The sequence below is a fragment of the Seriola aureovittata genome, chromosome 1, assembly GCF_021018895.1.
Source record: "Seriola aureovittata isolate HTS-2021-v1 ecotype China chromosome 1, ASM2101889v1, whole genome shotgun sequence".
Lineage (NCBI taxonomy): Eukaryota > Metazoa > Chordata > Actinopteri > Carangiformes > Carangidae > Seriola > Seriola aureovittata.
Window position 1 is genome coordinate 2098081 of NC_079364.1, and position 141495 is coordinate 2239575.

At 41.0% G+C, this 141495-nt stretch overlaps 9 protein-coding genes, 5 long non-coding RNA genes and 3 other non-coding genes across 23 annotated transcripts in view; 15 read left to right on the forward strand and 2 right to left on the reverse strand.

The window, feature by feature from the left end:
- Positions 1 to 6201, forward strand: part of LOC130169547 (up-regulator of cell proliferation-like) — a 13172-nt gene extending 6971 nt beyond the window's left edge. The window contains exons 2-4 of the mRNA XM_056376401.1: positions 1861 to 2058; positions 2101 to 5457; positions 6119 to 6201. Coding sequence (XP_056232376.1) covers positions 1861 to 2058; positions 2101 to 5457; positions 6119 to 6201 — 3638 coding nt within the window. The remainder of the gene's footprint in view (positions 1 to 1860; positions 2059 to 2100; positions 5458 to 6118) is intronic.
- A 6526-nt stretch (positions 6202 to 12727) lies between these two features.
- Positions 12728 to 17674, forward strand: LOC130173505 (uncharacterized). Its single transcript, XR_008828433.1, has 3 exons — positions 12728 to 12961; positions 17379 to 17482; positions 17609 to 17674. It is a non-coding gene; the product is annotated as an uncharacterized LOC130173505 (long non-coding RNA).
- Positions 17675 to 18201: 527 nt separating this feature from the next.
- LOC130169556 (up-regulator of cell proliferation-like) lies at positions 18202 to 24742 on the forward strand. The gene is made up of 2 exons (XM_056376413.1): positions 18202 to 18211; positions 18994 to 24742. The coding sequence occupies exons 1-2, from the start codon at positions 18202 to 18204 to the stop codon at positions 23772 to 23774; spliced, it is 4791 nt and encodes a 1596-aa protein (XP_056232388.1). The 3' UTR covers positions 23775 to 24742.
- A 4072-nt stretch (positions 24743 to 28814) lies between these two features.
- On the forward strand, positions 28815 to 38281 carry LOC130169928 (ras association domain-containing protein 8-like). Of its 3 annotated transcripts, none has more exons than XM_056377020.1 (6): positions 28815 to 28963; positions 33944 to 34076; positions 34621 to 35274; positions 35367 to 35632; positions 36876 to 37048; positions 37337 to 38000. In XM_056377020.1, exons 2-5 carry the CDS (start codon positions 33974 to 33976, stop codon positions 37026 to 37028), a joined length of 1176 nt encoding a protein of 391 aa, XP_056232995.1. In that variant the 5' UTR covers positions 28815 to 28963; positions 33944 to 33973; the 3' UTR covers positions 37029 to 37048; positions 37337 to 38000. The 3 variants fall into 3 exon arrangements, with proteins under 3 accessions (XP_056232995.1, XP_056233070.1, XP_056233150.1); XM_056377095.1 differs by lacking the exon at positions 37337 to 38000 and adding an exon at positions 38180 to 38281 and having other exon boundaries at positions 28825 to 28963; XM_056377175.1 differs by having other exon boundaries at positions 28825 to 28963; positions 36881 to 38000.
- A 363-nt stretch (positions 38282 to 38644) lies between these two features.
- On the forward strand, positions 38645 to 44011 carry LOC130170109 (retinal cone rhodopsin-sensitive cGMP 3',5'-cyclic phosphodiesterase subunit gamma-like). Its single transcript, XM_056377293.1, has 4 exons — positions 38645 to 38731; positions 43022 to 43133; positions 43235 to 43269; positions 43371 to 44011. Exons 2-4 carry the CDS (start codon positions 43024 to 43026, stop codon positions 43445 to 43447), a joined length of 222 nt encoding a protein of 73 aa, XP_056233268.1. The 5' UTR covers positions 38645 to 38731; positions 43022 to 43023; the 3' UTR covers positions 43448 to 44011.
- Positions 44012 to 48609: 4598 nt separating this feature from the next.
- Positions 48610 to 49033, forward strand: LOC130170192 (retinal cone rhodopsin-sensitive cGMP 3',5'-cyclic phosphodiesterase subunit gamma-like). The gene is made up of 3 exons (XM_056377412.1): positions 48610 to 48719; positions 48816 to 48853; positions 48957 to 49033. Exons 1-3 carry the CDS (start codon positions 48613 to 48615, stop codon positions 49031 to 49033), a joined length of 222 nt encoding a protein of 73 aa, XP_056233387.1. The 5' UTR covers positions 48610 to 48612.
- A 4441-nt stretch (positions 49034 to 53474) lies between these two features.
- On the forward strand, positions 53475 to 56654 carry LOC130173655 (uncharacterized). Its single transcript, XR_008828464.1, has 4 exons — positions 53475 to 53548; positions 53645 to 53761; positions 54416 to 54505; positions 55907 to 56654. It is a non-coding gene; the product is annotated as an uncharacterized LOC130173655 (long non-coding RNA).
- Positions 54960 to 55065, forward strand: LOC130174773 (U6 spliceosomal RNA). The gene has a single exon (XR_008828630.1). It is a non-coding gene; the product is annotated as a U6 spliceosomal RNA (small nuclear RNA).
- Positions 56655 to 59601: 2947 nt separating the features above from the next.
- LOC130173645 (uncharacterized) lies at positions 59602 to 62998 on the reverse strand. Of its 2 annotated transcripts, none has more exons than XR_008828460.1 (4): positions 62695 to 62998; positions 62482 to 62598; positions 60982 to 61827; positions 59602 to 60336 (listed from the first exon to the last, which is right to left on the reverse strand). It is a non-coding gene; the product is annotated as an uncharacterized LOC130173645 (long non-coding RNA). The 2 variants fall into 2 exon arrangements; XR_008828463.1 differs by having other exon boundaries at positions 61738 to 61827; positions 62695 to 62916.
- Positions 61178 to 61283, reverse strand: LOC130174779 (U6 spliceosomal RNA). The gene has a single exon (XR_008828631.1). It is a non-coding gene; the product is annotated as a U6 spliceosomal RNA (small nuclear RNA).
- Positions 62999 to 63890: 892 nt separating the features above from the next.
- LOC130173662 (uncharacterized) lies at positions 63891 to 67632 on the forward strand. 2 transcript variants are annotated; one of them, XR_008828466.1, is made up of 4 exons: positions 63891 to 63967; positions 64064 to 64180; positions 64834 to 64923; positions 66963 to 67632. It is a non-coding gene; the product is annotated as an uncharacterized LOC130173662 (long non-coding RNA). The 2 variants fall into 2 exon arrangements; XR_008828465.1 differs by lacking the exon at positions 66963 to 67632 and having other exon boundaries at positions 64834 to 64946.
- LOC130174783 (U6 spliceosomal RNA) lies at positions 66018 to 66123 on the forward strand. Its single transcript, XR_008828633.1, has one exon. It is a non-coding gene; the product is annotated as a U6 spliceosomal RNA (small nuclear RNA).
- A 1238-nt stretch (positions 67633 to 68870) lies between the features above and the next one.
- LOC130169565 (uncharacterized) lies at positions 68871 to 75009 on the forward strand. Its single transcript, XM_056376424.1, has 15 exons — positions 68871 to 68894; positions 69421 to 69451; positions 69560 to 69898; positions 69974 to 70164; positions 70252 to 70482; positions 70572 to 70681; positions 70795 to 70881; positions 71321 to 71571; positions 71677 to 72125; positions 72242 to 72557; positions 72648 to 72893; positions 73010 to 73571; positions 73671 to 73895; positions 73995 to 74305; positions 74404 to 75009. The coding sequence occupies exons 3-15, from the start codon at positions 69560 to 69562 to the stop codon at positions 74920 to 74922; spliced, it is 3837 nt and encodes a 1278-aa protein (XP_056232399.1). The 5' UTR covers positions 68871 to 68894; positions 69421 to 69451; the 3' UTR covers positions 74923 to 75009.
- A 1714-nt stretch (positions 75010 to 76723) lies between these two features.
- Positions 76724 to 80512, forward strand: guca1g (guanylate cyclase activator 1g). Its single transcript, XM_056380994.1, has 4 exons — positions 76724 to 76918; positions 77003 to 77152; positions 77764 to 77860; positions 78899 to 80512. The coding sequence occupies exons 1-4, from the start codon at positions 76727 to 76729 to the stop codon at positions 79018 to 79020; spliced, it is 561 nt and encodes a 186-aa protein (XP_056236969.1). The 5' UTR covers positions 76724 to 76726; the 3' UTR covers positions 79021 to 80512.
- Positions 80513 to 81400: 888 nt separating this feature from the next.
- On the forward strand, positions 81401 to 85273 carry LOC130172346 (guanylyl cyclase-activating protein 2-like). The gene is made up of 4 exons (XM_056381007.1): positions 81401 to 81824; positions 81980 to 82129; positions 83419 to 83518; positions 83642 to 85273. Exons 1-4 carry the CDS (start codon positions 81624 to 81626, stop codon positions 83764 to 83766), a joined length of 576 nt encoding a protein of 191 aa, XP_056236982.1. The 5' UTR covers positions 81401 to 81623; the 3' UTR covers positions 83767 to 85273.
- Positions 85274 to 86492: 1219 nt separating this feature from the next.
- LOC130172349 (golgin subfamily B member 1-like) lies at positions 86493 to 120643 on the forward strand. The gene is made up of 30 exons (XM_056381023.1): positions 86493 to 86620; positions 88225 to 88284; positions 89373 to 89534; positions 91379 to 91516; positions 91805 to 91921; positions 92673 to 92828; positions 92968 to 93147; positions 93248 to 93370; positions 93464 to 93577; positions 93654 to 93954; positions 94436 to 94551; positions 94822 to 94939; positions 95105 to 95196; positions 95308 to 95458; positions 99559 to 99665; positions 100876 to 100999; positions 102590 to 102723; positions 102895 to 102942; positions 103347 to 103456; positions 103959 to 104127; positions 104235 to 104339; positions 104519 to 115984; positions 116261 to 116364; positions 116689 to 116725; positions 116837 to 116974; positions 117153 to 117275; positions 118085 to 118182; positions 118317 to 118409; positions 118522 to 118636; positions 118953 to 120643. The coding sequence occupies exons 2-30, from the start codon at positions 88240 to 88242 to the stop codon at positions 119109 to 119111; spliced, it is 14943 nt and encodes a 4980-aa protein (XP_056236998.1). The 5' UTR covers positions 86493 to 86620; positions 88225 to 88239; the 3' UTR covers positions 119112 to 120643.
- A 9947-nt stretch (positions 120644 to 130590) lies between these two features.
- On the forward strand, positions 130591 to 134894 carry LOC130171751 (uncharacterized). 3 transcript variants are annotated; one of them, XR_008828204.1, is made up of 7 exons: positions 130591 to 130843; positions 131176 to 131278; positions 131671 to 131774; positions 132559 to 132593; positions 133883 to 134244; positions 134346 to 134492; positions 134577 to 134894. It is a non-coding gene; the product is annotated as an uncharacterized LOC130171751 (long non-coding RNA). The 3 variants fall into 3 exon arrangements; XR_008828205.1 differs by having other exon boundaries at positions 134409 to 134894; XR_008828203.1 differs by having other exon boundaries at positions 131206 to 131278; positions 134346 to 134894.
- Positions 134895 to 141495: the final 6601 nt, after the last annotated feature.

A 141495-nucleotide genomic window follows, 5' to 3' on the forward strand; every position in this document is an offset into this window, starting at 1 on the left:
GCTGCGTCAGCTGTGTTTTGTATGCTGCAGCCTGGAGCCAACACATTACAACAACATTACATTATACGAACATGGGTTAGCTGATCGTTATGGGTGTGTTCTTAAATTAATTAATATTATATTCATATGCATATTCTGAACTGTCATTCTGAAATTCAGGTTCAGTTTCAGATCACTCACACACTCTGTTCTTACTTGTTGTTTTTTTCTTACACAATAACAAAAAAAGTACAGATAAGAGTACAGTTAAAGTACTGGCTCAATGAGTGGTATTGATAAAAGTAGTAGTACAATTAAAATCTTAATGATACCCATTCCTACTCATGAATACTACAATACCTGGAGTAGATTCTGTTCAGCACACACCCAGTCAGGAAGGCTGGGGAACCAGCAGAGTGGCAGAGTGATTTGTTGCTGTTGCACAGGGGCCACCAGAAAAAAAGCGTTTTCTAAACTTTTAAAAACGCCCACCGAAACAATCTAATATCTGTTTAAATGAAGCTTCAAATAGAATATTTTCAGCTTTTTATCTTCCTGTGATAGCAGCACTTTGCTTTGGCACTACATTTTTTCAACTGCTATACTACCATATTCCTACTCGCGGCAGCCACAGGTCAGTCGAGTGAATCAGAAAACCTCTTAATACGGTGTACTTGTGCGTAGGAATACAGTGTTTCAGCAGTTGAAAGCAATAATGGCCAAGGTAACTGAGTGGCTCAACCTATCCTGCCTTACATTAAACACAGAGAAAACAACACCATGTACTTTTTGAATAAGAGAAACCAAAGTGAAGTCCCTAATATCTATGTTAGAGGACAGCAAATATCTAGTTGTCATCCTTGACTCCTCTTTAACTTTTAAAAGACATATTAAACAGGTGTGTCACGCCCTGAAGTTTAACATTGCAAACGTCCATCGCATCCGAAACTCGCTATCTAACGAAACTGCAAAATCTTATCTGAATGCCATGATCCTGTCTTGTATTCTGTATTGTATATTGTATATTTTCCTGGCGTCAGGCAAACAAGACTGCTCTAAATCCAATAAGATCACTCTATATCCAAGCCCTAAAAGTCTTGGATAAGAAACCACAACAGTTCCCATCATTATATAAGATGTTAAGCCTTGATAACCTTGTTATGTTCTCAGAAATTGGCTTAATCCATAATGCCTTTTCTCAATCAGCGTTCTCTTATAAAGCTATCAAAGAGTGGAATAGGCTCCTTCACAATCTATAAAATATGACAAAGTACTTCAGTTTTTCCAGTGACATTAAAAACTGGATTTTGAGCAATCAGTTGTGTCAGCACTGATCTTAGGTAGGTGTTAGAAGTTAACCTTGTGGGCACAAGTGATACTAACTTTGTCACTTTAGATGTAGCTAGTGAATCTGTCATATTGAAACCTTGAAATATAATCTCATATTTTAAGTAAATATTTTATGTTTTTTACTGTTTTTATTGTGGTTTTCATTTTTTTTTTTAAATGGTTATTGTGCCCTTATACTGTATTCTGTGCTGTCCAGTGTGTACTCATTGTCTTTCAATATATTTGGACCTTGTATTTTCTGTATTCTGTAATTTTTCTTGATGTGTACGTTGTGGGACTACAGACGGAAATTAGGGTTTCGTTAAATCTGGTGCAACCATCTGTTTTCACAGGAAAATAAAGGGCTGAAAATATTTTAAATTAAGCTATATTTAAAAAGATATTGGATTGTTTCAGTGTGTGATGAAAATTGTCTAAAAGACAGAGAGATAGTTACAACATGTAACTCTGCAAATCACGTATACATGCACATACAATCCAATAGGAGCAGTTGTTAATTTCTAAAAGTGGTCTTCTTTTTCTTTTTGACAGTGCTATTCAACTTTCTATCCAAACTTGGCCTGAAAGAATTTTATCCCAACAAACTTACTCTTCATTCTCTCTTGGAGATCAACAAAAGCAACATATATGAAGAAGCTGTTGAATCAGTTGAGAAAATACCATGGTGTTTTCTCAGAAAACTGTTTAAAATCAATGCTGAATGCAGGAGCTGTACACAATCATTAATCAGTTATGAGGAAAAAGGTAATTTGCTTGACCTTTACACTGCAGATGACGCTGCAGGAGATAATAGGGTTAACCCTCTCGACCTCATAGTTGCACTCTTCCTTTGTGCTGACAGCTTCTTGCAACAAGAAATGGCCCTCAAGATGTCAATGTGCCAGTTTCCTGTCCCTCTGCTGTTGCCCCATGGTAATAGGAGTCAGTGTACCTTGATGCTGTGGGCTCTCAGAGACATCGTCAAAGAGTGGCGTCCACATGATTTGTCTGAATCAAGAGGGTTTGTCGAAGAAAACATTGTCCAAGCAAATATACCGTGCTATTCCTTTGTCAGACTGAAGAACTGCAGCTTATCAAAGTCCCAGATTCTGAATCATGTTCTCAACAGTGGACAACAGAATAACAATATCTTCATAAACAGAGAAATGGAAGGAGGAGCAGATGAAAGACAAATTGCAAATGGATTGGTGGAGGTTTGCTGGTACCTTCCCTCTGGCAAAGGAAAAATGGACATATTTCCAGAGCCAGTTGCCATTGTGAATTTGCGAGGAGAGATTTCTGAGTCACTCACACAATTCAACTTTCTTTTTCAAGTGTCAACAGCTACATTTGTATTCCTGGACAAAGTTGAAGAAAATGAGCACAGGATTCTGACTTCTCTTCAAGATGTGAAATCCAAACTCTTCTTAGTTATCAATCAAATGAAAGGACAGAAATTGACGTGTGTCAAGACAATGGTTGACGAATTAGATTTACCAAGTAGCAGAGTTAAGGTCAAAAACCCAAAGACCAATGTTGCAGAGTTTTCAAAAACACTTAATGAGGCGATCAAGACACCCCTGTTAGGTGTCAAAACCACAAGCATTGTAAATATGTTCGACAAAGCTGTTGAACTTGGTCTGTGTGTGGACGAAAGCAAAACTGACAAACATCAGAAAGCAGCTGAGGAGATCATGGACAGCATTGGGATGCAACGTATACAGGACTACAAGAAACAACAACTTCCTTTACAAGGAGAGAACTGGAAAAGGTTATCAAAGTTAGAAAAGGAGGAGTGTAGATTGAGGGAATCTGGTGACACAAGCCTTGAAAAGTATAAATGTCAGCTACAGGAAGAAAAACAGCGAATTAGGGAAGAGCAAAGAAAATACAAAATGTCCAAAGGAATGAAGAGTTTTATTGAATATCTATCTACAGCTGACAAAGAAAAGAGAGATTTTTTTTTCAAGTGGATGAAACTCAAGTTTAATACACGTTCACAGAAAGAACTGTCTGTGTTGCGTAACAAATTCAAAGAGCAATGCAATAACAAAAATACAAAACTCATGGCAGAGGTAGATCAAGCGTTGTTGGATAGCTCTTTAGGAATAGAGCATTACATGAGAGAGATGGGACTGATCTATGAGTTCTCCATTATCAGCTCAACAAAAACTGCAGATGAAATATCTTGTCTCCCTGGTTTGGCTGCTGAAATGTTGTTGGATGGATATCCTTTAGAGCTCTTGGATGGAGATGCTTCCAACATCCCAGAGAGGTGGGTGACAGATGTGCTGATGGAGCTTCACAAGAAGGTTGGACAGAAGAGCAGACTGTTGGTACTGACTGTGTTGGGTGTTCAAAGTAGCGGGAAGTCAACACTCCTCAACACCATGTTTGGTGTGCAGTTTCCTGTCAGCAGCGGCAGATGCACAAGAGGAGCTTTCATGCTCTTCCTCAAAGTTGGAGAGGATATGCAAAGCGATATGAACTGTGACTTTATAGTTCTCATTGACACAGAGGGTCTAAAGTCTCCACATTTGGCACAATTAGAGGACAGTTATGAGCATGACAACCAGCTGGCAACCTTTGTCATTGGCTTGAGTGATATCACTGTTATCAACATTGCAATGGAAAACTCAAATGAAATGAAGGATGTCCTGCAAATTGCAACTCATGCATTCTTGAGAATGAAAGAAATTGGTAAAAAGCCAGTTTGTCATTTTGTTCACCAGAATGTTGCTGCAGTTTCAGCTCATGCAAAAACCATGACTGACAGAAAACATCTCTTGGACCAACTCAATGAAATGACTCAACTTGCAGCTGAAATGGAAAAGCAACCTGGTATTAAAGCATTCACAGATTTGCTGGAATATGACATCGAAAAGAACAACTGGAACATCCCAGGACTCTGGCATGGAACCCCACCAATGGCACCAGTGAACACAGGTTACAGTGAAGCTGTGGCAGATTTCAAGAAAAAACTTTTGAAGACGGTAAAAAGTGACACAAGAGATGAAGTCTCACAGATCCCAGAGTTTCTAGAATGGATGAGAAGTCTCTGGAAAGCAGTGAAATATGAGAACTTCATCTTTAGCTTCAGAAACACTCTTGCAGCTCATGCCTATGACAACCTTTGCAAAGAGTTTAATCAGTGGGAATGGGAATTCAGAAAAGAAATTCTCTCCTGGCAGACAGAAGCAGAGTTAGAAATCTTAAATGCTGACAATGAATCTCAGCTAGAAACCTGGAACAGACTGGTTACATCAAAAAAATCTGAGGTGTCAGAGAAAATAACAGACCAACAAAAAATAATGAAGGAGAAACTCTCTGACTACTACAAAAGGAAAGACAAACATGTAAATCTGATAGAGAAACAAAAAGGTGACTTTTTCAACAGTATCACTAAACTTGGAAACGAAATTAAACACTCTGTTTGTATTAAACTGGACTGCATCCTTGAACAAAAAATAAGTTCCAAAAAGGCTCAGGACATTCAGAGAGATTACAGAGGTGTGATTGAAGAGCGAGTCATGAAGCTCCTAAGTGACTGCAAGGAGTCCAAACTGTCCGATGAACAGCTGACATATGAGTTTGAAAAGATGTGGGCTGAAGCCACCATAAATGTGTCTGGTCTGAAGGAGCGTGATATAATAGCATGTGTCCTGAAGCAGATGAGAAAAAATTTCTCAAACCTGAATGTCAATGAGAAATTGCAGAATATTGAAGATCTGAAGGAGATCGGGAGGGATCCATTTAAAACTACAATTCATCACACAGACTCCTTTATGAAGAAGTTTAAAAAACTGTGGAGAGCAGATGTGCAGAGCTTTGCCGACAGTGTCATTGAGTCTTGTACACGGTTCATACTTGATAAAGTGAAGACGACTGGAGATTACCAAGACTCCTTCACAAAGGATCTTCTGGAAAAAATTGATGAGTTCCTTACACAAAGCCACAAGCCCCGCAAAACAACTACACAGTTTGAGATTGATCTGAAGCTTCACATCTGTGGCATTGCCTCAAGAGAGTTCCTTCACATGCACAGGAAATTCTTATCAGACAATGATCCTCGGACTCCGCTGGAGAAGTACAAGACTCAGTACCTGTCAGATTTTCTTGATTTGTACAAAGAGAGAGATCACTGCCAACGTAAAGCAACTGATTTTGTCCAGTTTTGTATCAAACCTGCTGTGGAAGAGAATATCAACAGATCTTTGGGAATAGACATTGCAGAGGAAATTTTAACAAGTAGTCATTCAGCAGAGTACAGTTCACGTTCATTTTTCCAGTACAGCATTTTGAAAGAGTTGCTGCAAAAGGAAAACTTCAATAGCTTTGTCAAGTACATTGATAACTATGAAAAATATGTAAAGGATTGGATATTTGAACAAATTCTGCAAAAGATGTCAGAGGACAACACTTTGTGCAAACTGAAGAATAAGAATTTACAGGTCATAGTTAAAAAAATCACAGATGTGATACAACGGGCCTCAAAAGGAGAAGGTGGTGTTCTGCTGCCTGATAACAAGGAAAGCATCACAGAACTCATCACCAACATGCGCAAATATTTGGTTAAAGACATCTCAATTTCAGTGGAGGCTGAAAAAACCACTTTGTTTCAAATCCAAAGCACATGCCATTCATTTATCAACAGCCTCAAGATCTCTATAGACGACTTAAAGGAAGAACTTCAGGAGGAATTCTCAAACTCTGACAACATCACTGAGACTCTGAACAAGCTTCCTGTCAAACCACAGGATGAGCTTTTCAAGCGGGTGTTTGGTTGTGGACACCAGTGTCCATTTTGTAGAGTTCCCTGTGAGGCTGGAGGCAAAGAACACAAGAAACATCATGCAGCTGTGCATCGGCCACAAGGTCTTGGAGAGTATATGAATACAAAAACTCAGAAGCTTGTTGAAATACTATGTACAACTGATGTGCACAGTCAAAGTACATTCAGTTGCAAAAAAACTAACTGGGAGCATCATCCTTACAAGGACTACACCACATACTACCCAGACTGGCACATTCCTCCAGACCCCACCATAGAGGCATCTGACTACTGGAAGTATGTCCTGGTGCAATACAATGACAGATTTGCTCAAGAATATGAAGCCTTGCCAGCTGATGTTCCAGAGGCCTGGACGAAAATCACAAAGCAACAAGCACTGAAAGGGTTGAAAGATGCCTTCAACATAAAGTAAACAAAGTACAATCCTGACAAATATCTTTCAACAGATCAACATTTAAACATCTAAGATTTTTTCATATAGAAATTTAAACTTCGGAGAAGACCAAAATAATAAAGGAACTGAACGTGATAGCGCATTCTGCTGAACAATCAAGCAAATGAAACAAAGATCAACACTGTTAGAAAAATATCTTCAGCCTAATTCACCATGATGAAAAACAACTCAAATCTTTAGAAATCTGTGTATGAAATGATGACAACAAATATTTTTTTGTTTTCTTTTTTTGATTGATTGTTTGTTGTAATAATTTAATTTTTTTGGTGTTTTGTTTATGGAATTAACTTTGTGGTTCAATTTCAAAAATCAATTAAACCAGTTTGTGAGAGTGAAAAATGCAGCCTCCTTTGGTCTGCTAAACATGATGAATTACAAATGATGAGTTGAAAAAATGGAAATAGTTCTGTTTGACTTTCAGACATTTTCTGGGTTTTTTTTTTTTTTTAAAGTTCATAGATGTTTGCCTTTTTTCAATTGTCTGTAGGCCCACCAGCATAATGACGAGTGAGCATGATAATCACATTGACAATGATAATCATAAAGTAAATTATAATATACTAAAAAAAAATTGTGTAAAAAAGAGATCATGTTTTTGTGTTTTTTTGTTTGTTTTTTTTCATTCATTTTTTGGCTTGTGTTTTTCGCCTTTGTTCAAGTTTCTATAGTGCAACAATTATGATGTCGACAATGAAAATGCTAATGTTGTGTTTCGCGTACCACATGAAAATCAGAGATTATGTTTTGTACTATTGCTCTTTTTTTTATGATTACAACTTTTTCTATCTTCCTTTTATTTTTATGGCTCTGTGCATATGAACAGGTGTGCATGATAATGCTGATGATGATAATGACGATTTACTATAGAGACCATGTGGAAAAAGAGATGTTTTGTAGTGGATATGCCAGATTGTTTTATCTTTCTTGTTTGTTATATTCTTTATTTAATATGTTTATCAAACTTTTGACTATTGTGCATAAATGAAAACAATGTAGGCCCAAGAAATGCAATGATTACAATGAATACTATGAATTCAATACAATGAAAATGTACTACTATTTACTACTACTATCACTTCACTACTACTCTTTTTATTTCTTTTTTATTTTATATTTGCCTGTAATTAATGTGTGCTTGCAGAGTAAAGTTGAAATGTATACATACTGATGCACACACTGGCATCCTTTCACATGTTGTTAATGATTAACATGTGATTTTCATTCTTTTAGACAGACCACGTGTTGACCTATTGTTTTTTTTTTGTTGTTTTTTGGTTATTACAAAGGTTTTTCTGTCATTCATCTTGCTACACAGCTCTGTACATAATGACAAGTACTAAAGACACTGATGTTGATGCTGTTGAAATACACAGGCCAAGTCAAACATTTTTACTGTTTTATATCTGAATTGGTAATTGCCAAACATTTCTACCTTATAATGTGTATTTGATAAAAGTTAATGAATAGGAAATGTATATGTTGCTATAACTGACTTTGTTGCTCATGTTTAAATTTGGACTAATTAATCCAAAAGCAGGGAATACTGTGACATCTGACTGACAACTAATTTTTTCAGACTGATGAATTAAACAAGTTACAAAGACGTTGAAAAGCTGTTGTTAACAATATCTGTGTTTGACTCTTGCAGATTTCTTCCCTATTTTCTAGATGATATACATTACAGCGATGTGCATAATGATGAGTGGTGATTATGATGTTGACAAAAATCATGTGAAAAAATATTTTGTGATAATTTCAAATGACAATGTGAAATTTGACCTATACGCAAAATAATAACAACAATAAAAACTTCTGTTATGAAGACAAACTTACAAAGACTAATATTATCACTCATTTATACCCATGATGCAACCATAGGGCTGCAAGTTCATTTATATTGGAATGTGCAAAAATAATTTTATTGTGTTGGAAGATTTCTTTGATTGTTTTAAGTTAAATAAAACTTTTAGGGTCCAGTAATGACATGATAAGATTCAGTGTGTAAGATGTATCAAATACTTTATGTTACAAAAACTGCAGTAACACGTCCATTTGTGGAAACAACCACAAGGTGGCACTCAAAGCACATGAAGTCTCCAATGAATAGAAGCCCAAAGGGACAAAATGCTTTCCAAAGGGAACTCAAATGCAGGCATAAAAGAACAGAGTAATTTAACAAGAAAATTAAACTTATCTGACTAGTTTATAAGTTTAAAATAAGGCTGCATGCTAAGACATGATAAAAGGACGCTCAGCAGGACCACAGATAAAATGCAGATAAATGAATGATGACGCATGTTCTTCAGAAGAACGTCGTATAGTTTAATACTTTATGTTCGATAGAGAAGGGCTGAAGAAGAGGAACGAGTTCGTTCAGCTTTCTGGTTTTCTAGGAAACTATCATTAACAGCTAAGGAAAGAATTTAGCTGGAACAGTATATGCTGTGTTTTGGACTGCTAATGGTCTGAATGTATACAGAACGTTTATCCAAAGCAGCTCTACATTTGCATCTCATTCACCCATTCCCAGACACTCACACTCTAATGGCAGAAATGTATCATGCAAGATGCCGGGTCTGATGATCAGGGTTTGGGGTTCAGAGTCTTGCCCAGTGATACTTGGACATGTGGGAGACACCTGCCTCCTGTTTTACAGCTAAAGGGCAATTGCCAATAATTACGCGCCTTAGAGAGGTGGTCTGCTTCAGCAAAAATAGATGTAGCGCGTAAAGATGGCGGAGTCGGGAAAATAGCCGCTAGTGAGACGCCCCAGACACAAACCAGCTCGAACTGTAGCAGATTATCTCCAGTACCAATGACGGGACGAATTCAACATTAGGGTTTCTTGTCTTGTTGCACTTTTGATTATCAGAGAAGTAAACTAGGTTTAGCACAAATGTAAATGATATCATACAACATTTTGCACCCACAATAATTAGCTATCGCCTAATAATCTACTGCTGTATCAATAATCTGTCAAACATATCAGCATATATTAAAATTATGATGGGAATGTGTCGTACAACAATTCACATTTATAAAACTGCTGTTATGAGAACAGGCAACTTTTATGTTCAGTTGATTTCATGGCCGTCATCTGTCCTCAGTACTTTGTGTGTGTGTTTGTGTGTCTGCCTTTGTTTGTTTGTTGCTGCAGTAAAACAGTGCTGTGGAAAACTAGCTGAGCCGATCGGTTAATCATCAGCACAAACACACACAGATACAAACATGCACACGTAACTTGTAGAGTGGAATGCTGGAGATTTGGAATAAGGACGGTGGCGGCAAGAGCCACTCCTCTTAGGTTTTATCTGTTACGCATAGTGGGAGGAGCCCGTGTTAAGTGTCACGGTGACATCACTGTCTAGAGAGAGAGAGGCAGTGGTGGAACAAGTACTCCAACCTTTTACTAATGTATCATGGTGGAGGAATAAGTTAAGTGTAAGTAAAATGCTGATGTTCAAAACTTTTCTTCGGTGTAATTAATGTGGCGGTAAATGTGCAGAATGTATGAAAAGCAAATCTGCTGAGAGTGAAGAGGAGCAAAGTTTAGTGTGATGTTGGTTTTGGGAGAATTTCATGAGGGAAAGTAAAAAATAAAAATGTTAGCAGTAGAAGAAAAAGATGGTTTCTGCAATCTATATGGCTCTTACCTTTCACTGACAGTAAAGTCTAAATGTGCAAAGCAGATTCAGCACTAAAGATAAATGTGGAGGAGCAAAAAGTAAAATATTTCCTCTGAGGTGACAGAGGAACAAAGCCTAACTGTTAAAGTAGTCTTAGAAGATTGCATACATGCGCACGTGTGGCAAATGTCATATATGTATAAGGAGTAACTTGTAATCTTATTGTGGCTGAAGGTAGCGTGTGTAAACTAATCTTAAACTGCAAAACCAGTGTAAAACATATTCCAACATTGTGTTTTAAATTGGTTCTGTAGAACATGAACAGACCTCAGAACAGCTTCTCCCTCAGACTTCTCCCTCAGACTGTGAATCTGCTACACAAAGACTGATGATGAGTTGAGCTCCTGGACTTTTTTGTGTGCAAGGTGTGTGTGTGTGTGTGTGTGTGTGTGTGTGTGTGTGTGTGTGTGTGTGTGTGTGTGTTTGACATTGTTGCTGTGATTAAAGTAAAAGCAAAACTAGCTGAACAGAGTGGTTTATCATCAGCACCAGATGCACAAACACACACCCAAACACACACTCCATTAATCAAGTGTGGTCCGCTATTTGTATTCATTCGAAGAAATAACTTTTTAATTTAAAAAATGTTTAATTTAAGGACTATTTTCCAACCATAAGTCTTCTTTTTTTTCCAAAATTGATGATAGGTGACTTGTCTGTCCGTCAAAGAGGAGACCTCCATAAACCTGCAGTGGGACTGTCTGTGGTGAACTGAAACGTGACATGAATAAAGGATTTCCTTAATGGCTTTCAAAAAAAAAAAAAGATCAAATAAATTAATATAAGATGATTCAAGTAAATATTGAAATGCTGGTCATAAACAAAAAAGAAAATCAAACTTTATACTGCAAAAACACAAAGTATTTTACAAATCAACCAAAAGGAAAGGTAACAGTTACCATGTAGGATTTGGCCTCTCTGCCACATCCACATGATTAATTCTCACATGATACGGTGAGATTTCAGTCAACACTGTGTTGATTTGAAACAAGCTGACATTTTGTCTCATCTGCATATAAAACACAAAGAGAAGAACTTGTACTATGCATGGGCTGTAATAAAGAAAGTGGAACTTGAAATAGAAAGTATCAAAGAAGCTAAATAAACTGAGCTGAATGAGTTTATGGTTGAAATACAGTATAAAACATACAACTTTAGGAAGGTACTAATTTTTCCATTTTTATTTTTAGGGGAGAATCTGGATTTTGATCTAATGTAGAATATTTTTTAATCTATATTCTAAACTTATATTATTTTTATTTTTAACAAAGGGTATTCACATTTTGTTGTGTTATTCAATGTCCTTATTGTGGCCTGTTTGGAGTGAAGGGGTGCTGAGTTTGAATTTTATTCATCCTGCAGTTCATACATGCATACATGACATTATAGGAGACAAACCTTTTCCTTTGAATCCTAATTGTTCTTTGTTTGTGTATGGTTGTTTGAGCATCTTAAGCTTCTTGAGCAATTTAAACTCATTCAGGAGGGATCACCAGAATCTTCAAAAAAACACAGAAACTAATATGCGTTCTATTGAAAGTTATTATGTGCCATTCCAACAAATTACCTACAACACCTCCTCCACCATCATTCCTAACACTTGAGTGCCCCATGGCTTTGTCCTTAGTCCACTCCTCTACACCCCTTTCACTCACCACTGCATTTCCACCCATGGATCCAAGGCCAAAATCAAACTTGCAGATGACACAACCATAGTGGATCTGATATCCGACAATAATGAAACAACTTAAGGAGAGGAGCTACAGACACCATATATGTTGTGCAAGGAAAACGACCTGAACCTCAACACAAGAAAAAAAAGAAGAAAGGATCGTCGACTTCAGGAAAACCAATAAAAAACACGTTTCCCTTTTTTCAAGTTTAAAGTTTCTGGGAGTCCTTGACCTGGAAGCTCACACCTGATTAAGGCCCAGCAGTATCGCTTGTCCTGAGGTGCAGGACTCCACCAAAAACTTCTGATAAACTTCTACCACTGCACAATAGAGAGTATCTTGACATACTACTGTACACCACACCACAGCAGACAGAAAAGGCCCGCAGCCCTCAGTCAAAATGGCGCTGTGGATTGTCGGTTCGCCACTTCCTAACCCGAGTGATATCCACTCGAGCAGCCTTCACAAACGTGCCACTAACACCATGAGAGACAATGAAAGGATGCTGGCATGAGTTTTTGTTACAATTAAGTTGCCCTTTATCTTAGTGAGACGTGATCATTTCATAATGGAATATGAAGACACGTGTCAACTTAACAAGTGTCACTTAAAAATCTTTATTTCCCTATTTTGTCATGAGGGGTCAGCACATAAATCAGGCCAAGTTCCTGAAATCCACCACTGTGATTTCTCCACTTCTAATTACCTCTCCATAAAAGGAAGTACTTGTCCTATTATTGGGCTGTGATAAAGAAAGTGTAAGTAAAGTAGACGGAAAGTATCAAAGAAGCTGAGTAAACTTATCTTTCATGGGAAAGACTGAAGTACCTTGCTAGTTTACAAGAAATGATTGATCATTGAAGGAAATGGGTGTGTCACGTAGACAGGCTGACCAGTCTGGTCCTTTCATTCCACGTGACATTCTGCACATCATTTAACAGAAAACAGTTGTTGAGATGCAGTATAAAACGCCCAGCTTTAGGAAGGTACTCACTCTGTTATTGAAATATTTTACAATGAAGATGAGAACAAGTCACAACAAGACCAGGTGAGTAACTTTCAGAGACTGAAGTTCTAGAATTTGATTTTTAAACAATTTGTGATTTTTGTCAACCATAAATACTACAAAACAAAACAAGACATATTTTTGTACTTTTTGGGAGTTACTGGATAAGTACAACACCAATAGGATAAAGACAGAAAGAAACAAATATAGGTCTGATTTCTTACTTGCTGTATTACTGAATTTAATCAAATGTTTTGACATGTTTTACTGTTGGCCTTTGCATTAATTAAAACATTGAATATGTAGTTAAAGATGTGGCTGGCCATGAAAAATGCACATAAATGACATATACTGTGTAACTATATACTGTATATAATATATAACTGACAAGTATTATGAGATGTAGTAAAAAAGTAAAATTTTAAAGGCATGCAAAAGAAAAGATAATACAAGTCTGATTAGAGTTGGCTATGCTAAGCTCATCTTTGTTTAAACTAAAATGATGATGATTTAGGAGGACCCTCATTTACAATTATTTCATAAACAAAGAAAATTAAAATAACAATGAGGTGAATAGGGGAAAGGAAATTAATTAATAAAATCTTTTAAAGTCCTGAAATTGGGAAAGCTAATTAAAATATAGTAACAAAGGAATTTTGACAGGTTATACAGTCATTTTTCCGGTGAGAGTTTTACAGATAAAAAGTGGGTTTCACATCTTACATGAGGAAACTATCACTGAACCTTATCATATAAAAATAAAATGGTGTACCATCGGCAATAAATCTCAAGGCAGAGTAATAAAGCCAACGTTAAATGGATATTTTTCAAAGAAAACAAATATGTTTTCAATTAATATTTCACGGAAAAATATTGATGCCTAGTATCAATTATATTAATTGACTGACTATTGATTGACTACTTATCTATTATTGATTTACTTCAGTAACTGTATTCAAGTTTTAATTTTAACGTCATGGGACATTGCTTTACTTAGCATGGTTGGATCAACCTCAACACACCACAGACGCCACAGCTTGCCATGTATTATGTATTATGTATTATGTATTATGTATGATGACCTAATCAAATTACACTTTGCAATCATATTTATCAATAAGGAAATGCTCATGAAATGCTATTATCATAAGCATCTGGACTTTAAAGAGCGATGGGCCTATTCAGAAGAAAACATACTGATTTGGATGAAGTGAGGTGGTTCCTTCTTTGGCTCTCGTATTTTTGACTGTAATCTCAGAAATTATTATAGTTTTCACTAAATATTACCCTCCTCCATTTTTCAATTTTAACCTATAATAGCCCTAATAAGCTCTTGTGCCATCATAGGAATCCTAAAATAATAAAGAGAAATTAGAAAAATTCCTGGAGAAATCTTAAATTTGCCTACTGCTTGGTGCGTGTACTTTACTCCTCTTTTTTCAATTTGTAAGACGTTACTTTCAGTTCAAGTCACGTCGTAGAGACTTAAACTGACACTGACCTCAGTCATTGCAGGTGTCCCTCAAAAAGTCTTTTGAAGCTGTCACGACTGGCCACAATAAGCTCACACTGATGGTTTCAAATACAAATTTGTCCCCACAACCACAGCAAGACATGTATACGCACATGTACATGCCCTAACAGAAGTTGATTCGCAATAAAGCTATACCACTACATCACGTGTGTATGTGTGTGTGTGTGTAGCGGTAGAGCAGTTCTTTTTACCTGGTTGTGACTCTTATTTTGAAGGTGATATCAAAAAAAGTAAGATGGCATTTGTGTGTGTCTTGTGTGTATTGTGTGTATTGTGTGAAGCAGTAGAGCTGTCTATGATAGAGCCTCCAAAAAGCTTGTGTTACCAGGTTGAGACACTTATACAGTCAATATCCATATGATGGTGATGGAGTTTGTGTGTCTTTTAACCTTCAGACAGCCCTTTGAAGTTGTTCGGACCGGCCAAAATTACCCCACAATAATGGTTTTTAACCAAAATTGTCTTCACATGTATAGAAAGACATGTACACACTTACAAAGAACCACACATCAACATGCACCCCCAAGTACACACAAATACACCGTGTTGATTTACCTTAGAGTTGCTCTCAAACCTGAGATATAAGGCTAAGAATTAATGCATTTAATTAGCCAATCAGCTTTGAGAAAACCCAGACCATATATATATCAATGCATGCGGCTCAATCAGGAATGGTGTGCTATGACTTTTCTAAGCAATTTGATTAACCACGACGACGTAAATGGCAATGAAAGGCAAAAAAATTCCCCTAGAGAATGAACGGGAAGACGTCTTCAAAACAACCAACTTTGGAGCTCTATTGTTTACAAATAAAGGCTCATATAGAGAGATTACAGTTCATGCTGGACAGTAATAACAGAAACACCTCTGTATAATGTAATTTACACTACATCCCCCACAGTGATCAATTGAATCAACAACTGTCTATTTTAATAATAAATTGCCAACTGAGTATATTAGTAATTATCAGATGTATGTTCAGGCTTCAAAGTGCCTAACTAGCTGTTCTCACCTGGGAACTGATATATCAGGGAACCTAAAGATGTTCTTTAATTTTATAGTTTTATCATATATAATCACATAACATGTTTTACCCCTCTCTCCCCATTTTCAAATGTTACATGTTACAAAACATGTACTCAAACATGTGAACTGATTTACTTTTTTTACACAGTGATTTACTTCTATCTGATGTCTTTTCACTAATACTAGTGACACTGTTCACGTGCTGACGTGTTGACGTGCTGACGTCAGTGTGCTGTCCAATCTCCAGTCAGTTTCTGTTACTGGTAGAGTTTATTGATGTTCTGTCTGAACACAGTTAATGTTGCTGTTTTCTTCATCAGTGTCTAACTACCTGCTGTACATTTAAACTTACACTAGTTCTGCTCCAGCACCCAGAGCTCTCTGCTCCTTTTAGCGACTTTCACTAACTCAGAAGTTGTTTACATGCTATTCAGATCTGCTAGTTACTTTAGCTTAGCAGTTAGCTCTAGTTTCTCTCTCTCTCTGCCTCTCTCTCGCTCGCCCGGTGCAGTGTTGTTGTAACTTCAGTGTAGCGGATTGTGATGTTTATTACATCTTCAGCAATGTCTGATTTCTTACTTTAGGCACAGCTCCACTCGCTAACCGGAGCTAAATGCGAACCCTAACTGCCATCTCTTAAAAATAGTCAGACAAACTCTTTTTAAATCCCACAATTTCCAACCTTCATTGACTATTTTTATATCAAGAATTTAGAGATTTTTTTTGTCCTGTGTCACCCAGTTTTGGTTTCATTCTGATATCTTTTAGTTTTTGAGGAAGTGATGGGAGTACCCTCCACCTCTCCCATTGACTGCAATACAAATTCAGGAGCAGGTGTTACTGGGCAGAAATGATCAAAGCTGATTCTGATTGGCTAATTAAACTCATTGATTACCTTTTATCTCAGGTATGAGAGAAACTCTAAGGTAAATCAACACAGTGTATTTGCGTGTACTTGTGTGTGCGTGTTGATGTGTGGTGCTTTGCATGTGTGTACATGACTTTCTATAAGTGTGAGCACAATTTTGGCTAAAAACCATCATTGTAAGGTCATTTTGGCCAGGTCAGTGTCAGGATGAGTCTCTATGACATGAATGAAACTGGAAGTAACGTCCTTTGTACAGATTGAAACATGAGGAGTGAAGTACATGCACCAAGCAGAAAGCACATTCAAACTTCTCCAGGAATTTTCTAGTTTCTCATATTATTTGCCAGAAACACAAGTCTATCAACATGATCTGAATGAAGTTCGGCTCTCTATTTATTAAGGCTATTACAGGCAGATGGTTTGATGTGCTTATAGAGACTGCAGCCTACATTTCGAACAAGTCATTACAGCTTTTCACCCAACGTTCCAACGAATGTTGAAATTTCTAATAAAAAGTGAGGGCTTTAACCTATACCCTCAAATTCTACCAGAAATCTCCCCCTAAGCATATTTAAACAACACAACAAAGGACTGAGGGAGCAACGACTGTAGAGAGCGAAGCCTTGTGGCTACGTAGTGTGTTTCAAAACACTGTTATATAGTGAATTAATGTTAAGTTACTTAATGAGGGTCTAGCACCAAAACGTTGCAAATAAATTGTTTATTGCAAGTCAGACAGTGTGCAGGATTTTTTAATGGCTACGTAGTGTGTGTGACAATGATATTGTCTAAAAGTGACATCTGAATCACATTAACAGACGGGCTATTATGTAATAAAAAGTGATATCCCAAAAGGTGACATTATAAGTGGCAAAGTGGCATAAAAGTGTTATTGAGAACAATACCATTATGATATAACAGCAGATTTTTGTGTTGAAATATTGTGTAATAAAGCGTTTCAATAATTTCTTAATTACTTTGCAAATTATTGTTTCATTTATATATTTTGCACATAACCACTGTACCAGAAGACCTCAGCTGTGACCCTGGAACGCCACCTTCTTGTCTAGAGTGGTTCAGCTGAAAGAGATGGGGCAATGCTGGTCGTGGTGCTGCCGAAAGGTTGTCACAAAAGGTAAACATCTTCAAACCTCCTTGTGATTCATTGTTTTGTTTTTTTGTTGTTTTTTTTTTTTTTTTTACTTAATTGGTGTTATTAAATAAAATAGATGATATTAATCTTTGTCTCTGGGTTTTAAAGCAGAGAGGAATGGAGAGAAAAGTCAGAGTTTGTCTACAATCAACACAAAGGAAGAAGAGCTTGAAGGTAATCCCCAGTTAGACTAAATTAATTTAAGGATTAATTTAATGTACTTTTATGAAACACATGACAATGTTTGTGTGCACTTGCTCTGCCGAGCTCTTAATGGCCCTTCTACATCTAACGACTAAAAAACCTGGTCTCGACCCTTCAGCTCTCTCTAATTTCCAAGCTCCCGTTCCTTTCTAAAATCTTGGAGAAAATTGTTTCACCCAATTAAGGGCCTTATTAGACAAGCATGATATTCTTGAAGTGTTGCAGTCCGGGTTTAAAACCTTTCACAGTACTGAATCAGTGCTCTTAGGGATTTTCAATGACATCCTCTTAGCTACTGATTCTCATGACTGTGTCATCCTTGTGCTTTTAGACTTAACTTTGACACAGTGGACCACAATATTCGCATCTCTCATCTAGAGCACTGGGTGGGCATTAATGGTGGAGCACAGGATTGGTTTAGTTCCTACCTGGCTGGAGGAGGTTTTTGTGTCAGTTTTAGTTCTCTTGTGTCCTCTTCTGTGCCTCTCCCCTACGGGATGCCGCAGGGTTCAATTCTTGGGCCCCTTTCGCTGCTTTATTAGCTCCCCCTTGGTCCTATTTTCAGGAAACAGCATCTCGTTCCACTGTTATGTGGATGACAGTCAAATTTACGTACCCCTGAAGCAGAAAGATGCATACTCTGTCAAACCATTACTGGAGTGTCTAAATGACATCAAAGCATGGATGGCATCAAGTTTTTTTTAATTTTAACAACAAGAGGACTTAAGTAATGTTGTTCAGATCCAGTGGTACCCATGATATCCCCCCTATGAACCTGGATTTGTTTGCACCTTATTTATCATAGTTATGAACCTGGGTGTGAAAATGGACTGTGATTTTAAACTGCATTAATAGAGCAGCTCGGTTATAAAATCCCACTTTTTTCATTTGAGTCAGTTAGTCTGTTCTGTTGAGACAGGACTTTGAAAAGGTGATACATGCCTTTATTACAACTCATATGGACTACAGCAATGCTCTCTATGTTGGGGTTAGCCAGGCTTCCCTCTCACATTCGCAGTTGGTTCAAAATGCTGCTGCTTGCATTTTAATTGGAGCACACAAGCAAGAGCTTTTGTAGTTGCGGCTCCCAAACACTGGAGTGAGTTGCCTTTACACGTCTTCATTGCTTCTCTTTAAATCTCCTCTTAAAATGGATTGGAACTACTTATCTTACAATAACCACTACTTGACTCAACCTATCCTTACCTTAACCTGAGCGTAACCTTGCCCTAAAATTTAACCAAGTCTTCACTATTTAAGGATTTATGCTATGGGACTTGTGTAAACAGATTTGTGTCCCCACAACATTAGTAAGGCAGATACATACACAAAGAAAAAGTCTTGGTGTTGTTGGTTTCTAAAAGTGATCTTTTTGTTCTTTTTGACAGTCCTGTTGAACTTTCTTTCCAAACTTGGACTGGAAACATTTTATCCCAACAAGCTCACTCTTCGGTCTCTCTTGGAGATCAACAAAAACAGCATATCTGATGAACCTGCTCAAACAGTACAGGACATCCCATGGTGTTTTCTCAGAAAACTGTTTAGAATCAATGCTGAATGCAGGCATTGTAACCAGTTATCAACCAATTATGGGGAAAGCAATGAAAATGACTTTGACATGTCCAGTAGAGAAAGTTATACAAACAAAAAGATTAACCCTCTGGATCTCATAGTAGCAGTCTTCCTTTGTGCTGACAGCTTCTTGCAACAGCAAATAGCCCTCAAGATGTCAATGTGCCAGTTTCCTGTTCCACTGCTGTTGCCCCATGGTAATAGGAGTCAGTGTACTCTGATGCTGTGGGCTCTGAGAGACATCGTCAAAGAGTGGCGTCCAATTCATTTGGCTGAAGAAAGAGGGTTTGTTGAAGAAAACATTGTCCAAGCAAATACACCTTTATTTTCCTTTGTGAGGCTGAAGAACTGCAGTTTATCCAAGTCCCAGGTCTTAAATCAGGTTCTCAGCCGTGGCCAACAGAATCACAGTATCTTCATACAAAGAGAAATGGAAGGAGGAACAATTAAAAGAAAAATAGCCAATGGATTGGTGGAGGTTTGCTGGTACCTTCCTTGTGGCAGAGGAAATCTTGACATTTTTCCAGAGCCAATTGCCTTTGCCAATCTGAGAGGAGACATAAATGAGTCAATCACACAATTCAACTTTCTTTTTCAAGAGTCAACAGCTACATTTGTGTTCCTGGACAAAGTTGAAAAAGATGAGTGCAGGATTCTGACATCTTTTCAAGATGATGTGAAATCCAAACTCTTCTTAGTAGTTAATTGCAAGGAAGGGACTGCTAGAGAGGAAGGGACTGCTAGAGAGGACATGATGTCCGTCGAGACAATGCTGGGTGAATTAGATTTACCAAAGGCCAGTGTTAAAACCAAGGTTTCAAGTGAAAATGGAGCAGAGTTCTCACAAAAAATTTGTGCAACTATCAAGAAATCCCTGACTGACAAAACAGACAGGAAGAATATTGAAAATATGCTTAGCCGAGCTGTTGAACTTGGTCTGTCTGTGGATGAATGCAGAAGTGAAAACCAAAATAAGGTAGCTGATGAGATCTTCACAGGAATAGAGCGGAAAAGTATTCGAGACTACAAGAAACAAGAACTTCCTTTGCAGGGAGAGAACTGGAAAAGGCTATCAAAGTTAGAAAAGGAAGAGTGTACACTGACAAAATCTGGTGGGAAAAATCCTGAAGAGTATAAATCTCAGCTACAGGAAGAACAAAAACAAATCAGGATGGAGCAAAGAAAATACAAACTGACCAAAGGAATGGAGACTTTTATTCAGTATCTATCTGCAAATGACAAAGAAAAAAGAGATTTTTTTCTCAAGTGGATGAAACTCAAGCTTGATACATGTTCACGGAAAAAACTGTCTATTCTGCGTGATAAATTCAAAGAGCAATGCAAGAAGAAAGATAAAAAACTCATTAAAGAGTCAGACCAAGCTTTGCTGGATGGCTCATTAGGAATAGAGCATTACATGAGAGAGATGGGACTGATCTATGAGTTTTCCTTGCAGTTGCAAAACACTGCAGATCAAATATCTCGTCTCCCTGGTGTGGCTGCTGAAATGTTGTTGGATGGATATCCTTTAGAGCTTTTGGATGGAGATGCTTCCAACATCCCAGAGAGGTGGGTGACAGATGTGCTGACTGAGCTTCACAACAAGGTTGGAGAGAAGAGCAGACTGTTGGTACTGACTGTGTTGGGTGTTCAAAGTAGCGGAAAGTCAACACTCCTCAACACAATGTTTGGTGTGCAGTTTCCTGTCAGCAGCGGCAGATGCACAAGAGGAGCTTTCATGCTCTTCCTCAAAGTTGGAGAGGATTTGAAAAGTGAGTTAAATTGTGACTTTATTGTCCTCATTGACACAGAGGGTCTTAAGTCCCTTGATTTAGCACAATTAGAGGACAGTTATGAGCATGACAACCAGCTGGCAACATTTGTCATTGGCTTGAGTGATATCACAATTATCAACATTGCAATGGAAAACTCGACCGAGATGAAGGATGTCCTGCAAATTGCAACTCATGCATTCTTGAGAATGAAGCAAATTGGTAAAAAGCCAGTTTGTCATTTTGTTCACCAGAATGTTGGTGCAGTTGCAGCTCATGCCAAGAACATGAATGAGAGAAAACATCTTTTGGACCAACTCAATGAAATGACTCAACTTGCAGCTGAAATGGAAAAGCAGCCTGGTATTAAAGCATTCACAGATGTGCTGGAATATGACATAGAAAAGAACAACTGGAACATCCCAGGACTCTGGCATGGAACCCCACCAATGGCACCAGTGGACACAGGGTATAGTGAAGCTGTGGCAGATTTCAAGAAAAATCTTTTGGAGACAGTGAAACGTGACACAAGAGCTGAATTCTCAAAGATCCCAGAGTTTCTAGAATGGATCAGGAGTCTCTGGAAAGCAGTGAAATATGAGAACTTCATTTTTAGCTTCAGAAACACTCTTTCAGCTCATGCCTATAATAACTTGAACAAAGAGTTCAATCAGTGGGAATGGGAGTTCAGAAAAGAAATTCTCTCCTGGCAGACAGAAGCAGAGTTAGAAATCAAAAATGCTGACAATGAATCTCAGGTAGAAACCTGGAAAATACTGGTTCAAACAAAAAAATCAGAGGTGTATGAGAAAATATCAGACCGACAAGCAACAATGAAGAAGAAACTCTCTGACTACTACAAAATGAAAGACAGACACGTAAATCTGATAGAGAAATACAAGGGTGACTTTATCAATAATATTCACAGCCTTGCAAATGAAATTAAACACTCTGTGTGTACTAAACTGGACTGCACCCTTGAACTAAAAATAAGTACAAAAAAGGCTCAAGACATTCAGAGAGGATACAGAGGTGTGATTGAAGAACGAGTCATGAAGCTTCTGCGTGACTGCAAAGAGTCCAAACTGTCTGATGAACAGCTGACATGTGAGTTTGAAAAGATGTGGGTTGAAGCCACCGTAAATGTGTCTGCTCAGAAGGAGCAAGATATTGCAGCATGTGTCCGGGAGCAGTTGAGAAAAAATTTCTCAAACCTGAATGTCAATGAGCAATTGCAGAATATTGGAGACCTAAAGAAAATCGGGAAGGATCAATTTAAAACCAAAATAGACCATAATACCACCTTAATGGAGAAGCTTCAAAATATGTGGAAAGGAGATTTGCAGAGCTTTGCCGACAGTGTCATTGAGTCTTGCACACAGTTTATAGATGATAAAGTAAAGACAAATGGAGATTATCATGACTCTTTCACAAAGGAGCTTCTAGAAAAAATTGATACATCTCTAAGTCAAAGTAACAACCGTAACAAAACAACTACACAGTTTGAGATCGACCTGAAACTTCACATCTGTGGCATTGCCTCAAGGAAGTTTCTTCAAATGCACAGGAAATTCTTGTCAGACAATGACCCTCGAACTCAGCTGGAGAAGTACAAGAGTCAGTACCTGTCAGATTTTCTCGATTTATATAAAGAGAGAGATCACTGCCAGCGAAAAGCTACTGATTTTGTCCAGTTTTGTATCAAGCCTGCTGTGGAAGAGTACATCAGTAGGTCTCTAGGAGTAGATATTGTGGATGAAATTTTAACAAGTAGTCATTCAGCAGAGTACAGCTCACGTTCATTTTTCCAGTACAGCATTCTGAAAGAGTTGCTGCAAAAGGAAGACTTTGAGAGTTTTGTCAAGTACATTGGTAACTATGAAACATATGTTAAGGATTTGATATTTCAACACATTCTGCAAAAAATGTCAAAGGACAACACTTTGTGCAAACTGAAGAACAGGAATCTGCAGGTTATACTCCAGAAAATAACAAAAGCAATAAAACGGGCCTCAAAAGGAGTAGATGGTGTTCTGCTGCCAGATAACAAGGAAAGCATCACTGAACTCATCAACAACATGCGCAAATATTTGATTAAAGACATCTCAATTTCAGTAGAGGATACTGAAACCACCCTGTTTCAAATCCAAAGCACATGTCATAAATTTATCAACAGCCTCAAGATCTCAATAAAGGACTTAAAATACCAGCTTTGTGAGGAATTCTCAAATTCTGAAAACATCACTGAGACTCTGAACAAGCTTCCTGTCAAACCACAGGATGAGCTTTTCAAGCAGGTGTTTGGTTGTGGACGCCAGTGTCCATTTTGTAGAGTTCCCTGTGAGGCTGGAGGCAAAGAACACAAGCAACATCATGCAGCTGTGCATCGGCCTCAAGGTCTTGGTAGGTATAGGAATATAGACACTCAGAAGCTTGTTGCGACACTGTGTACAACTGATGTGCACAGTGAAGGTAGATTCAGTAACACACACACCCATGGGGAGTTTCATCCTTACAAGGACTACACCAAATACTACCCAAACTGGCACATTCCTCCAGACAACACCATAGAGGCATCTGACTACTGGAAGTATGTCCTGGTGCAATACAATGACAGATTTGCTCAAAAATATAAAGCCAAGCCAGCTGATGTTCCAGAGGCCTGGAGGAAAATCACAAAGGAACAAGCACTGAACGGTTTGAAAGATGCCTTCAACATAAAGTGAACAATGTACAATCCTGACAAATATCTTTCAACAGAACAACATTTCAACATCCAAGAATTTTTCATATACAAATGTAAACTTCGCAGAATACCAAAAGAATACAGGAACTGAACATGATAGTGCATTCTGCTGAACAATCAAGAAAATTAAATAAAGACCAACACCATTAAAATTAATAAAAAACTAATTCCCCATAGTTAAAAACAAGTCAAATCTTTAGAAATCAGTGCATGAAATGATGATAGCATAAATATTTTTTTGTTTTCTTTTTTGATTGATTGTTTGTTTTATTATTATTATTATTATTATTATTTTTCTTTTTTTTGCTGTTTTGTTTAAGGAACTAACTTTGTGGTTCAATTTCAAAAAAAGATTAAACCAGTTTGTGACTGAACATGACTAACGACAAATGATGAATTGAAAAGCTGCAAATAGTTGTGTTTGACTTTCAGACATTTTTGGTGTTTTGTTTTTTTTTATAGTTCATAGATGTTTTGTTTTCTTTTTCAATTGTCTGTAAGCCCTCCAGCATAATGACTGGTGTGCATGATAATCACATTGACAACGATAATCATAAAGTAAATGATAATATACTAAAAACATCATGTAAAAAAGAAATCATGTTTTGTTTGTTTTTTTCTTTTTACATTAATATTTTAACTTGTTTTATTTTTTGTTTCTAAAGTCCAACAATTATGATGTCGACAATGAAAATGATAATGTTGTGTTTCAAGTACTACAGGAAACACAGATCATGTTTTGAACTATTTCGTTTTTTTTTTTAATATAATTACAACTTTAATTTTTTTTCAAGTTGCTATATGCCTGTGTATATAATGACTGGTCTGCAACAATTATGACACTGACTATGAAAATGATAATATTGTGTTTCAAGTACCACATGAAAATCAGAGATTGTGTTTTGTAATTTTTCTTTTATTTTTTTATGATTACAACTTTTTTTCTTATTTTTCTTTGTTCATATTTTTTATGGCACAATAATGCTGATGATGATAATGAAGATTTACTACAGAGACCATGTGAAAAAAGAGATGTTTTGTAGAGGATATGCCAGATTGGTTCATCTTTCTTGTTTGTTTTAATCTTTTAAGATAATATTGCTAAAACTATTGACTATTGTGCTTAAATGAAAATGATGCAGGCCCATGAAGTAAAATGGCCGTCTGATAAGATATTTTGTAATATGTATTTCAACTTACTACTACTATTACTTTACCTCTACTTTTTTATTAGTTTTATTTTATATTTGCCTGTTATTAAATGAGAGTAATTAATATGTGCTTGCAGGGTAAAAAAGTCAGCATTAGTTGAAATGTCTACATGTTGATGCACACACTGTGGCATCCTTTCATGTGTTGTTAATTATTAACATGTGATTTTCATTCTTTTAGACAGACCATGTGTTGAATAACAAACAAAGTAAAAAGTTGGAAACATTTTGTTATCCTTGATCTATTGTTTTTTGGTTATTACAAAAGTTTTTGTGTCATTCTTGCTACACAGCACTGTACAAAATAACAAGTACTAAAGATAGTGATGCTTATGCTGTTGATGTTGATGTTGAAGTATACAGGCCATTTCAAACAGAACATTGTAACTGTTTTATTTCTAATTGGTGCATGCCAATCAAACGTCAGTGAATAAGAAAAGTATTTGTTACAGTAATTGACTTTGTTGCTCGTTTAAATATTGACTTATTCATCCAATGGCAGGGAATACTGTAACATCTGATTGGCAACTGGCTTTTTCAGACTGATGACTTAAACAAGTTACAAAGAAGTTGAAAAGCTGTTGTTAACAATTTCTGTGTTTGACTTTTGTTGATTTTTTCACTATTTTTTTAGTTGATATACATTACAGCGATGTGCATAATGATGAGTGTTGATTATGATGTTGATAAAAAAATCATGTAAAAAAAATTGTTATGTAATAATAACTACAATAAAAACTTCTATCACAACTGAACTAGGACTCGAACCCAAATGCACAACTCCAAGACAAAGTCCAAATTAACAATATTTTAATAACAAAGTAGCAAAAAAAAAAAACACTATTTCAAGGAAAACCAACAAAGATTCAGGACAAAGGCAAAGACTAAGTATCAAAATAATGTAAAGCAAGACCATGGCAAAAAACGTAACACAGAATTCAAAACCTGACTTGGGATAACATGGCTGCCGTGGTTCTCTGTCAACACGACAAGTCGAACTGGCACAGGACAAAGAGAAACGCAGACTATATACACACACAAGGTAATGGGAAACAGGTGGAAACAATCAGGGCGGGGCAGACAATCAGACCAGTGGGAAGAAGAAGAACGCCGCATAATTTAATATATTCACTTGGAAAGGGGTGAAGAAGAGGAACGAGTTGTTTCAGCTTTCTGGTTTTCTAGAAAACGATCATTAACAAGGAAAGAATTTAGCTGGAATTCACATGTATAAAACTGCTTGTAATGAGAAAAGGCAACTTTTATGTCAAGGGTCCCCAAACTAGGGCCCGCGGGCCACACCCGGCCCGCCAAAGCAATTGGAGTGGCCCACTTAACGATCCCAGACAATCCGTCTAAACATCACCAATTTTTTTAAATTGCATTTTCCTATCATAACATCATAACATATCCATACTTAAAGGTTGGCATTCTAATTAAAACTGACCATAGTTATAATAATAATAATAATAATAATACATTTTATTTAAAGGCGCCTTTCTTGGCACTCAAGGACACCGTACACAGTTACACAAATTGAGATTAAAAACACATTAAGAAGAAGCAACAATAAAAATGAAATATAAAAATAAAAACAGTTATGAGCTATTTATAGCTAATAGTGGCTCATCTTCACCCCCTCACACAATGGTATATTCTGACGTGACTTTGATCGCGACCGAGCCAGAATCAAGCGCGCGAAATTTAAGGTGAGCTGACAGAAGAACGTTACACAGCAAAATGCTGAAACTTTTGGGGAAACGGAAAATAGATTCAGAGTGCAGAGTTTTCAAACAGCAGTGGACAGATGATTATTTTTTTGTCCAGTGCAAGGAAAAGGCAGTTTGTCTAATCTGCAAATAAACAGTAGCGGTGTTTAAAGAATTTAACATTCGCCGACACTATGAGACCTGCTACGGAGAGCAGTATGCTAGCTTGCAGGGCCAAGTGAGGAGAGACAAGGTGACGAGGCTAAAATGTGAATTAGCTGTCCAACAGAGCACATTGCTACGCCAAACACAGATGAACCGTCCGGGCCAGCTTCAAGGTAGCTAAATTGATAGCACACTGTGGAAAGCTGTTCAGTGATGGGGAGTTTGTTAAGAAGTGTTGGAGCGCTGCAGCGGAGGAGGTGTGTTCGGACAAGAAAGATGTCCTAAACGCGGTGAGTCTGCCCGCATCTACAGTCACCAGGTGAATTGAAGAAATGGGGGATAATGTACATGCCCAGCTGAAAGAGAAAGCTAAAGATTTTGTGTATTTTTCATTGGCATTGGATAAGAGCAATGATGTGCAGGACACAGCACAACTGATGATTTTTGTTCGGGGAGTAAGGTCAAACTTTGAAGTGACCGAGGAGTTGGCAGCACTACAAAGTCTCACGGACACTACAACAGGGGAGGATATTTTTGGTAAAGTGTGCCAAACGATGGAAGAGTTGGATCTGGACTGGTCTAAGCTGGCCAGCATCACAACTGACGGTGCTCCAAATATGACCGGCTACCCGAAATCAATGCCTTTCTCCTTACAAAGGGAAAAACTGTCCCAGAGCTGATCAACACAGAATGGAAATGGGACCTTGCCTTTTTAACAGATGTGTCAGAAATTTTAAACGGCCTCAACTTGCAGCTCCAAGGCAAGGGAAAACTAATCTGTGTGTCTGTATTCCCATATCAAAGCATTTCAGCTTAAACTAGCGCTGCTTATTGGACAGGTGCAAAAATAAGACTTCACCCATCTCCCTGATACTCGAAGCCCTTCAGCTGAGAAACCGGCGGTCCCGTTCCCAACCGAGAAGTGCAAGGACGCACTGGAAACACTGAGGGCGGAGTTCGGTGTGCGGTTCCGTGAGCTTCATGTCCACGTACCTGTGGTACTTCAAATAAACACATGTGAAGACTTTTTATTCCTTTTTTTGCAAATTAACAGATGGTGCCTAAGTCAAACGAAGGGCAGCTGCAACAAATTATCATTATAATCTCCACAATAATACTGGTTGTCACCCTGGCCCATATCATGTCCCGTTATATGTGCAGTTGATTTCATGGCCGTCATCTGTCCTCAGTACTTTGTGTGTGTGTTTGTGTGTCTGCCTTTGTTTGTTTGTTGCTGCAATAAAACAGTGCTGTGGAAAACTAGCTGAGCCGATCTGTTAATCATCAGCACAAACACACACAGATACAAACATGCACACGTAACTTGTAGAGTGGAATGCTGGAGATTTGGAATAAGGACGGTGGCGGCAAGAGCCACTCCTCTTAGTTTTTATCTGTTACGCATAGTGGGAGGAGCCCGGGTTCAGTGTCACGGTGACATCACTGTCTAGAGAGAGAGAGGCAGTGGTGGAACAAGTACTCCAACCTTTTACTAATGTATCATGGTGGAGGAATAAGTTAAGTGTAAGTAAAATGCTGATGTTCAAAACTTTTCTTCTGTGTAATTAATGTGGCGGTAAATGTGCAGTATCTATGAAAAGCAAATCTGCTGAGAGTGAAGAGGAGCAGAGTTTAATGTGGCTGCCAGTTTTGGGAGAATTTCATGAGGGAAAGTAAAAAACAAAAATGCAAGAAATGAAAGAAAAAGATGGTTTCTGCAATCTATTTTGCTCTTACCTTTCACTGACAGTAAAGTCTAAATGGGAAAATCAGATTCAGCACTGTGTATGTAGAGGAGCACAAAGTAAAATATTTCCTCTGAGGTGACAGAGGAAGAAAGCCCAAAACTCAAAATCATACTTGGGTAAATGTACTTAATTACCTGCCGCCACTTTCAGAGTAACATCATGCCGCACACCCAGAAGGGCTGCATTCCTCAGCTTCACTCCTCCTCCTCGTCCACCTCCTCCTCAGCTGAATGTGTCTGTAGGTGAGTGTTTGGGTAACAGCCGCCCACCAGCCTGAACACACAACAGTGACAAAGACAAGGACCATCAATGAAACTGAGAGGCTCGAATTAGCAGGTGAGTGTTAAAATTTATCTCTGAGCTCTAATAACCCGATAACATGGTTGGAGAGACGCTATTTATTATCTACTAATAAAAAATAGTTTGTTTTTCAGGAGGGAAAAATGTCACTGGTGATATTTGTTTCTAATGTAAACAACAGTTGATTTCATTTCTATTTGGTAAATTAAAAAAGCATGTATTCCTCTCATACTGAGTCTTAGTTTACAAATCATACACTTAAAAAATTTAAGCTATGACAGTGATTTTTTAATTCCAGTTGTAGAGCTTAGAATATAGTTAATTCACAATAATCATGATTAAACTTAAAAAGATTCTTGTATCAAGAAAAATATTCAAATGAAACAGAGTAGGATAAAAGTTTACTTGTGTCATTTTACATTTGAGAAATGTCTTTTTTTACCATATGTGAAGAAAATTTTCTTATGAGGGAAAGATAAAAAATTATTTTTTTAATCAGGAAAAGGAGGAACCCTTTCACCAGTTTCAGTTCTTAATATTTTCAAAGGTGATTAGAATTAAAGTTTTAACTGCAAAGAGAAAACATATTTTCTAGTTACAGTTTCCAGGGTTTTGGGGACTTTTAGTTCCTGCTGATTATTTTCTGAATGACAGTGATACTGAAAATGGTTTGGAGTAGTGAAGTTAGTAAACAGAGAGAGAGGAGTATGTGTGGGTGGAGTCTGAGTCCTCGAGGAATGTCAGCATGCTCTGCCACATTCCTGCCCTCAGCAAATCTGTGTGTCTTCTCCTGCAAACACCAGACTTTCACACACTTCAAACATCTTATGCAAACTTTAAATTTGCTACTCGTGTTAACTGATCACTGAAGGTTCTTCTAATGTCAGAAGAGAATAAATTCAGAAAGACAAAATGTTCACTTACAGGGTTAAGCACCTTGCTATGCAGACACGCTGGTAAAGTTACATGTCATCATGTACGTCACCTGGCTGTATTACTGGTTTAGACCGAGTAACAGCACAATTCTGAACTGTCTGCTGTCACACTGAAGCTACAGCAGCACAAAGGTAAATACACAGAGGGATATTAAATGCACGTCTTCTTAAGAGTGCTGTAGTAATTTATCATCTAATTATCTTTACTGCACCACCACAAACTTACACCGCCACAATAATAATGTTCCCAACAGCTCCTCCCTACATTTTCAAAACTCACCATTGCCAACAGAGATGTGGAGCCAGGCAACACAAATATCAGCAACAGTTTGCACCACTTTATTGAAGCCACACACTGTGCTGCATGCTGGGAAGTCTGCTAATGAGCTAACAATGTGTCATATGACCAGTTTAGTCAATGTTTGGTTAGAAATTCACTATTTTCACTTAAGTTTCGACTTGAGTTTCAAGTAACTTGAGTTTCGGCTGACTTATGCCAAAAAAACAAACCGTACTTAGTTAATGATTAGAGTTTGGTTTACCGAAACTGCACAGTGATACTTAACAGTATATCTACTGTGTGCTGTTTTATGTTTGAAGAGTACATGGGCTCCATCTATCCCCAGATAACGACATTTTATGTTGAAAGTGCAGCAAGTGGAGCACAAGAAGAAATATGAAGTAGAAATTTAAGTAAAATTGCAAATAATGTTAAAGTGTGTACTAGAGTGAATGTATTTAGTCACTTCCTAACTTTCTCTTTAAGCAAGAGAGAAACACTAAAGCAATTTAAGTGAGAACTGGTCTCTCCAGATCATCTCTCCTGCTTCTGAATGCAAAAGGGAGGAGGGGGAACAACAGTGAAAAGTAAAGAAAAAATATTTGCAGATGTGTCAGGTGCTTTCAAACACACTGTTGTTTGTCTTATGGTCCCATACTGAATGTTGTAATCTTCTTTTTTTTATGCTTTACAAAAAAAAGGTTGTTTGCTTTGGAATTCAGTGTCAGAAAATTCCTGAAATCACCCCTGTCGATACTGACACCAAGAGAGTGATATCTTATACTCGTTTCCACTCTAAGTGTGGCTTCAATTTTCATACATTACTCAGGTGGGAGGTTACAGTATCATATGGAAACAACAGGGTGAGAAAGTTGCTCTGTTCCCATGATAGAGAAAAGAAAAATACTAATCTGAAAGTCTCCAGGTGCTTTAGTCCATTTTAATTACTATATTCAACAATCTCAAAACTTTATATAACCTACAACAAAATATGTTTTCTGGATGAATATAATACTGCCTGAATTAGTGTTATTTAATCAGAGCAAACAAGAACGTTTACTACCAACATTTTTCATTTGGTTATTCACACAATGTCTGCACAGGGTAACTAAAATGTGGTTAAAGGGTTCAGTTGACCCAAATCTTTCCAAGACATTTGCTCCTGATCCCCTATGATGGAGTGTAAGGCCACTGAAGAGAAAACAATATTGGGAAAATAAAGTTGTAATTTAGAGACAAAGTCATATCATTTCAAGATGTTTATATATGAATACTTTGTTATAGTAAACAGGGAAGAGCAGCCTGTCTGTTTATGTGTGAAAGGAGTGATGTGACCTTCAGTGACCTAAAGATATAGGTTTCACCAGTAAGCACCTTATTATCATAGCTTTTCAGACACTGAAATTAAATTACATTGACACCAATTACTGTACATGATGTATGAGTGAATGAAGCACAGCAGGGACTTAGTTTTTTGATGAGATAAACCTATGTCGTTATCTCTGTTCAGAGGAAACTAAGTGGACTTTATGGCTCTTGAAATTATATGAAAGGCAGCCAGACTACCAAAAATATTACAAGTTTTGCTTTTTTAGGTTATGTCGAATCCTTGTAGGATTTAAGAAATATTGTAGCTTTCATTCTATTATGTAATAATTAATGTAGTTTTTTCTTTCTGTTTGAGTTAGCTCAGTTCTTTTGTTCTACCAAGGGCCAATACACATAGTTTCAACATTTTTATTAGTTTAACTTGAGTTAAATTTTACTGGAACACGAATGCACCACAAGAAAATATATTTAAAAATATATGAAATAAAGAAAAGGTCATCAGTACTCAGCATAAAAATAGAGCAGCTGAACAGCAGTAGGGGCAGGGAACAGTTATTTCTGGGAAAACTTCACCTATTTTCCAGGTGCGTGGAAAAGGAAAAGGTCTCAGCTAGGTTAGAGTGAAACACACCACAACGGTATTGCAATAGTAAAAAAATGTCAGCATCATGTCTCGTTATACCATTATACCAATTTGGGAGTATTCAGTCTATTTTCATAATTACTACTACAACGGCTGACCTTGTGCTCACACAATTTAAATAGCACAACGCTTTTTTAAACACGTTTGTTAACAAGCAAAACCAGAGGCAAATAGCGTGTAACTTAATTTAATTAATGTTAATATTGAATTGTAGTTTCTGAAACTGTCAGTCATGGTTGCTTTGAAACCATTTGCACTCTGTTTTTGGGCACTTATATAGTTCTTATCATGAAGTGAGAGATGTTTAATATACGGTAATTAAATCTGCGTCACAGCCTCTAATGACGTCAGAATTCACGTCATCTCAAAGTTTGATTGATTTACTGTGGCGTGTAATGCTAGCTTCACAATTCCTGAGGCCAAATGACAACATGAAGCTTCTTACACTGTCTTACTTCACTGTTATTGACACGATTGGTTACACGTTTGGTTTTAAAAACAAAGAATATGACTACGACAAATTACAAAAACTACACATTAGCCAAAAAACTCACCATGTCCTCTTTAAAAAGTCGACCTCAAGAGCAGCACCCGGCAACAACGGCAGAAAAAGTCACTCCTTCAATTAAATAAAAACGGTTCTAACTGTCAAACCTTGTTTCTTTTCTCCATTTTCTGTCTTTCCGTACTTTTTAATTGGATTGCTAGCTTCTCCTTCCCTCCATAGCATCTTCCAGGTCTCCCTCTTTTCGCGCTCTCTCTCCAGCGGGTGCCGTTAGCCGTTAGCCGTTAGCCGTTGTTCTCTTAAAGGGACAGTACACATTTTAAACCCAAATATCCAAATTAAACTAAATGAAAAAGATGACGTTTAGCCTAGTGAGGAGTGAGTGAGCGAAATGAATAATACTTCAATACTGATATACCGTATATGCGAAATTATATAGTAATTCATATGGAAATTTAACTGTTTATGAATAACATACTGTAGCCAGGCTGGAATGACTGTTAACTGCTGGTCTAGTCAATTTTATCATGACTACATTTCACTGATAGTACTTTTACTCTAGTACAATTTTGGATGCAGGACTTTTATTTGTAAGAGGGAATTTAAACTGTTGACACTTTTACTTAACGTCACTGCCAGTAGATGTTGCACTTGACCACCAGCATCTCAGACCAAAACAAATGCTTCTACAGCCACACCACTGTTAGCAAGTTAGCTACAGTTAGCATGCCTTCTAAAGGTGGTTACGAGTTACTTACACATCGAGGAGGAAAAAAAGGGCAGTTATGAGTCAAGCTGCAGCCCTTTATCAGTTCAAAGGGTTCTCAATCTTGGCAAACCAAGACTTGTACTTCCGGGATACTGACTGTCCACTGGCCAACTGGGTTTTGAGCCCAGAGTCCCCATGGCCAGTGGAGGAGATTCTGGAAGGTTGTTGTCACCTGAACATACTGTGCCATCTCACCTGTGGGTGGTCTCTGTGTGTAAACTGGGGAGGGCCAACAGTTAAACAGTTAATGGTATAAAGATTCTCAGTACTCATTCAACCAGTGCAAAACAAAGTATTTATGACATTGATGCCAAAGTAATATCTCAATCTAATATTGCCATTTATTAGTTTTGCAACATCACCTGCACAAGATAACATGGTCATTTCTGCTGGTTGACATATGTATATTACCCATCCATCATCATATAACTCAGTCCTTGTAGTGATGGTTCAGTTTTGTTTTTATTTTTGTTGTTTTAGTTATTGACAGTTTGGTTTAATGTTAATAAAGGTTACATGTAAAGTTTAGTAATGTGTACAACTGTCTTCCTGCAGGTCACTGGTGGAGCCTGGTGCTGCTGAGTGATGGAGCTGAAGGTGTGGGTGGAGGGTGTGGTCAGAGTGGTTTGTGGCGTATCACAAAGCACTTCCTGTCAGGACGTCGTGATAGCTCTTGCACAAGCAATTGGTAAGTATGTCAATTTTCATCCAACACTGAATTATTCACATATCCTTTAAGCACTGTTACTGCTATTACTTCTACTTTCTGGAAGACTGGCAAGTTTTGCTGTCACAGTTTCTAGCACAGAATTAATTACAGTAGTTTTCTGTAACACCATCCATCAAACTGTCAACTATGAAAGTGGAATATCTAACTGATTGATTGTTGTAAGATTAGCTGAGAATGCTAATGCTCCTAATGGGATAATTCATCATTAGAGGACTGTACAGACTTAAAATAACATTTAATATCTTCATTTTAGAATAGCAACATCATCACATTGTTTGCTTTTTTCCTGCAGTTTTATATTATGGGGTGCACTAAAGTAAACTGTTTAATATACATGCTTTTTATTGCATGTTTTTTATTTTGTTTTATAGAGTAGAATCATTAAAACTTCCCCCTTGACAGCCTCAAAATGCAGCACCCTACATTCAGCTGTTTGTTGGTTGTAATATTTTGTACTGTTGAATATTAATCTTTCATGTGTATCTGTACCTGTTTTCCACAGGTCAGACTGGTCGTTACATTCTCATCTTGAAGCTACGTGAGAATGAGAAACATCTGGTTGCCGATGACTGTCCTCTGCAGCATCTGGCTCAGCTGGGACAGCTGGCTCCAGAGGTCCAGTTCATTCTGCGGCGGACCGGTCCCAGCCTCAGTGATGGACAGAACACATCAACCATAGAGAGACATATTCCCCTACTCAGACCATCAGAACCAGAGCCCCCCAAATACAGAGGACCACACAAGGCTCTCACCTTCAATCTGGGTCCCTCAACACTTCCCAAGAGGACTAAACCAAATAGGGCCTGGTCTCCATCGCCTAGGGCATCCCCAGAACCACGAACGTCCCCTGTCTCTTTCCTAGACGCCCCCAACTCTGTGAAAGCTGTCCCCTTTTACCCCTTCAAAGAGGAAGTGTTCAGGCAGATTCTGCAGCAACAGAGGATGTTACAAGACCTGGAGATTCAGATTCAAGCTCTGGAAAGGGAAACAGATGTGTGGGAGCAGGAGAGGTCATCCGCTGTGGTTCCAATTCTGAATCAGGACCTTACAGAGGAACTGGAGGAACTGGAGCAGCAGCTGAGGCAGAACGAGGCAGAGCTGATGCACAGAGCACACTGGGAAGAACAGTTACAGGCAGAGCTGGACAGAGAGCAAGGTACGTGTTCAAACCTATGTTCACTGATTGTGGCAACTGTCTTCATCCTCTGACACTTTTAAAATAAGAAATGTTAACACTGTTATCAACAGATATGCACAGACAACTACACCAGATACACTCATCAATGGATGATCACAATAATCAGATCAAGGAGCTCCAGGCCCGTTCTGCACATGTAGACCAGGACATACAACTCACAGCCCACAAACTAAGCTCTGCAGTGAGTCAGCAGCAGGAGGAGGCCCTGGGGCCCCTGAGGCAGGAGCTCCACAACCGCCTGCAGCAGGGAGAAAATCTGAATGCAACGGCGTCGGAGACACAGAGGGAGCTTCAGACTGCAGCGGGAATAATACAGGTATAACTACTGTGATCAGTGGATTCAGCTCATGGCGGTGAAGTGAATTTACACACCGTTTTTGTGACCTTTTCTGGTCACAACTTTGAGGGAACGGAGAAACCTGAAGCTATGACATTAGCTTTGTCACACAAACCACAAATAGTCACTACAACGCACACGTTTTCAGTTATTACCTCAAAATCTGCCTGATCAAATTTAAAATTAAATTTAACCTCCTAAGACACGAACTGTTGCATGGCGTGCATTTTTAATTTCTCTTTGCTATTTAGGCTGATTGGGACCTGAGAAAAATGATGTCCACATATGAGGACATTAGTTTTAAATTTCGATTACTGAGTGGCAGTTTAATATCCTCATATGTGGTCACCAGGCCCTTGTTGAGAAAAAGTTAGTTTTTTGCTCTAGAGAACCCAAAATGTGAGGTCCACATATGTGGACGCCAGGTCCTAGGAGGTTAAGGTAAAGAATGTAAAGAAGCCCTTTGAAGAAACCTCCCAACCCACCCCCTAATATGTAGACTATTGGCAGACAGTATCCTTTACAGACGTTCCCCAAACACCTCACATACAGACTATTGGTAGACGCTCCTATTTACAGCTCCCGTGGTAGCTACAACACATATCATCAGGGGCCCCACTCTGTATAATGTCTTTATGGGAGGTTTAAGGGGGTTTATAGTTGTCATTACAAAATGTGCCAAATGTTTCCACTTGGGGGAGCATTTGCCTGGTTTGCCTCTCCTGGTGCGCTGTATACTGTGAAACACAGAACAAACCAGCAGTGTGAATAAAAGTGAATGTGACTTTCACTTTGTTATAGTCGACAAATCCCACAAAAAGACCCACACCAACTACTTTTAGTAGACTTCCCCATCCGGTCTGTGTCGCTCAGCCCAAACTCCATTGGTTTCATATTTAACAAACAAAATGCTCAGTAATTCTGTAAAACACCTGTTTTTTTGCAAATGTTAGTCAAACAGGGTAAATAGTGCATTTGTTTGGGGCTATTTTCACCTGCGTGTCTATATACATTTGGTGCTTTAGTGACTATTTGTGGCAGCCGGTGTGTGTGTTCATGATAATGAAGGAACATGTCACCCAGTGCAACAGTATGTTTCATTAATGTGTTTTTAATAGTATTTGAATATAAATGGAGCTCTGTGGTTCAGAGGAATAAGATATATCAGGCTTTGATACACAGGCAGTTCTTGTTGGTGATATAATATTCCTCCATCCTCTAGGACAGATGGCAGCTGGTTGAGGAGCTGAATAAGGAGCTGAGGCAGTGTAACCTGCAGCAGTTCATCCAGCAGACTGGTGGTGCCAACAACGACCAGACAAACTCGCTGCCTATCACTGAAGTTTACCTCAGCAACGCCGGTATCATGGAGTAGGAGCAGCTGAAACCCTCACTGTACGTCAACAAGTTGTTTAAAATATTAATTATTACAGTTTTTATTACCTTTCTGTGGGAGTAAAATGTACATAGGTATTAAAAGAAAGTTAGTGACAGGGAAGAAAAAGCTCAGGTGAAAAATTTGTGTGTCCAGTTTTTCATCCTCTCAGATCAGATTAAGAAAACAAAAACACAAATGAACATATGAATGTAAAATGGAAGGAGAAAAACAGACACTCCTATTTTGATGATTACGAGTGAAAATAAACTGAAACAATCATGAATAACTCTCTTTTTCTACTGCAGGACATGGACTACGAGAGAAAAAAGTTCTCAGAGTCTGAAAACCCAAAGACCGTCCAGACCTTATTTTGTGTGTGTGTGTGTGTGTGTGTGTGTGTGTGTGTGTGTGTCTGTGTTTATGTCACTGCCATTTTTTGTAAAAATTAAGAATAAGACTGTCTTTGAGGTAAACAAATGTTTGTATTGTATGTTTGCTTGTTGTGTTAATATATAGTCTGTTTGTAATTCATAGCTCACACAATATAACCTTTATAGACAGTGAGTATCATTTCAAGCTCACACAAAGCAGATCATCTTTTCTCCACTACAGGACGCGGAAGCTTAGTCCATTAACAGCCCCGTGTATGCACTTAATATACTGTACAAGTACATGTATGCATATGTTCATGAACTTTTATGAGAAATACACATACATACATACATAACTGAATGTCTAGGAGTCCACATACAATCACAACACGGCAGCAAAAAAACTACTAAATATAATTTATTCCTTTCAAATATTACAGTATAGTCTCCTTAGATATGTTATTTATTTTCACGTTTTTTTTCTTCCTTATTTCTGCGCTCTGTTTTCTAACACTGATGTTAAACTTGCCATATTGTTGTACACTTTCTACTGAAATTCAAATTCGAATTAAAAATAAACTGTGATGTGATACTGTAACTACAGGAAGTGACTTTATTGTGACGCTGTACTCTTGGATGGAATATTTTTACCCTGTGGTACAAAAGTTTAGTGTGTGTGTGTGTGTGTGTGTGTGTGTGTGTGTGTGTGTGTGTGTGTGTGTGTGTGTGTGTGTGTGTGTTGTTGTTGTTGACATGACCACTTCTACTCCTCCTCAGAATGACTTCTTACCTTGACCCTGACCCAACCAATCCAACCAATCCAACCAATCCAACCAGCGAAGGCAGCGATCATTAGCCAATCAGAGAAAGTGGTGGGCGGGTCATGTCGACTCCATGGTAGGCTTCGTAAATTTACAACCTGCCGCTGTAGCATTGATAGCTAATCAAAGGAAACAGTCACAGTAGAGGACAAACCAAACCACCAGCTAAAGAGAGCAAGAGATGACGTCCAGCTTTCCCGGGAGAGCAGCTCCACCAGCACCCCGTCGGTTTCGCTTGGTTGTAGTTTTTCTTTTGTAGAGATGGAGATTGTCGCGGACTGACCATCGCGCGAAAACATGGCTACGCAACCCCGTGACCCGGAAGCGACAAGCTCACTTCTCCGTGATGCATGTCCACACCGTAGACAGTATATAAAAAGGTCCACACTGACATTTTTAACTCATTGGACATCTGTGCCCTGATGAGAGACTTCATTTCCATAACACCTGAGCACAAGGCCACATTTGGATTATTATAACTACTGGAGCACCTGGCTCGCAGCCTAAGGTAAATTATTTAGTTTAAGCTGCTGCCGAGGAGTTTAATATTCAGTTGTCAATTTCTTTTCACCTTTGTTGAGAAAATGGAAAATGTGCATATTTAGATATGTTCTTGTGTGCTGTTGGACACATGTATTGCAATATTATGGCATTATTGTGAAATATTATTGACATTAACAGTTAGTTCCGACCAAGTAATTTGATTGGACGAGAGTCCATGAGCGCTGAGTACAACAGCACTGGGACTTTTAACTAGATGTATCACTCCGCCTAACCGTTAATTAGCGTTCCGCTAACGGTCGTTATCTATCTTAGATCGTAACAAACTTTGCAAAGATGAAAATATTTCCAGAAATAACACTTGAATTAAATGATTTATGGTCGGCAGGAGAGGATGAAGGAAACAACCTTGGATACTTGAGCGCACACTTTAGCTAACACGTAGACAAACTAGCAAGCTAGTGTGCACTGTGCAGGTCAGGAAAATGTTTGTGTGTTGCTTTGGGAACTATTTGTGATGGCATACCAAAAACGAAAAAGATAAAATAAACAAACAAATCATAATCTGTTGTTGTTTATTTAACTAACTGTTTATTTAAAAGCAATATAACACTCGAGGTCGTGATGTTGTACTGAATATCAGCAAGACTCTGATTGTCTTAGGTACAAGGTCTATGAACAACATCACTCCCTTTGGTGAGATATTGCTTAAATACCATTTGCATTACTGAGTCTTGTTTTGTAGACCTGGCTGCTGTTGTTGTTACTGCTGCTGCTTTTTTGGTCTGTGTTGCAGTAGTATTGTTGTATTCGTATGGGTTGTATTGTATGAGTTGGGGTAAAATGTTCCTCCCACTACAGCACCTCCAATTTAAAACATCTTTCCACGGCCCTGCATGAAATCAGTAAAAAATAAAAAATTAATTACTGAATAAATGAATCTCTTATAAGTCTATCAAGACAGAATGAAGGCAAAGAAACCAGAGGAAACTCTGGTTTTAATCATATTTAGGATACAATAAGGAACATTAAAAACCCATTTTGTATATTTCTAATTTTACTTTGATTTATGTTGGGGCTTCTCATGCTACAGCTCTGTGTTGTCTGTGTTTTAACAGCTTTCTAGCAGAGTGGTTCAAAACCTTTTCAGGAGCGCTGCCCTCTTTTGAGGATGAAAATGTTTCCCATGACCCCCGACCGGCATGTGGTTCTTAACTTGGGGGTCACAAAAAAATGTCTTGACACCTCTACTTTCATTTCCATTTCAATGTGTGGATTGACAGTATATTAAAATTATATTATTATATTAATAATTCACAGTCTGTGTGCTGCTTTAAAAAGATTAAAGATGCATTGATCATTTTAATCAATGGTTTTTGTGTATAATTTTTTTCAATTGGGCTGGCTGCACATTTTCAGATCTTGCCTGTAGGAGTAGGTGTTGTCAAAAGTCTGTGTCTTGTCTGTAATCTTATGTTTCCCTTTACATTAACCCTTATTATCACGTGTCACCTTCTGTGATGTTTAACCATAACCCAACTTTACTCTAACCCCAACCAATTAATTATTATTATATATTATTATGCTTTGACTAACTGTAACCAAAGCCCTGACCCCAACCACAGAGGACTTGTTTGTAGGTGAATCTCTGACACAAGACCACTGTATGTTAAAAAATCTTATTCAGGTATTTGCTGTTTTAAATATGTTATATAATTAATGATAATAATTTCCAGAGCATGAATCCACTGTGGTCACCAGAGTCCACTTCTTATGTCACATTGATGTGTTTGCGCTCAGACCTGGTTACAGTCGGGTTGCTGTGTGTTAAGTAACCAAGTGGTGAAGATGTACAGTATGTGTGTGTTGTTGAAGATTACATTAGGTCATAATTCAGGTCATCAGGTGTTATCCCATCTGACCACTCACCACCTCCTTCCAAATATACTACAGTCTGTGATGTCGCTGTCCTCAGTCGACCCCGTGGTGTCTGTCCATCAGAGCGTTACCTCTTCTGACCCGAGGACCCTCGCACAAACCTGAAAACAGAAACGGAAAGAAAAGAAAATATCAACACAAATGTTTTTTGTTTTGTTTTTCTAACATACAGTATGAGAGCGGCGTCTGTCGTCTCTTTCACATGGTGTCTGTGCCACAGCGCTCTAATCTAATCTGATCTAATTGTTTCTAATCTAATCTAATTTAATGTGGTGCCTTCTGATCCAATCCAGTTAAACTTGACCTAATCTGAGCTATAGTATAATATGTTCAGAAAGGACAGAGGATGAGCTGGTTACGATTTCATACATTTTGTTTGCTCCCAATCAAAGAAACAACATTCACAGTCTCAGTGAATTTTGCTAAAAATATTATGAAAACCATAATTTTCACCTGTGTTTTCATTTCATTGTCTGTGTTATTAACCACTTTATTGTTCTGTCCATTTTGCTACTGCATCTTTATCCATCCAATGTCTTGTTTTTCCTTGTTTTCATTCCCCTCTGCTCTAATCAAAGGCAACACTATGAATAAACTTACGTGACGAGCAGTTTGCTCAATGACCCAAAACGCCTCACGTCTGGTAAACACCCACAGACTCAGGGTCCTGACGTGGGCTGTATATGTTGTGCCATAGGTACCGGCTGTTCTCACGGTCATAAGATTATCCCAGAAAGTAATCCACCTCAACTCCATTAACAGCTTTGTGAATGACCACGGCAGGTATATAAACACTGTGACTGAGGGAGAGAGAAAGAGACAGAGAGAGTGCAAAAAGAAAGAGAACCTTCTCTTTGTTTTGTACTTCTTCCTTTGCTCAGCTCTTCCATCTAGCTTCACTTCGCCTCACCCCGACTCCCACCAACTAACACACAGGTGAGACTCTCTGCTGACACCTTACGGCAGCACACACTGTAGCTGTAGTCTGTAGCTGCTGCATGTCTTAAAGAGGTCAAGTAGAATAAAGAAAACAATCATTTCTTTTAAATATGTTTCTGTCAAATTAGATGTGATGATAAATTGTTGATCTTAGAGTCATGAAGTTTTCTTTGTGAGGACTTTTTGCACAGTTGTTATTGCACTCCACCTTTAAATTACACACTGTCCTGCTGTTACTGATGCACTAAGATCTTTTATTCTTATTCCTACTTTTATTAAATGCAGCTTTTTATTTTTTGTTATTCTACATTTGGCTGTCTGCAGCTATGCTTTTTGATTTCTATTTATCCTATTTATATTTCAATTTATGAAATACTGACTAAACCAGATGGCACTCTGCATCAGAAATACTGAGCACCATGTGGCACTGGCACATTTTTACTTGAGTGATTGTAAATATTCATTAATCCAGTTCGATGCTCATTATTAATGTTTTTATGTATTTTCCTGCTTAGTCATGACGTCTTGTAGTTTTCATCGTTACAGTTCAAATAAAATGTCTTGACACTTTTTCCCCATATTAAATACTAATGGTAATATTGACTATTTTTTTCATGTGTTTAAGTTATTAACTGAAAACTTGATTGAAATTATTTTACTTTACTTTTGAGGCTCTAAGGAAAAGTTCTGAGGCATTTAAAAAATATGAGTTTGCATTTTGTTGTTTAGCACAGACAGGAAGTGCTTATCAGCTAGCTCTCGTCAAAGTACAAAATATTGTCACCCATTAACACTTTAATTAAGTCACTATTTAACACTTTGCAATTAAGATGTGCAAAAATGATTATTTATGGTTTGTAAAGTAAAGTTGGACTTTACAACACCTGTAAAATCACAACGTGTTGTTTATATATTTGTGTGTGGATTAGTTAAAGGAAATACAACATGTTTTATTATTAGTGAGGCCTGGAGTTGTTTGTTAGATGTGTTTTTGAATTTTGGACCAGGCTACCTGTTTCCCCTCACTTTGGCTTTATGCTAAACTAAACTAAGTTACTTAATGCACAGACATAAGCATATTTATAAAAATGTTGACTTATTCTTTCAGGTCATTACAAGTTTGGTTTGTATTGACATCCCAAACTTCAGATCCACTCTCACACTGTCCTTCCATTATTAGAACATCTTTAGCCGGTAACAGAACAGACATAACTGACAGCTTAAAGTAAATATAGTCACCTAATTATGACTGATTACAGCAGCAAGAGCTATGACCTAAGACATTTAGACTAAGTGGATTAGTTGAGGATGGGCTTGTAGCCTGAATAGGTAACTTAGGGTCATCAGACATATTTCAATATATTTATCTAAGTACTTTTCGGTTCTCGTTCTCTTTAATAAGTCTTTGTTGTTTTCATAGACATGAATGCCGCAGTAGCAGCACCTGGAGGCACCAAGGCCGCTCCCCCCAAGTTCAAGCAGAAGGTGACCAGGCAGTTCAAGAGCAAGGCTCCCAAAGCTGGACAGAAGGGGTGAGTATAGAAAAAACACCACTACATATTAAGGTAACTGTAACTGTGAGATAACGGCGATGGCTCATCTCAACTTCACTTCTTCATTTCTCTGTCTTTAGATTTGATGATGTTCCAGGAATGGATGGCCTTGGAGGTAACGATTGATCACAGCAAGAACTGATACAGGAAACCGATAACTGATTCTAATGTATTAGATACGACAGGGTGAATTAACTTCTGGTTTTTCTCTCGTAGGTGTGGAGGTCATCTGCCCCTGGGAGGCGTTTGGTGACATGGAGCTGAGTGATCTGGCTCAGTTTGGCATCGTCTAGAACTGGTGCCACATGGAAACAGTTTATTCCTGGTGGCTGCAATCCAGCAGCTTTTTTCTTTGTTTTGCTCTCCTCAGGGATTCTCCCCCATTTCGGGTGAGTAGATCAGCCTGATATTGATACCATTTCAGAACGGCTGATGAGAGGAGAGGGATTTTCTCTCTCTCCTTGATAATGGAGGAGAAAGCTCTTGGACAGCAGCCCCCAAGGATGACTCTTCTCCTGTCCTGGGCCACGTCTGCACCTCTTCACCTGGAAGTTTTACCATCTCTCTGAGCTCTGTATTATCTTTGTCTACATCTGAATGAAGTCTCAGGAAGTCTCTGTTGTAGCCTTGTTGTCCTGTTTAGCCCATCACCTGTGTAAAAGTGTAACACGCTGTACCACTGCTTGGGTTTAACTACAGGGACAACAGGGGAACAATTAGGGATCAACACATCTTTAAAGTGGAGTAGACTATCTCAAGACAAAAACAAAGTATCTATCTATCTAGCTTGCTAGCTTGCTAGCCAGCTTCCTAATCACATCAAGTAGAGTTGTGTGCTTTGTGTTTATGTTGTATATCTAACAATAAAGTGTATTTTAGTCACATTATTCTGGTCTGTCTTCATTCTCAGCATCATCTTCCCTTCAGATGTAAAATCACAACTTCAGTACAGTAACACACAGTTGACTGTAGGTTGTTGTATTGTTGTTTTACGGTGACTGATTTTTATATTCCAGTGGATCAAAAAAAATGAACCAAAATGTTTTTAAAAATACATAAATATTGATTTAAGAGAGAGTTATAAAACAAAAGGTACTCACCATGTGCAGGTAGAAAGTTACACAAAATAATTTGTCTTTGGGAAAGTCTGGGTGTCATCCATTTATCAACAGGAAGTTAATTTTAAGAGGATAACTGCTGAAAACCCTCTCACCAATAATCTTCAGCTTATTGATGAGAAATGAAACTTCACTAGGATCACTAGTTTGAAGAATTTGATAAGGTGGGAAATGGCGACTTCTGCTGGAGAATCCAAGGTATTGCAATTGTGTGGATGGATTTAATCTGACACCATCATGAAACAGGCTAAAGTGCTGTTATTATTATTTTATTCAATAAAGCTTATAAAAATAATTATACCACTGTTCCTATTGTGGCAGATTTTTAAACACATCCTGTATTCAAAACCAGTGCCGCACCTCTCTGATAGAGTGATGCCGTGAGGTTTGGGCTGGTCATGAGATTTATGGTGAAGTGAAGCGAGACACTGAATCATCCTGCCTCAATACTTTTGTTTTGAAAGGGTTTTTCAAACCAGGTTACACTAATCCCCCATGTACAGACTGCAAGGCAAACAGGTTCATTAGCACATACAGCTAACTCTCCCTCTCTTCTTTGTTGATGATGTGCTCTTCTGCAACCCCTGGCAAAAATTATGGAATCACCGCTCTTGGAGGATGTTCATGCAGTTGCTTAATTTCGTAGAATAAAAACCTAATCACAGACATGCCACAAAACTATCATTATTCAAAATGCCAACCTTCTGGCTTTAAGGAACATTTAAAAAAAAAAAAGAAAAGAAAAGAAAGACAGGTGTTGTAGTCAGTCACAATGGCTTTTTTTAGATCAAGTAGAGGAAAAAAATATGGAATCACTCAATTCTGAGGAAAATATTACGGAATCATGAGAAAAACACTACACCATACGACTTTGTTGCACCACCTGTTTCTTTTATAACAGCTTGATTTCCCTGAGGCATGGACTTAACAATTAACAAACAGTATTCTCCATCAATCCGGCTGCATCTGTCTCTTATTGCTGTTACCAGATCAGCTTTGCAGGTTGGAGCCTTGTCATGGACCATTTTCTTCAATTTCCACCATAGATTCTCAATTGGATTGAGATCCCGACTATTTGCAGGCCATGCCATTGACATATGTCTTTCTTGAAGGAAAGTTTTCACGTCTTTTGCTCTATGGCAAGATGCATTATCATCTTGAAAAATGATGTCATCATCACCAAACATCCTTTCAGTTGGTGGAATAAGAAAAGTGTCCATAAATTTCAATGTAAACTTGTGCATTTATTGAAGATGTAATGACTGCCATCTCCCCCGTGCCTTTGCCTACATGCAGCCCCATATCATCAATGACTGTGGAAATTTGCATGTTTTCTTCAGGCTGTCGTCTTCATAAATTTCATTGGAACGGCACCAAACAAAAGTTCCAGTATCATCACCTTGCCCAATGCAGATTCGCGATTCATCACTGAATATCACTTTCATCCAGTCATCCACAGTCCATAAATGCTTTTCTTTAGTCCACCGTAACCTTGGTCTTTTCTGTTTAGGTGTTAATGATGGCTTTCGTTTGGCTTTTCTGTATGTAAATCCTATTTCCTTTAGGCGATTTCTTACAGTTCGGTCACAGACATTGACTCCAGTTTCTGCCCATTTGTTCCCCATTTGTTTTGTTGTGCATTTTCTGTTTTCAAGACATATTGCTTTAAGTTTTATATCTTGACGCTTTGATGTCTTCCTTGGTCTACCAGTATGCTTCCCTTTTACAACCTTCCCATTTTGTTTGTACTTGGTCCAGATTTTAGACACAGCTGACTGGGAACAACCAACATCTTTTGCAACATTGCGTGATGATTTACCTTCTTGAAGAAGTTTTATAATCCTCTCCTTTGTTTCAACTGACATCTCTCGTGTTGGAGCCATGATTCATGTCAATCTGTTTGGTGCAACAGCTCTCCAAGGTGTGAGCGCTCTTTTTTAACTGCAGACTAATTAGCAGATTTAATCTGATGCAGGTGTTTGTTTTAGAACTGCAAATTACATTACATTTTCCTCTGCTTGATCTAAAAAAGCAATTGTGACTGACTATAACACTTTTCTTTATTTCGTTTATTGTTTCTTAAAGCCAGAAGGTTGGCATTTTAAATAATGATAGTTTTGTGGCATGTCTGTGATTTGCTTTTTTTCTACAAAATTAAACAATTGAATGAACATCCTCCAAGAGCGGTGATTCCATAATTTTTGCCAGGGGTTGTATCTCCATGTGTGATTTGATGATGATCAGTTCATTAAATTAAATTCAAAATAACTTCCATTTCTCACTGATTGTTTTTAATAAAAAAGTTCTGTGTCTTCACTTCCAATATCTATAAACCACACACTCTTGTATATAATCCACTCATTCCTAATGGGAGTGGGCGTATTTTTAAACAGCCTTATGGATAATCCTGCTGAGGTGAATGGAGACATGGTTGATGTCACAGTTTTTACATTTTATTATGTTTACACATTATGTAAAATATAAACTATGGAAAGATGTTCAGTCACTGAAATATAAGAAATATCTATATATATATATATATACAAAGAAAATCCAGATTTATTGTTCACAACTCACAAACACACAACAGACGCAACAACAAACATGTAAGAGAAAAAACTAAGTGATTTAAAAAATGGAAAAAATAAAAGAAATAAATGAAATAATGAAAATAATTGCAGAGGGTCTCAGTAGAAAAAACAACTAATAATAATAAAATAAAATGTGTGTGGACAAAATAGATAGAATAGCATTGAGGTTTAGTATGTATGATGTATATTACACACAAACACACCACATCAAACTGTACACACTCATAAGTATAACACATTTAAAATTAATTTCTGTCTCATTTTTTGCTCACATGGACGTGTCGCCTCATGTTGCATCACTGCAGCTCATAGGATCATGTAAAGCCGAACACGTTTCACAGTTGAGCCCTAATATCTTCCTTGTTATGCAAAGGTCTCATGCTCCCTCGGACTTCGCAGCTTGAACGACGGTGAGAGAGATTATTACCTGTAATCCTCTGTTTACTCATCGTGGTGTCCTGAACCAAACCTGTACTGATGAAAATTAATGAGCTTGTGTGTTAATAAAGTTTTGTTTATGTTGATCATCAGACTCAAACCATTTTCAATTTAATATTTACATTTACTTTTTTTTTTAAAGAGTTTTATTCTTCTTATTTAGATTTTTATGGGAAACACTGAGAAAGAAAAGACAGTTGAAATATATGACTAGTGATTTACTAATGACTGACCCTCTGAGACCCCTATGATTATCTTTGACTTATCAGGATTACTTATAAGCCTTCACTCAGAATACTTCCAGCCAGCCCCTGTGGCTTTTGTTAGCTCCAAGCAATAAGTGGGAGGGGGTTAAACCAAGACTATAAAGACAGGGTGAGGACACGATGATGAGACAGAAGAGACAGACTGCAAGAAGAAAGAGGACTCCGTCTTTGTCTTGTAGTTGCTTTTTTGCTTCTTCTTCTTTGACGTCCAGTCGTCCAGGAAAACAACAAGTAAGTGCATTTCTCCGTTACTATCCGATCTCCTTAAATTCAATATTGCTTTTCAAAATATTTCTCATTTAAATTCATTAAACATGAGCACAGGTTGTGGAAAGAGACCAGAACTGTAACTTCAACATCTCTCCAACCCAACATGGTCTTTCCTCAGTTTCATAGATATTAGATCTGAATCTGAATCTGAAAAAAAGATGAAAGGATGAGATCAACTGAATAAGCAACAAAAACACATCAAAAATGAGAATACAATAGTTAATTTATTCATTTAAGAAGTAAAACTGTCCGGTGTCTTCCTCTGTGTTTTTGCCTGTGGTTAAGAAATGAACTGAAGCTGTTTTCTGTATCTTGTGTGTGAAGGTGCAGAAGTGCCACAAGATTCATCTGTAAATATTGTACTGTAGATCCTCTGGTGGAGATCAGGTTTAGGGATGTTCGGCAGCTAAATGAGATGAATATTATCTTTGAAAAATAGATTATAATCCTCCTCATAATCCAGCCTCGTCCCAGAACACGACATGGATCAGTGCAATCTTGTTCGGGGGCAGATTTTGATCCTCAGGTCCTGCACACTGATCCCTGACGCTCGGACATGTTGTGACCTGATCTTTGGTTTAGAGACCGACGCTAACAGGATTAGCACTGTAAAATATGGAGAGTGTTTATGACACGTCAACAGGCATGAAGGCGTGTTATTAATAGAAATGAGATGAAGGGATGAAGTGTGAGTCGTGGTGGTGCAGAAGATCCACGTCCCTCCCCTGCAGGATTTATGATGAGTGACATGTTTGTTTGTTCTCAAGTCTCCGAGATGAACGCAGCAGCAGCAGGTGAAGGTGGCAAAGCCGCTCCCCCCAAGTTCAAGCAGAAGGAGACCAGGCAGTTCAAGAGCAAGGCTCCTAAAGCTGGACAGAAGGGGTGAGTGTGATCGTTTCCCTCCACTGCTCCGTTTCTTCCACCGACTCAAACATTCATGGAATATTTCACTTTGGTTTTTGTTGTTTTTTCCCACAGGTTCGACAACGATGTCCCGGGGATGGAGGGTCTTGGAGGTGAGGGTGAATTTTATATTTAGTCTGGAAATATTCCAGGTTCAGATATTTAGTCCTGATTCATCTTTTGGGTTCTTCTTCTTCTTCTTCTTCTGTCCTGCAGACTCTGCCGTGGTCTGCCCCTGGGAGGCGTTCGGTGACATGGAGCTGAGCGACCTGGCTCAGTTTGGCATCGTGTAGACCTGTTGGATGAGGGGCGCCGACCCTGGTCCTGGACAGATGTGACAGATGTGACCTCACAGTATCACTGTGGTTTAACAAGAGCTGAATATAAAGAGCTGGAGAAATGATTTCACCTGGATCAGACATGTCTCTGCAGCGTCAGGGTCCGGCACCAAACACAGTGGATAAATCTACTATTATATTTATTTTTGTAGTTGCTGTTTGAATATATAAATATTATTTTTTCAATAAACATACAGTAAATGAGAAACTACCTCTTACTCTTTTTGATCATTAATCAAAATAGTTTATCCAGCCATGTTTTATTTCCTTTAGTTCATCTTTATTCTTCATACAGCCACAGCCTCATTATATTCATGTTTATTTATATATATATATATATATATATATATATATATACACACACATACACACACTCAATAAAAGTTTTTTCCCTCAGTCTGTTATGTTACGTGTTTTTTTTTTTTCAATTGTCTCTTTACTTTTTTACCTCAGTAACTCAGCCAGGATGATATTAGCGCTGCAGTGAAGAGGGACAGTATTCATTATAATGTCAGTAGAAGGAGACTCTTCAGAGATAGATAGATAGATAGATAGATAGATAGATAGATAGATAGATAGATAGATAGATAGATAGATAGATAGATAGATAGATAGATAGGGTTAAACTATATGTGAAGAGCTGGAGACAAATCACAGTCTCCACTGGGGATTTAATGATTTAATCCCAACAAGGAAACATTATGACAGAATCAGTGATGAAACACAAACGTGAGTAAATCTTCTGTATTAGAAATGTGCTGCTCTGTATGAACCACAGTGGACAAGTTAATTGGGAGCAGATGAAACATCAGGATCTGAAGACGATCACAGAAGTGGGAAAAACAAAGACAGGAAGAAAAACAACCAACTAGAGGCGATCAGACCATCACATCGTGGACGATGAATCGCACAGAAAGCAATAAAAGCTGCTATATTTAGATATTTAACTAAAAAAGTTCAGTCGCTGTTAACCAGCCCATTAACTGTTAAACAGCTAACCCGCTCACTGCAGCTGCCCATGGCAGAGCGTGACGTATTGGCACAGGTACCAGCTCTCCACCTGAGCAGAACACGAACTACCACGTGCAGCGGAGTTGCAGTGGGCACGAGGCGGGACCAGCAGAGGAAGCGACTGCACTTTCAAATTAAAGTACTTACATGTTGCACCTGATAAATAAATAATATAAATCGCTGTCCAAACAAATACACAATATGAACTGAGCAAAAAGGTGCGATTGGTTGTGACACAACTGTTAAGCAAAAGACGGTATTGTGGGCGAAGAATAGGACCGGAAGTCATAAATCATGAAGTGACGGGCTTTACACAACTACTCATGTGATCACAAGTTCAACTAAATCTGTGGGGAGACTCCAGATTCAGATCGTGAATCGTGATTCTACCTAAAAACATTGTCATATGATCTTTTGGCCAGAAACATGAAACAAACTTAACACTGAAGAAGAATAAATAAGGGAAATAAACCAAAGACGTCGCCTAACACCCCTCTGCTTAAAGAAACGACGCACACTTCAGGGTCATCTCAACCTAAACTCCCAGCTGTACATTTTACAACATACATTAATTTTTGAATTTTTTGATTTATATTTGTAAATACTTATTTGCACATCAGGAGGGAGAGTTTAGACCACAACCCAACGACAGAGCTATTTATGTCATATGGACAAGAACTGGAAACAAAGATAAATTAACAGGATTAAATAAATAATCCTAAATAATTGAATGTATTGATTTGTTGCATAGACAAGCTATTTGTCTTCCAGGGTCTCAACAAACGATGGCTTTTCTTGTGGTTTAGAATAAAAAAACAAAAAATACAATTTGAATTTAAAGTCTTAAACAACACCTTGAGTTCTGTCTCTTTAGCCAAGCACATCCCTCTCAGGGAGCCCAACAACACGAACTGCCATAAAAATATTTTATGTTGTCATTTGATATATTTGTTTACACATTTTATTTATGCAATTTATTTGTGATTATACGCTATATTTTCTTTTATCTGTATTGGATATGCAAGACGCAGGAACTTACGCCTGTGTTGCACGGGACACTTTAAGTTGTAACACTCACCTTCCGAAGACCACCATGGATGTATTATTAGAAGTGAGTCTCAGGATTTAACTGTCAAAGATCCTCTATAGAGAAGATGCTGCACTACAGGCAGCACCAATGAAATGAGACAGTTCCGGTCTCCTAAGTGGGTGCTGTCCCTCAGCCCCTCCCTCAAGTGAAGGCAACTGGCATGAAATGTGACAGCAGCCAATAATACAATCTATACCTGTCTAGACTCACCTCTCTGCATCCTTTGGGAAAGAAAAGACAGATCCGTTTTTGTTGTTATTGTAGCCTGTTGCTGCACAAAGCTCGGGCATTTTAACACTAATTGATGGATTACTTGTCCCTGTCAAAAGAACACAATAATAAACAATCTTTGTAACAGTCAAAAGGGCATAAACCACATTCAGGATAAGTGCATTAACTATAGGAACAACTGAGCAAGCAGTTATAAGAATAGAACTATTGGTCAGAGGAAAGAAGATGGAGGAATTAATAAGTTTAATAAAATAAATAATACACATAATAAACAATTATACATTTAAGAGAAAAAATACTTAAAATCGTTATTAATTATAAAAAGGGACAATAGAAATCAGTCAGGTATTAAAGTGCATTTTAATACCTTTTGGTAATTTTTACACTGAGATTTTGTCCATGATGATGTGTTGATCCACCAAAGCCTTTTCCGCTTTGTTCATATTTAAATGTATTAATTAAGTCACTTATTTCATATTGTAAATGTAAAATTAGTGCCAGGCTGCATGGTGTCACTCTTTGTTATGAATTAGGTCAATACAATACAATATTTCAACACTGCAGAATTTCAATTTCCACAAATGTAGCCGTCACAGAACCCAGGTATTTTCATTAAGTACATTACTGTCCCAGATATTTGATTTGAAAAAGATTAAATAAATCCAAAATATTTTTTTTTTTTAATTTAATTTAATTTAAATGATAATGAATGCCACTGAACATTTTGTATACATAACACACAATGACGATGTGGGGAGTAAGAGACACGACGATGAGGACATCCAGGACGGTTCTTCCCCTCAGGGACCGGCGGGAGAAGGGGAGCAGGTTGCACCATCTCAGGCCACCACCGCCAACCCAGTGGACGTGAAGTCAGAGGTCTAATTTTACCAAACTGAGACAATTTAAGCTATAAACTAAAGCAATTTGGTTGTTGTGAGTGGAAGACAGGCTGGTGAACTTACGCTGTACAACTGCCAAGTTGAGCTCTCACTTGGAAAAATGTTGCTGTGACTTGACAAAGATGGCGGCATTAAGGCAAGGCAAAACTTCAGGTGAGAAGTCTGTGGCATCAGTTTGGAGGATTGGCTTTTGTCCTGGATGGAAACAAACGGGAAATTAATTACACTAGTGTTGACCAAGATAAAGCAATGATTTCCATGACTGCATATAAGAGAAAACATAACACTTTGATTTCTCCTTCGGGATCAATAGGGTTAGCAATTTTAGCCGTCTTAAATAAAAAACAGGCCTTTTCGTTGTTAATGTTTTCTGGTGATTTTATATTTTGTTATACTAAAAAATGAAAATCAAACAACTTAAAACTTTTCTCGCCCGTTTTAACCGTGGAAAAGAAAAAGATCCTATTTAAATTTTTTATTTTTGAGTTCTACAGGAGTATTACGGTCACATTGAGGAAAAAAAAAGTGAAGTTACGAGAATAAAGTCTAGATTTTGAGCATAAAATCATTATGGCAATAAAGTCGTATTATTACAAAAATAAAGTTACAAGACATCCATTACAAGAATTAAAAATATAAAGTTTTGAGAGAAAAAAAAAATTTTTTAGGAATATTACCAGCAGCCAATAAAACAGGTGAAAGGTGAGTCACTGGCAGAATCTCTTCAACATCCTGATGACGAGGATGATGATGGTGATGAACCAAACCATGAAGTATTTCCTTATTTGTGAAACCTCTGCTGAAGTGTAACTTAACAGGATGCTCCATGTTCCTCATTTTAAAGCCTCTGACATTTCTGTCTAAAACAACACAGAACCAAAAATTATGACTTTATTCTCATAAAATTGTGACTTTTCTCATAAAAGTACGACTTTTGTGGCTTTTTTTTCTTGAAACATTGTGATTTTACTCTCAAAATTAGCCTTTGACTTTATTCCAATAATACTTTAACTTTATTCTTGTAATTTCAGATATAGTTTTTTTTTCTTTTTTAAATACTTGTTCGTTTCTGAAAAGAAAATCTAATGATCAATAGATAAAAAACATTGACTCAGCTTCCGCCGTGTTATTTTTGCATACTTTACTACAAGGTCACGTAGATGTGAGCGGAAGGGTCACGTGCACATTTGGAAATTACCTGACCGCTCGTTACGTCCCACGCGCAACGCAGCAGTGGTAAGGAACAAATTATACAGATTTTTCACTTGGCATCGGTATAAAGTGTCTGATAAAGACTTCTGAGCAACATGTGACTTATTTCCCTGTCTGTAGGTCGAAGTGTCGGGCTCGTGGATGTTGAATTGAGGAGCACGCGATGCGGCGCTAGCTGGAGGCTAATTCGGAAGCTAGCGTGTGCGTCGAGTGTCACCCTGAGGCCTAGCTCTTCAGGTGAGCTGGATTCTTCTGTCCTTGTTGTTCCCGACTGAGTTGAGTGAGTGTTTTGCTCCGTTTAATTTGATATTTTCACTGACTTTGTCCGTGTAAAGTTGTAATTAATTCAGTTAATTCTCATGAGTGTAAAAGTCACCGCCAGTATAACCGTCTGTACCAGTGTCTGTTCACAAGTTCAATAAATATGTAAATCCATGGTGATTAATGAAAGACACGCATTTCTTCAGGAGGTTAAACACATTCTGAAGATGTTGTGGTAAATTCGGCTTATAAATATTAATCACAGCGACACTTAATGTCACTAATTGAAACGTTTAGGGTGTTTCCACTGCTCACCTGGATCCCCAGAGGTTCGTAGGGAGAACAGACATGAAGCTCACTGAACGTTATTTTTTATGCCGGATGTTCTAATGTAAACCTCCGGTGGAAAAGAGCATTAAATTATGTTTAAAGAGATAAAAATGCTTTGTGGAAAAACGATAAGATTTTAAATGGTCAAATTTCACAAATAGATTACGGTGTCTTTGCATTAAACAGAGCGGTGTGCTTAATGGACTGTTGTTGTTTAACAATACAGCACTTCACATCAAACGTATGTAATTAAATAACCAGTTGTTTGTCAGTAATATTTGATGTTGTTTCTCTGTCCAGGTTCTACAGCGCCCCTCAGTCCACAGACGGTCACACACTGACACCTGGTGGAGAGTTTGTGAAACTGCAGTTGAGTATTGTGAATAAAACGTAAGGAGCAGACTAGAAGAAGAGGGCTTCAGTGATTCTTGTTCTGATACTGTGTCATTGTCATGTATGTCTAGACTCTCTGGGAATGTTATTCTTATGTGAATGCAGGAGGGAGAGCCGGGGCTTAGACAACAGGATTGGTGGGCTGCAGGCGGGAGAACAAAAGACTAAGATAAGGCTCTTTGCATAAACTCCCATCAGCCCTGTGAGCTCTGGAGACTGTAAACAAAGCAATAAAGTCCTAAAACCGGGTCCAATCGAGTCACCTTGGTCCAGAGTAGGTATAGGGATCTTAATGCGTTACCCGGAAGTCTGTAAATTGTAGTTTTCTGTAAAGCGAAAGTGAACATAGAACGACTTTATTCTCTTAGAAACGTAAGTTTCGTATTCACCATGACAGTGTGTACTTCCGGTGCAGACCCGGATATATACTGAGCCGAACCTTGTGATTGTCGTGTTACTTCGGTAACACATATACTAAAATTGGAACGATACAGAGAAGATTAGCATGGCCCCTGCGCAAGGATGACACGCAAATTCGTGAAGCGTTCCTCATTTTTCATTCAAATATTAATTATTCTCCACTGACTCTAATGGAACAGCGCCCCCACCGCCGGCGGCGCTGCCGGGAACTGCAGCGGCAGGAGTAGCTGTCTGTTACAAACTGCATCTGAAGTCATTATATGACTAAACCGACCTGCTCTTAAAAATCAACGACTGTTAATAAAAACTACACGTCACACAGACAAAGGAACGGTAAGTGAAATAAATTAACTTAAAACTTACTTTTTCCGCGGGGTCGGAGCTTTGGACCTGTCCCGTCTCCAGTTAGTTTAGAGCGGGGGGCGAGAGCCGGTCCACCGCAGGAGAGCGTCGTCCACACCGGGGAGCGGACCGAGGTGTTCCCACATCCACCACCATCTCAGCCCAGCCTCACACGGGAACCTCCCCGACAACCCGCTGCCTGTCCGGCTGCCGACCACCCACCCTCCGGTAGCAGCGTCCTCCAGGCTTGGCTCCCCGCGCACTCTGCTCCTCTCTGGGTCACACAGGTGCAGTCACCCGCTCTCATCATCTCAGGTGCAATCACTCACTGTCATCAGCTGCACGCGATGTTTCAACTCATTTTCTGCTCTGAAACTATTGAAACGTTATTTTTTCTCCAAACCTCCTGCTCACGTACTGACCCTCGGTCAGACCCTGGTCCTCATGATCCAGCTTCTCCGGTTCAGCCCGACTCTCTCTCTCCTCCAGTTATTGACTAAAACTCGTGTAGAAACCTGCTCATCTCCTGTAGAGAGCGTGACTCCGCGTGACGTTAGAAACAATCTGTGGTCGTTATATATCTGTTTTGTTTCTGTGTGAACAATTGAGACTATTTATTTTTTTCTGTATTTTCAGACCTGCTGTTCAGTCCTGACCCGTCCTCTCCTGTTTCAGTGATGATCAGCTGTTCCTTCTCTGTGTGAAGGATCACAGCGCCACCTACCGGAGGAACTACATGTGACACTCTGAAGTAAAATGTCACAACACACCTCAAATCTGAAAGTGACTTCCGGTGAGGTGCTTCTAAATAAAAGCCCCAGTGTGTTGATGGAGAACAATAGAACAGATAACATTATTGATAACACCATTAACATCTCTGGGAATTTCTATTATTATTTCCACTATATCAAACAGTCTGAGCTTAAATACAACAGTAAACAGATGCTCCGGGTCTCTCCCTCCCCAGAAGGTCAGCGGTTCGATACCCGGTTGTTACAAAACTGAAGAAAAGCTTCAGGGGTTGTTGCACAGTGTAACTAAGGTCTTTGTAAATAATGTGGCTGCCTGATAAACACAGAACAGTGATGTATTATCTCCCAGACGGTGACAGAGGAAAAACCAAGATTAAGTGTCTGAGTGAAGTTGTTGTTAAACTGGACTGAGATCATGTGACTGAAGGCACCAGCTGATTCTGACTGAGTTCTGTCATTAACATGAATAATTACTGACTTTTTAATGTTTTGGCCTTTGAACCCTGACACCATGACTGTCATGAGCCATCCATGTTATCTTGTTAGTGTTTCAGTTGCATGTTGTCCTCATGTTTACATGTTACATAATGTAAATAAATCATAAATAATAAATCTTTCAAACAAAGTGCAGAGTGAACTATTTACTTTGTATTTATTTGCAGATTTAAAAACAACATAAACAGAGGAACACTGGCAGAAATGATAGATATGTAAGAAAGAAAGATAAATTATTTTTTAAAAAGAGAAAAGTCCCTCAGGTCCTCTTCTCTTTGGAGGGGTATCCGGCCTAAAGACGGTGGGGACCTCAGCGTCCTGCAGGTATGGTCCAGGTGGCAGGGGCAGGCTGTTCCACCCACTCAGGATGCCTTCAGCATCAGTGGGCCGTTTTGACACCTGCGGAAGCTTGGACTTTCCTAAAGAGTAAATGAACATCAGCAGAGTGGTCTACTACAGTGACACAGAACATGAGAGAGACATGTCATATTATTATATTAATGCAACTGGTGTGTGAAAACATTTCTTTTGAAGGAATGAAGCAGTTTGAATCTGTAACAGAGCAGAGGAGGACATGAGATCAAGGTGTTACTGCTGCATCATATATAAATACATATTCATACACAGTATATATATGTTTACACACAGATGTTATGACATGTTTTATATCTATAATCGACATCAGCTTCTTGAACAGCATGATCACTGACATTTGTATGAATTACAAAAGCCTCATTCTCCCGCAAAAAAATTGTAAAAAAAATAAGGTAAAAGCAGCAAACAACATTAGCACTGTAACACTGTACAGACCGACTGACAGCGGTGTGTTAGCATCATGTTTTTAGCCTAAAGACGGTTGAACAACATGAATGTTAGCTGGCTAGCTCACAACAAATACAAATATTGTATATCACGAATTCCACGAAGTTAAAATGATAATTTGACATTTACTACAAATCCGCAAATATACGGCGTATACAGTGATAACGATCACTCGGCGTTTCACAACGAGCCGTAAAAACCCTTCGGTAAACAAAGTCTGACTAATACATCAGTCACAAACAAGTTTACTTTCCTCAAATATCTGATGAAGACGACTGAATATTGTACTTACGTCTTCAATATTGTACTTACGTCTTCACCTCGTTCTTCTAGGAAGAAAATGCTTCACCTTGACCGTGGGCGTCACCGTTCAGAAGTTGGAACAAATCTACCTACCAAATGTTTATTGTTATAATGTTTATTATTCAGGATTTTAACCCTTTAAATGCCAGTTTGAAGACATGTCGCCTCTTGTTTTATTAAAAAAACCAACACAGAATATGAGATATTTCCCACATAATACATGATGGAGGGATGTGACATTGTTTTATATCAGAGTCTTTTATATCAAGACATTTCTCAAAAGCAGATTATGATCAGGGCGACTTTTGAACACTGGAAATAAATCATGTACTCATCCCGGCAGTAGCCCCCGTGGCACTCAAAATTTCCCTTGAATTTTTATACACATACTGTGTCTAGATAAAGGGTTAACCAACCACTGGTGTTTGATCATGTGACCTTGACAGTCACATGATCTCAGTCGAGTTTAACAACAACAACAACAACAACAACAACTTACGTTATACATCGCTGAGAGGTTTTATTGTTGTACATTTATTAGGCTGCCACATTGTTCACATATACCTCAGGTAACAACCGCTAAAGCTTTTCTCGAGTTTTGTTACGAGCGGGGATCGAACCGCCGACCTCCCGCTCCGCGGCGGAAACACAGGAGCAAACCCCCCATTCCCTCCTCTTTTCGCCGGGTCCCCACAGAGAAGAATACGGCAGAAAGTTCTGATTGTTCCAACTTCTGAACCAATGGCTGTCCTAGGCGATATCCCGCCTCTCCCAATCAACGTGCTGTATTTGTTCCAATTCTTCCAAATTCCGGGAAACGGCCAGCCAATCAGATGGCCGGATTTGTTCCAATTTCGAGAATACATACTTCTGCCGTCCAATGGGAGAGCCGGATTTGTTCCAACTTCTGAACGGTGACGCCCACGGTCAAGGTGAAGCATTTTCTTCCTAGAAGAACGAGGTGAAGACGCGGGTTCAATATTCAGTCGTCTCTCAGATATTTGAGGAAAGTAAACTTGTTTGTGACTGATGTATTAGTCAGACTTTGTTTACCGAAGGGTTTTTACGGCTCGTTGTGAAACGCCGAGTGATCGTTATCACTGTATACGCCGTATATTTGCGGATTTGTAGTAAATGTCAAATTATCATTTTAACTTCGTGGAATTCGTGATATACAATATTTGTATTTGTTGTGAGCTAGCCAGCTAACATTCATGTTGTTCAACCGTCTTTTAGGCTAAAAACATGATGCTAACACACCGCTGTCAGTCGGTCTGTACAGTGTTACAGTGCTAATGTTGTTTGCTGCTTTTACCTTATTTTTTTTACAATTTTTTTGCGGGAGAATGAGGCTTTTGTAATTCATACAAATGTCAGTGATCATGCTGTTCAAGAAGCTGATGTCGATTATAGATATAAAACATGTCATAACATCTGTGTGTAAACATATATATACTGTGTATGAATATGTATTTATATATGATGCAGCAGTAACACCTTGATCTCATGTCCTCCTCTGCTCTGTTACAGATTCAAACTGCTTCATTCCTTCAAAAGAAATGTTTTCACACACCAGTTGCATTAATATAATAATATGACATGTCTCTCTCATGTTCTGTGTCACTGTAGTAGACCACTCTGCTGATGTTCATTTACTCTTTAGGAAAGTCCAAGCTTCCGCAGGTGTCAAAACGGCCCACTGATGCTGAAGGCATCCTGAGTGGGTGGAACAGCCTGCCCCTGCCACCTGGACCATACCTGCAGGACGCTGAGGTCCCCACCGTCTTTTAGGCCGGATACCCCTCCAAAGAGAAGAGGACCTGAGGGACTTTTCTCTTTTTAAAAAATAATTTATCTTTCTTTCTTACATATCTATCATTTCTGCCAGTGTTCCTCTGTTTATGTTGTTTTTAAATCTGCAAATAAATACAAAGTAAATAGTTCACTCTGCACTTTGTTTGAAAGATTTATTATTTATGATTTATTTACATTATGTAACATGTAAACATGAGGACAACATGCAACTGAAACACTAACAAGATAACATGGATGGCTCATGACAGTCATGGTGTCAGGGTTCAAAGGCCAAAACATTAAAAAGTCAGTAATTATTCATGTTAATGACAGAACTCAGTCAGAATCAGCTGGTGCCTTCAGTCACATGATCTCAGTCCAGTTTAACAACAACTTCACTCAGACACTTAATCTTGGTTTTTCCTCTGTCACCGTCTGGGAGATAATACATCACTGTTCTGTGTTTATCAGGCAGCCACATTATTTACAAAGACCTTAGTTACACTGTGCAACAACCCCTGAAGCTTTTCTTCAGTTTTGTAACAACCGGGTATCGAACCGCTGACCTTCTGGGGAGGGAGAGACCCGGAGCATCTGTTTACTGTTGTATTTAAGCTCAGACTGTTTGATATAGTGGAAATAATAATAGAAATTCCCAGAGATGTTAATGGTGTTATCAATAATGTTATCTGTTCTATTGTTCTCCATCAACACACTGGGGCTTTTATTTAGAAGCACCTCACCGGAAGTCACTTTCAGATTTGAGGTGTGTTGTGACATTTTACTTCAGAGTGTCACATGTAGTTCCTCCGGTAGGTGGCGCTGTGATCCTTCACACAGAGAAGGAACAGCTGATCATCACTGAAACAGGAGAGGACGGGTCAGGACTGAACAGCAGGTCTGAAAATACAGAAAAAAATAAATATTCTCAATTGTTCACACAGAAACACAACAGATATATAACGACCACAGATTGTTTCTAACGTCACGCGGAGTCACGCTCTCTACAGGAGATGAGCAGGTTTCTACACGAGTTTTAGTCAATAACTGGAGGAGAGAGAGAGTCGGGCTGAACCGGAGAGGCTGGATCATGAGGACCAGGGTCTGACCGAGGGTCAGTACGTGAGCAGGAGGTTTGGAGAAAAAATAACGTTTCACTAGTTTTAGAGCAGAAAATGAGTTGAAACAGCACGTGCAGCTGATTACAGTGAGTGATTGCACCTGGGGTGATTAGAGCGAGTGACTGCACCTGTGTGACCCAGAGAGGAGCAGAGTGCGCGGGGAGCCAAGCCTGGAGGACGCTGCTACCGGAGGGTGGGTGGTCGGCAGCCGGACAGGCAGCGGGTTGTCGGGGAGGTTCCCGTGTGAGGCTGGGCTGAGATGGTGGTGGATGTGGGAACACCTCGGTCCGCTCCCCGGTGTGGACGACGCTCTCCTGCGGTGGACCGGCTCTCGCCCCCCGCTCTAAACTAACTGGAGACGGGACAGCTCCAAAGCTCCGACCCCGCGGAAAAAGTAAGTTTTAAGTTAATTCATTTCACTTACCGTTCCTTTGTCTGTGTGACGTGTAGTTTTTATTAACAGTCGTTGATTTTTAAGAGCAGGTCGGTTTAGTCATATAATGACTTCAGATGCAGTTTGTAACAGACAGCTACTCCTGCCGCTGCAGTTCCCGGCAGCGCCGCCGGCGGTGGGGGCGCTGTTCCATTAGAGTCAGTGGAGAATAATTAATATTTGAATGAAAAATGAGGAACGCTTCACGAATTTGCGTGTCATCCTTGCGCAGGGGCCATGCTAATCTTCTCTGTATCGTTCCAATTTTAGTATATGTGTTACCGAAGTAACACGACAATCACAAGGTTCGGCTCAGTATATATCCGGGTCTGCACCGGAAGTGCACACTGTCATGGTGAATACGAAACTTACGTTTCTAAGAGAATAAAGTCGTTCTATGTTGACTTTCGCTCTACAAAAAACTACAATTTACAGACTTCCGGGTAACGCATTAAGATCCCTATACCTACTCTGGACCAAGGTGACTCGATTGGACCCGGTTTTAGGACTTTATTGCTTTGTTTACAGTCTCCAGAGCTCACAGGGCTGATGGGAGTTTATGCAAAGAGCCTTATCTTAGTCTTTTGTTCTCCCGCCTGCAGCCCACCAATCCTGTTGTCTAAGCCCCGGCTCTCCCTCCTGCATTCACATAAGAATAACATTCCCAGCGAGTCTACACATACATGACAATGACACAGTATCAGAACAAGAATCACTGAAGCCCTCTTCTTCTAGTCTGCTCCTTACGTTTTATTCACAATACTCAACTGCAGTTTCACAAACTCTCCACCAGGTGTCAGTGTGTGACCGTCTGTGGACTGAGGGGCGCTGTAGAACCTGGACAGAGAAACAACATCAAATATTACTGACAAACAACTGGTTATTTAATTACATACGTTTGATGTGAACTGCTGTATTGTTAAACAACAACAGTCCATTAAGCACACCGCTCTGTTTAATGCAAAGACACCGTAATCTATTTGTGAAATTTGACCATTTAAAATCTTATCGTTTCTCCACAAAGCATTTTTATCTCTTTAAACATAATTTAATGCTCTTTTCCACCGGAGGTTTACATTAGAACATCCGGCATAAAAAATAACGTTCAGTGAGCTTCATGTCTGTTCTCCCTACGAACCTCTGGGGATCCAGGTGAGCAGTGGAAACACCCTAAACGTTTCAATTAGTGACATTAAGTGTCGCTGTGATTAATATTTACAAGCCGAATTTACCACAACATCTTCAGAATGTGTTTAACCTCCTGAAGAAATGCGTGTCTTTCATTAATCACCATGGATTTACATATTTATTGAACTTGTGAACAGACACTGGTACAGACGGTTATACTGACGGTGACTTTTACACTAATGAGAATTAACTGAATTAATTACAACTTTACACGGACAAAGTCAGTGAAAATATCAAATTAAACGGAACAAACCACTCACTCAACTCAGTCGGGAACAACAAGGACAGAAGAATCCAGCTCACCTGAAGAGCTAGGCCTCAGGGTGACACTCGACGCACACGCTAGCTTCCGAATTAGCCTCCAGCTAGCGCCGCATCGCGTGCTCCTCAATTCAACATCCACGAGCCCGACACTTCGACCTACAGACAGGGAAATAAGTCACATGTTGCTCAGAAGTCTTTATCAGACACTTTATACCGATGCCAAGTGAAAAATCTGTATAATTTGTTCCTTACCACTGCTGCGTTGCGCGTGGGAGGTAACGAGCGGTCAGGTAATTTCCAAATGTGCACGTGACCCTTCCGCTCACATCTACGTGACCTTGTAGTAAAGTGTGCAAAAATAACACGGCGGAAGCTGAGTCAATGTTTTTTATCTATTGATCATTAGATTTTCTTTTCAGAAACGAACAGGTATTTAAAAAAGAAAAAAAAAATATTAGCGATTATTTTAATTTTACGCCGGAGTACTAGGGCCAGATCAATAAAGAACAATATCTGAAATTACAAGAATAAAGTTAAAGTATTATTGGAATAAAGTCAAAGGCTAATTTTGAGAGAAAAATCACAATGTTTCAAGAAAAAAAAGCCACAATATTACTAATAATAAAGTAAAGTTTTACAGAAAAAGTCACAAAAGTTTTACTTTTATGAGAATAAAGTCATAATTTTATGAGAATAAAGTCATAATTTTAGGTTCTGTGTTGTTTTAGACGCAAATGTCAGAGGCTTTAAAATGAGGTACATGGATCCTGTTAAGTTACACTTCAGCAGAAGTTTCACAAATAAGGAGACACTTCATGGTTTGGTTCATCACCATCATCATCCTCATCATCAGGATATTGAAAAGACAGAAAAAAGAGGAAACTATGGCAAAACATGAATAAAATAATGTGAACGAAAATTAAAAATTATGAAAAATAAAACCTGCGCCACTGCAGATGATTACATCTTCATGGTTACTGATAACGTGTCAATTCAAATATCTGTCAGTCAGGTCAGTCACTGGCAGAATCTTTTCAATATCCTGATGATGAGGATGATGATGGTGATGAACCAAACCATGAAGTATTTCCTTATTTGTGAAACCTCTGCTGAAGTGTAACTTAACAGGATGCTCCATGTTCCTCATTTTAAAGCCTCTGACATTTGCGTCTAAAACACAGAACCAAAAATTATGACTTTATTCTCATAAAAGTACAACTTTTGTGGCTTTTTTTTCTTGAAACATTGTGATTTTACTCTCAAAATTTGCTTTCGACTTATATTCCAATAATATTTTAACTTTATTCTTGTAATTTCAGATATAGTTTTTTTTTTCTTTTTTAAATACCTTTTCGTTTCTGAAAAGAAAATCTAATGATCAATGGATAAAAAACATTGACTCAGCTTCCGCCGTGTTATTTTTGCACACTTTACTACAAGGTCACGTAGATGTGAGCTGAAGGGTCACGTGCACATTTGGAAATTACCTGACCGCTCGTTACCTCCCACGCGCAACGCAGCAGTGGTAAGGAACAAATTATACAGATTTTTCACTTGGCATCGGTATAAAGTGTCTGATAAAGACTTCTGAGCAACATGTGACTTATTTCCCTGTCTGTAGGTCGAAGTGTCGGGCTCGTGGATGTTGAATTGAGGAGCACGCGATGCGGCGCTAGCTGGAGGCTAATTCGGAAGCTAGCGTGTGCGTCGAGTGTCACCCTGAGGCCTAGCTCTTCAGGTGAGCTGGATTCTTCTGTCCTTCTTGTTCCCGACTGAGTTGAGTGAGTGGTTTGCTCCGTTTAATTTGATATTTTCACTTACTTTGTCCGTGTAAAGTTGTAATTAATTCAGTTAATTCTCATGAGTGGAAAAGTCACCGTCAGTATAACCGTCTGTACCAGTGTCTGTTCACAAGTTCAATAAATATGTAAATCCATGGTGATTAATGAAAGACACGCATTTCTTCAGGAGGTTAAACACATTCTGAAGATGTTGTGGTAAATTCGGCTTATAAATATTAATCACAGCGACACTTAATGTCACTAATTGAAACGTTTAGGGTGTTTCCACTGCTCACCTGGATCCCCAGAGGTTCGTAGGGAGAACAGACATGAAGCTCACTGAACGTTATTTTTTATGCCGGATGTTTTAATGTAAACCTCCGGTGGAAAAGAGCATTAAATTATGTTTAAAGAGATAAAAATGCTTTGTGGAGAAACGATAAGATTTTAAATGGTCAAATTTCACAAATAGATTAAGGTTTGTTTGCATTAAACAGAGCGGTGTGTTTAATGGACTGTTGTTGTTTAACAATACAGCACTTCACATCAAACGTATGTAATTAAATAACCATTTTTTTGTCAGTAATATTTGATGTGTTTCTCTGTCCAGGTTCTACAGCGCCCCTCAGTCCACAGACGGTCACACACTGACACCTGGTGGAGAGTTTGTGAAACTGCAGTTGAGTATTGTGAATAAAACGTAAGGAGCAGACTAGAAGAAGAGGGCTTCAGTGATTCTTGTTCTGATACTGTGTCATTGTCATGTATGTGTAAACTCTCTGGGAATGTTATTCTTATGGGCGTAACCACGCATCCTTTGGGGGGGGTCGTGTCCCCCCCAATACTGGGAAAATACCAATCTGCCCCCCCCAATATTATGTATAAATATGTTAAATATTTCTTCCTTTTAGGAACCCTGGCTGTCAACTGACCCGTCTCTTGTTATTTCCGATTCATTTTCAATTTATTTCCGTTTGTTAAGGAAAACAAAAGTGTGTGACCACCCCCCTCCCAATTATACACTTGGTTGCGCCCATGTAACACCGGCTCCGTTTGAAGCGCCGGCTCCGACCGCCACACGACTGAGGGAGAAATTGGTCCGACCTTGCCCAAAAAGCGGAAAAAGCAGGACATACGAAATTTTTTTCAGACAGTAAGCCACTAGATAGCTAAAGAGGAGTGATGTTGTCAAAATGAGCGTGTTAATTTTTGAATTAATTTGAAATATTTAACTCGTTAAAAAGGGCTCAGTTTGTTAGTTAAGCTAGCTTGAAGTGAAGAGACTTGTATAATATGAAGCTAGTACCAACGATGTCATGATAGCCTGTCACAATTTGGGCTAAATGACAAATTAGGCTAATTCCTGTGGGGTAAAAACTTTCTCTTTGAGAAATGTGGACTCCCCCAATGTCTGTACCATGGTTACGCACTTGCTTATGGGAATGCAGGAGGGAGAGCCGGGGCTTAGACAACAGGATTGGTGGGCTGCAGGCAGGAGAACAAAAGACTAAGATAAGGCTCTTTGCATAAACTCCCATCAGCCCTGTGAGCTCTGGAGACTGTAAACAAAGCAATAAAGTCCTAAAACCGGGTCCAATCGAGCCACCTTGGTCCAGAGTAGGTATAGGGATCTTAATGCGTTACCCGGAAGTCTGTAAATTGTAGTTTTCTGTAAAGCGAAAGTCAACATAGAACGACTTTTTTCTCCTAGAAACGTAAGTTTCGTATTCACCATGACAGTTTGTACTTCCGGTGCAGACCCGGATATATACTGAGCCGAACCTTGTGATTGTCGTGTTACTTCGGTAACACATATACTAAAATTGGAACGATACAGAGAAGATTAGCATGGCCCCTGCGCAAGGATGACACGCAAATTCGTGAAGCGTTCCTCATTTTTCATTCAAATATTAATTATTCTCCACTGACTCTAATGGAACAGCGCCCCCACCGCCGGCGGCGCTGCCGGGAACTGCAGCGGCAGGAGTAGCTGTCTGTTACAAACTGCATCTGAAGTCATTATATGACTAAACCGACCTGCTCTTAAAAACAACAACTGTTAATAAAAACTACACGTCACACAGACAAAGGAACGGTAAGTGAAATAAATTAACTTAAAACTTACTTTTTCCGCGGGGTCGGAGCTTTGGAGCTGTCCCGTCTCCAGTTAGTTTAGAGCGGGGGGCGAGAGCCGGTCCACCGCAGGAGAGCGTCGTCCACACCGGGGAGCGGACCGAGGTGTTCCCACATCCACCACCATCTCAGCCCAACCTCACACGGGAACCTCCCCGACAACCCGCTGCCTGTCCGGCTGCCGACCACCCACCCTCCGGTAGCAGCGTCCTCCAGGCTTGGCTCCCCGCGCACTGTGCTCCTCTCTGGGTCACACAGGTGCAGTCACACGCTCTAATCACCCCAGGTGCAATCACTCACTGTCACCAGCTGCACGCGATGTTTCAACTCATTTTCTGCTCTGAAACTAGTGAAACGTTATTTTTTCTCCAAACCTCCTGCTCACGTCCTGACCCTCGGTCAGACCCTGGTCCTCATGATCCAGCTTCTCCGGTTCAGCCCGACTCTCTCTCTCCTCCAGTTATTGACTAAAACTCGTGTAGAAACCTGCTCATCTCCTGTAGAGAGCGTGACTCCGCGTGACGTTAGAAACAATCTGTGGTCGTTATATATCTGTTGTGTTTCTGTGTGAACAATTGAGACTATTTATTTTTTCTGTATTTTCAGTGATGATCAGCTGTTCCTCCTCTGTGTGAAGGATCACAGCGCCACCTACCGGACGAACTACATGTGACGCTGAAGTAAAATGTCACAACACACCTCAAATCTGAAAGTGACTTCCGGTGAGGTGCTTCTAAATAAAAGCCCCAGTGTGTTGATGGAGAACAGATAATATTATTGATAACACCATTATTATTTCCACTATATCAAACAGTCTGAGCTTAAATACAACAGTAAACAGATGCTCCGGGTCTCTCCCTCCCCAGAAGGTCAGCGGTTCGATACCCGGTTGTTACAAAACTGAAGAAAAGCTTCAGGAGTTGTTGCACAGTGTAACTAAGGTCATTGTAAATAATGTGGCTGCCTGATAAACACAGAACAGTGATGTATTATCTCCCAGACGGTGACAGAGGAAAAACCAAGATTAAGTGTCTGAGTGAAGTTGTTGTTAAACTGGACTGAGATCATGTGACTGAAGGCACCAGCTGATTCTGACTGAGTTCTGTCATTAACATGAATAATTACTGACTTTTTAATGTTTTGGCCTTTGAACCCTGACACCATGACTGTCATGAGCCATCTATGTTGTCTTGTTAGTGTTTCAGTTGCATGTTGTCCTCATGTTTACATGTTACATAATGTAAATAAATCATAAATAATAAATCTTTCAAACAAAGTGCAGAGTGAACTATTTACTTTGTATTTATTTGCAGATTTAAAAACAACATAAGCAGAGGAACACTGGCAGAAATGATAGATATGTAAGAAAGAAAGATAAACTATTTTTTAAAAAGAGAAAAGTCCCTCAGGTCCTCTTCTCTTTGGAGGGGTATCCGGCCTAAAGACGGTGGGGACCTCAGCGTCCTGCAGGTATGGTCCAGGTGGCAGGGGCAGGCTGTTCCACCCACTCAGGATGCCTTCAGCATCAGTGGGCCGTTTTGACACCTGCGGAAGCTTGGACTTTCCTAAAGAGTACATGAACATCAGCAGAGTGGTCTACTACAGTGACACAGAACATGAGAGAGACATGTCATATTATTATATTAATGCAGCTGGTGTGTGAAAACTTATTTCTTTTGAAGGAATGAAGCAGTTTGAATCTGTAACAGAGCAGAGGAGGACATGAGATCAAGGTGTTACTGCTGCATCATATATAAATACATATTCATACACAGTATATATATGTTTACACACAGATGTTCTGACATGTTTTATATCTATAATCGACATCAGCTTCTTGAACAGCGTGATCACTGACATATGTATGATTGACAAAAGCCTCATTTTCCCGCAAAAAAATTGCAAAAATTAAAGTAAAAGCAGCAAACAACATTAGCACTGTAACACTGTACAGACCGACTGACAGCGATGTGTTAGCATCATGTTTTTAGCCTAAAAGACGGTTGAACAACATGAATGTTAGCTGGCTAGCTCACAACAAATACAAATATTGTATATCACGAATTCCACGAAGTTAAAATGATAATTTGACATTTACTACAAATCCGCAAATATACGGAGTATACAGTGATAACGATCACTCGGCGTTTCACAACGAGCCGTAAAAACCCTTCGGTAAACAAAGTCTGACTAATACAACAGTCACAAACAAGTTTACTTTCCTCAAATATCTGATGAAGACGAGTGAATACTATACTTACGTCTTCAATATTGTACTTACGTCTTCAATATTGTACTTACGTCATCGTTCAGAAGTTGGAACAAATCCGGCTCTCCCATTGGATGGCAGAAGTATGTATTCTCGAAATTGGAACAAATCCAGCCATCTGATTGGCTGGCCGTTTCCCGGGGTTTGGAAGAATTGTAACAAATGCAGCACGGTGATCCAATCAGATGGCCGGATTTGTTCCAATCCCTGAGCTGTGACGCCCACGGTCAAGGCGAAGCGTTTTCTTCCGAGAAGAACGAGGTGAAGACGTGAGTGCAATAGTCAGTCGTTTTAATCAGATATTTGGGGAAAAACTTGTTTATGACCGATATATTAGTCAAACTTTGTGTACCGAAGTCATCGTTATCACTGTATACGAGGATTTTGTCGTTCTGGAAATGTCGAATTATCATTTTAACTTCGTGGAATTCGTGATACGCATTATTTGTATTTGTTGTAAGCTAGCCAGCTAACATTCATGTTGTTCAACCGTATTTTAGGCTAATTACATGATGCTAACACACCGCTGTCAGTCGGTCTGTACAGAACTACAGTGCTAATGCTGTTTGCTGCTTTTACATTCATTTTACATGTTGAGGCGGCAAAAAAATGAAGCTTTTGTCATTCATGTTGGCCATAAAGTTGGAATCATTTTGTTTTCAGACACAATCCTATTTAAATGCATCAGTAATATATATATATATATATATTGTGTATTAATATGTATTTATACATGATACAGAGTGAACTGAGCAGTAAGACCTTGATCTCACATCCTCCTCTGCTCTGTTACAGATTCAAACTGCTTCATTCTTTAAAAAGAGATGTAAGTTTTCACGCAGCAGTTGCACTAATATAATAATATGGCATGTATGTCTCATGTTCTGTGTCACTGTAGTAGACAACTCTGCTGATGTTTATTTGCTCTGTTTAGATGGAAAATCCAACTTTCAGGAGGTGCCCGAATGGCACCCTCCTCATGGGGGCCTCCAGCGAGGCCCAAGCCCTTGGCCGTCGCCCGGTCGCCACTGTCAAAGCCAAAAAGCCGGAGGAGGTGGATGCAGAGGCCTGGGCCCACGTCGCCTCCGAGGGTGGCGACACTGGAAACGCCACCCTCATCCTGAGCCGGTGGAAGGTCCAGTTCGGCAGTTACCAGGGCAAGACCTTCCACTGGCTGCTGGAGAATGACGTGGGCTACGCCGTCAACCTGGTTGCCTCCCACCAGAAGGAGCGAGAGAGCACAGGGTCTGAGTCCCCGCTGATGGCCAACAAGGTAGAGTCCTTCAGTCTGATTGATGCTGTACAGAGTCTGCGGACACAGTCTTAACCTGTCTTTGCGTCCTTGTAGGACGCACTCACCCGCTACTCCTCAGCGTACCCTGACTTTGTGGAGGCAGTCAGGTTCCACAGTGCGTTTGAGGAGGCGCGGGTGAAGTCCCTCCAGCCTGGTCAGGAGGGACAGGCGCTTGTTGGCTTCGGGGACTTCAAATTCGAGACCCTGCAGAGCCTGTACGAGTCTGAGGACCCCATAAAAATCCGGTATGTTGTAAAAGCATTTGCAAATACAGCTGCTGTGATAACTGTCAATGGTAAGAGTCATGTGACAAGTTGTCTGATTTCTCATAGATTTGTCAACTACCTGCGGAGGAAGGCGCCAGCTCCGGGCACGCAGATGGAGAACGTTGTCCGCTACGTTAAGAAGAGGGACAGACAGAGAGCGAGTGCTGCTACTGCATCCACCGCCATGGCCACAACTGCCACGGCCACAACAGCCACGGCCACGGCCATAACTGCCACCGCCAGCAGCAGCTCAGCCTCTGTCTTGGCCGTGAGCCAGGGAGCCAGGAGTGCGTCAAAGTATGTGTTTTCATTGAAAGCCCTCCTCCTGAGAAAATGTTGTATCATGTATGTACGTCATGTCACATCATAGATTCTATTCGTTACAGGCCTCTTGGTTCTGCGCTCACGGCCTTCGTCTGCGGGCGGCGTTCTCTGTCTGCGGTGGAAATGCAGGCAAAAATAAAGAAGCTGGTGGCCACTCAGCCTGCATTTCCAGGCAAGCTCAAGTCCATTTACATTAAAGCCAGAGTTTAACTTCATTATTATGTTTGTTTCTAATGTTTTGTCGCTGTATATTTTCTGTTTCTCTCTCTCGTGGTGAACTTTCAGCCTCCTCCAGACCAGCTCTTCCCTCAGTGTCATCGGAGGAGATCTCGGACCAAGAGCTGGTCAGGGCAGTAGTTGACATAGAGGAGTGTAAGTAAAATATAAAGTCATATTTATGTGAAATATCGTCAGAAATGTTTTCATTGCTTTTGACTGCTTTTTTTTTCCCTTATTATAAATGTTTGTGTAATCGGAAGGACAGGAGACGACAGGGTAAGTCTTGATTCAATGAAAAGTTTCGCGGTGTGAGTCTCATATCCCTAACTGACATTCTGGCCCATCAGCTGTTAACACATCACTAACGGCGGCTTCCGTAGAATCACTCTTTGTTCATCCTCTTCCCTGCATGACTCCTGTAGCTGCTGCCTGCATCGCTGCCTACACTTGTCTGTCTAATCTGTCTCACCTTGCTTCCTCTCAGACCATCATGTGACTGTCTGTGTGGACGTCTCTGAGCTGCTCTGCCCCTCAGTATGAACACATGAATCTGATTCTGTCATGTAACTGAAAAACTTTATTTCTCTTTCAGCCTCAGAAGTACAGGCCCCTCTCTCTCTCTCGCCGCCGCATCGATCTCCACCTCCACCTCCACTTCCTGTCCCGGCAACTGCAGCCAGGCCGCTGCCACCGCCTGCCCCGGCCGCCCAGACCGCCCCTGCCCCGGCCGCCCGGACCGCCGCTGCCACCGCTGCAACCCTGCAGGCCCCCGTGGAGCACAGTATGGAGGAGTTGCCCGCACCAGCCGTCCTCCCTCCCCCACAACCTGCTGGCTGTGCTGAGGTGAGGCTGTCTGTCAAACAGTAAACATTGCTTATCAAAGGCCCTCTCTGCCGCCCTCACCTCTGACATTAAAAGTTGTGTACGTTCCTCTCATTCTCCCTTCAGCTGCTTCCAGTGTCCTGGCGGGCAGCTCTCACAGTAGAGCAGCAGCAGTGGATCGGTCAGGTGCTGTTCACCAGGGACAGCTCGGGGAGGCCCCGGCTCACCGGTGAGCTGAGCCTCTGGTGGCACCCTCCCCAAGCCCGGCCGATCTACAATCAGCCTCCCGCGTCCCCCAACCCCTTCTTCGCATGTCGGCTGTTCCTGTGGATGCCGCACCGCATGTGGTGTCTGCAGCTGACATGCCCCCAGCCTTCGTGCACCGGGTCCATGACGAAGGCTGGGCTGTACCGGACCATCCGGAGGGTCCTGGACATCGACGGCTGGTATCTCATGGCCACTGAGTACCTGGAGTGCTGTCGATGCAAGAAGAAGGTTGGCGGGTGGTCACAGGGCATCATACGGCAGCTGTCCCCCACCTACAGCTGCCAGTTTCCAGCCATACTTACATACAAGTAAGAGAACATTCATCTCTGTGTATTTGTATCTCTGTCGTTTGCTTTGAACGTAGCGTTTGATGTGTTCACGCGGTGACGCAGCTGTATATAATGTCGGTGCTGTGTTTCCGCAGGTTGTCCTGTGACCTCAGGGTGGTTCAGCAGCTGAGGTCTCGCACTCTGGGCAACAGTGCTACCCGGCTGTACAACACCCTGCGGGAGGCGCACTCGGACTCCTGGATGCGGAAAGCGATAGAGTACCTCGGCGTGTGCGAGCAGTTCCTGGCCTTGAGGGGGCACGTTACACCGCCGCCCCAGATGCCCCCTGTGCCGTCACCCGTCTGGCTGCTGACGGTGTACGGTTACGACGTCCTGACGCGGCTGGAGGAGTACAAGGCCAGGATCACGTCCACCTTCGGATCCATCTTAAAGATGGATTCCACCAAGAAGGCGAGTAGAGTTTATCGGAGCGTATTGTGTTCTCACAGCCGCCGTCACATCGCACGTTAATGTTTGAAACCTCTTTCTCTCTCCGTCCAGGTGACGAAGAAGCTCGCCGGCGCCGCCTCAGACACGGCCGCCTGCGTTACCAACGTGGGTAATGAGTACGGGCAGGTCCTCATGAGCGTCCTCACCTGCTCCGAGGGCACAGAGGGCCTGTCCAGGATGGCGGCCGGACTGATGAGGCGGTACCGACTCGCCGGGGTACCTCCCCCTCAGCTGATGTACGTGAACCACGACTGCTGCAGGAGAGACGGCCCGTCCAAGACGGCTGCCTTGTTTCATGTACGGAACCGAGAATCACGTTTCACACACTCAGTAATGTAAACTGAACCTGAGATGCACTGTACAAAAATTCTAGAAAAATGAACGGGCTTGTTGGGTTTGTTTCTCTGTGGCAGGAGTGGGGACAGCTCGTTGTTCGGCTCGACATCTGGCACCTGATGTGGCGCTTCGCATCGGGTGTCACCACCGAGAGCCACGAGCTGTACCCCACCTTCATGAGGCAGCTGTCTGACTGCATCTTTGAGGTGGACCCCGGAGATGCGGGCCGTCTCATGGAGGCCAAGCGGTCCCAGCTTGAGGGGAGGCACGGGACGGTCGCCCTGACCGACGCCGAGGTGATCCGGAGGATCTCCAGGGAGGAGTGGAGGCTCCACTGTCGTCGGAGGACACGTGGGGCGGAGGAGACGACGCTCCTCATCCAGGAACTCCTCAACACCTTCGGTGGACCGGCAGGACGCGACACCCTGGGCGTCCCGTTGCTAGACGCTTTCCGCATCCAGGACATATGGAGCACGCAGAGGCGCCACATCAGCTGCATCCAGGACCCAGCGGGAGTGCAGCTGTACACACAGACCGGCAGGCTGACAAAGGGCGGGTTCATCCTGCCGGTTTATCGCTGCGCGAGGGGCTCCACATCTCTGGGGTCCTTCCACCTCCACCTCAACCGGTTCATCCCAGGTACGTGCGTGTGTCTCACAGCTCGCCATTATGTTTATCGTGTATTTATATCACATGCAAAAGTAAATTCATTTTTGATCCAAACCCATTTTTCCACAGGGAAACGAGCAAGTGCCAAGTACTTTCAAGCGTTCCTGGTCGATGGACTGGTGAGGTGGAACGAGGACCGCGCAGCCGCAGCTGCACCTCCGTCTGCAGCTGAGGGACAGGTGGCGTCTCTGCACTCCTACAGTGGCCACCTCAAGCACGTCCTTAACCTGAAGAGCCAAAGGGTGCTTGGCCTTCAGATGGTTAAGGACTTCACCAAGCCTGCTGAGTACACAGGTACGTGATTTTAAACTTCATAACGCGACGCTAACGTCAGAACTACGACAAAAGGAGCGCTAATCGGATCCACCGCTCTGTGTCTTTGCTGTCTCGCAGGAGAACTCATCGGGGTGGAGTTCCTGTTTGCCCAGACAGGCAGAGTGCTTGAGGACGTCAGCGTGGACCCTGACGTTCCGGACGAGGCCGCCGCCGTCGAGTTGCTGGAAGAGGTGGATGAGGGTATGGAGGAGGATGTTGAGGACCCCACCGTCTTCGGGCCGGATACCCCATCCACCAGCGCGGCGGCCCGGTCAGGTGATCCAGCTGACGCACCCAGGTCTGAGCCAGCGGCCTCACACCAAGATGCCCCTCCTGAGGCCCCTGAGGTTCAGGCCCCTGCTCTCCAGCCGCCTTCTTCAGACTCTGATGTACGTTGACTAAGTGCAAACAGTAATAATAGGAATAATAATAACGACAATAACAATAATATAATAATGATATTTTCTTGTGCTTTAATTTGGAGCAGGGGAGCGGCATGGTCCCTGCTCCAGCTTCTGCACACGGGACCGCCCCCCCAGCGACGGGGCTGTCCTTGGTTCAAGTGGGACAAGGACAGCCCCTCACCTGTCACATCCCAGAGGATCAGCCTGGGCCCCCTGGCAGGGGTCTGCCTCCTCCTCCTCCTCCTCCTCCTCCTGTTGATGAGGAACAACCACGGCCCTCGTCCGCTGCTGGCGCCCCTCCCCTCGCCCCGCTCCAGTCATCTGCTCCACAGCCGCCTCCTCTTCCTGGACGTGTACCAAGGACCACCGCCTACAGGAAGAGGAAGGCGGCCGAAGCCTCAGCTACGGGACCAGAGCCGCTCCCCGGAGCAAAAGCCCCCCGCCGGCAGCCCACATCGTACACCTGCAGCAAGTGTGGCCAGCCCAAAAGGATCGACACTGGCCACACTCGCATAGCAGGTGTGTCATACTGTGCGGCTGTCGGCGGAAAGACTGTAGAAGAGTGGAGGGAGGAGATGAAGAAAAAACAGAGGAGGACCTGAGGGACTTTTTTTTTTTTTCTTTCGTTTGTTCCCTCTTTTTATGTTTTTAAAATCTGTAAATAAATAAATTAAATAGTTCACTCTGCACTTTGTTTGAAAGCTTTATTATTAATTTTATACATTATGTTACATGTAAACATGAGGAAAATATGCAACTGAAACACTAACAAAACAACATGGATGGCTCCTGCCAGTCACGGTGTCAGGGTTCAAAGATCATACAATAGAAAGTCAACACAAATGTGACAGAACTCAGTTGACAATCAGCTGTTGTGAATTACATCTTTCATTCCTCCTGCTCGGCCAAGGCTCCCATAAAAGCAGTGGATGTTGAATTAGTGCCTTTATCAGATGTTTGACACATGGTGTGTGCTGGTGGGGATCAGTGACAACATATAATCCACACAGTGCAGCCTCAGTCTGACAAGATAACGACAGCTGCATCAGCTGATCACTTGTGCATCATACACCCAGCTCAGAACCATCAATGAACCATGGAGTTCTCATGGTTTACACACTGTCCACATAGTTATATACACATACTGTGTGTAGATAAAGGGTTAACCAACCACTGGTGTTTGATCATGTGACAGTCACATGATCTCAGTCCAGTTTAAAAACAACAACAACAACTTACGTTATACATCGCTGAGAGGTTTTATTGTTGTTCATTTATTAGGCTGCCACATTGTTCACATATACCTCAGGTAACAACCGCTAAAGCTTTTCTCGAGTTTTGTTACGAGCGGGGATCGAACCGCCGACCTCCCGCTCCGCGGCGAAAACACAGGAGCAAACCCCCCCTTCCCTCCTTTTTAAGTAAGTTTAGTAAGTTATGCCTTTAATGATTTCATTGCAGGCACATAAAAAGGTAAAATAATATTCTGCTTACACTTTTTAATCAATTTCTTGTTTGTTGTTTGTATTGATGTTACACTCTCTCTCTCAGGTCAACAAGAAAACAACATGACGATGAAACACAAACGTGAGTAAATCTTCTGTATTAGAAATGCACTGCTGCTCTGTATGGAACACAATATACAGGTTACCTGTGATTTTAAGGTGCTTCAGGGATGAGTCCTAATTAGTTAGCACTTCAGGATACCTTGTTCCAAAGTCTCTGGGGTTTTTCTTTTTGTTAGATGACTGAAAGGTCTGTGGGTAACACGAGCTAAATACATTTTCACCTTTCACTCTACGACATAAAATACGTCGGTAAATACCCCACTTGTCATTTTTCTTTAAGCTTTTACGTTTCTTAAAAAAGGCGGGTTGCTAACAAGCGGCTGAATGAGACTACAGAGGTTGATGGGGACGTTAAACATCATCATCTCACAAACTGTTACTAACTTTGTGAGAGGAAAGGCTTTTGTGGAAGAGGTCTGCAGCTCCGTAGTGGTGATGCTGAAGCCTAACATTAGTTAACATTAATATAACATTAGCTTTTTACTTCCGCCGATTATATTTATTGTTCCAAGAGTTTATTTTCTGCTGACCAGGACTTACAGGCATGGAACTAAACACAGGTGATCTAAACTAATACAGCACACAGGAAAACTGAAAATCCAAATGCATAAATCTACCTACTTGGATAATACCTTCATGGATACAGATTAAGTGATTAACAAGCTAATCTAATTGACCTCTTACTTCTTAGTGGACTGCCATCATCCTCCTGCTCAGAGAGCGGCTGGATGCTGGTGCAGATTTCTCAGTGCAGATTCCTCAGTGCAGACCTGCAGACAGGAACTACAACCGTCACCAGAACAAGTCGTGATTTCTTCCTTCAGGGTAACCGGAGACCATGGGACAAGAAGAGAGCCACACCGAGGAGATGGACTTGGCTCAGATTCAGGATCTGTGCATCATCTTCATGAAGGAGTGTCCGAGCGGCGCGCTGCACCTCCACGAGCTGAAGAGGATCTTCGGGGTGCCGAGCAGCTCTGAGGAGTCCCTCTACGTCGAGACCATATTCCGCTCCTTTGATACGAACCAGGTGAAAACGCACACAGCAGTTTTTAATTATACAATCCAAATTTTAATTCCCATGTAAATTTAACTCTGAATTATTTGCCTACAGGATAACACACTTGATTTCCTCGAGTATGTGGCGGCACTTCACCTGATCTTTAGAGGGAACCTTGAAGATCGGCTCAAGTGGTCTTTCAAGATGTATGACAAGGACGGGAACGGCAAGCTGGACAGACAGGAGGTGAAACGCATCATAAGGGTGAGAAAACCCCCCTCAAACATTTATTCACAAACATTCATTACAACTTGTACAGTAAGTTATGAACGATGGTTTTGTAGAAATGTGAATAAAGTGTGGTTGTATTTTCCGCTGATGTCTGAAATCGTCCAAATGACCAGGTTTCGTAACACAAATCCTCTCAGGACAGATTATAGTAGTGGCCCAGTGACAGGGCTTAGGACCAGGGGTCATGCACTGTAGGTCCACAGGCTGTTAGATAAGGAGTGGGTGGGCTCTGTTGGTGCTATTCTTGAAGTGAACATCTTTAGCATACTTTACAGTAAGCCTCTAAATTAAGAAAGATAAATCTAGCCTACTGTGCACATGATCTGATTTACCTGACAAGGAATTAGGTAATATTTGTAATCCAGTGACCCAAGAGAAAGTTTTATTCCTTCTTATTTTAGTTAAAGTAGATCAACATTAGTATTCTAGTATTGCATTAAAAAAACAAACAAGCAGGAAAGATCTTTCTTCTCCTTACAGAGCTGTCCGTGATGTATGACATCTGCTGAGCTGTCACTGACAGTCGTGCAGAACTGGAGGGGTTAGTGAATAAAGCTTGGACTGATCTCATGTGTCTCACACAGATTATTTACAAAATCAAGTTCCAGACGAGCAGCGTCAACATGTCTCCGTCTGAGATCTGCGACCGGATCTTCGAGTTGGTCGACCAGAATAATGACGGTACGTAAGAACGAAGCTTCAGCGTGTCGTGACGAAGAATCACATGTGCGGTTTTGTCACACTGGCTGTAAAAAGATCCACAGTTCTTGTTAGTCAAACAGTTTGACTCTTCAAATCTTCAGGTTGTTCGTCCGTCTTGTTCTCATGAACGCCATGAGGGACTCAAGAACGAACTGTTAACACTTTGGTGGTCAAAGGTCAGGGTCACGGTGACCTCACAAAACACATTTGGGGACATAACTCAAGATAAGATAAGCAGCACTCTGCATTCAGAGGCTGCACCTGAAGACCGATTGCGTCACAGTGGTGCAACTATAATGTCCCATCTCAAGGCTCCTCCGAATGCGTCCTTCTCCAACAGGTGGATCCTTCGTGGCTCAACCTATCCCATGATTCATTGCAGGCCGGTATTGAAAGCAAACAACACTGACAGAGAGCCTGAGGATTACACTTTTAAATCTGAGTATTGGGTTTCAGCTCAGTTCAACAGCTAACGGTACAACTGTTAAAACCAAGAGCTTTAAAACCTCAAGTTTTTGTAAATAGAAGTTTAGCCGTGTTGTCAAGGTTGCTAAGCAACAGGAGCCATGCTTTTCGACGCAACAGTAAAGGCGGGAACAGCTGATGACGCAATCCTCCGTAGGCCAGATAGTCGTAACTATTTTTTTGTAATGTACAGATGAGCTTTTTATTAAGTTACCAAAAAAAACATTAAGATTTATTCATTAAGAGCTACAGATTTATTTTGAACAAATAAGAGGGACGAGCACAATCAAATCTGGACAAACTCTCTATGTTTAAGTAGAAACTGTGCTGATCATAAACCAGCTGTAAACTTAGTGGATGTTCCTCTGTTGGTTCTGTTTGGAGAAAAGAGAAATACACCTTTTTAATTTTGATGATTCCTGTCACTTAATCTGTCTTAATCCGACATTTTGACCTCAGACGCTGATGCTTGTGGATAAATGTGAAACGTAGATTTTTCTCCTGTTGTGTTACACGCAGTCATCAGTGTGGATTGTCTCTTTGTCCTCACAGGTCAGATAACTTTGTCAGAGTTCATGGAGGGAGCACAAAAAGACGAATGGGTCATGAACCTGCTCAAGTTGGACATCAACGCCACCAGCTGGGTCACCCAGAACTGTGTGAAGTTACCATGACTCCCAGGATCTGTGGGGTCACCGCCCACATGTTTTGGATTGAGGTGCTGACTTCATACCTTGGGTTTAGAAGCTTTGCCTTCGCTTCCTGTGACTTGAAGCTGGAGAGCGATGCACTTTGTCATGGCTGCAGCTCTGCCAGGATTTTGACGGCTGGTCCAAAGGTCCGAGTCCTTGCTGTGGTCCGTCTTGGCAGTGAGCTCATGTCTCTGTTGAAAAAAATCCAATACTCACATAGAAAGTGTGTTGTTAAAAGCTATACGGTCGGTTATTGTATATTTATTAATGCATGTATCTTTAGTTTAGACATGTCGGCCATAATGGATTTGTAAACAAATAAATAACCCCAAAGTAAAGAGTCAACTTTACATTGACAAGAAAAACAATTATTTTATTTCTAATTATTCTACCTGATATAATCGTTACAGTTATTTGTTGCTAAATAATTTAAACATAAACAATTTTGAAATTGGTTAAATATTTTGTAGTAATAGTATAACTGTAACATATAGAAATATCTTGGTGGTGTTCTTGTTTCTGCAGAGGGCTGATAAAAATACCAACATCATATTGCACTAATTTGTAAACCCATCTAAGAGTTTAAAGCAGTATTCATTTCTTTTGGCCACTCGGGGGCAACAAAACAAACTAAAACTCAACATTAACATCAGAAGAAGAAGCACACGTATTTGCAAACAGTTGCTTACTTACTGTACGTTCAGACCGAAACGCTCTGGCAGCTCTGTCGAGAGGTTTGTGGACACGCTGACGTAGATGAAATAGACATCTAGCTGCTAGCAAGTTTGTTCAGGATGGTTGGTTTTGTAAAAACTTTATTTAAATGGCCTGAAAAGCAAACACTCATGTCCACCGGTATCTTTGTAAAAGGGTTTAAGTTAACTTTAACGTTAGCGTTACCGACTGATTTGCATTAAGTTGTAACGCAACTGGGGGAAATCCCGCCACCACAATTTTCAGTTGTTCCTCTATTGTTCCGATGTTTGATGGGAACAAAACACGGTTGTGTTCTCTAGCGTTCTCAAAGCGCAGCACTTCCACATTCTGATTGGTTGCCGCCAAACCGTGTCATAGCTCATTACCATGAAGTCGCCTGGACTTCAACTTCTTCTGATGCCCACACCCCCCATGTCGCGCCGCCAACGGCCACGCTGCTGTTCGCCGCCAAGAGTGATGTTTTCGCCGCTTTCGGTCTGAACGTACAGTCAAACAGTTCGCAGACAGAGCAACATTAACTCTTGTTTGAAGTTTCGTTTCAAGTTGTTTGAGTGTAAAATGTAAAATTCATTCTTCTTTGATAAACTGGTGAATATCTGGCCCCTTCTTCACCAGATCGTCTCTTACTGTGTCCGTCCTTTAGTGATGGGCGACACGGGGAACTGTGAAACAATATGTCTGAAGAAAAGAAAAATGCAGCCCTGAGAGAAAAACTCTGTATTTGTTTCAGATGTGTATTTATTTTGTTATTAAAACATATTTTTATAAAAACTTAAAGCTGTGTTTCCTTCACCTTGTTGGGTACGGTGTCTTTTTGATTGTGCCACAAGGAGGCGCCGGACGCAGAACATTTCAAACCCTACATTTAGCTCATCAGTTTGTCAGACATCCAAGAGACCCACCCACCTTTCACAGTCCATATCATTACTTACACTTATGACCAGGTGTTGGAAAAACAAGCTGTACCATGTTTCATGTATTCTCATGTAGATAATCTGGATTTCACCACACCTGTTATCAATGTCAGACCAGAGGAGAAAATATTAATGTTGAAATTACCATTACATTAATTAATTCTGGCAGGTGATCATTTAAAAATAAAGAACTATCTGCTGATAAAACACGATATTTGTCCAAACAACAAACTTTAGATGAAAGATGCAATTTGATCTTTGGATACGAAAAATGTTTAAAACTTTGACAGTAAAAGATTCACGTCCATCAGTCTGAGTTTGATGAACAATATGGTGATAATCAATCTAAAGTATTGTTATTGATGTTTTCTGGTGCAGTTAAACCTGTTTATTTCAGTTATGATCACATGGAAACTCTGTCACATCAGGACGTTTATGTTTATCTTGAGCTGGTTTATGTTTCGCTGTGAGTTTACCAGGCAGGTCAGGTCGGGCGGACTGTGTAGATTTAGACAGACCTCAGTGGATCAACAGTTTTACAGACCCCGCTCAGGCTGTATTTTGACGTCATCCGTCTTTTAATCTCGCTGGGAGTTTGGTGGTGACTTTTCGTCTGGATCGGGACAATCCACTCTTCTCTGCAGTCAAAGAGCCGACAGATCTGCTGCGCAGGCAAATTCATTAGCGAGTCAATCAGTATTTGTCTTCAGGGCAATGTGGGGTGGCGTTGTCAGAGTTTAGGGAATGGAAATGTTGAAGAAAAAAAGATAATTGTGTAGAAGGATTTGGGAAGATCACTGAAAAGTCAATTGGATTTGTCCACAGGTTACCTGGAAATAGCCCACACACTTGTTTTCTGCTGGGGCCTCAAACCATGGGTGAATGGCTGGTGCTTGACAACTTCTACCTGGATTTTTCATTATTTTAGCAACTTTTTCTTTAAATGAAAATATCATGGGGCAAGTACAAGGTGCCCCAGATAAGCAAGTGACTCTTAAAAACATTCAGGAACTCTACCGGAAGTTTGCAAGCGAGTGTCCGAGCGGAAATCTGCACTTACACGAATTCAAGAGAATCTTTGGAATCAACAGCAACTCCACAGAAGAAGAATCTGCATACATGGAAAACCTGTTTCGATCCTTTGACACAAATAAGGTAACGTCACAGTGTCTTATGGCCAAGAGAAGACAGAACTCAAAACGGACATTTAACAAAGTTGACTTTAGTTCAGTATTGTTGGAAAAATGTAAATGACCAGATTGAATATTTGTCAGTATTTGCATCATGTCAGTCTCCTGTTTCCCTTTCAGGATGGGAAAATAGACTTCATGGAGTATGTGGCAGCTGTGCATCTCGTTCTTCGAGGAAAACTAGAGGACAAGCTGAAATGGTCTTTTAAAGTTTATGACAGAGATGGAAACGGCTGTCTGGACCGACAGGAAGTAAGACACATTGTCAAAGTAAGTTTTCACATCCATTCATGATGCTTTTCTGCAGAAACTATGGTTTATCGTAATGTTTTCTCTTGTACGTAAGTTATTTAACAATTAAAAAAAAAAAAATTGCCACAATAATCCAGTGAGCTACAGGTGCAATCAGTGAGCTGCAGATATTTTAATAGCTTTAATGGATTTAGTTGCGTTACTGTAATATCAGATCATTGATTCAGTGAGAAATTGTACTAGACTCTCTGGAGTCAGGGTTGATCTTTTCAGCTGTTCTTACTCCACATGCACCGTCTCCTTTTTTTCTGCACAAACTCTGAATCCTCCTTTTGTGGAGTGTGTAAAACTGTCAGAAAAATAACACAGGGGGCTGTAAAATTTCACAAATCTTTAGTTATAATCAGTCAGAATATGATAGAAAAAAACAGTGTATGGTAGTTAAAAAATATTATTTCCTGTTCATACAAACAAAAACAGCTGTAAATGGAAGAAATAAAGATCTAAAGTTACAGTCTATTTTGGCCTACATGTGAAGCGATTTTATTCTTCAACTTTTTCATTAGAAATCTAACTGAAAATATTAATTAATGTTATAAACTCACTACTTTTAAACTTTCTTTTAATAAATGAGGGCATACAGATGTGTATTAGATCATGTTTGAAAGCCGCATATCAGCTGGTTTTCTCAGCTTGTACCTACATGACCATATAAATAAATGTAAATAAAAGATGTTCATATTCCCCAATGAACAGACAGAGTCCAGAGGGTTAAAGCCACACCATGCTCCAGACAGCAGTGAGAGTAAACTGTGTTTGTTGTTTATTTGCTCTGATACCCAGAAATCCTCTGATGTGTTGTGTCAGTGAACATCTGTGTTATCTTATAAAAAGCCCAGAGTCGTTTCAAATGAAATCAAATGATGCCCACATGTGTCGACAATTAGTATTCAGTGCGTAGCATAAAGGTTGCAGTTAAAAGGGATCACATGGGCGTCGTGTGGCGTAGTGGTCTAAGCAGGCGCCCCATGTGTAGCTGCAGTCGGCCCCAGTTCGAGTCCCACATCGGACGGCCCTTCTCTGCCTCCCCGTTTCCTGTCTCTCTCTACTGCTCTATAAAAAAAGCCCAAAAAATATACTTTAATCACAGGGATCACAGCAGCAGAAAACCTGTGTAGATTTCAGTGTTTCTCTAAATAACGTTGTCTCATTGTTCTGAAAATGTCACTGAAAACAAATCGAATGAAACATAAAGCACAAGATATTTGCTCTCAAACATGTAAACTGACATCAGTTTGTCTGTTCAGATCATCTACAAGATAAAGAAGCACAACGATCCGAGCATCACCGTGAACATCGACGACATCTGTAACAGAATATTTGAACTGGTGGACAAGAATAACGACAGTAAGTTCCAGGTTGACTGTAATCCACATTCAAAATCAGACTGTGAGCAACACCTGTTCCTACATTATAAATCCATACTGTCATTAGTTCCTCCACCTTATGTTTCTCTTGTGAATTGTCCAGGTCAGATTTCTTTGGAGGAATTTATGGAAGGGGCTGAAAAGGAACCATGGTTGATGGATCAGCTCAAACTGGACATCGGGCCCTGTGAGTGGTTCATGGAACAGCAGAAGATTAATGAGAAATAATGATATATAGATAGTATTATTATATTATTATATATTATCTCATCCACAACCGGGTGGAATCTTAGCAGCTCGTAGGGTTCTCCTCTCAGTAAACCCAGATCACTACTGACTCCATGGTTGGACCGGGAAAGAAATTCAACCTTGGACTTTGCACAAATGACACTGACGGAGCCGGTAAAAACTTGACAACTTTATGGATGTTTTGCAGTCCACAGTCTGACCAGGATTTCAGCCGGTAGTCCCCATGGCCAGTCCACCTGTGCTCTGGTCCTATTTCTTTCTTTGTCGGAGGCCATTTTAGCCCGAATAGTGGTTTCTTCAGTGGAGGGAAGGTGGCTTTCACCTGAATGCTCCGTTGCCAGTCTGGATACCAAAACGAAGAACAGAGAAACTTACTGTGTCTCAATTCACAAACTTCCGTCATCTTTTGTACCTCTGAGTTTGAACGTGTGAAAAGTATTGATTATATCTCTCTTGAGGTATAACTGTGATATTTTAGCAGGTCACTGTAAAGTCAATACAGAGATCACAACATACACAGTTCTCTTCTTCTCTTATCACTGTGTGCCTGGTATAAATCCCAGTGTGTGTTTTTTAAATCTGAACGATTCATTTATATTGATAGATCATCTGAATGTGAATTATTAGGGAAATAACTGCAGTAATGAAGAACACAAACGCAAGAGAAGATGAGAACAGAAGTATGTGAGCTAGATCAGAGATTCAATCAGCATCTTGTTATTGATAATCTTTCATTTTTCTGCTGTCACTTGGCAGCTTCATTTCCTCAGTGGATCAGCTGTTGGTATATTGTAAATATTTTAACATCCTCAATGCTTTAAGTTGAAACTAAACAAAAGACCAAACCAGTGTGTGTTCATGTTTCATCACATATTTCTCACTTTTATTCTGGGACCAATTTAGTTGTCAAAGCACATTCAAACAAAAAAAACAAATAGGAGACCTCGAGGGAGCTTTCACATTATGGATTTAGTCTGACTTACTATTCTTAGCCTTTAAAGCTCTTTAACTAGCAGTATAATATCCTTTGGCTTCACAGTGACACCAATGAGAGTCACAAATACTGTTAGGTAAAGAGCCTTAGTGAGACAGGCTAAATCCATACAGTATAATGTCCCACGGGGTCTCCATAAGGTGATGGTGTCTCTGCGCATGTGCGACTCACTGAGCTTCAATCAGAGTCAACAAGCTTAATACATCAAATTATTTTGAAATATTTAAATTGACCAATATTTTTATGTTTGCTTCTGACAAGAATTAAATGAGTAAAATGCAGAATGACACTAAAAATGAAAAATGAACCTGCTCCTGCTGCTCAATGCACATAAATCTATTGTCTGCAGCATGATTACCAACCAAGCCCCCGGAGGCCCATGCCTGGTGAGGTTCACCATGTTTCATTGTTTGTGTTAATTTGACAAAGTGTGGATTTGTTTGGGAGCAGGTGCCACTGGTGGTGATAATTATGTAATCTTGAGAATCTGTGAAGAACAGCCCTGTGATAAAATATAGTTATATGTTTTATAAAAAAAAAGATCTTCAATGGTTCAATTGACATTACACCTACAAAATAAACATACATAAATGTGTGCTCAGTCAAATTACAAATGTCAATTTACTTTGACAGTGTGCAAACCTGGGGTCAGTATTCAAGCAAGAGAAAATTCTTTGTGCAGCAAGGCAGCATAAAAACACAATAAGACAATTTAGGACAGTGAGCTTTGCAATTCAGAATACATTTCCAGTGTGTGTACAAATAAACAAACACAGACAGTGGAAAAAAGTATTGAACAATCTTCCTTTAAATCTTTCAAGTGAAAATGTAAATGAAGAACTTTAACATACTGTAGATGATGTTTCTCCTCCACTGTCAGTCATGGCTGAACCTGTCAGTGTCCTAACGATGGCAACATCCACTGTCTTATCTTAAATCTGTGTTTGAAGTTTTAGAAATAAAGAAAAATGTCTTTCTTTTTGAATGTTTGCTGTGTTTATTACGACCAAACTTCATCACTGCCTAAAACAAAAAAGAAATATGAAAACGACAACAGCTCATTCTGCTGATTCAGTTGTGTTTTTAAGGCCATGTCTATCGTCTTTGTATTATATTCTACAGGCTTTTTATTCTACAGGTTCTACAAGTAATTCAGTAGGTTCTTTCACAGTCATTAGGTTCTGTAATCAATTGCCCTAATCCTCTTGTTCTAAATTTGAAGAAATTCCCTCAAATCTTCGCGGAGATAACGCGTTCACGAGAATGGGACGGACGAACGAACAACGGGAAACCAATAAAACTATATTCTCACAGTGTCATAAATTGAAATGAAACTGTTAGCAGCTTGGTGAGTCGGACTGGAGAGACCTTGGACGATCCTTTCAAACGAAGTGCGTCTTTTTGACCAGAACAGAGGCGGAGTTGTCCTCTTAAGTCCGTTAAACGAAAACGGAAGTGATAAAGGGAAGTATCTTGCTGTTTGTTTCCTCTTGGATACGCATTTTCCGGGACAACAGGCGTCTTTTGGAGAAAAAAAAAAGATGAGGTAAATATTACTCCACGTCTACATATTTTTAACAGATTTACCTACACCCATTAACTTCACAGATATCATATTGCTTCGTAGCTAATGATAATTGTCACACTGGCTACCGGGACCTGTCAGTGTTACAGAATTGCGCATGCGCAGTTCCTCCCGGTTGTCTGTTGACAAACGTGACCGATGTCTATCTCTGTCCCGTTTGCAATTTCGTCGTGAAGTGGAATAAAATGTAATTTCACGGGATTTTGTCGACGTAGCGTGATGTCAGATGGACTCTTCATGAAGTTGTGAATCCGGTAAACACCTAAAAGTATTATATTACTGGTTGCGAGCTAATTTATTAAGTTAATAGTCAAGGTGCAGTTCAGTGCTAGCTGCGTTAGCATGTAGCTACATAGCTGGCAAGATAAAGTTAGCTAGCTGGATTAACGTTAGCTATAACTGCTGTTTATTTAAATAACTGGCCGACTTGCCGACGCCCACCCCAACCCAACCCCCGAGGCCTTCTCCCGGCACAAGTGTGAGGCCTTTGCGGTTCAATTGACCCGTGGTATGGATTAGTCGGAGATGCAAGCTATTAATTTAGCTAATGTCAATTCCTCGGCGACCCTCACACTTTAACTTGACGCTAGACTGTAAGAAATTTTGTGTTTGAAATGAGATTTACTCCTGTTCAGTCAGCAGTAGTTGGTGTGGCTTTCTGTGCTTTATGTTTCTGGTAAACTGCAATTATCAACAGCATAATGAGACTTGAAGAGAGCTGCATGTCTATGTCTACAGCGTTAGCATCTCTGCAGTATCTTTCAGTGTGCTCTTAATCTAACGTTAAAATGTCTGTTAACATCTCAGTGTATTAAGATTTGATAACAAGCTACAACACAGTCACAATCAGGTTGTTTTGCACAGTTCACCTTTTCATTTTTTGCGTATTGTCCATTACTAGTTAATAAGTGAACTTTATGTTTGTGCAAATAAATGACATTAAGCCAGAAAACCAGTATGGCAATGTATGGTGCTGGAGTCTACTGTGGTATGCGTGACAGAACCAGTTTGACCTGATTTTTCTCCTGCGTCACGTGGGTAGGACTGTGCAGCAAGCTGAATGAATTTGGCTGATCATGCACCCTGGCAGTGTACTCGGTGTTACACCAGGCCTCAAGTCGTGTCCAGTTTAGTCCTCTAGGTGTTTGGGTTACTACCTGCAACAAGTACCAAGAGCCACACCTGTCAGTCTGGTTGTAAACAAGGTTGTGCTTCTCTGCAGCTGAAACATAAGCGGGGTTTATGATTAGGTTTGACTCTCCTAGCAATCACCTGACTGACTTGGCAGACCTGTGGCCTGCTTTCTCAGTTTGTCAGATGAACTGACCTGAAAGCATGCACTGCTTAGTCTGTTATCTGCCAGGATGTTCATGAATATTTTAAAGACGGAAAGCAGTGAGAGCCTAGTCTTGTATTTCCTGTATCTCTGAGGGCTGACTTGCTCATTTATCTAAATACATTATTGATTTTTAAACTTTATTAGACATGTAAGCTTCTCCAAGCTAACAGCTAACAGCAATGAAAGACTGCTAAAGTCACGATGAAACAGTATTTTGAGACTATCATGCAGCTTAAATTTAAGTTATGCTAATTTAAAACAGGATGTAGGAATCATTCAACAGTTGAAATCAATGAGAGGTCGAGTTAAAGAGTTTTATTTGATAGGAAGAATTGTTAAAAGGGTGGTGGTCATCACAACAGAGAGGCATAAAATGGAGACACAAGTGGTTCTGATATATAATACCGATTCGTTTGATTGAAATCCTATTTCCTAAACCTTAATAAACCACTATCTTTCTAGATTCTGAATAATATATTTACCTGTGTGTGTGTGTGTGTGTGTGTGTGTGTGTGTTAGGTCTTAACTGAAACCATGCTGAAGTGGTTTTCCGGTGAAGAGGGAGAGCCTGGCTCTGGAGTAAGTACACGTGTGCTTTTCTTTCCATTGCTTGAACAGTGGTATTGTTATCAGTGTCTGGTGACTGGTATTGTGGCACTGTTTAAGAAACAACAAGTATTTTGTGTATTTGTCTCACCACTTGTTTCCAGTCAAACCATTTGTTGCTATATTCATACATTTGTTGACCATAGATTTAAGTCAGTACTAACAATTTCTCTAGTAATTTACTTGCTCAAAGGAAACCCATTGGAAGCTTTGCAGTGTTTTTCATGTCCAGATAAACTGGAATTAGATAGACTGCTGAGCACAGGGCTTTGCCTCAGACAACCAGAGCTCACACTTCCTGTGAGGGGGAAGCACTGCTCCAGCTTAAACCTCTCTGCAGCCCCATCTACATACTCTGCAGCCTATATGCTAATCTTACTTTTTAGGATAACATGCTTATATTCGTTTTTTACTAGGAATGCAATGAACAGCTCAAACCACACAACCATTACATTTTTCACTTCAAACAATATGAGTTTAAGATCCATTCAGATATTTAATCTGAGGTGGGGCAGCAGCAGCATTTCTCACCTGTTAGCCTTCATTGTCGTTTGTGTTGCTAGGCAGCATCTAACTAAACAGGAAGAGGTTTGCAAAGCTTGGCCAGGAGTTTTAAAATCTTAAGAAGTTTTAAAGCCAGGAAAGAGAAATTTTACTGATGTCTGTCAAACCCAGAGATGAGATGATGTCTACCTCTCTCTCCCCCTCCTCTGCCACAGACACACAGACTCTCTCCCTTCACTCACTGATACACGTTTATTAAAATGATGTTTTCTCTGTTCTCACTGAGAAGCTGTTTATTCTTTTTCTTCGTCCGAGCTCTTTAGCTGAGGCTCAGCTGTTGATTTCTTTAACTGCAGTTTTATAGCTGGCACATTCATTTAGAATGGCAGACTGTACGTCATAGATGTCTGGTTAATCCACACCCACTAACCAATCAGAATCCAGACTTTTCACTGGCCAGGATATGCATTCGTAACAGCATTTAAAATTAAATGCAGAGTTTTTTTTTTGTTTTTCTTTTTGGTCACTTGTCCACCATCTCCTCCGTCTCTCCTCAGGGTCCAGGCTCTCCCCATCATGCTGCTGCTGCTGCTGGTGGAGAGGTCGCTGTAGAGGAAATGGCAGAGCGGCTGACCCAAACGGAGCAGCTTGTCGCTCAGCTGAAGGAGCTGATCCGGGAGAAGGACGCAGCACTTTGCACCAAAGACGACCAACTTAAGGTGAGGACAAATATCTCTTCTGGTTTTCCTCTAGTAAACAGATGTGTGTCTATTGGCTCTATGAAATGCAGTAATGCAGTAATGGTGTGATGGTTTCTGGAGTGCCCTCCTTGTACAGTATACGTGTCGTTATTTAAGCCCATATAACTTGTACTCGTGTCAGGTAGGGGTCATGTGTAGGGGCCACTTCTGTCATCACCTAAACCATGAAACAAAAAGTGCCTGCTTTTGTTTTTCGTACGTGTCTGTGTCCTTCATTTGGTAATTGCATATTATCCACATGAAACACTCAGTCCACGAGCAGTGGACTTAATGAAGTCAGTGTTCCTGAGCTTTGGTTCGGAGTAGAGCTGCTGGATATGCAAGAAAACATCATATCGGGATTATTTTGGCAGTTATTGTGATTTCAGTTGTAATGATAGTTTTCACATTTAATTTTTACTGGGGAAAAAATCTAAAAATAATGTTGACGTGATTTGTGTTGGTTCTTGTACCTAACATACATGTTCCTTTACGTCTGGAGGATACGATTTGTGGGTCGGGTCGTCTCTGTAGCACCACAACGCTTATGGTGCTGACAATGTACGACAATGTTGTGACACATTTTACTTTAATCAATAAAAGCTGCAGCTCCTGCGATTTGGACATATTGTGATTTCGATTATATTTCAATTCATTGTGCAGCTCTCGTTGAGAGCCTCTCTATTCTTCATTCACTGTGTATTTACAACATGATAGTTCCATGTTTTATGATATGGGATATTTAAGTATAATTTTCCTTGCACTGCTCACAGTGGTGTGAGCTCTGGGTTCTGTGTGACAGGGATTTGTATCTGACTGATCCAGGCACAGTTGGTCACGTGTTATTCTAACATGGTTTGTAATGCTGCAGTCAAGGGCCACTGTTAGTCACTGACTGAGACCATCCAGTGAAATCCCTCCCTGATATCGTTAACTATTAAACTGCCAAGTCAAAGTCTACTACACAGTGATAAAGACAGGAATGTGAGATTAAAGCCACAACACGGTAAATGTTTGGTTTAGAAACCTCATTACAGGAGAGTGCAGACAGGAACATTTACTCCACTACAAAACATTACTACAAGACCTGCCACATCTCACGCTGCATTAATCTACTTTTTGGCAGCTTGACCTTAGATTTTTCATCTGCATGAACTGATTTACAGCTGATGGTGTAACCAAGCTTACTGATGTACAGCTGGGCGATATGCCCAAAAAACTAAATGAAAAATTCAGAGAATCAGAATCAGATGTATTTGACTCCACAGATCAGGGTGCAGGTCACATTTAAAAACAACAAAAGACATGTTAAACATGTGACATAACAACATGAAAACATGAAAAGAGAGCAGCGTGTCAGACTTTGAAAAACTACAAAAACATTACTACCTGTCTTTGTATTGTATAGATTTATACTTTTCTATAATATTTCTTTGCATTTTATTGTAGATATTTTAATTTATTGTTAAATTTCTCTAAATTTATATTTAAGATATCTGACCTGCAGTACTTGCTTGTTTCATCTTTGTTTATATTTCTTTTCGTCTTACTATGATTATCAATATGAACCAAAACACCAAAGCAAATTCACTGTATGTTGAAAACCTACTTGGCAATAAACGAGATTCTGATTAAGTCGGTGTCTCCAAGGAAACACAGCCAGCTTACATTGTTGTCATAGCACTAGCACCGATGTTGTTTGAGAGACGCCAGAGGAAGCACATATCTCAATTTTGTGATATAGGCATTTTTTTCACATCGTGCAAAAACATGAATTTGAATTAATGGAATAAATCCGATGTAACATATTGTCTGTGACGCAGGTGGAGAAGGAGGCGTGTGAGGCCAAACTGTCAAAGCTGCGTCTCCAGAACAAGGCCAAGGTGACCTCCCTCACGTCACAACTGGAGGAGCTGAAGAAACAGCAGGGAGGCCAGCGCACGCCAACACATGGCAAGAAGGTACGAGCACGCACACACATTCACACTGGTATGATTATCCACCTGGAAACGTATAGTGAAAACATGAATTCCCTAAAACTCACATATATTGTATTATTTAAATCCCAATTAAAAAAAAAAAAAGAATATGAACAACACATTCATTAGCACATACGTGGCTCCTTTAACAACCAGCAGACACAGAGCAATGTGATCAGTCCATTTGAATCATGTTTCTGGTCTTCTGGCGAACGCAGTCCAACGCGTACCATTTGATATTTATAACATTGTCTTTGTGTTTCCCTGCAGGGGTCATCGGAGGGAGGAGGGGAGCAGGCCAGTCGGGGCAAGATCGTCCTGCTGAAGAAGAAAGTCGAGGAACTGGAACAGCAGCTCGCACAAAGAGACGAGGAGCTGGAAAACAAGGTAAAGTTTATTCATGTCATGTTTTCTAAGTTATTAAAGAAATGGAATTATAAGAAAGAGCTGTTGTATGTATTAGATTGATTAGAAGGTTTTGAGTTGGTCTTATTGAATGATATAGATGTGTATTGTTGTATCTGATATCATTGAAGTTTTGCCCATAAATTACTGGGGACCCCGTGAAGAGTAGCCACTGTTTCAATACAGTGGCTAATGTGGATCTAACAAACTAAATAAAAATTAATTAATAAATAAATAAATTTGAATTAACAGTAAGTGCCTTCATTTTCAATCTATATAGAAAAATCCTAAAAGTGTAAATGAAAATCTCGCTTTAAATAAAGTTGTATAAAAAGGTGTTTTAAACAGGTATCACACCTGTCGTAGTGAAACTATGAAGCCAGCGTCATGATCATGTTCACCTGTGTTTAAAACAAACAGTGAGTTGAATTACAGCGATGAACAGATGTACTGCTGAGAGAAAAAGCCCTTTGTCTGTTTGTTTTTATAGTTAGCTGATAGATAGATAACGAGTTCAAACATGTATAAGCCCTGAACTGAGGAGTGAAACACTTCACTGAACAAACACCGTTAAGTATCTTTCTCTATTCTGGCTGGTTTGTGACGTTTAGTTAAGCTGTTACTGTCCCAGGTAAACGCCTCCAGAGTGAGAGGCTGACCGGGTTTGTAATCTGATTTAATGTGCGGCTGTTTCTTTACTTCGCTAACCAACATCATTACTAATTAATTCTAGCGGAAGGAGGTGGCATCTCAGCGGCAGCGAGGAGAGGAAATGGACTCCATGCTAACGGAGAAGGACAGGAAACTGGCAGAAAAAGAGGCGTACATTGTCCACCTGCAGACAGCACTGGCAGGAGATCAGCCCATCGCACCTGCACCGCAACAAAAGGTGTGAACATCGCCTCATAACACTTTTCTCTGTCGTTCTCCACCGCAAACATTTTCACATTGTAAGACTGGGGTCAACTGAAGCTCCATTTTGACTTAAATCAAGAGGCTCAAGTAAATATTATGCTGTACATCCTCAGGTGTCAGAGGACGGTGGGGCCATGCAGGAGCTCCAGCTGCTGGTGCAGAGTCTGACCAGGAAGGTGGGAGAAGCAGACGAGCGCTACAGTTTGCTGCAGGAGCAGACGGACAGCCTCAAAGAGCTGCTGGCCACAGAGAAGGAGCAGTACGGTCAGAAGGAGAACATGTACAAACAGAACGTACGTTTTCAACGATCATAGGCACAAGCTCTGATGCGTTTATCGTAGTATCTGATGCTGTTGTCTGTGTTTGTTATGATACTCTGCTTGTTTGTTTCAGATCCAGACGTTCAAAGACATCATTATCCAGAAAGACAACCAGCTGCTGGAGATCAACCAGATGCACGAGCAGGAGCTCTTCAAGCTAGCAGCAAAATCCGATGCCAGTGCAGACTTGGAGCAGGTAGTGACTCCAACCGCTCTTTTAAGGAACCGAACAGTGCCTTACCAAGTTCACTGGGTTAGTTGTGTAACATCATTTCCTTTGTCCTCTCAGCTGTTGAAGGCTCTAAAACAGAAGCTCCATGAGAAGGAGGAGGTGCTGCTGGGTAAAACCCAGGTCATCGATGTTCTTCAGGGGGAGGTGGACGGCAGGGACCAACAGATAAAGGTCAGGAGAGACACCTCTTCACTTTGAACATGTTTTTGTTACAGCCTCCTCATCGCCTCTTCTCCTCTCCCCACAGGAGCTCTCTGAGCGGCTCCGTCGGCTGCAGGTTGAACGAGAGAGCCTGGAATCCAAGATGGAGGCAGAGAAGCATGTGATGCGAGCGCAACTTCGTGACCTGATGGAGAAACAGCAGGCAGAGGTGCGGCGAATGACTGAGCACCATCAGACGCAGATGGACCAAATCCAACAGGATCTCCTGGGGCAGATGGAGGAGCTGAGGAGGGTAGCAGCACCACCACCTGCCCCCCAGGAGGCCGCAGGAGGTGGAAGTGTGCCTGCTGATTCAGCCTCCATCCAAAGAATAGCTGAGCTCGAAGGTTTGATTATTCGCTTGTGTCATTCCTTCTTATCATTATTCAGTCGACATGTCCTAGAAATGCAAGAGAAATTTCATGGTGGTTGAAGATGGTCAGCAGTTATTTTTTATTTTAGTCTTTAACTGAAATAACTGGATTTATTTAAGCCAAAAAATAATAAAGATTTTCTGTCCTGTATGTCCAGAAGTTACTGTCAAACCAGGTCAAATACAGTTTTATGTGCAAATTGTGTTTTTAAAGTCAAGATTTTCACCTACATATTTGAATTACTATTATTATTATCATTAATTCACAAATGTTTGAAACGTAACATAAATACTTTGATAATATTTTCTTTAATAAACATAATTATGACATAATGAGACTTATCTACTGCAGTGGCTAAAGTAAATCAGTGGGATCTCTTCAGAAACTGATGTTTACCTCACTACAGTCTTGAATGTCACTGTTTCATTCACTTGCACTTTCGTTTTTTTTGCAGCCCAAGCAAAGCAGAAAACAGATGAAGCCAGCAGATCAGAGGCCAAGTTCCTGAAAATGAAAGCCTGGTCGAAATCCCGGATCAGACAGTTGGAGGAGGAGCTGAAGAAAAGCCAGGTAAGATTGACTGTGTTTTCCGCTCCAGAGAGTGTTTTCTTTAATTAACCCATTATCCCCTGACAGATGTTAAACAGATGTAAATGCTGCACCGATCACTTTATTATAACGGCGATAGAAGAAGAAACTCTACAGCTCGTCAATGTCGCCCTGTTATCCAGAATAAAAGTAAAAACCACATCAAGATGCAGGACGTCTTCAAAGCAAAGGTGCAAGATAAACAAAAAAAAAGAGACCCATTTAAAAGATGTTTATCTTGTTCCACTTCAGGCCGGAGTTGCCCCCCCAGACCTGACGGCCCTGCGCAGTCGTATCACAGAACTGGAGGAGGAGAGGGAGGAAAACCTCTGGAAAGTTGAACAATATGAGGAGCTCAGAACAAAGAACGGTAACAAAAGCAAAACTAAGAGGCTTCTACTTTCTGAGCTGCAGCAGAAACACTAACTCTGCATTTTGTCTGTAATAAATTCACTTGACTCACGTTGTGATGTTAAATCTTCACTGTCGCTGGAAGCTTTGATGTGAAACTTGTATGTTTGATGTTTTGTGCTAGAAATGCTGGAGGCTAAGCTGGTGGTTTATGAGGAGCAACAGAGGACACTACAAGCTGACCTGGAGCAGTTCACCAAGAGGGCTGCCTCTCAGGTCAGGGATCCGCCATGTTTTTTTTAAAATTCTCCTGCTTTCGGCGTGGAGTCGATGAAGCCTGCTCAGTGTTGTCAGTGTCCTGTCCCTCTCTGCTCCCTCTGGTCACAGGCGAGTGAGTCCGGCAGTGCTGATGACACTCAGAGCCAGGTCCTGGAGTGGCAGGAGATGGTCGCTGAGGCCGTCAGTGCCAGGGACCGGGCCAGGGAGGAGAAGGCCGCCATGGCCCTCCGCATCAGCCACATGGAGGAGGAAAGAGAGGGTAAGGCCTTTGCTAGAGGATGACACGACGTTGTGTCAGTGGCAGATTAATGAATGAAGGTGGAATCAACAGGCTCAGTTGTTTATTACCACTAGGTAAATATGGGGGAACTGGAGTTATTTTATAGAAAATAAAACATGGATGTTGGTATTTTTTTGTGCACATAAAGTAACGCACACCTGCTCAGAAAATCTGACACCATGTGAATCTGCAGTGCTCCTGCACGTCATGTCGACTTTCTATAATCTAATACAGTAACAATCTGTTCAGACACCGTAAAATATCTGCTCTCATCTTACTTCAGGACAGATCAGCCGTGAGCTTCTGTTTGAGGGTTTTCATTTGGAAGAGTTTCATGCTTTTGTTTACTGTTATTTTCATGTGAAAGTTGCAGTTGTGTTTTCTATATAAATGATTTACAGAGACGCTATATGGACAAAGGTCCTCGTATAAATATCTTTTGGAGATATAATAAACTCAAGATCACAGTTCTTGCAAACATTACAATCTGGAAGTCATCATAACACATCCTCGTGGTGGAGAAGTGAGTCAAGTGGCATTTTCCAAGATGTTTGGTTATTTAGGGTTGTTGTGCAGATCTCATGACTCTTAGTCATCTCAGTCATCCCTAGCAGCGAGCAGCACGAGCTGAGGTTTATTTCTACTACAATGAGAGCATCTCATCTCACAGAAGCAGAGACAGGCCATAGTTTTTATCCCGTTATCTCAACATAAAGCTTGTTACCCGAAGATGCACAAAGTCGCAGTAACGCTCCTCCTTAGCAACAGTCCTTAGTAACTCGTCAGCTGATGAGGACTGGTCTGAAAATGACCTTGTATGAAAAGAGTTTCCATCTGCATCTGATCTCTGATTAATAAAGTAATTATAATGAGAAAACAAGCTTTGATCAGATAAGATAATGGGATAATACCTCGTTATCTCGGGATAACGAGCTTTGTTTTGTTCAGATAACAGGATTAAAAGCATATATATTTGCGAGTATGGCCTTTCTCAGCCTCCGTATATTCTGATGAAATGTTCTTGGTTGCTGGTTTATTAGATCCACAAAATACCAGAAACACCTCTTTAGTATAATTCAATTAATCCAATAAACTGGCAACTGAGTCTGAATTTCAGTTCACTTTGTATTTTGCCCCCCCCCCCCCCCACTACCTGCAGCACCATGAGACTTTGCAGCAGAGAGATTCACAGTTTGTGTTGTACCATGTGTCGTCTGTTGTCTGACTCAACATTACTTTCTGTTTCTTTATTTTTTTTCCCCTCGTCCTCACCTTTGTTAACGGGGAGCATTTCGTTGATCCTGTGCTGCCTCCCATCTCATGGACCTCCGCCCCCCCGCACCACCACCACCACCACATACATACCCCCCCTCCCCTCCCACACACCCTCCCACTCCAGCCCCTGCTCCAGGGATGGGAGCAGCCACACAGAACAGTTTCCCATCAGTTTTGTGCATGCAGGCTCCTCCAAACCTCCAGTGCAGCTCTGCCTCACTGTGCTGCCTGTAGTTCCCCTTCACTTTACCTGCTCCGGGGTCGAACCACAGGCAGCACAGTGACGCGCTGCTGCACGTTAGAGTCTGCCATTTTGTTTCTCCTTTCTCCTTCCCCTCTCCTGTGTTGTTCTTCCTTTCCATTCCTTCACCCCTTTCTGTCCTTCTGTTTCTATTTTCTGTCCTTTGATTAGTGGTGTGGCCACACTAAAATATTTTGGAATAACGCACCAATAATAATAATAATATAATAATAATAATATCTTGCTATCAATCAGAATCAGACAACGCTGTTATTTCTCTTTTGTGGTGGGACGGCTAATTATACACTAACTCTGGGAAGAGGACAGTCAAAAGTTGTCAGGCGAGAGTTTCTGTATCAGATGCTACAAACATAAATAACATTCATATAGATTATCTTTGATTATTGTTTCAGTCATTACTGATCAAGCTCACATGGACCTTTAAAGGTCTGGTATTTGGGATATTTTGTTACGGTGTACATGTCATCAAATCTTTGATTACCAAAATAAATTGCAATCGTTGCACTAGACATCCAGGTGTTTTTGAATATCCTGCGTTCTGCAAAACTAAAGTCGTACTCAAAATAAAGTGGCTAATGGTCCCTTTTAAATTATTTATGCCTGTTGATTTTGATGAACTCTGTGAGCCACTGGCTGTTAAATTGGTGAATCAGTGAAGTGGAGTAGACTTTAATGAACCCACCGTGAATAATGAGACTCAAAAGCCTCACAACTCAACTCAAAGCCCTCGCAGTAATTAACACTTTCTTTTTTTTTTTTTTTATGAAGCTCTTCTGCAGTTAATTTGTCTCCAGAGTCGCACTTCACCGCTGTCTCTGCTAACGCTGACAGAAAACCAACAACCTGTCTCGAAGCATTACGTCCTTTCTCAGACCTCGTTGGTAGAGAGAGTTCGTTTTTACCTTTTGCTTTCAATCCAATCAGTCTTGATGGTGAAACTCTGATTTAATTCAGGGTGAACTTACTCGCTTATGTTCAAGTTCTGCTGGAGATACCTGTCAGTCTTTTGTGATGCACAAGTTGATCCGATGTGGCTTTCAGGATGAAGATAGCGTGCTTGGTGTTGCCTTGAGTCAAGTGGTTTCTAAGTTAGAAACCATTAATGGCTGTAAACAATATCTAAAGACGCGACGGCTTCAACATCAGCACCTGCTTCGCTTCTGCTTCTGATTTTCTGCTGCAGCTCAAAATGTCGAAAGTGTTTGCCCGAAAATGTTGATTTTATTTTCATTACTAATCACCCTCCCTGTTGATCACAGTAAAGCAGATTGACACCATATGAACACAGTCTTCTGATACCGCTCTATAAAAGCCTGAATAAGCTGCATGTTATCAGTCACCAGACGATTCTCCTGCATGACGTTCTCGGGCACAAGCTGAAGAAATCCTGCTGGAAACCAACAGGAAACCAGCAGGATTTTAGCAGAAAACTAACTGGTTTGGCTTCATGAATAATCCCCGTGTCTCTTCTGCTCTGATCCTCCACATATATAATCCCTGCTGCTGTGGTCAGTGTAGGTGAAACACCCGGTGTGAGGCCGACTGGCTCTACTGCTTCACACAGTTGTTCTAAATTATATTCAACACTACACTGTTATAATGATGTTTGTGTTACATGCATGGTCCTTTTTGAATACCTCAGCTGAACCCACACTGACCACTGCTTAACCCACTGAACTCTTTCTCTTTTCCTGCCCCACCCTCTGCTTCGAGCTGCCTCCCTCTCACCCCCCCCCCCCCCCACCCCCCCCACCAGACATCAGAATCAGCCTGTTGTCACAAAACAGATGGGAACATGTTTTGTTCATCCTAATCAATCTGGCGTTGCGCTGCTTGCATCCTGTGCTGCTAAATGAAACTCCAGATAGTATAAAAGTAAAGTGAGAGGCCCCCCCCCCCCCCCCAGATCTGCACCTGTCTGGTGTTACTCTATATAACTGTCTGGTTTCCATTGGCTTTAAGTGTGACTCATGAAAACGGCCCCTCTCCTTCCTCCCACAGCCACTCTTACATCCTCGTCTCCCACATGTTTGAATGCTGTTTTCTTCTGCTATTTAAATTAGATTAGCGTGTGCATGGCTCTGACCAGAATGTTGCTTTTGAAGTGTTTCTCAGGTCCACGTATCGTATGCAAATACAAAAGTGAACACAAAACCTGGAGTTTGAGTAACTTCCTCTCTCTCCGTCCTCGATTCCCCTCAGTCTCTGTCTTCGCACTTTCCTTACAGTCTGTCTCTCTTGTTGGATGAAACTGTTTATTTTCTGTGTCACAAAGTTTATTTGTGGTGTTGAAAGTGCCTCATCTCCCTCTTCATCACAACCACCGACACCATCACACTTCTTATCTGCTCTCCCTCTTTCATCCTGTCTTCAAAAAAAAAAAAAAGTCTTCAAAAATCTTTCTGCCATCGCTCTGTCCAGTCCATTTTATACCCACCTCCCATCCATAAATACATCCTCAATCCAACCCAAACTCCCACCTTTCCCTGTGGCACAAAACTGATTGAGGATGACTGGTTCTTTCCTGGCTGCTCCGATCCAGCACTGGCCACACGGCAGCAGGAGTTGGAGGAGGAGCTGACTCAAGCTCGGGGGCTCGGCCAACACAGGACCAAGAAGCTAACGGCTCCAGCCCAGCGGAGCCTGCAGGTAGGTGGACAGGCTGACATCATCTCAGCATGCCTTCAGATGTTTTTTTTAAATGCTTGTATGTGCTGTGACACAGTTCGTCTTTAAAAAAAAATCCAAACTGCAAAACTGAAATTCAACCAATCTTCTATTATTTGTAAAAGCTTGACATTTTTCTTTTACCAATTTTCTCTGTAAAATAATCAAAACAACCCAAATGAAACAACTTTGGAAATACATTGGTACCAAAGCTACTTCTTGCTGCAAGTTTGCTTCACAATCGGCCGTTTTATGTTTTATTTTGTAAATTCTAACCTTTACGTAGAAACGTCTGAACTAAAACCAAGTCCATTTTATTCATGGAGCTTTATGGAAGCACAGCTGGGCCGTGAATCACCTGAGCTCAATAATACAAGAGAAGAGAGGCCCTTATTCCTGGCTGGCTAACTCTCTGCACAGACTAATGGCTACCTGCTATTACAGGAAGTCACAGGTTCCTATGGAAACTTGTTAATTCCAGTGTTTTAGAAAAGGTGCACAAAGGTTTCACAGGATACTGGTGGGACACTCATGTCGACTCTCAACTAACACTCTTTTTATTTATTTATTTATTTATTTATTTTAACTTAATTAATTAATTATTTTAATTAATTTTTTATTTGTCATTTTGTTGTATAGCAACATCTTACAACATGCAACACACACACACTTCCAAACACACGTAAAGCAATAATCCAAACAGAAACAGGACAAAAAAACATACATGACAATTATCAGACGGTTATCAATTGTCATTGTTCCTTCTTGACTATTTGGTTATTTGCAGTTGTCCATCATTTTCAATATGTCCACATACAAAAGGTAAGAATCACTCCGCTGATCCTGAAGGCGAGTAACGTTGTGTCCAGCCGTGTGTAACAACCCTCGTCTGTGACCGACAATATTTGTACCAATCGCCATATACGTATCCCTCCATTGGATTAGACAAGAGTTTAGAAAATCATTGCCACTCTCATGTGTGAGAGCTAGAGCCTTAGCTTAGCCTAGCATGATGTGAAGGTGTTAGCCTGGCTCTCTCTGAAGAATAAAAAACAGCAAACTGCCCTCAGGGACCTTCAGCTGTGTCTTTTACACAGACAGAGATGTAGAAATTTTTAAACTCTTCCTTTAAAGAATCGTTGCTTTGTGACCCGTCACTGCTCCTGTTGAGTTGACGTTGTCCCGCCTGCAGGAGGACTTTGAGTTTGACGGGCAGGTCCCGTTCCAGGACCCTCGCAGCACCTCGGAGAGCACGACCCCGATGGAGGGAGAGAACATGGGAGGTTGGTGGCCCGAGTACAGTACTCCTGATACAGGTGTGAGACCCGCTAGACAGTTTACACTAGCATGCACACGGTCATCTGCACTTTACTTTGGGAAACCTAAGTTGTCTTTGGGTTGATATTTCGTTGTTTTTACCATAACACTCCAAACTTATTTTTATTGAGTGTTGGATTGTGGCTGTTGGTTGGTTTTGTCTTTTTTATTCATTTATTTTTTTCACCTAACATGCCAATACTGTGAATGTAAGACCTGGGTTTTCTATACGGGGTTATTGTGTTTACATATTAAAAAGGATCAGCTTCATTCAGCTTGACTTCTTTCCTACTGGTGGACTCCTTGTCAGGGTCCCTCTGTAGCAAGCTGAATTTAAGCTCATCCCCAATTTATTAGAAATAACTCTGGGACAATTGATGAAGAGTTCATTCATCAGTTTGCGTTGTCATCTGTCTCCAGTATTTTCTTTTGACACGTGCATGCTGGTTGAGCTGGCTAGTGTTTGTTGGGATTTATCCACTGAATGCACTGAATTCTTGAGAGCATATAAATGTAGGTGTCAGGATTCTCCCCATCTGTGGTAAGTTTTTTGTTTTTTCATTGTTTGCATGTATCTGCTCCTTTTTTTTCTTAATTTCCTCTCATCCTCTTTTCTGCCTTTTTAAACTGCTGCATGTCAAAAAGCCAAAAAATACATCAGCAGATATCTAAGAAATTAAACAATAATAACAACAAAAAATACATGTGAAATTTAAATTATAATTGGGGAGTTGTATTTTAAATGGAAAACTGACTGATGTGAGTTTCGGTTTTTTGCAGCTAAAGCTTCTCTGGAATTTCACTTCCTGTGTTTAAATGAATAAATCTACCAATGTTTAATTAGCCTGTGCTCATTATAGATGAACATTTCTCATAGACTCTGCTTCCTGTGATCGTCTCCTCCCACTGATTCACGTTTCCTACAGATTTTTTACCAACTTGTTTTCCCTCTTGCGGCGACACAGTAGGGCTGTCACTTAAAAACATCAGGTCACGACATAATCAGTTTGAATTAATGCAGCTCTCACAGCTTAATCAGAAGAAGTGACGTAGTTCTGTTAATTCTTGGTTACCTGAGGGAAACGGCAACAGGTAGATTTGCAAACAGTGACACTTTTTTCCATCTGTGGTTTTATCCACATACATGATGACTTACAATAGTCTAGTTTACTAAAAGGGCAACGTGACACGCATTGCGTCAGATGGGCGGAGACTTTTACCGACACCTCCCACTGGAGCACAAGGCACCAAGCCAGTTGTGCTTATACACTGTGGATTTAATACAGTAGTCTATTATAGTTTTTATTTCTCATTAAAAGAGTGACAGCCACACAGTGCAGCCTCTGAAATGCTTTTAATCTGAAATATCTATGCAGGAAGTGTTGACGTTACATTAACGGAAAAATAGCAGAGAAGAAGTGATTAGAATGAAAACAAGTGTTTCTGCACATGGAGAAACTGGGAGCAGTGGGAATGTAGTTATGTAGAATTAGAGTATTGTTTACTCCTCCTCCTCTCAGTGGCCTTTTATTGTCACATGATGTCCCCCGTCACCTGTTCTCACCTGTTCTCTTCCCGGATGGTTCCAGATGGTTTGCGGTCTGTTGTGGAGGAGCTGGAGCTGGAGAGGAACCAGCTGCAGGAGCAGATACTGAGTCTGGAGGAGCGCTGTCAGGATCTGGAGGATCGACTGCAGCTGCAGGCACGCATCGAGGCGTTACAGGTAACCTCACTCACAGTCCCGGGGTTAAGTCAAACCAGAATTTTTCTTGCTGAATATTGTCGTACACTCTCACTGTGAAGATGTAACTTACCTACTGATGAGTAAACCCTGAGTGAAATGCATGTTTCCCCCCCGAGAACTAGGATTTTGTAACAAACCCTTCTAACACAGGTGACGTTTGATGTAGATGAAGATGAGCAGCCATATTGGGTCTCTCAGGTGTGTTGGGTCTATCGTGTATTGTGTGCGCTGGAGAGCACCTCTGGCGGTGACGGCTAACGGTGTGGTGTGCTCGTTTAATCCTGGACACGTTTGTCAGATAATGTTTTGAGCTAGCGCCGCGTTCTGCCGCAGACTCACTGGGTGTTGTAAAACTACACTTCAATGTTTTAATCTGTAACTGTCCAAACTGTCAAATCAGTGCTCAGCATTTCCACATGAACGGGGAAAATAGATATCTAATAGCATTAATGAAAACAACAGCGGTGTCAGTTAAATTACACATCTTCTGGTCTCCAGCGGGTCTGCTCTCAACAACGTCTGTGTGCAGTGACAATCTCTCTGTCCAGTTTCTTATGAATTTAATCTTTTGCATATTGATCTTTGTTTTTGTGCCGCTGCAGAACGAGTCGGAGAAACTTCAAAGCCAACTGGCCAGCGTCCGAAGTCAGCAGAGCAGAGATGCAGAGAAGCATCAGCTGCTGGTTACCAGCCTCAACGAGCAGCTCAAAGGGTGAGCTGCTCCTTCTCTCCAAAACCCTGATTCCAAAATGTCGCAGTAGCTAGTTGGAAAGATTATTAACGGACACTGCACATCTCTTTCTAATTATTAAGTAATCCTCGGTTTTAGTGAACTAAGTTGAGATTAACCCTCATGTTAAATTGATTCTTCTGTGGTACTTTATCACTGGAAGTATGAAATGTGTTGAAATATGTTGAAATGAAAAGACAGAAATGATAAAAATGTTTTTGAAAGATGTCTTTATGTTTACTTTTCCACACTTTGAAAACCCCTGCACTAAACCATTGAGCCGCTACTGAATTAAGTCGACTGGCCTCGTCATCTTCACGTTTCAAAACAGTCTTTGTCTTGAACGTTCGTCTCGTTACTGCGGAACATTTCCCCGTAGCTCCGTAATGCTTCCTCCACTCATGATCAAGTTGTTCATTATTGGACGGATAAAACCTCTCTGTACCTGTTAAATGTTTGAACTGTTATCATTTCTGTTTATCAGGTTGAGTGACACACAGGAGTGTCTGGAAAGTTCCCTCATTGAGAAGGAAAACACTTTGGCCCAAACGTCGGAGAAGCTGGAGCTCATCAACAGCCTCCGAGAATCTTTGAGCGAGAAAGAGATTCAGTACAAAGAGGTTTCTGACAAGCTCCTTCAGACTGAGCACACTGTAAGTGTTTCATTGTCGTTGTTGTTGTTGTTTTTGTTTGTGAGGACTCGTCGCTGTTCATTGTGCAGTTGTAGTCAATCATTTTCTTTTGTTTTCCCTCCTTTCAGCTTGAAAACGTTTCCAAGAAATGCAGCAGCTCAGAGAAACAATGTTCTGGGCTGAAAACTGAAGTCGCCGACCTCACGCAGAAGTTGAGCGTGCTGAAGGAGAAGGTGTGATTCACTGAATGAGAACATCAATTCTTCTTAATGAAAGCATTCTTCATTATTGTTTTTTCATCCATTAATTGCGTTGCACACATCAGATAACACTCCTTCACATGTCCAGAGTCATTTTATATGGTGTTTTACTTCATTGTTGTTTTTTTTTTTTTTTATCTCATTGTTTTCAGACTCAAAAACAGGAAGTCACCATAGAAACTTTACAAACTGAGCTTGATCAGACAAACGAGGAGCTGGACAAACTAAACACCGCCCACTTGGAAGAACGAGCCCAACTTATTCATGACCTTCAAACCTGCGAGCGGGAAATCGATAGTCTCAAAGACGCATTGTCGGAAAAGGACAAGGAGATATCGACCCTCTCTGCGAACATGGTGGAGTACACAGAGCAGGTGACGGTGCTGAAGCACGAGATTAAACTCAAAGAGGAGAACCTGGTTCATGTGGAAAATGCACTGAGGAAAGCGCAGCAGGAGGTCACAATCATCAGAGAGTCACAGAATTCAGACCAGCAGGCGCTGAATAACAAGGTCACAGAGGCGGTCGGGAAACTCAAAGATACCGAGATGGAGTTAGTGAAGGCCAAAGAGGAGACAGAGTCTAAAGTGGCCGAGGTGGATCAGCTGATAAAGCAGACGGAAGAGGACAAGAAAACCATTCAGGACCTCCGAGGGGAGATCCAGAAACAGAGCGCGAGCCATCGTAATCATCTGTCTGAATGTGAAACACACATCATCTCGCTAAAGGAACAGCTGACGTCCTCCAGCCAAAAGCTGCAGGAGTCAGAAGGACTCGTTTTACAGCTCAAGGATGAAAATATCAACAAAGACACTTTACAGCAAGAGCTTCATGAAAAAGAACTGAAATCATTCAAGGAAGAACAAAACAAACTTCTGGCACAGGTGGAAAAATACAATAATGAAATGCAAACATTGTCCGAACGGTTAGAGGAGCAAGTGCAGAGCGAAGAACACATCCAAAAAGAGATGCGAGAGAAACTGGAAACCATAGCTTCACTGGAAAACCAACTGAAGGCAAATGATAAACAAGCCGAGGACGAGAGGCAGAAATTCAACAGTGAACTGCAGGTCAGAGATTCAGAAAATCAGAAGTTGAGCAATGAGCTTAAAAGCAAAATCGACAACATCTCCAAACTCAAGAACCTCTTAAAAAACACAAAGACTGAGAGACAGCAGCTGCAGGAAAAGCTCAAAGGGCTGACGGAGGAGCTGGAGCTGCAGAAGGAGAGTGTGAAAGAACTAAATGAGAAGGTTACGTCTGCTCTTGAACTCAACGGCACCCTGGGGAGTCAAGTACAAAGCCTCACAAAAGAAAAAGAGAGACTTGAACTGGAAGTGACTGAAAGTGTAAGAAACGTTTCAGAGCTTACAGGTGAGAATGAGTCACTTCAAGCCGAAATATCCACATTGGAAACGCAACAATCACAAAATGACAAAGTGATTGAAGGGCTACGGAAAGATAAAGAGGAGTTGACTCTTCGAATGAACGAGTTAAAGGGAGTTCTTGAGCAAAGCACACACTCAAACTCAGAGATCCTGCTGGCAAAAACAAATGAATGTAGTAATCTCAACCAGTTGCTCAGGGAGAGGGAGGATCAGGTGACCCAGCTGCAGGAACAAGTGCAAAGCTTGACTTCTGAGGTCGACCAGCTGCAGGGCGAGGCAGCAGAGAAAGAGCAGACTGCTGCTGATCTTCGTGTGCAGTTAGAGGCGCAACAAAACCAGCAAACACAACTTCAGGAAACACTGACTCTGCTCCGGGAGCAGGAGTGCAGCCTGAAGTCCGGGTTCGTGGAGAAAGACGCGATGCTGAAAGAGAAGCAGGAAGAGCACCTCAGTTTGCAGAACGAAATCACAACGCAGAAAAATATCGTATCCAAGCTACGAGCTGAAGCCGAGTCTCTCAATGAAGAACAGTTGCAACTCAGGCGGCAACTTCAAGAGAGAGAAGAACTGTTGGAGAATACGACGCGACAGTGTCAAAAACACAAAGACGAACTGAACGACACCAACAAGACGCTCAAGTCTCTGAGTGACCAAATCAGCGTCACGGAGGAAAACGCCAGAAAGCTTGAGAGTGAAGCCGAGCTGCGGCAAACGGAGGTGACGAGCTTAAACAGACACATCCACACTCTCACTGAGGAAAACCAACAACTTCATGCTGCCTGTGAATCTACAGCAAAACAACTCGCTCAGCAAACAGAGGCCGTGTCTGAGCTCGATGGACAGCTGAAAGCAACTCTTGAACACAACTCCAGTTTGAGCGGGAAGATTATCAGTCTGACAGAAGATCATCAGAGACTACAGGAGGAGTTGGCACAGAGCATCCGATCAGTTTCTGAACTAACCAATGAGAGGAGTTCGCTCCAACAGAAAACCTCCGGGCTTGAAATCCAGATCGCAGACGGTCAGAAAACAATCGGCAGCTTGTTGAGGGAGAAGGAGGAGCTTTCTATCGCGGCAGATGAATTAAGAAAGGTCCTGAAGGAAAGTGAAATGTCAAATTCTGCAGGTTTGCTTGAGAAAACAAATGAATGTGTTAATCTGTCAAAACTGTTGAGGGAGAGAGAAGAACAGCTTCAGGGTTTACAGGAGCAAGTTGGTCAACTCAACGTGTCTTTGAATGAGAAGGAACAAACGTTGTCAGAGCGGCGCTCTCAGCTGGAGGCTCAGCAGAACCAGCTGCTGCAACTGCACGACACTATATCCATGCTGCAGGAACAAGGATCTGCCTTCAAGTCGGGGCTGATGGAGAAAGACGCCATGTTTCAGCAGAAAGCAGAGGAGTGTAGTGTTTACCAGAAAGAGATCACGTTACAGAAAGATCATATATCACAGTTACAGGGTGATGTAGAGTCACTCAGGCGAGAGTGCTCAGGTGCCAAACAGCAGATAGAGCAAAAAGACCAGACATTAAGAGAAGTTACAAATGAGTTTCAAAGCCACAAGGATGAGCTGAACAAACGAAACGAGTCTGTGATTTCGCTCAGCAGTCAGCTCGGCGCCATGAATGAGAATGCTGCGGAGATGGAGGTTGAAATCACCGACCTAAAAGCGGCTGTAGAGAAACTCACTGCAGAAACTCGTCAGCTGACGCAGGAGGACGACCACAGGAAGGCAGAGATCGTTGATTTTAAAGACAGCATTCAGGCACTGAATGAGCAGAATACCAAATTAAAATCTGAACTTCTCAACACAGTGACCGTTCTGTCCGCAGCACAAGAAGAAGTCACAAACCTTAAAATATCCGTCGTTGAAAAGGACAACGAACTCAAAGCAGCGTACTCCGACAAGGAGACGTTTAATGTGACCGTGAGAGGAAAAGATGACTCCTTGAAACAGCAGGAGAGTCTGATCCAGCAGCTCAACAGGAGGGTCTCTGAGCAGGAGGAGCAGCTGAAACAGAAAACAGACGACAACATCGGTTTAAGTGCAAAAGTTTCAGAGCTTGAAGATTCTGCCTTGAAGCTCAGAGGTCAGGTTGACAGTCTGACTTCAGAGTCATCCGTACTGAAAAATACTCTGGAGAAAAAGGAACAGTTGAGTCTTGAATATCAGACTCATTCTTCAGCTGCTGTTGAAAGGTTTAATTCAAATCTACAAGCCAAAGAGGCAGAATGTGAGAGCTTGAAAGAACAGGTGTCACACCTGGAAGAATCCGTCGCAAAGCTCAACGACACCCTCCAGGTTCAGATGGCCGAGGCCGAGAACCTGAAGAAGGCGCTGGTGGAAAAAGAGGCAGCTCTTAAAGACCAGTCAAAGTCTCTCCAGGACATTCAGAGAAGAGCAGATGAAGCTCTGCTCTTCAAAACTCAGTTCATGGAAAGCACAGAGTTGGTGTCACAGCTGCAGAGTCAAATACAGTTACTGTCCACTGAGTCTGGAAACCTCAGAACGTCAACAGAGGAGACGCAAAGTGCCTTCAACAACCTACAAGAGAAATACGCTGCTAACTTGGAGGAGTTGCAGGACGTGAGGAAGCAACTCTCCCAAAGGACCGAGGAGGTGTCCGACCTTCGCAAGTTACTGGATGACTCCAGTGACGAGCATCAGGCGGCGAAGACCACGACAGAGACACTGAGAAACGAGTTAACAGCCATCCGTCACAAACTGGAGAAAACGGAAAACCTGAACTCCAGTCTGTCAAAGGAAAAGGACGAAGCTTTTTCTTCTCACCAAGCAAGCGTGTCGCTGCTGACCGTTGAAATACAAAGACTCAAATCACAACATCTTCAGGTTGTTGCACAGATGAATGCCCTGACAGAAAACCTGGAGCAGAGGGAAATGGCTCTGCACGCCATCAACAGCCAGTACACGGCTCAGGCCAAACACGCCTCTCAGCTTGTCTCAGAGATGCAGAAACTAGAAGAGCAAAATAAGAGACTGAGTGAGGAAATTAGTTTATCAAAGGAAGGTCATCAGAAGCATCTCACCGCCGTCAGTAATGAAAACGCACGTTTGCAAGAGGAAGTCAGGAAACTTGTTGCGGAGAAGGAAGAGCTGGAAAAGAGACACCATCAGATCAGGTCATCACAGGGGGAGCTGCAGGTTCAGATGGAGCATCAGTCCAGCAGCATGAACGAACTTATGGAGAAAATGGTGTCCGAGAAGGAGAACCTGCAAGCAAAGGTTAGTGGCAAAGATGGAGAACTCTCTCAATTAAAAGAACACGTTCTAAAGATAGAGCAGATTCTGCAGGACTCTGAGAAAGAGTGGCTGTTAGTTTTGGATAGAGAAACACAGGATAAGAATCTACTTGCTGAACAGTTGAAAAGTGTTGAAAATGAAATGAAATCTAAAGATGTTAAAGTTAATGCTTTGAAACGAGACTTGGACAGTTTGCAGGAGAAACTAGCCGAGGCTTCTTCTGCAGTCAGGCAAGGCTCTGATCAGCTGAGCGCTAAAGAGTCGGAGGCGTCGGCGTCCAGGATTCAGCTGGAGAAGGTGTTAGCGTCTTTCCAGGAGAAGGATAAAGAGAACAATAGTTTGCAACAGGCTCTGAAAACTGTGGAGTGTGAGTTACACAAACTTATAGTGAGAAAAAATGACACAGACAAAGATTCCTCGTCTGAAAAACAAACCTCTTTACAGGAGATGATAAAACAATTACAGGAGAGTCATCAGTCTGAAGTAGATGCTTTGAGAAATGAGTTGGATAAAACTGTAGCGAAATTACACGAAGCACAGAACACACTCGATGAAGGAGGGAGGAGTAACGAGGAGAGGGGTCAACGAATCGCTCTTCTGCAAGACACAGTGGAGCGTTTACAGACTCGGCTCAACGCTGAGTCAGAGAAAGTGAAAGAAGCTGCTGTCAAACACTCGTCTTTACACAGTGAACTGCAGGCGAAAGACGAGCAGATCGGCTGTATTAACATTCAGATAAGTCAGCAGAGGGAATTACTGGCTGGACTTAGTCAGCAGATAAGGGATAAAGATGCATCCATTACCCAGGTCATAGAATCTGCCTCGAATGAAAGAATGAAACTCGCAGAGGAAAAAACATCTCTAATAGCACAGTTAGAAAGTGCGGAGCAAGCACATAAAACCTCCATGAAAAGGTTTGAAGAGGTGTCGCAGCAGTTAGAAGATTGTATCTCACGCTCCCAAAGTGAAATTGACGCCAAGAATTCAGAGAAGCTTCAGCTGATAAAGGAAAAGGACGATGTCAAAGGCGAACTGGCGAAAGTATCGAAAGAAAAAGATGTGATGAAGAAGAAGCTTCAAGCTGCTCTCATTCTAAGAAAAGATCTGTTGAAAAAAATAGAGGAGTATGAAAAGCAAAGAGAAGAGAGTTTGAACAATAAAACTGAGGTTTCACATTTACAGGATAAATTACAGGAGGTAACAAACCAAGCTCAGTTAAAAGTTTCTGCTCTGGAACAGAAAATTGTAGAGAAAGAGGGAGAGATTCTTGAACACAACACAGAGAGTGAACGACTTGTTGAACAGTTACAGTCAGAAAAACAAACTTTGCAACAGACATTAAATGAGAAAGAAGCACGTTTGTCAGAAAAACTGCAAACACTCAGTGAGAAAAGCTCCGTCATCGAGCAGCTGCAGTCCAGTGTCGCTGAGAGAGAAGAAGCCTTCGAGAAAGACAGAAACAGCCTGATGCAGAAATTGGAAGAGCTTCAAGATGAAATCAAGACGTGTAAAGATGAATTAAAGGACAAATCTTCCTCCACTGCTACTGCACTTGACTTAGAAAATGAGCTCGCACAGATGAAGTCAGAGAAGGCGATACTCCAGAAAAAGGCCCAGGCTGCTTTGCTGGCGCGCAAAGAGACGATGAAGAAAGCTCAAGAGAATGAAAAGAAATTAACTCAGGAACTGGCTGAGCTGAAAGACGACTACAAGGCTCTGTTGGAGCAACACTGTCAGCAGACGAACGAGCTGAACGCCGTCCAGTTAAACTCTGACGAGAAGGTGAGGGAGCTGGAGGACCTCCATAAAACCTCCTTGTCTTATCTGGATGAACTGGACACTTTGAGACAGCTGGTGGAGGAGCGCGATAAGACTCTTCAAGATCTGAAGATGTCTCTGGCTGAGAAGGAGAGCCAGTGCCATTCTCTGTCGCACCTGCAAACAGAGCTGGAAACGCTGAAATCCAAAACTGAGAACATGTCTCTTGAGATGGCAAGTAAAGACGAGGCTCTCGTAGTCATGGAGCAAAGAGCAGAAGCTCTGAAGTCAAAACTTCAACTGGTAGAGAACGACTTGGAGAAAGCCCAGGCAGAAGGAAAGGAGCAAACAGAAGAGATCGAGAAATATAAGGAAACGATCAAAGTTTCTGAGGTAAAGACCGAACAGGAGAAACAGGTTTTATTGGAGGAACACGTTAGTACAAAGGAGGAAAAGTATCGTGTTTTAATGAAAGAAAAGGAAGCTGTTCTGGAGCAAAGTAATCAGATGAAAGTGGAACTTGAGACGGCTCTTGCTTTAGTTTCACAGAAATCCTCTGAGGTTTTAACCATCGAAAAGACATTATCAGAAACTCAGCAGCAGCTCAGTGAGGACAAAGGTGCTCTAACCGAAGAGCTTGAAAAAGCTCGGCTGCATTTCACTGATATGGAAAGGAATTTGGATTTGTTAAAGCAAGAAAAAGAAAGCGCTTTTAGATTAATCGATGAACTCAGAGGTGAGGTGACCGCACTGAATCGGCAACTGGAGGAGGCAGAGGAACTAAAGCTGCATCAAAAGACGCCTGAAACACACGTCAGACAGGAAGACGAAGGCGGGGTCGGTTCATCCTGCAATTGTGCTGAAAACTTCAAAGTGATATTAACCGAGAGAGATGATGCCTTATCAGTTTCTCAGGCTCGAGTTGCAGAAAAGGAAGAACTAATCGCTGCACTTGAACTGCAGCTACAGCAGCAAATCAAAATTCACGAAACTGCCGTTGAGAAAATGAGAATAGAGTCAGATCAGCTTCAGAAATCTCAAGAAGACGGCAACAAAATGAACGGTCAGGACAACCAAGGCAAAATTTCTCTCCTAACCAGGAAACTTCAAGCAGCTTTAGTTTCTAGAAAAGAGCTCTTGAAGGAAAATGCAACGCTCAAGGAAGAAGCAGAAGAGCTGTCAGCAAAACACGCAGCTAAAGAAGTCGAGTGTTGTACTCTGGAATCGTCGGTTTTGAAGTTGAAACAACAAAACCTGGATCTGGAAAGCTCAATGTCATCTCTGAACAAGGAGAAAGACGAGCTAGGCACCGAAGTCGATCGATTCCTCAATGATAATCGCAGTCTCTCAGCAGCCTGCGACAGCTTGAAACTAACCATAGAGAGCATCACCCAGCAGAAACAAGCCTTTTCATGCCAGCTCGAATCCCTGAAAGACTCTCAAACTGAGGAGCTGTCCAAGTGGAAGTCAAAGCACGCCGAGCTGAAACAAGAGTACGAGTCTCTTTTGCAAGCTTACGAAAACGTTAGCAGTGAAATGGACAAGATGAGACAGCTTTTGGAGGGGGCCAAAAGAGACAGACAGGAAGCCCTCCGCAAAATACACAAACATGAGGCCGAGATGGAAAATTTGGAGAAGCAGGCCAGAGAGATGGAGGAGGAAAATGACAGAATTAAAGAGAGGATTCGCACATTTTCCAAAGAGAAACGGCAGAAGATCGAGGAGCTGGAGGAAGAGAATCAGAAAATGAGATTAGAATTGACTGAGCATGAAGGAAACCGCAAAATGGCAATGTGTGAGCTGACTGACAAAAATAAAGAATTGGAGGCTGAGATTTGCCGCCTTAAAGAGTCTTCAGAGGATCTGAGAGTGAAACTGACAGAGATCCAGGCTGAAAATAGCCAACTGGCAGAAAAACTCGGAGAGGCTAGCTGTTCATTGGAGGAGAAGCACATGGAATCAAACACATACACAAACAACATGCAGCTGAAACTGGACGAAGCGCTCAGTTTGAGTAATTCACTCACTGCACAGATTGAGGCCCAGAAAACGGAGCTCGGTGCTCAGCTGGAAATCAACAAGCTGTTACAAAAGGAGAAGCAAAATCTTTCTGAGAGAATCGACAAGATACAGAACGACCATGAAGTTCAGTTGGGAAAGAAAGACGATGTCGTTAAAGAGCTAAGAGACGTCATCAACCGACACGGCCAGGAAACCATCAGCCTGAACGAGAAGGTGAGAATCCTGGAGGACGATAAGTCTCTTCTGCAAGAGGAGCTTGAAAATGTTCAAGAGATTTCAGACAAGGTGAAAAATGAAAATGAATATTTGGAAACTGTGATCCTCAAGAACTCAGAGAGGATCGACGAACTGACCGAGTCTGTCTGCGTTTTGCAAACCCAGAACACACAGCTGTCCTCTCAGCTGGCGGCGAGCAAGGAGATGAGCAATCGGGTTCGTCAAGAGAAAGAGGAGGAGCAGCTCAAACTGGTGAGAGAGTTTGAGGAGAAGCTCAAGACGGTTCAGAGAGGCAACGAGGGCTCCAAGAACGTGAAGAAAGAACTGCAAGAGCTGCTCAAAGAAAAGCATCAGGAGATAAATCAGCTGCAGAACAACTGTATCAAATACCAGGAACTGATTTTAGATTTGGAGAGCTCTCTGAAGAGCTCACAGTCAGCCTGCGAACACATGGAGAAAGAACTGAAGAAGAGTTCAGAGAAAATTTCAGCTCTGGAGGAGAGAAGGAAACAGTTTGAAGTTGAGCTGGTGACACAGAAGAATCTTCTCCAGGACGCCAAAGAAAAGATTGTGAGTGTCGAGTCGGAAAGAGACCAGCTGGCTCTGGAAATATCCCGGCAAAGTCGACAGTCTGAGGATCAGGAGAAGATAAAATCACCACAAAGTATAGATGAGAAACAAATAAATTCATACGTGGAGAATCAGTTTGTGTTGCAGCAGCAGATCGATGACCTCAAGGATTTAAAAGATAAAGAAAGTCAAAAGGTTAATGATCTGCGACAACATGTGGACTCTCAAGATCTACAGATAAATACTCTGAAGAGAGCAGCTGAGACTTATGAAGCGAAGCTGTATGCTTTATCTTCCACTTCCCAAGGGGCAGATGCCACAAAACTCTGGAATGATTTGTACCAGAGGACGTTGAACGAGAAGGATAACCAGCTCCTGGAGCAGGGCTTTGTGATCAAAAGGTTCCTGGAAGACATGAGGGTTAAAGATAAAGAGGTGAATGAACTCCGAGTCACTAAGTCCAGACTGGAGAGGACTCTGAATGAATACTCTGTCGCCGCAGCTGCACAGCAGAGACAGCTGTTCGTGATGAGCGCCAGCAACGCCGAACTGACCGAGTCCGTGGAGCTCATGACTGTGCAGGTGAAGGAACTGAGTGCTCAGGTGGAGAGAATAGAGCAGGATAAAAACACGCTCAGCCGACACCTTGCCGACAAGGAGGATGCGATTTCTCAAATGCAGCTGAATCTCCATCAAACAGAGAAGATAAATGCAGACACAGACGCTCAGCTGCTACTTCTACAAACTCAAAATGACAAACTTCGAGCTGACTTTGAGAAACAGGAGGGAATTTCTCTGCAACTGAAAACCCTCCTTCAGAGCAAGGACGCTGAGATCTCCTCCCTGTTGTCCTGTAAAGATGGACAGATGTCGGGGTATCTAGAGCAACTCCAGGCTAATTATCGTTCGCAGGTCGCAGTTTATGAGGACAGGCTAACGTCTTTACGCTACCAAAGGGAAAAGGCCGATAAAGAGCTGAGAGGGCTCGAAGCCAGGGTCAAAAGTCTGCAAATTAAAGCGAGCAGATCCGTCCAGGAGAAGGAGCAGATGGCAGCAAAGATGGAGTCATTCAAGAACTCCATGGTGTCTTTACAGAGTGAACGGGAGCGACTGATGTCAGAATACAGAATCCTTGAAGCAAAGAGCGAGCTGGGCTTAAAGGGTAAAGAGGGCTCTGCTGACGGGGAAGGTGGTGCAGCCAAAGGTCTTAAACATGAAATAAGGAAACTGTTGCATCAGATGGATGATCTCAACTCAGAGAACGCGATGCTCAGGGCTCAGCTGGTCCGGTACAGAGAGGACTTGAATCAGGTTTTGTCCCTGAAGGACAACCAGTTGAAGGTTCTGCTGAAGAAGCAGCAGGATGTGATCAAAAACCTGGAAAATCAAAAGGCTGCAGCTGAGAAGCAGCACAGAGAGTCTCGCTTGGAGCTGCAGAAGGACGAGGAGGCGAGCAATACGTTGAAAACGGAGATTTCTAAACTCAAAGCTCAGATTTCAAAACTTGAAACAGAAATATCGACTGAGAAAAAGGACAGAGCCACGACGAACGAGGGCAAAGTGATTGCTGATTTGCAGGAGGCCGTGGCAGCCAAAGCAGCTGAGTGTAATGAGCTCCAGCAAAAACTTCTTTCTCAGAAAATCTTAAATGATGAACTCAAGGGAAAAATGCAGCAGGTGGAAAATGAGACGGACAAAAAACTGACCGAAGCCGAAGACAAATACAACTCTGAGCTGGACACCTTCGAGCGAGAGGTGGAGCTGATGAGGGGCGAGCAAGAGACAGCTGATCAAAGGGTGGCAGAGCTCGCGAAAGACCTTCTCGACATGGAGCAACAGCTAACAGACGCCAAAACTCAGAATAAAGACATAAAGGCTCAAAATGAGTCTCTGTGCAAAGCCATGGCCGCTTTGCAGAATGACCGCGACCAACTCATCGAAGACTTCAAGGTCCTGAGAAACAGATATGATGAAGAACTCCGGGAGACTCAGGCGGCTTTAAACAAGGTGGAGCGCAGCCTGCAGGACGCCACGTCCGACCTGGCCATGTTTGCCAAAGAGAGGGACATCCTTGTTCATAAACTTAACGCTTTAGAGAGCAAAGACGCTGACGCGGAGCTCAACAAGTTGTTGGACGAGCTGTCGAAGGACGTGTCGGAGAAAGAGAAGAAACTGAAGCAGGTTGTCTCTGAAAATAACTCGTATGTCAGGCAGCTGTCGGCGTTCTCCAGATCCATGGCCAGCCTCCAGAATGATCGGGACAGGCTGATGGATGAGTTGGCCGGAACCAAACGAGTGGTTGAGTCCAGACAGGGGTCAAGCCCAGAGACTGTCTCCTCCCTGAGTGTGGAGAGGTCTAAAGGAAGTGGTGTCACAGCCCTCCAGACTGACAGAGACGGGCTGGTAAGTCAAGTCATCAGCTGTGTGTTCAGTTTGGCTGTTGCTTGCACTTCCTTTCTCTGCTGTAGTTTTATGTTGCAGACGGCATGAAGGGTTAACGTTTTATTTATTCATTTGGTTTTTTCCTACATACCATTGCTTTGAATTGCATGGTATTTTTCTTTTGGGATGCACATGTGTTCTGGTGTCTGTGAAATTCTGTCTTTTAATAACAACTTTTTTTAAAGATAAATTGTTCCATCTTTGTGACTGATGAGTCTCTTCTCTTTTCTGTTTCAGCAGACGACAGATGAGCTGCAACAACAAACTGCAGAGAAGATGCAAACTCGCTTAACGTCACCTGAAGAAGTCGACAGCTCTCAGGAGGAAGCAGCAAATCTGAGGTATCTGAGTTAATTAAACCACGAGTTAGTGTCCGTAAAGAGTAACTGAAAGTCACGGACAAGTCTGGTGTTGGATGCATGAACAAGAAGTGTGGCCTCTCACACGACCTCTTGACTCAGACGGTTTTTCATGCAGCAGAAACAAGAAAAGAAGTCACACACTTTGGCAACAAGTGAGAGGTTTGATATTTGGATAAACATTCGTGTACGCTGCTTGGCGTGGAAACAGCTGCAGGTTTTTCTAGCACTGAGCTCAAAGACTAAACAACAAGATGAGAAATATTAGATTTTTGTTGATGATACTAAAAGGTTTCTGTTGTGTAGGTCTGACAGAGAGAGGAAGGACAAAGCTCCAGTCAAGGTCAGTTTACACACATGAACACTCAGGACTTGCACTGAGGACTGAATGTGGAGAAAGACGGATAGCTGTTAGTTTTTCATCTTGCTAATTGAAATGTTTCCCTCCGTGCAGCGGGAGGCAGGTCAGAGTGGGATGGAGGAGCTGGTGAGTCGGCTGGAGGCAGAGAGAGTTCAGCTTCACAGAGACCTGCAGCGCTGCATGTACGAGATCCAACAGCGAGACCAGTACTTCCAGCAACTCAACACCAAGGTACGAAAGATATTATTTTATTATTATTATTTTCAATTCCTACAGAAAATACAAGAAAAGTAAGAATGAAAACATCCAGTAATCCATCACCATGGATGCTAACATATGCTAAATCTCACATGAATACTCTTCCTCACCCCACATCCTCACTCCACACACCTCCCCCCTCCTCCCCCAGCTGCAGCAGGCCATGGAGGAGAAAGGAGCCGTTGCAGCTCAGCTGAGGGCCGTTTCACAAACCCTGAGGGACACGCAGAACCGCTGCCATTGGCTGGAAAACCAGGTCCAAGGCCAGACTCAGGTAAATAATGCTGAATACCTGCAGGTCTATGCTGCTCATGTCTGTGGCAAGGGGTTTCAAAAAGTGAGCGAAAAAGACATTTTATCATCTCTATCTTGACTTTTTAAAAATCTTTTGAACATAATTCCATATCACACATTGTGAGACCTTCTTGTATAATTCAACTAAAGTCAAACAACTACATCAAAGTCAGTCAGACACCAAATCTTCACTGCGCTGCTTTTCATATCCCTGTCTCAACATCGAGTCTAAACCCTCTGTCTCCTCTCTCACTGTAGCTACTAAAAATCAATCCATTTTGTCTCGTGAACATCTGAGTTTAGCTAAGCAGATGTTTACACTTATTTTTCCTCACGCTGCACCTTCCCTGAAGCTCTCTGGCACCTCGCGCTTTGAAAGCTGCTGGTCTATAATATTTCTGTGGTCCCTTTTTTCTCTTAAAGCTTCTAACAAATAGTTTATTTTTAGACATCAGATTAATAGTTTTGCCCCTGTCCCCCTGAAGTTATCATAAAGCACGAGGGTGGCCACATAATGTCTAAAGGTTTATGTGAATTGATGTGTCTGTGCACAGCTGCGTCTGGACTCTAGATCCATTATACGTGACTTGCCTGTGCAGTTACCTTCCCTCTGCGTTTTGTTTTTCCTTCGTAATTCCACCTGTGTTGTTGCATCTCATCCCTCAATGTCTTTCCCCTTATTTTCTGAACTGTTATAATATGAATTAAAGTCCAAAATGCTATAAAAAATAATCTTCCAACAAAAAGTTACCTGTGTATATACCTGTAATGTTGTGTCATCACCACCAGGGGTCCGTGTTTGCTGAGGTTGCACCAGGAGCTCCACAGGAGAGAAGCAACGACTCTGTGGTCGCTGAAGCTGCTGAAGCTGTTCAGCTCCGAGAAAGGTGAGACCAGACCTCTCCACGTTCTCACAGATGTTTCTGTGTGGCACTGGTCGAGCTCATGGATATATTAACGTGTGTGTGTGTGTGTGTGTGTGTGTGTGTGTGTGTGTGTGTGTGTGTGTGTGTGTGTTCAGGCTGCTTGAGGTGGAGCAGAGTCTGGCCGATGAGAGAGCGAGGAGAGAGACGGCTGAGGAGGCTCTGCGTCTGGCTGAGGACAGGGCGAAGAGGTGAGATCCAAATTCAGTCACTTATCTCACACACACACACACACACACACACACACACACACACACACACACTTAAAACAGTGCAGAACTTTTTGAATGTTTTGTTGTGCAGTGTTGGCTCCAGTCTGTCCAGAGACAGTCAGAGGGATTTCAGTATCGAGATGGAAACAGAGGAGGAGTGGGAGGCTCTGAGTCTGAACCCCAACCAGCCTCTAATAACACGAAAGGTACGTTTTTATTAATTTAGCCTTAGACCTGATTACCGTCACCACTGCCTCTAAATATAATAATAATAATACCTTTTATTTATAGGCACCTTTCAAGGCACTCAAGGACACCTTACAACACACAAGATAAAAGACTAGTACAAGGCATAAAATACAGAATAAATCAGAATAAATGTAATTGTATAAAATTATAAATTGTATTATTTAATTTTTATGCAAAAAAGTGTAAGATAATGATAAACCCTTGTTCATGTTCAGTTTAAATAAGACATGAGTGGCAGGTGTGTCTCTGACTGCGTGGTGTGTGTGCCTCCAGGTGAAAGGTGGGATGGTGGCGTGTCGGCGGTGGCTCAGAGGGCGGAGCCTCTACTTCTCCAGGCTGCTGACGAGCCGCGCCCGCTCTCGATATTTCTTCCTGGCCTACTTGCTCACAATCCACGTGCTGGTCCTCATGTGCCTCAGTGGCGCCCTGTAGCGAGGTCACGCCGGGAACAGACCGGCTCAAGGTTAAAACTCAAAGCCGCGGTCTGCAGGAAACACTAAAAGCGGAGGTGGAGATGCTCCTGGTTAATGTTGCCAGGGAATGAATGTTGAAGTTAAAGATTTCATCCTCCAATTAATGTAATGTAATGTTCAGTTTATTTGTTTTTCCGTTAAAGGCTGGACACAGATAAGTTATTGATTAGATGTCTGAGCACTGGTTTTTATTAGTTTACTAGTTTACTTTTTTCTTTTTCTAGACATCTTTTATGGTAAACCAAGCCTTAAAGCATGATCCTCCCTCCTCTTCCTAAAACAAGCAGGTGGAGTCCTTAATTCTTGTGGCCTGTTTCCTACAGTTTGTTTTCTGATCCACGTTGGAGAGGAGACGAGGGGAGAAGCTTCATATTTGACACAAAAAAAGCCTCAAAGGGAGTTTGAGAAAGACGGGACTTGAACCAAGAAGGTGCAGAAAGCCATATCCATTCTTTGTCAACACTACTGTATGAATCTTGTTTTAAATTCCTCCCCACCTTGTTGCCCCTCCCCCCTGAGCTGGGAGCGAACATGCAAACATCCCGTCTGTCAGTTCCGTTTGCTTCACATCCAAATCACAAACGTTGGCACCAGCTGCTGCTTTACCTGCCTGGGTTCACACTTTGCACATAATCGTGATGCTGAGTAAAAACTATGCACTGATACTCCAAATGTAAATGTAATCATCTCATATAAGCTCAGAAGCACTACACCCCCCCCCCCCCCCCTTTAAACCGTAAAGCCAAAGGTGAGCGTATCCTGACCTTGGCAGTTGGAATAAGTGCTGTCATGCCCGTTAAAGTGAGTGAGGAGACATGGTTTAAAAATATCCTGAACTTTAGCTCCTGTATCATGATGTGCCATTGAAAGTGTACTGCAAAAAAAAAAAAAGGATATGAAAATACATAGTGTATGTATTTAAGGTTTTTCTGTATTTATGCGTGCATCCTCAGAAAGTATAGTGTACAGTATCTGTTATGGACTGTATGTATGTATATATACATTTCTATCCACTCTGCCTGGTGTATGATGACTGTACATTTCTTGATTGTTAAAGAGGTGGAAGTTGTGATAAGAGACGAAGTTTCACAAAACAAGCTCAACTAACGAACCAAAAGTAAAAAGATAAAAATAAGATTTAATTGTTTTAAAGAGGGTGAAAGACGATTTGTGGCTCGTTAATTGGTCTGGTTTTGTAGAAAACCTTGAGTCGAGTACGAGTTTGAGATATTGCTGTAATGATCTGTACATAAAGGTGACTGATGGAAAAAATAATGAACTGAATCTATTTATGAAAAAAAAAAAAAAGGCAAACTACTGATAAATGTTCAGATGGCATATTTTCTCTGCTGCCTCTATTTTTAAGTTAGTGATGCTGTTTGCCTTCTGGTGACATTAGGCTTCACTTGGTGCAATACTGTGTCAGAGGTGAACATTTTCAGCTCACCTTCACCATCCCAGAAGAAATTTAATAAAGCTTATTGGACTTTTCTTCAGTTTGCCCTTATGATGTGTATTTTACTAGCAGCCTGCGGCATCATGCGCTCGGCTGTCATCAGATTGTTGTGTTGGATGATAAAACACAGTGATGTCGAAAATTATTCAACTGTCATTTTATGCACACTTATTGTGTTGTAGATTTTATTTAAAATACATTAAATTTACTTTTTTTTTTATTTAAAACGCGTAAAAATGCCAAAACAAAGTGAAATACAAAAAACATTGTTATATGTATTTCTTTTACTATGTCATAATTGGATTTTTTTTTTTTTACTTATTTTACAGATTTTTCCTAAATCATTATGATCAAACTCATTTAATAAAGTGAATCCACTCAAGTTTCTACAGAGAAACTTTTTCCTAATAATAAAATTAAGTGTCAATCAATTAAATATTAACACCAGCTTAATATTGTAAAATAAACCTTTTGTTTTGGAAGACAAAGTAAAAAATACTGTGTAAAACAGATTAAAATCATGTCAAACTTCAACTTGCAGTATTTGTGTCAACATTGAATCTATAAGTGTAAAGTAATGTTAAAACCTGTCGAAGCAGAATCTAAATACAATATTTACTGACTCAGATTCAGATCAATTTTCTTAAATTTCTCGTAAAATATAATAAACTGAAGAAATGCAAATTAAACTGTTAAGTCTCTGTATGTAGTCTTTCAACTAAAGTGGGGTTGGAAACTTAATTACAAATAACATACGCACCACTATTGACTTTATAACACTTTTATTTAATATATTCAGATGTAAATTTACAATATCAACCAATTATTCACAAATAGTTCTTCAGAGCCCCGGGATGATCTGAAGAACTAAAACTGGCATTTCTCCATTGGTCTATCTGCCTGTTAAGGTTCCTGTAATGAGGAGCTGATGATGTCACCTCTGAAAGAGGGGGGGCTGTGGACCTGAGGGGGGGGGGGGGGTCTGTTGTTTTTTAGCTTGTATCTTCTAATTCAATTCTAAATAAGTGATGCTGTTGGAACAGCTCACTGATATTAACTATAATGACTGAGGACTATGAAATATGAATCTAATGTGTAACTGTCTGAGAGACAGGTATTTCATTTCAGTGTTTATTTTATATGTATTTGAAATTTAAGTTTGAAATCATTATAATGTGTTAAAACTGTAATATAAGATTATCTTGAACGCAACCTTTTGGGGTTTCAAGTGGTCAGAGGTCACACCTGGGCATTGTGGGATATTTTTACAAAAAAGAAAAGAAAGAGAGGTCCTACATGTGCTGAAGGAGAGCCAAACGTGGCTACTGAGGACAATATTCTGCATGGTTGGAGAGGCGCACACGGTAGTGTACTTTTATTTAGTTTTTCATATTTGGTATTTATGTTTAAAAGTGACCTTTTGTATGTTCCTTTGATGTTTTCAGTTTAAGCAATTAACGGGTGTATTTGGTTGTTTTTGTATTTTTTGTGTGTAGTTTTCACGGTGTCTGATGACAGAGATGCTTGAGAGAGAATAAAACATCATGAAGGACATCTGTATGATGCGTGGCCATATTTCTTGAACCGGTGCAGCTACAGTGAAAACGTAACGCCAGCAGGCCAAGAGTCCCGAGTGATGAGCGGTGCGCGTTGCGACGAGAGAGAGAAGCATCGCCTGCACCGCGTGTGACCGGAGGAGTGAAGAGATAAGTGGCGTGCTGAATCACGGGAGACACGTTCCTGTCACCGGGTGAAGAGTACCGCGATTCCGCTGTTAGACGGCAGCTCCAGCGTGGACCACAGCTCTGCGAATATCCCATACGGGCCACAGCGCGCAGTGACTGTTGTAAACTATTGCTGGCACAGAGGACACAGGGGAAAGCGGCTCTGCATACGGCGTCAGATGTGTGAGTGCAACTGTGCTTCTTGGTGGATTGCACAGTTTGAAAGAAATGACTGGGTAAAACCAAAATAATTTCTAGAGACAGTAATTCATTAATCTGTTTAAAAACAAACAAACTAACAAAAACATTGAACGTTAAAACACTGGTTTAATATTGAGAGACTGAATTATCTTTGTTACATCAGTCAATGTTGTTCCTGATTTATCATTATGCCTAATGGTTGTTAATGTTAATGGTGTTTTTGATCTGAGAGTTTAAAAAGCTAATCAAATGGGTTTTGTTTGAGAAATAGGAACTGATTGCACTGCTAAAAACATAGTAATTAAGAATTCATTTGAACATAGCAGTGACTAGTGATAGACAGTGTTATACAGTACAATGTCAGTTTATGAGGAAAAATCAGAAAGTGCTGAATTTAATGAACAAATAGAGTTCCTTCAAGAGGAACTAAAGGGTTTGAATGATCAGCTACTGTCACAAACTAATGAGGATGAACGGGAAAACTTAGAGTTACGCATAGGTGATATTCTTGCTAAATTAGAAATCCTAAAAGTAACAATGGCTGAGCCTATCCCCACAACATCCCAGACAGTAGAAACCAGAAAATCTTCACGGGAGAGAAAGTTAACTCCAAAAATGCAAGAGCTACAGCAACAAGAGCTTTCTCAAAAAGAGAAGAAATTCCTCAACCTGTATGAAAAATGGAAAGAGCAGGTTAAAACTGCACGTACTAATCTTAAAGAGGAGTGCCCGGATGAAAACTTGTGTAACATGATGGATGCTGTTGAATGTCTAGAAACACAAGTGAGAGACTCATATGAAAATGTAAGATCTCAGTTAGCCCCTTCCACTGAGATCAGAAGGAAAATGGACTCCTGCACAGCAGTAACTAGAGACTTGATGGAGCTCATGAAGGTGCGCATGAGTGAAGTGGGGCTGGAGGAATTTGATGCTAAAGTAGAAAATGCAAGGCTTCATTTGGTTCTTGACAAAGAATATGCCCAGTCAATATTTGGATCTTCAAGGACTAAGACTACTGTTCGTAGCCAACATTCCAACAGAACTGCAGACCAGCAAAGTATCACAGCAAAAAGAGCAGAGTGCGTTGCACAGTTGGCTGCAAAGAAAGCTGAAATGAACATGGAAGAAGCAATCGCTGCACAAAGACATGAACTTAAAAGACTAGAAAATCAGAGAGATCTTAATGTTATAGCTGCTAAGATTAAGGCATATTCTGAAGCCGACTCAGATGAGATTTGCAGCGAAAACAAATCAGTAGACAGTAAAGCAGCCAGGAGTCCTCCTGTACCCTTTAAAGAAATTAAAGAAGAACAAACATGTCAGAACAGCAACGAACAAGCAAACAATGCTAACAATGAGACATCCTTGATACAAGCCCTGCGTGACACAATGGTTCTTACCAGACTTCCAACACCTGAGCCCTCAGTCTTTTTTGGAGACCCACTTAAGTTCATAGAATGGAAAACGAGCTTCAAAGCATTGATAGAATGTCGATGCACAAATCCAGCAGACAAGTTGTTTTACCTGCAGAGATACATCAGTGGTGAGGCACGATCTGTTGTGGAAGGAAGCTTCTACAGGAAAGATGAGGATGCTTACAATCAAGCATGGGAGGCACTAAATGCTCGTTATGGTCATTCCTTTGTAATTCAGCGTGCATTTAGAGACAAGTTAAACAATTGGCCAAAGATTAATTCAAGAGAGTCCCTTAAATTAAGACAATTCAGTGACTTTCTGACCACTTGCAGCAATGCCATGCCTCACGTCAAGGGACTCCAAGTGTTAAATGATTGTGAGGAGAACCAAAAAATGCTCCAGAAGCTTCCTGAGTGGTTAATCTCTCGCTGGAATCATCATGTAACAAAACAGCTGAGAAAAACAGAGGAATACCCCAATTTCAAAGAGTTTGCTGAGTTTGTGGCAACAGAAGCCGATATTACATGCAATCCTGTGACTTCCCTTCAGGCATTGAAGTCTGTGGAGGAGAGGCCCTCAAGAGATGTTAAACGTCAAAGGGCTAGTGCATTCAGCACAAGTGTAAAAGCAGACGGATTAGATAAACCAGTGATTGTGATGAAAACTAGCAGTGATGTGGAGAGCAACTCAAAAGGTTCAAATGCAGTAAAGAAAGTGAACATGTCATCAGTATCTCCAAATTCTCTCTCATGTCTATGCTGTGAAGAAAGTCACTCCATTCACAAATGCCCAACGCTGTCCAGTAAACCTGTAGAGGAAAAACGGAGGTTTATTTTGGACAATAATTTATGCTTCGGTTGTCTCAGGAGAGGACACATTTCAAAAGACTGCAGGAATAAATCTACATGTGGCATATGTAAGAAATCACATCCAACACCACTTCACGAGAGCAGAGCTCCTGCTGCAGAGACAACTTCTCATGCTGTGAACGCTGATGAAAAAACCTCATCTCTTTCCTGTAGCATTAACAGAGTTGAAGGTGAGAGCACATCCATGATAGTACCTGTGTGGATTTCTTTAGAAGCCACCCCAGAAAGTGAGACATTAGTGTATGCCCTACTTGATACGCAAAGTAGCAACACTTTTGTAGATCAAGGAGTATGTGAAAGGATAGGAGCAGGTTCAGAGCCAGTCAAGTTGAAGCTTACCACTATGATGGCAAGAGATTCCATTATACAGAGTGAGAGAGTCAGTGGGCTTAGAGTTAGAGGGTTTGCTTCTAATAGCTTCATTGACTTGCCACCTGCTTATTCCAGAGATTTCATCCCACTTGAACGTTCTCACATTCCTACCCCAGGTACCGCCAAAAAGTGGAAACATCTGATCAACATAGCACAGGAAATACCAGAGCTGATGGATTGTGAGGTTGGCCTTCTTATAGGTTACGACTGCCCCAGAGTCTTAGCTCCCCGACATGTCATTACAGGAAGTGACGACGAGCCATATGGTATCAAAACGGACCTGGGTTGGAGCATTGTTGGCAACTCATCACAGGTGGCAAATTCATCAGAGGTGACAGGTCTGTGCCATCGTGTATCTGTCAGAGAACTTCCACCATTGACACCAGCCGCTGTCATCAGAGCCCTGGAAGCTGATTCAAAGCCACAGCTCATGGTGGGAGATCCTGAAGTGAAAATGACACAAGTGCTGCAAACGGCAGCAGTTGAAGAGGAATGTTTTCTAAAGAGGTTCGAGAAGTTCTCAAAATGGCAAACAGCAGTGAATGTTGTTGCTCGGATTAAAAAATTAAAAGGAGTCAAACCAGCAGAGCCCATAAATGTGGAAGACAGAAGACAAGCCAGTCTTGTCCTTGTGAAATTGGCACAAAAGGATGCCTTCCAAGAGGAAATTGAAGCCCTGAGTCAAAGTAAACTGCCACATAACCATCAGTTGTTCCAGCTTGATCCAGTGTTGCAAGATGGTGTTCTCAGGGTGGGAGGGAGATTAAAAAATGCTTCCTTATCTCATGACATGAAGCATCCAGTAATCTTACCAAAATGTTGGGTGATCACACGGCTGATTCTAGGTTACTGTCATGAAAAAAGTCAGCACCAAGGCAGAGGGCAGACCCTTAATGAGTTTAGAACAAATGGTTACTGGATAGTTGGTGGCAGCAAAGTTGTAGCAAACTACATCAAACAATGTGTCACGTGCAGAAAAGCTCGCCAACCAACAGAAACACAAAAAATGGCAGATTTGCCCACTGATCGTGTTGAGCCCTCACCACCCTTCTCTTTCTGTGGGATGGATTGCTTCGGACCTTTTCTCACTAAGCAGGGTCGTAAAGAGCAGAAAAGGTACGGTCTCATATTCACCTGTCTATCTTCAAGGGCAATTCACATAGAACTATTGGAAGATCTGACAACTGATGCATTCATAAATGCACTGCGGTGTTTTATAGCTGTTCGTGGAGCTGTAAGACAAATCAGGTCAGACAGAGGAACAAATTTTGTTGGAGCGAAAAATGAGTTGACAAAGGCTTTAAAAGAAATGGACAATGACAGACTGAGGTCTTACCTGGCTGAGAAACATTGTGATTTCATTATGAATGTACCTGATGCCAGTCACATGGGAGGAATTTGGGAACGGCAGATAAGGACAGTCAGGAGTGTCATGAGCTGGGTCCTTTCCAAGAGCACAGGCAGATTAGATGATGCTTCCTTAAGAACCTTTTTCTATGAAGCTATGTCGATCGTTAATAACCGACCTCTCACAACTGACAGCATCAACGATCCTAAAAGTTTAGAGCCAATCACTCCAAATCATCTACTTACCATGAAAAGCTCTGTTCCACTTCCTCCTCCAGGGAAATTTGTGGCAGAAGATGTGTATGCCAGAAAAAGATGGCGCAGCGTACAGTACCTGACTGAACAGTTTTGGAGTAGGTGGAGGAAAGAGTATTTAGCAAACATCACACTCAGACAACGCTGGCACTCTTCAAGGCGTAATGTGAAAATTGGAGACATTGTTATTGTCAAAGAGGATGAAATTCCACGCAATGAGTGGAGACTTGGAAAAGTGATAGATGTTTGTAAGGATGGAGATGGACTGGTACGAAAAGTTACTGTACAGATAGGAAACAAAAATCTTGGAAAAGAGGGTAAAAGACTTTCTAGTTCATCCATTCTTGAGCGTCCTATTCATAAATTGGTTGTACTTGTAGAAAACAACTAAAATGTGTGATAATGAAACCAGGTTTACTATTGAGAAGAGTTTAAAGTATCAGTTATGTAAGCTAAAAGGTACAAGATATCAGTGTTTATTTCTGAAAGTTACCAGATTTATTTAAATGTTTTCATAGAAGTTATCATAAATCATAGTAACTTGGTGGGAGTGTAACTGTCTGAGAGACAGGTATTTCATTTCAGTGTTTATTTTATATGTATTTGAAATTTAAGTTTGAAATCATTATAATGTGTTAAAACTGTAATATAAGATTATCTTGAACGCAACCTTTTGGGGTTTCAAGTGGTCAGAGGTCACACCTGGGCATTGTGGGATATTTTTACAAAAAAGAAAAGAAAGAGAGGTCCTACATGTGCTGAAGGAGAGCCAAACGTGGCTACTGAGGACAATATTCTGCACGGTTGGAGAGGCGCACACGGTAGTGTACTTTTATTTAGTTTTTCATATTTGGTATTTATGTTTAAAAGTGACCTTTTGTATGTTCCTTTGATGTTTTCAGTTTAAGCAATTAACGGGTGTATTTGGTTGTTTTTGTATTTTTTGTGTGTAGTTTTCACGGTGTCTGATGACAGAGATGCTTGAGAGAGAATAAAACATCATGAAGGACATCTGTATGATGCGTGGCCATATTTCTTGAACCGGTGCAGCTACATAATGTTTTAAACTATTGACAGTTTGTTACAGCTGCAGTGGAGTCCAAAAGTCATGTGACTGTATGTGTGACGTGGGGCAGAGAGTGTAATACGACAGTGAGGGTGAAGGGAACAAGGAAGAGCAGAGCTGATCAGACTGAACAATGTTATGGCCACAAGTGTTACATTAAAAAATACTATATCATCATATAAGACACTGTGTCTGTGTTTGGGAAGAGAAGATCTTCATGTGTGGACACTGCAGGTGGAGGTGGTGCAGGGCCTCCATCATCGCTGCAAGAGGTTGTAGGTGTCCCCAAAGATCCAGACCTTGGCTGGATGGAAGAAAAAATTATAATAGAGAGAGAAATCATATAATTTATCATATTGTAGAGTATAGAGAAAAAGACTAAAGAAACAACACTCTGATTAGATGATAAGAGATATCTGAAAATACATTATTCCCTCAGCTTAGTTGTAATAAACAGTCAGCTGAACCGTTTTACATGAAATAACAATAGAATAGAAACTAATACTTAGTTTGGAGTCATTGTGCAGGTGCACATGTCATGATGGTTCTCAGCTCTCAGTCATGTTCTTTATTCTGACAGAGACAGAATCATTCCAGCAGATGTTTTGACTCCTGTCATCAATAATGAAATGAACTAGAGCTGAAAACTATCCGACTAACACTGAACCAAACTTAATATGAACAAACACGACACACACGACACGACAGTTCACTGTAATAACGGGATCGTTTAATGACCGTGACTTACCGACACTGACCCGCTGTCTCTGTTAACACTAAGGTCGGTAACGTCACCTTCGCTTTGCAGAACTCATTTTAAAACACGTTATAACATGTTTTCCCTCGGTCTGTGGTTTTAATACAAGCGGTTACACCTCACAGTTAGCTTACACACAGGAACTTCAGCTAATATTACAAGCTTTCTCCTCATATATGTGATATTTACCAAATGTGGACATGTATGCGATTAGCTACTCAGATTATTTTAACACTAAGATATAAAGTTTACCTTGAATTATGAATGCTAACTGTGTTAGCAGTGACTTCGTATCCTGGAGCCTGCTGTGGTCAGGTAGCAGGTGTAGGCGGCCGTGCATTGCAAAGATCCTCTATAGAGAAGATGCCGCACTACAGGCAGCACCAATGGTATGAAATGAGACAGTTCCGGTCTCCTAAGTGGATGTTGTCCCTCAACCCCTCCCTCAAGTGAAGGCAACTGGCATGAAATGTGACAGTAGTAGTAGTCTATACCTGTCTAGACTTAACTCTCTGCATCCTTTAGGAAAGAAAAGACTCTACAGTTGTTCTTGTTATTACAGCTTGTTGCTGCACAAAGCTCAGGCATTTTTAACAGGAACCGATGGATTACTTGTTCCTGTTGGAGCAGAGAGGAGGAGCCTCGACTCCACGGCTTCTCCTATTGGTGCAGCAATGATCCTGTGAGTCCTCACCACAGCTGCATCTGTTTAATCATTCAGAGGAAGAGCTTAAGAGCCCGGCCCTTACATCATTAGTGGCGGCTGACATGATAGGCAGCTCGCCTCTGTATCTCCTTTGTGAACATTTGTGTGTAATTTGTGATTCGGTTTGAGATGCTGGTAGTGATTGTTGGGGACTGTGCTAGGTTTAAAATTCTGATTGTGCATCACACCCTCAGAAAAAGACTGTTGGACACATTGGGAACAGGGGTGCTGCTTCTTGTGTTTTTGGGTTGTTTAGAATCGCAGTGTTAGGCTCTTTGTTGGCTCCTGTTCCCCTACTTCAGTTATCCTCTTGCCTTGTTTGTATTTTATTTTATTTATTTTACTTAATTACGCTCCTGGTTACACAATAAATTAAATCAGTAAATGTGATTTACCAATAACACCTGGTTTTATGTTGCTTCCCTTTTTCCCCTAGCTGGGTCGTAACATAAAGACAAGACTGCCAACATACAGTGACTGGGAGCACAGTGCCATGACCTCCATATACCGACACAAGAAAAACCAACATGGCTGTGGTGAACTGAAACCTGGCTCTGTGAGCAGTCCATGGTCAGTAAGTGAAGTACTCAGTGAGTAAAATTTCCTGGGCTGTTGTATTTTCTTTGCTTGCAGAAATCAACTGCCTGGTACTGGACGTATGTCTCACAGTGTTGGAGGTTTTACTTTCTCAGCAAAGTGGTTCTACAAAGGGTTTATATCTTGATACTTCATGTGAACAATGCAACATCTACTGGCCTGAATGCAAAGTGGGCAAGTACAGCATTTGTACATCACAAATTGAATGTAAGTATAAGGGAAAGCATGATTGTATTTCTAATCCAAGCATAGATTTATATACTACAAAAGCAATTAAAACAAATGTTTTGTATGTGTCAATATCAGTGAAGTTAAGCTCAATGTCTTTGTTTTAACTTGGTGTCAAAACTATAAGTTATTTTGCAATGTGTGCAAAGAACATGTAGCTTTACTTTTAAATGTCAGCTCCGGTGGTTGTGCTGTAAAGGTGCAATATAAGATGTGGCCAGAACTTTAGTTTAAAATGTTCATAATGAATTAACACCATCAACAGTGTGTGACGCAGCCACAGTGACGATGTCATGATCAAGATCTCCATCTGTTGTATTTCAGAGTTATCTACTGAAGTGCGCATGCGCACCAGCCAGCCCGACCTGTCCTGTGATGTAATACCACTTTGTGCCACTAGACGCTGTGTGAGTCAGCGGCGCGTCAAGTCTGCTCTCAGTCCCACGAAGAAGAACAACTTCCGGCAGCGCTTGAAGTTAGCATAACAAAAACACAGGAATGGCTAAACTTCCTAAAAGGCGATATTCATCTGTATCCCAAAGAGCCGCTACCGACAAGAAACCACGTTCAACGGCCAAGAAAAGAAGCAACACGAGTAACGAGTTACGATGTCAATGTGGGTTTCCACCGCTGGAGAAGCTCCTGAGGGTAAAGAGATGCGGTTTGATGCCGAGCTTGCAACTTTCCAGTTAGCTTGGTGAGTAGCATCGATGTTAGCTCTAGCTAAAAGTATAATCGGTACAACGACTGACAAACTGTACCGACAAACATTTCAGGTGGTGATATTGACGTTGTGGACAGACGTTTTAGCGGTTACTATGATTGTGTCTGTTGCTCTCGGCTGTTGTGCAGCTAGTGACGTCAGTAACTTTAGGCTCATTTTGTAACCGATGACTGTAACGTGAGATTGTATGGAGCCAGTAGACCGAGTGAATACACGTCGATCGGTTCACCATGTTGTAACCACTTTACATTACTGTTAGGAGATCAGCCATGATTGACAGTGAACTAGGTCTTTACATTCCTCAGGAGATTTCAGCATCCCTCTGTCTTCATCAGGACCTGAGCCAGTACAGGTGCAATACCGCCTCCACCTGTCTCACCAGCGGCAGAGAGTCCAGACAGTGTCTAGGTGAGTAACATGCTGTCATTCACTTTATAAAAGTAAGACTTGTCTATACCACTGATTAAATCAGACCCACAGTATATACATGTTCATACTGCTGATTCTTAATAATGAATATACCACTGCCTATATTGGTTATGTATTTTACAGTATATCCATATTTGTACCACTGAATTTGTTGTTGTAGTGTGTGTACATTGAATTCTTACCATACCTCTAGTTGTTTACCCTTCATTTCCTTGCATTTACATTTCATAATATTCCTACTGTATTTATTTTTGCTTATTCATATCTATCTTCACAATTTAATATACACACACAACAGATCTAACATGTTTGAATATAAAGAACTTGTATAATCTAAACTAATTGTCCTATCACATGTTTGTCTGTATCAGGTCCAGAAGTCCAGTCTACTCACCAACAATGATGGACCAGCACCTGCCTGTTCTTCTGCATCTGGCCTCATTAATCATCAACCACATTACATCAACACCTTGAGGTATGATCCCTGCACATGACAGATATTGTCTATACTGTGATCTTTTGCACATCCCCTAATCAATACCTTTTGCACATCTTGCCCAGCAGGAGTTTTATCACTCTAAAACACTTTTGTACATAGTTGTGTAGTATGTTCATTGTTTAATTTTACCGAAGTGTTTGTTTTTTTTTTCTCCCCCTATGAATACATTAATTGGATACTACACCAAGCCATATATCTTGTAAGTGAAAACGTACCTGGCAATAAACCTTATTTCCTGTGTCAGCCTTTGTGATGTCGTCATCCCGTCCTCATGCTGCTATATCCTGCCAAGGACCACCTATGTGTCCTGCAGTATGCCCTTGCCTTCATAAATCTACAAGTGTATGACACTGAGGTTACAAATAGAATTTAGATCCTGTTTTCACACCTGCATTTAAATTCTACTTGTAACCTCAGTGTCACACACTTGCAGGAATTCTGAGCACCAGGTTTTACAGTTTTGTGCTTTGTATGTGACACAGACGTTGACAGAAGCTCTTCCTCTTTCAGTGTCTTTGTGTTGCCTCACCACTAATGTGTTTTTTAGGAAGGAATCTCTTCTACAAATTTTTCACATGTACATTTATCATTTGTTCAGATTTATTCATAGTCTTGTTTTTATTACAGTATATACAAAATGAGGTTTAAGTGGATGATTGATAAATCTTTTATGTTCTGAAGTCCTTAGACTGCCTCAAACATTTCATAGTCAAAAGAGGAGCTGCTTGACAGGTCCTTATTTTTCCTTTTGTTTTCACAGGGACGGCAGAACCACACCTTGCCCAGCAAGAAATGGTAAGTCATGCACATTACTCCACCCCATACATATAGGGTCAAAATGACTGAGCTAGTTAACCTGTAAAATGAATCTGCATGACAAATTCAAGTTTCTGCATGTGTAGAAGAGATTTGTATTAAAGTCTGAATATGAATCCTGATCAATGGTGAAGTTAAACATAATGTAATTGCATTTCCGCACAGATCATAGTCTAACTTTTAAGATGAGTTAAATGATATTCTATTTATTACATTTAAGTTGTCGTCATATCGAATGCATCAGAAAACAATGTGGATGTGATTAATATTTGGCTTGAATATTTCAATTAAAATACTTGTTTGGAAACTTGTTGTGTTTGATTTGTTGTGGATTGTGTGATGGAGTAATGAGGAACTACTCAGTAACAACTGTTTATCAATTCCCTGACCAAAGCTCTACAAATGGTAAACTACCAGTTAAACCACAACCGTGTAATGTTTAACATAGCCTGCTTTATGTTGACAGATGTGTATTAGTTAGCAGATGTTTTTTAAAAACTAGCATGCTAGATTTAGCAGCTAGTAATAGCATTAGCTTTTTTTGCTCCTTTATTGGTGGGACAAACAGAACTGAAGGGGTGGGGGGGCTAGCATGCTAGCATTAGCAGCTAGTATTAGCATTAGCTTTTCTTTTTTTCTTTATGGGTGAAAAAATAGACAAACAGAACAGAGGGGGCTTGCTAGCATTTGCATCAGCACTGATCATCAGGATTAGCTTCTTTTCTACAATAATGACATGCTAACAAGGATATACCATGATAATGGCGGCAATGTACGTGTGTGTGTGTAAAGCATATAGACACCACCCACCCCCCATTTTCATTTGCTCTAGCATTAGCAGCTGCCTTGCTGGAATTTTTTATTGATGACTGAATTTGACAAGTGGGGGGGGCTAGTTTGCTATCATTAGCATTAGCTTTTTTTTTTCTTTTCTTTTTTTTATTGGTGAAAAAAGCAGGGACTAATAGGTGACACAGAGGGGGGTAGCTTGCTAGCATTTTCATTAGCAACTAGCTTGCTGTTTTTTATTTTTAATTTTTTTTATAAACCTTTATTGGTGAGAAACAGGGACAAACACAACATAGGGGTTGGGGGGGCTAGCATTAGCATTAGCTTTTCTTTTTTCTGTATACTAAATTCACACACAAATATTAACATTAACATTTGAAACCGCTCTCTGTCTCTCTCTCGGTGACAAAGAAGCTGCTGCTGCTGCTGCTTCTGAAACGGTTGCCTGGGTTACCAATCTTGGTGTGTTGGCTTTCCAGGATGGTGGCTGGATTGATGACGCCGCATCTTAGAGGTGGACCCCCGGAGGTGCTCGTTGTCACATTGAGCCATAGCGGTCCTCACTGGAGGGGAAGCACAGGATGTTCGGCCTGACTGTTGCCAAGGTGATCCAGAGGATCTCCTGGGAGGAGTGGAGGCTCCACTGTTGGAGGACGACACATGGGGCGGAGGAGACGCTCCTCCTCATCCAGGATCTCCACGTCACCCTGGACGTCTCTTTGCTGGATTCTCTCTGCAGGACATATGGAGACACAGAGGACCCAGCAGGTGCAGCTGTACAGAGACTGGTAGACTGACAAAGGGCGGGGTCAGCCTTCTGGTTTCCACCAGTTCATCCCAGGTACATGTGTGTGTCTCATAGCTTGTGATTTAAGTATGTTGTGTATTATCGTTTCATGCAAACATAAAATTCATTTTTGATCCAAAACCTTTTTCCTCAAGCCAGTGCCAAGTACTTCCAAGCTCCTGACAACACCTGCCTGACTGAGTTGTCTTCCCTCCCAGAGACCAGGAGAGGCAGCCCAGGTGACAGTTCAAGGCAGCGACGGGGAAGAACACCTCCTGTCCTGTGAAGGAGAGTCTCCAGAGGTGAGATTCACTTCAGATATCACTGTTTCCTCTAATGAATATCAGATCTATATTTACACACACTGCTCTCTGATTATCTTTCAGCTGTCTTCTTGGACTGAACTCGGGCTCTGCAAACTGGGCCGGTGTTAGCTGATGGAATCTGGTGGCCACAGCACATTAATTGGTCATTGTCAAATTTGTTCTGTTTTCTTTTATGGTACATGGTGCACAAACACACAGACTAGTGAAGTCCAGGCAGGAAGACAACAGCAAGAATTGCCTGAGTTCAGTTTCAACCCTGGTTCTTTCTTGCAGTGTTGCATGTTCTCCTTGTGTTTCCTCCAGGGACTCTGATTACTACAACAAAGACATGACATTTAATTAACTGAGGACTCTAAATTGTCCATAGGTTTGAGTGTGTGTGTGTGTGTGTGTGTGTGTGTGTGCGTGTGCGTGTGCGTGATTGTTTGTTGTTGTTGTTGTGCGATAAACCATTTTCCTGCTTTCCTTCCAGTGCATGCTGGGATACATTCCAGTACTTCAAACTTTTTTTGTTTTAAGTTTGATGTGATGGAAAACAGTTTGCTACATTTCATCCAGAATTACAAAGTTTGAATGTAGAAGTCACATAAATACAGAGAAAATCTTTAAATTCTTAGTATGGACATTAACCTTTATAATAACAAGCTACATTTTTAATTACAGATAATTACTGTCATTTTACATAGATTTGTATGTAATTCAAGAGAGCAGAAAAATACTGTATAAATAAAACAAATTGTCTTTACAAAAATGGGAAACAAATGTAATTCATTGTTATTGGCATAATGCTTAAAATAGAAGTTTGGCTGTTAATTTACAGATAATTTCTATAATTTTCAGACTTTAGTACACAATTTATTTAAAAAAAAAAACAAAAAAAAACAGGAAATTACTGTTAGAAAACTTAAGAATTATTTTCTGTAAAATTAAGAATTTTTTTATTTTTATTTTTAACTGTATTAGAAACTGAAAATCCAGTGCAACAATAAGAAGTTTTAAAGAAAAATCGTATTCTTTTATCATGTGGAATGAAATGGATGACCAAACCTAAATGATTCACTCACACTGTCAGTGCTGCCATAACAGAATTTAATGTTTTTTTTTTTACTTCCTGTTTGGTTCCTGGATCGCACAGAGAGGAGAGGACTGTCTTCAGACACAGATCAGTTCCTCTGGAGACCGGAGCCTCAGAACAGACGAGGCCTTTTCTCCTTTGAAGTGATAATGTGCTGTTTGGGTTTAAAATGCTTTGGCTCTGCACTTCTGCAACATTATACCGTTTAAATGTGGCTTCGATACTAAATAAAACATATTAAGAATTCCATATTTCAGTTAAAAGAAATCCATAGATTGTAATTTCCTGACGCTAAAAATAAGAAGTCTTAGTTTACAAAAATGAAAAGTCCAAGTGAGACATCCTGATGTTGGAGTTCATTGTATTTCTAAACACTGTCTCATCTACAGAGAGACGTTCTGCTGCAGGCTCTTTTAACTCCACGCTCACTTATATTCTTTATTTCTTCTTCAGATCCAATTAATATCTGCTGCTGCAGATGACTAAGACTTTTCCTCACAGGGATCATTAAAGTTTCACATGATCTTTTCTCATCTTCAGAGGAATAGAAGCCACATGCACAAGGGAAAAGCACAATAATCCAATTTATTTTATTTATTTATTTTTTTTTTTGAGAGGATCAGTGCAGATGAATCAAACACCATTATTGGCCAGAATTAGCCAATAAAAATTTAAAATCAAATGCAGTGATCAGAAGAAACGTGTTCTTTACATCCTCCAGCTTTTTACAATGAAGATATTTTTCCTTCAACATCTCTCACTAAAAATCAATTTAGTTGCAGTTCTTTGGGCTTTCGATCATATTAAATGATCTTCATCAGCAGATGAGGTAACAGACTCATGGAGGTCCTTCATCTGGATCATTTGATGCAACACAATCACTTGTTTAATATCATCAACAACATAATTACTACATACGACCTTCATTACAAGCTTAATGAAAGTCCAGTACCGTCATTACAGGTGAACGTCGAATTCAAAAGTATTTGCAGCAAAATGTGTTTAAAGTATCAAAAGTAAAAGTTCTCATTGTGCGCAATAGTGTTTTTATCATATGTAGTATGTATTTATTGTATATATCATATCATGATGTTGTATCTGTGTGTGTCAGTTGTAATGTGGAGGTGAAGCCACTAGATGGCAAAGTTTACACATTTAATACTAGAACCAGGAACACAGAGCAGAACCTGCTGTGCAGCTGGGTGGGATCTCACTGTTTCCTGAGATAATCATGAATGGGAGCGACGAGGCGGCTTCACACAAACGTTCATGGGTTTTGCCCCATTTTCCTGTTTTATCACAGCTGCAGCTACAACAGCTGATTTCCTGCCTCGAAGTCGTCAGTTTTCAAGCTCATAAATTATTTTAATGAAGACATTCATTCTTCTCTCTTCTTCAGGTTTTCTCAGCGTCTCCAATCTCCAGCTGCTGTTTTCTTTTCACTATAAAAGCCTCCTGTGCACTGATCACAGGGGAATCACATCTCTATCATTCAGCTTTCATTTTCCTGTCGCCTACATTGTCATAAAAGTCAGTTTTGTCTGTTTTTGTGTGTGAATAAAATGTAGCACAGTCCAGGATTAGACTTTTTCTATTTGTTACTGACACGGATGAATCACACACTTCCACATTCCCGAGCCTGAACGGCTCAAATTTTACACTTCACACTGACATGAAGTCAACTCGGTTTGGATCTGCAGGAAACCGCTCAGACTGGGTTCTAATAAAAGAACCTGCAGCTTGGTTCTCTCTCTCTCTCTCTCTCTCTCTCTCTCTCTCTCTCTCTCTCTCTCTCCCTCCCTCTCTCTCTCTCCGGCAGAGTGAAAACAGTCCTCCAGTTGCCGGTGACCCACTTGCCTCCAGCACCAGAGGAAGAGAACCGGAGGAGTAGGAGAAAAAGGGCGGGAGGAGGTAGAGGTGAAAACATGTGGGAGACTGCTATGATTAATGTGCTTTCAGAGATGGAGTGAGTGAGAGAGAGAACCAGCGAACGAGGGCACCTGTGATGTGTGATGGTGGAGGAGAGAGAGAGAGAGAGAGCGCTCAACAAATAAATGACCCCATCTTCATCTTGATGCATCGATGTGAAACACTGGAGCATGTCAGGAGAAATACTCCAGCAATTACTCCAGAAGGGGGGGGGGGGGGGTTTGGTCAGTGAAACTGTGACAGTGACGATGATTAAACAACATGGCCGGGAAGAGGCAGAGGTCTGATCCAGGGAGGAAAGCCCGTCCCAGACTCTCTCTGACGCTGCTGGAAGAGCCAATGATTTTTCATCCCTCGGGGGGGGGGGCGCACAAACGAGGGAGGGGGGCTGTTCAATCCTCGTGAATCTTAACACTCTGGTGCACCTCATCAAAAAACCCACAAACACCAGAACTCAGCGGAAGTATGGTGCTCCATAAGGGTCAATCCTATGAGCTGTTTCTCATACGACCCTCCAGCAGGATGTTAATCTCCACCTGATGAATTGAAGTCAGATCTGAAAAGCTTTGAGAAACGCTGATCTCAGTCCAGTGTTCCTGCTCTTTCTTTTGTCTCTGTGTTTTGGTCTCCTGAAGTTCCGTCAAGGCGTTACTGAGATATCGTGTCCACGAGAATGGGACAGACGGACTACCTGAAAACAATATGGCTCGTCATTGGCAAATAGTTTCTGATGATGATGATGATGATGATAGTTCCACCTGTTGTTGTTGTTGTTGTTGTTGTCGTCTTGTCACCACGGTGGTCTGGGTTCTGGAGAGGTGGGGATCAAGCTGCCGACCCACGGTTCAGCAGCCAACCTGCTCCACCACCTGAGCCTTGGCCTCCCTCCACAGCGCCCCCTGTGGTGAGTTATAATAGATAATAAAACTCTTGTTTTCCTGTCACAGTCGGCAGTTCGATGATCACCACATGAACACTTACCGACAGTCTGATTCTCACACGTTTCCTCCAGCCGTCTTCAGTTCGGCCGACGTGGAGAACAGGTTTGTGGTCACTTGACGGTGATTTCTCAGGGATTATCAGAGTGTCAGCTGCCGGCCTGAAGGTTCAGATACCTGCTCACAGAGAGGTTACGTGTCCACGTCTGGTCTTTAGACTTTCATTGTTTTAGTTGATATTGTGCAAACATGGTGCACATCGTTAAATTAATTGTGTTAAATGAAATTACAGCCAGCACAGAGAGTCAACACAGAGCAGGATGGGGGGGGGGGGGGGGGGGTGATAGGAGTCACCTCTGCTCCAGCTCTGCAATTTTGTCAGAACCCTTTTGATAAATTTTGACTTTAACTGATTATATGAATTAATGAAACACACTCGTATAACACTTTTCTGGTCTTATCCACCTCTCAGAGGGCTTTCAAAATACAGTCCACGTGTCATTTCCTCTTCTGCAAAACTCCATCTGAAAACTGAGGCTGACATATTATCACCACAGGAGGAAATTTAAACCAAAACAATCTCCTTCCCCTCGGATTTTTATTCCTATTTTCCTTCGCCGGAGTGTCCCACACATTATAATCAGTGTAATTCAGACGTGGTCGTTCCCTGAGGGGAAACTCAATTTGCAGCCAGACAATCAGCAATCAGCCACATATCAGGTTAAAAACAACAGCGAGGACGAACGTCTAATCAGCGGATGAGAAGAAATGACACTGAATCACTGCGGGGGAAAACTTTGATCTGATGAAGGAAGGTTTGAGAAGTTTTATTACATCAGAGTGAAACTGGACGTTAACTCTTCAACAGTGACGACGATGATGACGTCACGGTCAACCTTAAACAACAAAGTACTTATCATGCATGAAACTTCACAGCAGTTTTGTGTGTGTGTGTGTGTTGTGTGTGTGTGTGTGTGTTTGTGTTGTTTGGACACTGCAGGACTTCACTGCACCTCTCACTCGCCTCCTATTCTCTTTTTAGCCTCCATTTTTTTTCTGTGCCCTATATAATGTCCCACTTTGCAATTAGGTCTGCTGCTGGTGTGTATGGAGAGGAACAGTCAGATGGAGGTTCCTCCTGCACTGCAGACTGCTGTGTGTGTGTGTGTGTGTGTGTGTGTGTGTGTGTGTGTGTGTGTGTGTGTTTGTGTGTGTGTGTGTGTGTGTGTGTGTGTGTGTGTGTGTGTGTGTTTGTGTGTGTGTGTGTGTTTGTGTGTGTGTGTGTTTGTACTGTCCTCGACTATCAGGCTTCTGCCTTTTGTCGCCTCTGGAATTGGGTTCACTCACAAACGTGTCCTGACAGACACCACCTCCTCCTCCTCCTCCTCCTCCTCCTCCTCCACCTCCCTCCCTCCGTCATTCTCTCTCGAGCTCGTCGGCCTCCTCCTGACTCTTCTTCTGCTTTTTTTTTCTACTTCCTGTGACGTCTTCTCAGTCCTCTGAGGATGTAGAAGAAGAAGAAGCTTCTCCTCCTCCCTCACCCACAGAAATGGCCCACTTCAGCATCTTTTCCAGAGATCTAGAACTACATGCATGACCCCCCCCCAACATGGTTCATTAGTTGCCATAGCAACAAGGTCTTCCCTGGCTGCCAGCTCAAGACCCCCAACTCCTCCAGCCATACATAATACAGCATGTCCAGATGACTTCCCTCTCCGTCCTCCCTGCGCTGTGAAGATATGAAGATATTTATACACCGAGGAAAACGGCTTCCTGATGCTGACGACGGTGATAAAGTGATTTTTAGTAGAAGAGAGATTTTAGGAGCTTGATATAAAAACTGTGGCTCTCTGTGGAGTGAAGTAAAAAAAAACCTGCATTAATCAACGAATCACAATCAGCCATTCTGTGTGATGTGACGGACGTCAAAATGCAACTCAGCATCTTTTTTGACGTCTTCCTGCTCATTGACTTTGTTCCATCGCTCGACGTTTTTCCTCTTTGGTTAGAAACACGAGCCGCTCTGAAGCTTTTTCATCAACTCACTGAATGTGCGCACAAAGTAAATGCACAAAGCCGAAATCATGTTTTCTGAGGTCACGTGACCTTGACCTTTGACCTTTGACCCCCAAAATCTAATCAGCTCATCTTTGGGTCCGAGTGAATGTTTTTGCCAAAACAAACAATATGGCTGCCGCTCTGACAGTTGCCGGCGCGGAGGAATGAAAACACGTGGGCATCTCCCTTCATACAATATGTGACCTTTGAATAAATGACCATAAAAATCTGCCAACATCTGTACAGTCAGTACGTTGCTGATGGAATAAAGTGTCTTTCACTCTTTAATGAGCTGATTCTCGTGTATCTGCAGCTGCTGCTTTTCTGCTGTAAAATTAAAAGTCACACGTTTCACGATTTTGTTCCCTGATGGTTGAAATAAGTTCAGGTTTGTTTTTCTAACGTTCTGCAAACAGTAAATGTAGTTTAGTCATAACTCTAATGAACTGAGTGCATTCGATGACTAAAGGCTCCATCAGGGTTAAAGCTCCGGCTCAGTCAGTGACATGTAAACACCACAGCGCTAATGCAGTTTCCACCATGGAGTGTTTCCTGCTAATTACACAGCACGTTTAAAGCCTTCACTCGTCAGCGGTGTCTGAGAGTCAGTCGGAGGAGGCACAGCAGCTCAGGCGTCCACAGGACCAGTGAATAAAACCACTGTTACATCCAGTTTACTGGGTCGACTGGGTGGATGAGAGCCAATCAGGATCAGTTCCAGCAATGATGCAATTTACAGGAGAGAGTTTTTTTGAGGGGGGGGGGTGTTTAGAAAGGTGAATAACTATAAATTCCAGCACTGGTGGAGGTTGTGGATGTAAACAGAAGGAAAGCTGAACCGCTCTCACACAGGAGAACGACAGCAGAGCGTTTGGTTGGTGATTTCTCCTGACAAATCCCTGCAGATTTATCGCCTCCTCTGCTCGCCACCGTCCAACAGAGCTTTAAGACAGAGGATGATTTATGAGGCGACTTAATT

Bases quoted from the DNA above. Each gene is read 5' to 3' on its own strand.
- LOC130169928 (XM_056377020.1), top strand. From the start codon at position 33,974: ATGGAGCTGAAGGTGTGGGTGGAGGGTGTGGTCAGAGTGGTTTGTGGC. The intron at 34,077-34,620 runs GTAAGTATGTCA...TGTTTTCCACAG, and splicing joins AGCTCTTGCACAAGCAATTG to GTCAGACTGGTCGTTACATT. The intron at 35,275-35,366 runs GTACGTGTTCAA...TGTTATCAACAG, and splicing joins AGAGCTGGACAGAGAGCAAG to ATATGCACAGACAACTACAC.
- LOC130170109 (XM_056377293.1), top strand. From the start codon at position 43,024: ATGAATGCCGCAGTAGCAGCACCTGGAGGCACCAAGGCCGCTCCCCCC. The intron at 43,134-43,234 runs GTGAGTATAGAA...CTCTGTCTTTAG, and splicing joins CCCAAAGCTGGACAGAAGGG to ATTTGATGATGTTCCAGGAA. The intron at 43,270-43,370 runs GTAACGATTGAT...TTTCTCTCGTAG, and splicing joins AGGAATGGATGGCCTTGGAG to GTGTGGAGGTCATCTGCCCC.
- LOC130170192 (XM_056377412.1), top strand. From the start codon at position 48,613: ATGAACGCAGCAGCAGCAGGTGAAGGTGGCAAAGCCGCTCCCCCCAAG. The intron at 48,720-48,815 runs GTGAGTGTGATC...TTTTTCCCACAG, and splicing joins CCTAAAGCTGGACAGAAGGG to GTTCGACAACGATGTCCCGG. The intron at 48,854-48,956 runs GTGAGGGTGAAT...TCTGTCCTGCAG, and splicing joins GGGGATGGAGGGTCTTGGAG to ACTCTGCCGTGGTCTGCCCC.
- LOC130169565 (XM_056376424.1), top strand. From the start codon at position 69,560: ATGGAAAATCCAACTTTCAGGAGGTGCCCGAATGGCACCCTCCTCATG. The intron at 71,572-71,676 runs GTGAGGCTGTCT...TTCTCCCTTCAG, and splicing joins AACCTGCTGGCTGTGCTGAG to CTGCTTCCAGTGTCCTGGCG. The intron at 74,306-74,403 runs GTACGTTGACTA...AATTTGGAGCAG, and splicing joins CGCCTTCTTCAGACTCTGAT to GGGAGCGGCATGGTCCCTGC.
- guca1g (XM_056380994.1), top strand. From the start codon at position 76,727: ATGGGACAAGAAGAGAGCCACACCGAGGAGATGGACTTGGCTCAGATT. The intron at 76,919-77,002 runs GTGAAAACGCAC...ATTTGCCTACAG, and splicing joins GCTCCTTTGATACGAACCAG to GATAACACACTTGATTTCCT. The intron at 77,153-77,763 runs GTGAGAAAACCC...TGTCTCACACAG, and splicing joins AGGTGAAACGCATCATAAGG to ATTATTTACAAAATCAAGTT.
- LOC130172346 (XM_056381007.1), top strand. From the start codon at position 81,624: ATGGGGCAAGTACAAGGTGCCCCAGATAAGCAAGTGACTCTTAAAAAC. The intron at 81,825-81,979 runs GTAACGTCACAG...TTTCCCTTTCAG, and splicing joins GATCCTTTGACACAAATAAG to GATGGGAAAATAGACTTCAT. The intron at 83,519-83,641 runs GTAAGTTCCAGG...TGAATTGTCCAG, and splicing joins GGTGGACAAGAATAACGACA to GTCAGATTTCTTTGGAGGAA.
- LOC130172349 (XM_056381023.1), top strand. From the start codon at position 88,240: ATGCTGAAGTGGTTTTCCGGTGAAGAGGGAGAGCCTGGCTCTGGA. The intron at 102,943-103,346 runs GTGTGTTGGGTC...GTGCCGCTGCAG, and splicing joins AGCCATATTGGGTCTCTCAG to AACGAGTCGGAGAAACTTCA. The intron at 103,457-103,958 runs GTGAGCTGCTCC...TCTGTTTATCAG, and splicing joins CTCAACGAGCAGCTCAAAGG to GTTGAGTGACACACAGGAGT.